Raw genomic sequence first — 139,101 nt, forward strand, 5'->3', positions numbered from 1 at the left:
GAGTTGAAGTTCAGTTGAAGTGGACATAGACTGAGCTTGGCTGTGGGATAAGAGTCATTTTCTCCTCCACAATTCTCGATCTTTCTTCTAGACAAGGACCAAAATTTATCTCTGGAAAGGGGTGAAATTTATTTGACCAATTTAAGATTATCGCCAAGATGAGATCCTAAACCTGTGTACCAATGCTACCCCTCCTTGACAGGAATGGATGGGAATGAATGAGGGGCACTTGGCAGTGGGCCCACTCTTGTGTCACCCAGTGGAGTCTGGTACTGGTTCAAGCGAAGGATGGCAGGGACACTGTGACACTTCATGCCATCCAGCCAGCCACCCCTTAAGGCAGGGAAGCACTGCCATCAGAGAGCTTGGTCCAGGTCTAGGAGTAAGTCCTGCATCAGTTTAGTGTGACGTGAGGGTGGTGCCTCTTCTCAGTACCTCCTCCAGGTGGTTCCTCCACCTAAGGCTGCCCGAGGGAGAAAAACAAAAGTCCCCCAAACAGAACAGAAATAGGACTCCTTGACTTTCAGATAAATGACAAGTAATTCCTAGTGTAAGGAACTTTCCCTGGAAGACCCTCCACCCCGGTTTCCTGGCCGGGAGGGCCCGGGGCACCATGTTCAGGAAACCCTCAGCGGGGGTTCCGGAGTCCTTCGCTGACGCTCTAGATCTAGTCCTGCTCTTCTCGCCACCGAACCGTAGGCAACCTGGCGGCAGAGACCGCCTCGTACTTGTGCGTTCCCCTTGGCACTTCACAAAATAATAGCGTTCCAAGAAATGCTTCCTGGTCACACGCAGGAGAAGGGACAGGTGGCAGCTCAGAGTGGTGAGGAGCCAGTGCCAACTCCACAGCTGGAAGGACCCCAGCGATCACTGCATTATTTTCCAGAGACTCTGGGAGTCGGTGACCGTACGCCCCGCCCCATCTGCTGACTGGAAACCCGCCTCCGGGGCAGAATCTTCTGCTCTGTCTTGCAGGCGACAGTGCTGCCAGGTGGCGTTGTGGTACCGCCCTGGGCATCCGGGTGGTGTTCATTCTGTTTCTGCAGATCAAGAGTGAACTATGGCTCTCACCACCTCCCCGCTCTGGGCATTCACCACCCCTGTTCCAAGGAACTGCTAACATCGGACAGGGTCCACTTGGTCCTCCTGTGTGGACAGAACACACCACATGTCCCTGTCAGACTATCACATGTTCAAAGGGTTCTTTATTTGCACTCATCTGCTTGGGGTGGATGAAAACTTCAAGATTTGGCGAAAACGTCATTCTTTGAAGAGTATTATATTACGTAAGGCATTAAGAAGTTAAGAGCCCAGGCTCTGAAGACACTCTGTTCATTCAAGACTCAGGTGTGTCACTTACAGCAGTCACCTGACTGTGCCTCATTTCCTCGTGACTCACACCGGCCCAGCACCTTGTAGGTGCCCAGTCAGTGCGGGCGTTCTGAAGTTCAAACAGCACCACTGGGAAACTACGTACAGATTTCAGAGGTAGACACGGTATATCCTCACAGGTGGGGGGCGCTGGGATGGGTGTTCTAGATCACGGGGCCTGTGGGAACAAGTCTGAGGACGGCAGTGGAAGGGATGTCCTGGGGCACCTGGAAGTCAAGGCTAAAGGAGCCCATCTCAGAATACAGTGACTTCTGGGCCCACAGAAGCGATTCAGAGGTTGGGGTAAGAAAAACAGCACCCCCACCACTCCCATGCATGCTGACCCTGACAGAGAAGGCTTCCCTCCACCCTGTGGGGAGACCCTCAAGATGGCAGAAAAAGAAAGAGCATCCTTTGATGAAAGAAGATGAGCCTAAATCGTGCCTCTGGCTCAGTCTCTCTCCCCTGATCACCAAGGAGAACCCGTTCCTCTCCTCTAAATGGATTACTGTTCACACTTGTCCCCTAAACACAAACAACAAAACATCTCCCCAGATGTTGTACATTCAACGGAATTAAGTTGCCAGCAAAGGACTTTTGTTCCTCTGCTGCACTCGAATTCTACAATGTAAGAGTCAAAAGAGTACAACACATAAAAAGCGCCCGCAGCAAACACACCCACACCAGCTTTCCACGTTTCCTAAACTCAAAATTCACATTACAAGAGCAGATTATGAAAAAGCCATACTAGGAAATACAATGGCATATTTTCCTCTTCCTCAATGGAAGTCACAGCAATCATTAACATTTATTCATTGTTCTAATTTCCATTATCAAAACAGGAAATTTTGCCCTTGAGGTCACTCACAACTACATGATTATGCTGTGGCAGTAGCAGCGTCCTTGGCAGTAGGACAAAGCTAAAAGCAGCTTGTTCCGTGTACAAAGGTACTGATCCAGAAAAATAGCCCAACCATAAGATCATTCACTATGACCAAGTCTCCTGGGAGGTCCTCAAATGCTTTACTGAGGGCATCCCGAATTCAATATACTCACAGCTGAGCGGGGCAGGGGGCACTTCTAGGTAGGAAGGTGCCGCAGTGTAAGTCTCTACAAAATAAAAGAGAAAAGTTCCTAGCATTGGAACCCTTCTGCATTCCATAAACACGTCAGATGAACTAAGCGCAGTTTTCCAGAAGAAATCAAAGTTACACACTTCAGTAGCTTCATCTGCTTCTAGAAGGTTCTTTTTCTGGATCACTTCAACAGATGGTTCTTTTCCAGGATCACTTCAACTCTCAACTCCTAAAAGCTAAGGATGGGGAGAAATGGCCATCATCGCCACGATCCAAGTCCCTCTGTCAGCAGAGACCGAAGCCTACTGGTGGCAGGCTCTGTATGCCTCCCGGGTCTCGGTCAAGCTGGCCTGCTGGCTTCAGTAAGAGGAAGTCAGTAGCGGCAGAATGTATGTTGGCCTGCTTTCGCGTTGTCCCTTTGCAACTGTGCACTCAGATTTGACTGGACAACTGCACAGTTTTAAGTATTTTTTCCTTTCACAGAGTCATAAACCCTTCCTCTCGAATGATGTAAGTGTGACTATAAATTGCAAAAGGGTAAATTATTCTTTCATGAGAAATTTTAGTCCTGTTTCTATCACAGGAGGATTTCATGAATCGTAACACTCTGTAAAAGCTATTTCTAGTTTTGTTGCTTTACCAGTTGGTAAAACCTCCACAAAACTTTAATCAGCACCCAACTATATAACAAGCCTGTGTTTGTAACTGCGTTTGTGACGTAATAATGACCTCAGTTATTATTTGGGAGTTTGACTTTGGTTAAAGTGCATAGAAAAGGGTAAGGGGAAAAGGGTAAGAAAGTACATCCTTTTTCTGCTTAAATTCACAAATGGCAGATTCACAGGGGGCTGGAACAGAAACAGCAGGGCTCTTCAGAAACTCGAGAGTTTTAGACTGAGATCATGGAACGCCAAAATGTCCTTTTTGACTTCTTCTTTTTAGTTAAATTGAATGTCTTCTGGTTTTCGTACTGTTAATCCCATTTTAAAGATTCAAGGATTTGTATGTTCTTGGGAAAAAAAAGAAGGGGAAAAAAAGACCATATTGGACACATTCATCTTAGCAATTTCCAACAAAATGAGAAACCTGATCTGAATCTACTCTTGACTTTTACCAGACTTTTAGGTAGCTTTAGTTTATGACAAGATCACAATTCCTCTTCCCAGTTCCTAACAGCCAGACTGTTTCAAATTCCCAAGCTGGAAGTCCAAAACCTCATGCTGTACAATTTGAGTGAGTGTCTGCAGGCTTCCTCTGCAAGGGAGCCAGGATGACACCAGCATTCTTCTCCTCACTCTCATAGCTATACAAATCATGCTTTTCGATATATTCTCGGACAAGGTCTGGTACCAAGTAGCGAACACTCTGGCCCCTTCTGAGGGCTCGCCGGATCTTTGTGGATGAGATGTCGTTGGTGACCCATTCATTCACCAGGTGGATGTTGTTCCGGTGTTTCCACAGCGTGTCTGACTCGTAGATGAACTTCTGAGCATCATTTCCAGCCCGAGTAATACATATGAGCCCGTAGTCTCCCACAATTTGGGTGATATCCTCACTCTTCCACAGATTGGGAACAGCAAAGGACTCCAATAAATCTGCCCCACATAGCAGCTTTATCTTGGGCACATCTGGGAAGAAGAAGAAAACACAGTTTCAGGGTCTGCTTGGCTAATAATCCTCTGCATCAAAATGAACACAACAATGTGTCTTTCTGGCTACAGGGTTCATAGTTTTGATCAGAGTCAGACTTTCAAAAGAGATCTAGGACACCACAGAAGTTAAGGACCACTGCAGGAGAAATAAGCTCAAAATGCCTCTTCCTCTCCTTCCCTGCCCCTCCCTTCGCAAAACCAACAATGGGGGTTTTCTGGGCGCTCACACATACTGAATATGAAATGAAAATACAAAGGGTGCTTGCTCAGCTCTAGAATCTTATCTACTCTAGTTGGTAAATGTTGATGAAACAGACCTTTTGGTTTTGGCTCTAGTAATTTCTTTGGGCTAATATCTTGTCTTTGTTCAGCCCACTTCCTTTTCTGTCCGGGCCTTGCCTGCATAGGTGCGTCCTGCTGGTGATCACAGCTCCCAGCCTCCAGTTTCTCCTGATGGTGTCTACAAAATAACAAAGCAACAGAACATTTCTCTTCTCACAACATTCAACTAAAATTCTGTCTCTCTGGCTGTGTGATATTAACAACCTTTAACCACAGGAAGAATGCTGACCAGTACCGCCAGATCGTCATGGACGCTGGCCAGCGGTGCTGGGGACTGGCTACTAGGAACAGGAAGCAAGGAGACCCTGGGAGCACAACAGATGGTGGCTATTATTATGCGAAGCTTTATGTGTGTGTCATAATAACAAGAGCTAACATTAGTTATTTATTATGTGCTAAGTACTACACTAAGTCCTTTGCATGGATCGTTTGATTACATCTTTTCAACAACCCATGCCATAAATATTATCGCTATTATTATTCCCACAGTGGAGGGAACTGAAGGCTTAGGCTGCAACTCGAGCTCATGGTGGACTCCCGGGACACAGAAGTCATTCAATAACAATCTGATTGAGCGAATGGTTTGGTTATTATAAAGCAATTATTTTATGGCCCATTATTGTCAGAATTATTATCCCCATTAAGAGAGGAGAACTCCAATTTGCCCAAGGCCATTTTTTTTTTAAAGTAGGCTCCACACCAAACACGGAGCCCAGTGTGGGGCTCGAACTCACGACTGTGCAATCAAGAGCCGAGCCGAGATCGAGAGTCAGATGTTCAACCAACTAAGCCACCCAGGTGCCCCTGCCCAAGGCCATTTAGCTTATAAGTAGCAGAGCCAGTATCTGAGCCCCAGCAGTCTGGTTCCAGAGCCCACACTCTTGACCACTGAAGGGTGTGGCTTGAACTAGTAATGGAGAATCACAAGGCCAAGGATAAGGTCCTAGATGGGACAAGCGCCTGAAGCCTAAAAGGAAGGGACCACAGGCAGGACTTGTGTGTAGCTTTCTTCTGGAGCGGCAGCAGGAGGCCCCCGTGTTACAACCGCGGACCTACCCAGGACACATAAGCTGCAGTTCGGGAAGCCACGGGCGGTCCTTTGTGGCCTGACTCCCTCCCCTCTCGCGCAGCTGAGTGAATATGTCACGGACAGTGAGGCTGCTGTGGCGCCAGAGGGCGAAGGCGGGGTAAGGCGGGCGTGCAGAAGCCTGGTGTCTGACACAAGAACTGCTGTCCAGGAAGACAGCAGACTCTTTTTCCCTGCCAAGCCTGAAGTCCCTCTTCCTAAGCGGCTGTGCGGCACAGTGTCTGCGGGCTTGGGTGTCCAGTCCTGCCCTAAACACAGTTCCCAGAGGTCCTTGCAGCGTGTTCTCAATGTGACAGAGATTCTGCTGATGAGATCCTCTCACGAGAAACTCAGAAGGAAGAAGGGAGGCAGACGCCATCTTTCTGAAGGCATGAGCGTGGTGGCCAGACTCCATATTCCACTGTCCAACCTTAGGAGACCGGGACAAGTGAACAGCATTTGTGGTGGCAGAGGAAAAAACAGCTTCCTGAACGCTGACTGCAGCTAAGGAGGTATGACCTTGGAACAGACCCTAGTTCCCTGCCACAAGCCCCTTAACACTTCTGCACAAGCACCTAAATACCTTTCTGCTGTTGGGGCGCCTGGGTGGCTCAGTTGGTTGAGCATCTGACTCCTGATTCTGGCTCGGGTCATGATCTCAGGGTTGGGGCTTCAAGCCCCACAGCTGCCTCTGCGTTCAGCGGGGACTCTCTACTCCTCTCCAAACTCGTGCTCTCCCTCTCTCTCGCTCTCAAATAAACAAACAAATAAATAAAATCTTTAAAAAAAGAAAAAGCAAAAACCACTCAGACTGGTTCCTATTTCCTGTTGAAATCCTAACTGATATGCTCAGAACCAGAGGGCTCAGAACTCTAAGAGCAGCCATTACACAGGAAGGTTTTTTAGAAAGCTCTCTGATACTTAAGATAGTATTAAGTAATAATTAGGTGTCCCTCACTGCAGTTTCTGAATCCTCACCTGGAACTGCTTCAAAGAAGTGAACACAGAGATCTGGGACAATGCCCCTACGTGGTCACGGAAGCAGCACATAAAATCAGGGCCACCCATGACCAAGCACCAAGGCTTCTCTCGCTTAAATTACCTGCCTCTCTCCTTTATACTTAAGAAGATCTACGACAAAGTCTGAACAACTTTGCCTTTCTCATCTGGGGCACAGACAGGCCATGCAGGCTTCTCTGTGTATCCTCTCTCGTAGAGATACACATAGTAACAAGCGCGCAAACAGCTCAAAACACAGGAAAGGCATAAAGTCTAAGGAACCCTTGAGCTCTGCTGCTGCGCTCCACACCCAAGAATTAACCACAGGCCGGACGCCCTCCCCACACAAGTCAGTTTGCAAATCTGCATTTCACAGACACAGGCAGCACCGGAACATGGCCAAAAGCGCCCAACTCATCCCGCAGAACTGACAAAGCCGACTTCGCCGTGAATACCTTAGCACCTTCGCCGTCTCCACCCACTCCTTCTGAAGACTCTCCCAGGTGTCAACTTCCACCCATTCTGAATTCTTGGTGGCGAGTTCTGCCATGATAACTCGGTGGTGGGCAGAGATGAGTCCTTTCTTCTTATATGCATCGCCAACAGGAGAGATTATGCCTTTGATAACTCTGTATTTTCCTGGATGAAGAGTCAGATTTGATGTGAGGTGTAACAAGTTCAATTTTATGCACAGGAAATATTATCATCAATATGGTTTTATAACAGACCCCCTCCTTTCCAAAACAGGGATTGTTTCATTCATACATTCATTTATAAACGAAGTGAAACAGAAGATAAAATTCACCATCTTAAGTGCACGGTTCAGGGGCATCAAGCACAGTCACGCTGCCGTGCAGTCCTCACCACTGTCCGTCTCCAGAACTTTCTCATCTTCTCCAACTGAAACTCTGTCCCCACGAAACACTAACTCCCTATTCCCCACACAATGCACATTTTTATATTGCCAAATTGCCTTGTAAAAAAGCCTTAATCGATTGTACTGGCCACCTACAGCGTATAGAAGAGCGCATTTCTCCCCAATGTCTGATAATTGACACTATCAAGTTTAAACATTTTTGTCGATGTGATGGGCAAAACAGATTTCATCTTTTTCTCTTAGTCCCCTGATTATTAGGATTATTAGTGAGTGTGAGCTCCCATCCATCAATCTAGCAGCATACGAATGATCACTTATGTAACAAAACATATTACGTAAGGGAGGAAGGAAGTTTTCCTCAACCCTCCTCAGGTCCCTGGCTGGCTCCGAAACACTGAACTGACAAAGACAGAAAAACAGAAGAAAATGTAGACATTTATTTAATAGAAGGTTTATGTGACATGGTGCCTGCGTCAGGAAATGAAGACTCCAAGAAAGAGCTAAACCTGAGTGGTTTTATGCCAGTTAGTGAAGATGGACCGGCCCCGAGACATGTGATAGGGCAGAGTACGAGGTCAAGTGCGTAAACTCGGGGAAATTCAGCACGCGCCGTTAGTTTGGATTCTTCCCGGCATCCCTCTGCCCTTAGCAATAAGGACACTCCTCTGCTCCCCGAGTATGGAGGGACCCCTCACATCAGGATTTTATGAGCTGCTTCAGGGGAGAGTGGCGGGGAGGAGGTGAGAGGGACCTTCCTGATTCTGCCATTTTCTTCAAACTCCTTCAGCTTAAAAGACCCAACACGCCACAGCGCCGTATTTTGGGGTAGTGCCCTGGCCACTGTTCCTACCTGTTCCATTCAGGTAGTCCTTGGCCAGCTCAAATAGCCGGAGGTGCATGTTGGTGATAGGATTAAAAGAACCACAAGCGAGGAGAACCACTTCTGTCTTCTCTGAATTGTCCATGCTAAGAATTTGAAGTTGTTGATCTGAGTGGAAAACTCTGACACTTTGCTTGTGGTCTGCAAAGGAAGAAGGACAAAAGTTCAGTTCTAGGTCTTTGCACGTCCTTCCACCTTCCAAGTGGATGGACCAAGCCCTGTGGCTTCAGTGATAAAGACAGCCCCATTCTCCACCTTCCTTTTCAGGGTACGTTGGCAGCTCCTGCTGCACAGGGATAGGATCTCCTCTCCCCTCTTTGTGACCTGCTTTGGACAAAACGATGTGGCAAACATGACAGTGTGCTGGGTTTGAGCCAGGCCTTTGAGGCTTTGCACAGCTCCACACTCTTCTGGACGCCTGCCTCGGCCATGAAAACAAGCCGGGGCCAGCCTGCTGGACGATGGCAGACTGCGCGGGAGAGAGCCTGGCCTCCTGCTGACGGACAGCCAACCATATCAGCTCCGCGGCGGGGGCCATCCGGCACCGGCCAGACCACAGACGACACGCTCACACACACAGGCAGGCCCCGGCGAGATCAGCCGAGCTGGGCTTACATTGACAAACCCACAAGCGGACCCTCCACTCATGAGCGAAGAAGAATGTTCGTTTGCTCACTGCCGAAGTTCTGTGATGCACGACTGTGGTCACAGTTAACTGACACAATGACATTATCAACTACCAAATAGATAGGACTCCCCGACAACCTGCCCTTCAAAACAGTGGGCTGGGGGCACCTGGGTGGCTCAGTCAGTTGAGCGTTTGGTCATGATCCCAGGGTCCTGGGATTCCAGGGTCCTGGGATCAAGTCCCATTTGGGCTCCCTGCTCAGCGGGGAGTCTGCGTCTCCCTCTTCCCCTCCCTCTCCCCCTGCTCATTCTCTTTCTCTAATAAGTAAATTCTTTAAAAAAATATTAAGAGTAAAATTAGGAATGCACTTCTTCATTGTTTCCTAGCATCCAACACTACTGTTGAAAGTCTAATGCCATTCTGACTCCTATTCCTTTTTTTAAGATTTTTTTTTTAAATTTTATTTATTTATTTAACAGATGGAGATCACAAGCAGGCAGAGAGACAGGCAGAGAGAGGAGGAAGCAGGCTCCCCGCTAAGCAGAGAGCCCGATGCGGGGCTCGATCCCAGAATCCTGGGATCATGACCTGAACCGAAGGCAGAGGCTTTAACCCACTGAGCCACCCAGGCGCCCCTCCTATTCCTTTTTTACATGATTTTTTTCTTTTTGGCAGGTTTGTGGGAGGTCCTCCTCATCCCCAGTGCCCCAAAGTGGCATAATGTGGCATCTTTGTGGGGGTCTTTTTCATTCCTTGTGCTGGGAGTCAGTTGCAAGGGTTCACAATGCCACTGTGGCATGCGGATTATTTTGACTGGAAGGCAGTTGAGACCCTGCAGGCTCAAGAGAAACTTTTGCCCTGCCCTGACTTACATACAAGAATCTAAATTGGGGTCTTCCCCACAATAAGGGTCATTAGCAGAGATAAATTTCATCTGAGAGACCCATCTGTATGGCAGGACAATCCTCTAATGACCAAACATCCGCTCTTCCTGCTGCTCTGAGGCACATTCCTTTCCTCTGGAGCCCCAGACCCCCGCTCCCCTGTCAGTGCAGAATGACATAATGTGCCTCATTCTGCCTGTCTTTGGAATTTCCATGTCTATGTGGATTCCCCATATTTACTCCATTAAATTTGATTTTCTCCACTTAATCTTTCTCATGTCAATCTGATTCCTGGTTCCCTAAGCTAGAAAGGCTGGAGAGGGAAGGAATTCTTGCTGACACAATAAACCTTTCTATCCCCTGAGTCAAACCACTCAGTTCCGGGTTATCTTTTTTGATCAACACTGCTTACCAACCATCAAAAAATAGTTTTGTTGTTATAAAGTTTTAAAAAATGCTCTTATACATCCAAATTTTGTTTCAAAGTAATCGTTCTGAGAGCTTATAAATATAACTCCAGTGATGCCAAATTGCTGAAAGCAATTTTGGGAACTTTGGGGAATGATTTGTAAAGGTCAGAGTTTTTTTTTTTTTAAAGATTTTATTTATTTATCAAAGAGAGAGAGGGAGAGAGAGCGAGCACAGGCAGACAGAATGGCAGGCAGAGGCAGAGGGAGAAGCAGGCTCCCCGCCGAGCAAGGAGCCCGATGTGGGACTCGATCCCAGGACGCTGGGATCATGACCTGAGCCGAAGGCAGCCACTTAACCGAGCCACCCAGGCATCCCAAGGTCAGAGTATTTTTATAATTAACATAGAACTACAGTAAATGGCAATACACAGTTGTATGACACTTTTTGACATATAAAATGCTTTCGCACACATGATCATTTAACTTTCACCACGCAAACACAAAAAAATTTGGCCAAAGTCATTTAACTTGTTACAAAATTAAGCTACTGTTAGATATTTCATTTTTCTTCTACCATTGGACATTCTAGTTTTTCAGTATAACGACATCTCAGAGAAAAAAATGGGTTGAAAACAAGCTGGAAATTAAGACTATACAACACCTTGCAGTGTACTTCTCAGACTGGCCAGTGCTCGGAAGACCCGTGTCAGGACCATTCATTTGCAGTCCACTAGTGTTCAGACCCAAGTGCTAGGGTGACCAACGCACTTCTGCTCAGATTCTCTGCCAGGAGGTGGCAGAACCAGGGCGGGCATCTCGGGTTCCTGACTCCTAGACTCTCTCATCAAGATGAAAAATGCAGGGGTGCCCGGGTGGCTCAGTGGGTTAAGCCTCTGTCTTCAGCTCAGGTCGTGATCTCAGGGTCCTGGGATTGAGCCCTGCATCAGGCTCTCTGCTCAGCGGGGAGCCTGCTTCCCCCTCTGTCTCTCTGCCTGCCTCTCTGCCTCCTTGTGATCTCTGTCTGTCAAATAAATTTAAAAAAGAAGAAGAAAAAAAATGCAAGATACACGGAGCTGTGCAAAATGGAAATGAGCCCTCCTTGCTGAGGAGCTGAGGAATGTGAGGCATTGAGAACCCCTGAAGCTCTCTGAGCAATGGAATGACCACAGGGTTCTATATAGACAACCACTTTAGAAAAATAAGAAGATGTGGGCATTTAAAACCTTCATTTGGGGGGGCGCCTGGGTGGCTCAGATGGTTAAGTGTCTGCCTTCATCTCAAGTCATGATCCCAGGGTCCTGGGATTGAGTCCCGCATCGGGCTCCTGCTCAGTAGGGACCCTGTTTCTCTCCCTGCGTCTCTCATGAATGAATAAAATCTTAAAAAAAAAAAAAAAAAACCCTTTATTCGATTTTCCTTTATTCGATTTTACCAACTTAACCAAATCACTTCATTATGTGTCTTCTGTCTCCTCATCTGTCACATAGAGACACTGACAACCAATTCCAGTTACTCTGAGGATTTACTCTGATCAATGGCAAAGTGCTTAGCATACTGCCTAGCAGAGTGTAAAAATAAGTGCTAGCTGTTATTTGGGAGGAAAGTGACAATACTGATGATGGTGATGCTAGGGGATTACTTGGAAAGGGCAAAACAAGACAGAAAGGCCAGCTGAAAGTCATGAGTGCCAGGTACCTGGGTGGCTCAGTTGGTTGGGCATCTGCCTTCAGCTCAGATCATGATCCCAGGGTCCTGGGATCGAGTCCCACCTCAGGCTCCTGCTCAGCGGGTAGCCTGCTTCTCCCTGCTCCTGTCCTCTCACTATCTCTGTCTCACTCTCTCCAATAAATAAATTAAATCTTAAAAAAAAAGTCGTGAGTGCCTTAATTTAAGTAGACAGTGAGAATGGAAATAAGAAATATTTATTCAATAAACATTTGAGGTCTTCTCCCAACAAAGCATATTGGTAAGGATCAGGGGGACACTAATGTTGCTAAGAAAAAAAGGACAGAAAGGTTGGTAATGTTCCATACAGAATTTTTTTTTAGAAAGTGTTGATTCGTAGGAATAACGTCCTACCTTTCCATTTAGGCCTAAGGATGATGCCAGGGATCACTCGAGGCTCGTTCCCACTCCTCCCATTCCCATCCCCCAATTCCATACAAAATGCCTATGGTATGACGGGGTGGTGGTAAATACATCTCCAAGAGTATTCTAGGCCCTCAGGGAAACCAGGGTAACTGGCTAGCCCCGCCCACCTCAAGTTTCAGGCACCACTCCTCTCCCGCCACCTCCCCCCCCCCCACCCCAGGATATTGAGCTGTGAGCAGCAAGGACAATAAAGCTAAGAACAGGAGGTATGGGTCCCCAAGGGAGCTGCCTGCTGTTCAGGGAAGGACAGAACAAAGAGCTTGGGGCCCTTCCCTAACCTTAGGGATGCACTCAGGTTTCCAGGACCTCCCCAGCGGACCGGCTGGGAGGGGGCTCAGGGAAGCTGATCGCTCAGCTAAAGAAAGCTTTCTCCCTGGTCACATTCACAACGCATCTCAAATATCCAGCTCGGTTCTATTAATTCCCCGTGAACGCAGCCAACTGGAGCTCGGACCTTCCAAACCACAGAAGAATTAAGCTACAGTGAGCGTCCATCTGGATCACTGCAAGGTACCAGAGTACTTGCACTGGCAAGGGGAACACGCTGGGGACAGATGGGTGAAGAAGTGGTTTGGGAGCTCTAACAGGGCTGCTCTGGATCCTGTGTCTTGCTCCAGGAGCACAACAAGCAGCGTCCCCATGATTCACTTCTGTCTGGCCCACACAGCGTACCGCCTGCACTGCTGGCTGCCGAGATCGTACCGGCTCAGGCTGTAAGTGTCCCTCCCCAGCTTGCGATGACAAACAGCCCATTTCTTCCTGAGACAGTCTCAATGTTTAACTAAAATTTATTTTCAATTTTTAAATCATTTTATAAAAAACTGAAGTATATTTGACATAGTAATTACTGACTTTAAATTTTAAAAACTGACATGTAAACATTAATGGAACATTTTGTAAACATTAAGCCAGTTTTTAAAATGTTAACATTTAAAAAAATAGTTCACTGTCTTTTCTTGTCATCTCATAAACGCTCAATATGATTAAATCTATGTTGGCTGACTGTTAAAATAAAGGGATTGACTTAACAACTGATCAGAATTTATACCCCTGAAAAGATGCTATTCCTTCCAAAATAGTTACATTAAGCCTATAACCATATCTTAGTTATAACAATGTGCCATTGCTGCCAGTCCAGGAGTATATTTTTAAATTTGTGTGTGTGTGTGTGTGTGTGTGTGTGTGTGTATGCTTTCAGTGGAGATAAATTGTGTTTGGAGGACAGATTTGATTTCTACAAATACCCTAAGGTCTTTCAGTGCTAAACCTGATTAGTAAAATAATCAAGGTAAATAATACAATTTACGGTGAAAAGAACTTATTAGTTATTGTGGAAAATTTTCTTATATGCATGGAAACTATGTACACGTAATCTCAAAAGAATTTCAAAAATGAGCAGAAACAGCAGCCTTCATGTGGTTGTATAAGCTGTGGTTGGTGGGTTTACTGAGTCACGCTCACTGCGACCAGTCTGACCAGAGACAGAACAAGCACAGCACAGAGGCGTGGTTGGTTAGGACTCTTGGCCCTGGTTCACAGGTCTAGCATGGTCGCTTCTTGGTACTTGTCCTTGGACAAGACGTTTCACCATTCTGAGTCTTGGTTTCCTCATTAATAAAATGGGGAACCACAGTCCCTACCTCATAGCGTTTTGTGCATATTTTTAAAAAGATGTTATTTATTCATTTATTTGGGAGAGAGGAGAGAGTCCGAGCGTGGGGTCGGGGGGAACAGAGGGTGACGGAGAGAACCTCAAGCAGGCTCCCGGCTGAGCACGGAAGCTAACATGGGGCTTCATCTCGAGGCCCTGAGATCACGACCGGAGCCGAAACCAAGAGTTGGATGCCCAACCGAGCCACCCATGTGCTCTGGATTTTATGCTCATTAAATGAGAAAGTGAATAAAAATGAATAAAAATGTTTTACTATTATCTGTGGGTTGTCTTACAGCATTAACTGACAGTCAGTCATGGTAAAGGAACAAAGGTCAAAGGTTCCTAAGAGACCAAGGACACCTTGCTGGCTTGGTCAGTTAAGCATCTGCCTTCAGTTCAGGTCATCTTAGGGTCCTGGGATCGAGTCCCGCATCAGGCTCCCTGCTCAGCGGGGAGCCAGCCTCTCCCTCCCCCTGTGCTACTCCACCTGCTTATGCGCGCTGTCTCTCTCTGACAAATAAATAAATAAAATCTTAAAAAAAAAAAAAAAAGATTCCTGAGAGACCAGTATCAACAGCACCTGGTGCCCAGCAGGAGCTCAATGATCAGCAGCTATCGTTCGCAGGACCGTATGATTAGACATAATTTGCTCTAATGGGATGATCGCAAGTCATCTTTATTGTGTTTAAAACTTTACTTCCACGGTTTGACGTAACATTATGAAACAGAACCTAAAATTTTTTTTTTAACGTTTTATTTATTTGAAAGAGAGAGAGCACAAGCTGGGGGGAAAGTGTCTGTCTGAAGGCAGACACTTAGCTGACTGAGCCACCCAGATGCCCCCCAAATTCGGTTTCTTTAAGCCATTCTATCACTGAAGAAAAAATGTAAATTGTAACTCCATCTGTCCCATGCAGACAAGTGACCGTGTTCTTGTTTGGGACCACCGCTCTGGGCCTCCAGTTGTTTGTTCTGCTAAGGTAAGCTCTCTCACCAGCTAGCCCCATTACCTAGCAGCTCAGCATGACTGTCTTACCTCTGGAGATGGCTGGGGTGTGCTCGGAGATTCCCGCTCTGTGTTTAACCACGGCCTGCCCCATTGTTTTTGCCACTATTGTCAATGGTAGTCACCTGCTTCACCTCTTTGAAAAGTCAAAAATCTCAATGCCAAAAGGATACCGGGGAATAGGGCAGGCTGAGTTTGACTTAACACAATTTCTTCTGGTACAACAGCCATTAAATGGGAGACAATGAAGGCACCAACGCTTCAAACCTTGGATGCCCTGGAGACCGGTCCCGACAGCCTCGCATGCGCTAACGTCTGCAGGGCTGAGGGTGACACAGGCATATGTGACCAGATTATGACTTGATACATTATTTTAGATTCTATGGAGGACGTGAGTCTTGGCAAAGAGTCAGCTAATAGTTGGACAAATGAAGCAAATGCCATCTGACACATTCAGAATGAAAAAATTGCAGCTCTACAAATGGGGAAATCCTAAAACAATCTGAAAACCAAGAATCCACGTGACAAGAAAGAAAGGGAAACTGTGACACTCACTGTAATTAGTCTAATTTAAATTTGCCCACATCTGTCCTAGGAGTTTTGTGCGCAGTAAAAGGCCTATTTCCAGAAGGCCAGAATTTCCACAAGATATTTTTCTCACAAAAATACCCAGTTAACATGAATTTAAGAGATGGTAAGCATCATTTGTGCAGCGACTGTAAATATGAACAACCCTTCTTATCACTTGTAAGCTGGTTTTGCACTATTAACTTGCAGTTATGGTAAAGGAACCAAGGCTCTTTTTTTTTTTTTTTTTAAGATTTTATTTATTTATTTGACAGACAGACAAACAAGTAAGCAGAGAGGCAGGCAGAGAGAGAGGGGGAAGCTGGCTCCCTGCTGAGCAGAGAGCCCGATGCGGGGCTCGATCCCAGGACCCTGGGATCATGACCTGAGCCGAAGGCAGAGGCTTTAACCCAATGAGCCACCCAGGCACCCCAGGAACCAAGGTTCTTAAATGAGTTGCCTGGAGCCAAATGAACCTCAGGCCAGAATTAGGATAAGAATTCAATGGTTAGTGCCACCTGGTACTGTGCTTAGAGGGCGAATTTCTTCTAACAATTGATAAATTAATGTATGACCCAGTGTATTGATTTCAGGCCCACATCTTCCCGATACTGCAGGCAACCTCTCCTTACCAACCTGGTTGGCAACATCATCTTTACTTTCTTCACAATTGGTAAGTAGGCATTTATCAAGCACGTACTAAATGCTTATTATTTATCAGACATTCCCAAAACAAAACTGGGTTAATACAGGACTTCCCACTCTTCTGAAGCTCAGACTGAAACTTAAGAAAAAATTCACATTTAAAATTCAGGTGAAAGGGACACCTGGGTGGCTCAGTTGATTAAGCAGCTGCATTTGGCTCAGGTCATGATCCCAGGGTCCTGGGATCGAGTCCCACATCGGGCTCCTTGCTCGTCAGGGAGCCTGCTTCTCCCTCTGCCTCTGCCTGCCTCTCTGTCTGCCTGTGCTCACTCGCTCTCTCTCCCTCTGTCTCTGCAAATAAATAAATAAAATCTTTAAAAAAAAATAAAATAAAATTCAGGTGAAGGAAATTTTTTATAAGTTCCTTAGTAACTGTTTTGGTTGTCCTAAAATTTAAGTATGAGGGGGCGCCTGGGTGGCTCAGTAGGTTGAGCCATTGCCTTCAGCTCAGGTCGTGATCTCAGGGTCCTGGGATTGAGCCCATCAGGCTCTCTGCTCAGCAGGGAGCCTGTTCCCCCCGCCCCCCGGCTACTTCTGATCTCTGTCAAATAAATAAATAAAATCTTCAAAAAAAAAACCCTATTAAAAAAAATAACTATGTCTAAGATTTCAAAAAAAATTGTTTATAAGATTTTATTTGACAGAAAGAAACAGCGAGAGCAGAGCCCAATGTGGGGCTAAATCCCAGGACCCTGAGATCATGACCTGAGCTGAAGGCAGAGGGTTAACCCACTGAGTCACCCATGTACCCCATGCACCCCTATGCCTGCCGGCCTCTCTGCCTACTTGTGATCTCTGTCAAATAAATAAATAAAATCTTAAAAAAAGGTTTTTTTAGCAGCGCCTGGCTGGCTCAGTTGGTGGAGCATGTAACTCTTGATCTTGGGGTTGTGAATTTAAGCCTGTGTTCAGTGTAGAGATTCTTAATAAAATAAAATCTTGAAAACAAGTTTAGGGGTTCCTAGATGGCTCTGATGGTTAAGCGTCCAATTCTTGATTTCAGCTCAGGTCGTGATCTCAGGGTCATGAGACTGAGCCCTCCATCTGCTTCTCTCTCTCTCCCTCTGGCCCTCTACCACTGCACACATTCTCTCTAAAATACATAAACAAAACTTAAAAAAAAAATCTTAGATGGGCGCCTGGGTGGCTCAGATGGTCAAGTGTCTGCCTTCGGCTCAGGTCATGATCTCCCGGTCCTAGGACTGAGTCCCACATCAGCATACCTACGCAGTGGGGAGTCTGCTGCTTCTTCTCCCTCCAGCTCTCCCCTCCACTTGTGATTACTTGCTCTCGTACTCTCTCTAAAATGAATAAAGAATAATTAAAATCTTTAAAAAAAATTTTAAAAATCAGGGTACCTGCGTGGCTCAGTCGTTGAGCGGCTGCCTTCGGCTCAGGTCATATTCCCAGGGTTCTGGGATCAAGCCCCACATCGGGCTCCCTGCTAAGCAGGAAGTCTGCTTCTCCCTCTCTCACTTTCCCCTGCTTGTGTTCCCTCTCTCATGGTGTCTGTCTCTGTCAAATAAATAAAATCTTTAAAAATAAATAAATAAATGAAATAAAATCAAATAAGGGAATCGTGAAAAAAGGAGTCAGTTGTTTTTCTGTCTCTGTCAAATAAATAAAATCTTTAAAAATAAATAAATACATGAAATAAAATAAGGGAATCGTGAAAAAAGGAGTCAGTTGTTTTTCCGTCTCTGTTAAATAAATAAAATCTTTTTTTTCCTTTTTAAAATTTTATTTTATTTTATTTTATTTGACAGAGAGAGAGAGATCACAAGTAGGGAGAGAGGCAGGCAGAGAGAGAGGGGAAAGCAGGCTCCCCGCCGAGCAGAGAGCCCGATGCGGAACTCCATCCCAGGACCCTGAGATCATGACCCGAGCCGAAGGCAGAGGCTTAAACCCACTGCACCACCCAGGCGCCCCCAAATAAATAAAATCTTTAAAAATAAATAAAGAGGGGCGCCTGGGTGGCTCAGTGGGTTAAAGCCTCTGCCTTCGGCTCGGGTCATGATCTCAGGGTCTTGGGATCAAGTCCCGCATCGGGCTCTCTGCTCAGCAGGGAGCCTGCTTCCCTTCCTCTCTCTCTGCCTGCCTCTCTGCCTACTTGTGATCTCTGTCTGTCAAATAAATAAACAAAATCTTTAAAAATAAATAAATAAATAAATGAAATAAAATCAAATAAGGGAATCGTGAAAAAAGGAGTCAGTTGTTTTTCTTCTTAAAGATTTTATTTACTTACTGACACAGAGAGAGAGAGCACACAAGCAGGGTGAGTGGCAGAGGGAGAGGGAGGAGAAGGCTCCCCACTGAGCAGGGAGCCTGATGTAGGGCTCAACACCAGGACGCTGGGATCATGACCTGAGCCGAAAGCAGACGTCCAACTGACTGAGCCACCCAGGCACCCCGCAGTCGGTGTTCTTATCACCAGCAACGCCAATAATAAGAAAACAACCCACGTCAAAGGAAAACCTTAGCCTGGCAAGGTTTTGAGCATCTATGTCCCCCGGGAGGGAAGCGAGGAAACATCCTCTGTTTGGTTTGCATTCAAGAATGGATTTCTGAGATAATCACAGCCAGTGAACAGACAGTTCTGCTCTCCTTCTAGGTTTCACTGTGCTCCTGACGCATATGGAACCAGTCCCGCAGGCACTGAAGAAGATGTTTGCTCTATTCGGTGTGGGATCCTTTGGGGAAGGAGCCTGTACCATGGTGTTAACAGTTTTGGCAACTGACTGTGTGTGTTTTTATTTTTTTTCATTAATTTTCTTTTTAACATTTTGTTTACTTATTTGTCAGAGAGAGAACAGCAGGCAGAAGGGGAAGCAGGCTCCCTGCTGAGCAAGGAGCTCGATGCTGGACTTGATCCCAGGATGCTGGGATCATGAACCCAGCCACCCAGGCACCCTGTGTGTATTTTTAAATACTGAATTTCTCAAGGGCTCACCTTAATCTGAAAGCGTGTCTGTATATAATAAACCATCAGTCTTCAATATTTATTTTCTCCTCACACTAAAAATAGAGATATGTAGATACAAAATTCCTAATTAGACACATGTCACAGTTAAAACATATCACCAGGGGGTGCCTGGGTGGCTCGGTGGGTTAAAGCCTCTGCCTTCGGCTCGGGTTGTGATCCTGGGGTCCTGGGATTGAGACCCACATCGGGCTTTCTGCTCAGCGGGGAGCCTGCTTCCCTCTCTCTGCCTGCCTCTCTGCCTACTTGTGATCTCTGTCAAATAAATAAATAAAATCTTAACAAACAAACAAACATATATCATCAGGGAAGTTTAAAAATTCCATGAAAGATTTTTCTTTCTGTGGATAAAATCTACTTTGCTAGACTGAAAAGAGAGAGGTGGAGGAAGAGAAAAGATAAGCCATCAACCAACAGCAGAAGTGCGGGCCTGTACGTGGCACGGAGAGCAGCAAGCACCATCTCTTGCTAAGCTGGTGCCACTGTTTAAATCCTTTGGCAAAAAAGTTGTAAATATAGGTTCCAACCAAAGACAAGTTTTTCTCACAGTGCTTTTTCTTCTCGAATACAGGAAAAAACGACCCCTGAACTTTACTACTTGTCTGTGCTGCTGTCAGTGAGCAGCTTAGTTTCTGCAGGTAAGCAAACATCCCAAGTAGCCTCTCCTTGTCAAAGGCTTCGAGGAAGTCCCTGCTCAGCTAGAGCTGTCACAGCGCAAGAGAAGCCTGGTTCCTCCTAAAGCAAGAGCTCCACGAAGCAAAGGAGTAAAAAGCCATCCTTTTCACAGGATTTCCAATCCATTTAATTAGATCCCGTGCTTCATCCCACAGTGCTTTTCTCCGGCCTGGCGCTAAGCTGGCTGGTTAGCGTGGCCTGCGCACCACCAGACGCTAAACCAATGGTCTGACGCTGGCACGTGAGCCCTCCAGTCTCCTGCCTCACACAGATGGCTCGCTGTGGGCAAGCAGGAGCTCATCTCCTACCCTGCTACGCTCGAGTGAGATGGTCAGCTGACATCAGAGCTACGAAAACAGGAAGCACATCAAAACCAGTCATCTGAAAGAAAGTTGTCTTGAGGTATTGATTAGCACTGACAACGGAGAAAAAGGAACAGTTCAACCCAAATCACCGAACTGACAACATGACCAAATTCACCCCACATAAAGATACTCTATTAAATGCTTTCAAGATCATGACATTGACTTTCTGAACCTCTGTTTTTGTTTCGTGAAACTATTACCGTCAGCTGGATGGATAAGCACTGAGAAGGAAGAAGTAAAATTAGATCTTAGTAATGAATAAAGGTTTAGGTTTAATTTTAGGAGGCTAAAGGGATTCAGATGGTGTATTCAAACAATTTGTTCTTTAAAAATGTAGTGGGAGGGACGCCTGGGTGGCTCAGTTGGTTAGACGACTGCCTTCGGCTCAGGTCATGATCCTGGAGTCCTGGGATCGAGTCCCACATCGGACTCCCAGCTCCATGGGGAGTCTGCTTTTCTCTCTGACCTTCTCCTCGTTCATGCTCTCTCTCACTATCTCTCTCTCAAGTAAATAAATAAAAATCTTTAAAAAAAAAATAAAAAAAATAAAAATAAATAAAAATGTAGTGGGAAATTTTAGAGTAAAAATAACCACAATCTCCTCTACACAGGTGACACAATCTTCTGCATCTTGACAGTCAAAGTTGTCCAGAGAAAATAACTAAGTGACCCACATATAATGTTTGTCTTCTTTTCCTGTGAGGTAGTTTAAGTAGGAGCTAGGTCATCACAGATGCTCTTAACGTTCTGAGGAAGTGAAGACAACTCTATTTCTTTTCTTTTTTTTTTTTTTTTTTAAAGATTTTGTTTATTTATTTGTCAGACAGAGATCACAAGTAGGCAGAGAGGCAAGCAGAGAGAGAGGAGGAAGCAGGCTCTCTGCTGAGCAGAGCCCGATGCGGGGCTCGATCCCAGGACCCTGGGATCATGACCTGAGCCGAAGGCAGAGGCTTTAACCCACTGAGCCACCCAGGCGCCCTGACAACTCTATTTCTTGAGAAAAAGAACTATCTATTAGCAGGAAGGTCACATTCAATATAAACATCTCCCAACACATCACCTGGGTGGCTCAGCCAGTTAAGTGTCGAACTCTTGGTTTTGGCGCAGGTCATGATCAGGGTCATAAGACGGAGTCCCGTGTCAGGCTCCCCACTCAGCACAGAGTCTGCTTGGATTTCTCTCTCCCTCTCTCTCTCTCTGCCCCTCCCTGCTGCGTACTCCCTCTCTCAAGTAAATAAATCTTTTCAAATAAATTAATTTAAAAAAATTCTCCAGATTCTCTGAGAATTCCCTGGCTGGCTCAGTTCGTAGACCTTGAAACTCTTGATCTCCGGGTTGTGAGTTCAAGCCCCATATTGGGCACAGAGCTTATGTTTAAAAATAAATTAGATAGGGGCGCCTGGGTGGCTCAGTGGGTTAAAGCCTCTGCTTTCGGCTCAGGTCATGATCCCAGGGTCCTAGAATCGAGCCTCACATCAGGCTCTCTGCTCTGCGGGGGGCCCGCTGCCCCCTCTCTCCCTCTGCCTACTTGTGATCTCTGTCAAATAAATAAATATAATATTTATATATTTATATTAATATTATAATATTATATATTAAATATAATATTTATATTATATTTATTTATTTGACAGAAAGAGACACAGCAAGAGAGGGGAACACAAGCAGGGGGAAGTGGGAGAGGGAGAAGCAGGCTCCCAGCTGAGCAGAGAGCCCAATGCGGGCCTCAATCCCGGACCCTGGGATTATGACCTGAGCCGAAGGCAGACGCTTAATGGCTGAGCCACTCAGGCGCTCCTTATGATATTCCCTTTTTAAAAAAAGAAAAAAAAAAAAGGCAGACACTAAAAAAAGATTTTATTTGAGAGAGAGCGAGAAAGCGCATACGCGCGGACAGACACACATACGCACATGGGCGCAGACAGACGCACATACACAAGAGTGGGGGTGAGGGGTAGGGCTTCCCTGACGTGGCTCTGCTGGATCCTAGGACCCTGAGAACATGACCTGAGACAAAGTCACATACTTAACTGAGGAAGCCACCCAAGCACCCCTTCCCCACTTTTTAAAAGTTTGTTCATTTTAGTAATCTCCACACTGAATGTGCGGCTCAAACTCACAACCTTGAGATCACGAGACGATGTCTTTCTCACTGAGGCAGGCAGGCACCCATACCATCCCTTTTTCAAACAAACATAAGAAAACTAAAGTGGAAAGAGATTGACTAGCTTGCTCAAGATCTCATAGTTCGTGTAACTACCTTGACACTAAAATTCAGCTTCCCTACCTCGCTGGAGCAACCTGCGCTCTCTGGGCTCCCATTCCAAGTCCAAGTCTAAACGTCCTAAAATCCTCCAGCTGCCGAGTAGCATTGATCTGGTTTCCCAGTTACGACTCCCAACTCTGAAGTTATGTCCCCCGGTGCTCTCTCCAGTGTCTACTTACTTAACATGTTATTCCTATTTTCCCAGTTTCTCCTCTTCTCTCCCCACACACCTTCAGAGCCTGGGTCCTGTCTCTGTTTGACGACTGGAACCCAAACCAATTTCTCTTACTTCTGCACTAGGAATATTTTTCATGATCCATTAACTCTAAACAAGAACCCAAGGAGCACCCCCAGCATAGAAGCGCTGAATTGGATCAAGTCACTGAGAAAGATCCGGCAAACAGAATGTGTGGATCCGGTAAGGCCTGTCCTCCACAGCTCCTGTGACTGCACACGCTAAACCAACACGAATGCCTGAACAGAACAACACATTATCCTCAGAATCAGGGGAAGGAGGGGCGTCTGCCTTCAGCTCAGGTCATGATCCCAGGGTCCTGGGATCCAGCGGGCATTGAGCTCCCTGCTCAGCCGGGAGTCTGCTTCTCCCTCTGCCCCTCCCCCTGCTTGCACTCTCTGTCTCTCTCTCTCAAATAAATAAATAAAATCTTCCTTTAAAATAATCAGGGGAAGCACACAATGAGCAAATGTCTATTTAGCAAGTTCTTCCATTGGTAAAACAAGTGTATTTTTTCCATTGTGTCTGGCACTGACCCCATTTGTCACTGAGAGTCCTGCATTACTCAAAGCAACGCGACCACCTGGCCACACGTATCCACACAGCAAAAATCGGAGACGATCCCGCTAACACAGCAGTCCGCTTACTTTCACACAGGAGAGGCTGCGACCCAGGGGCGTTCTGCAAGGTACCGCGCGACTAATCCAACGGTGACAACGGGTTTCTCCAAGTTGGGCTGCCGCAGCAGTCTCACCTCCAAACTGTAACTCTGAAAAACAGCATTTTGGTAAGAAGTCCGAAATCCTACAATGAGAAGGGGCAGAAGTCATTCTTTTTTTTTTTTTTTTCCTTTTTTAAAGATTTTATTTACTTATTTGACAAAGAGATACACAGGGAGAGCAAGAACACAGGCAGGGGGAGTGGGACAGGGAGAAGCAGGCTCCCCGCCAGCAGGGAGCCCGATGTGGGGGCTCGATCCCAGGACCCCAGGATCATGACCTGAGCCCAAGGCAGACACTTAATGACTGAGCCACCCAGGCGCCCCCCCCCCCTGCAGAAGTCCTTCTTCCTGGCGGACCCCCAGGGTAACTCTAGCTGGAAGTCTGTCTGGGGTGGCTGGCATCGAATTGGCCCGAAAGCCCACGTTCTCGGAAACCATTCTGCCGTCAACCCTGAGGTTGACCCGAGGGCTCGGGACTCAAGGAGCGGGGCCGGGAACAGCTGGGGAAACGGCGGCCGCCCCGCTTTAAAAGCGCTGCCCGGCCGACAGCCCGCAGGTCCTCGCGGGCCGGGAGCGTCCCAGCGCTCCCAGGAAAGGGCACTTGGGTCTCCACGGATTTGCAAAGACGGATTTCCCAGGAGTGAGAAGTCTTTCCGAAAATGGAACACTTCCTCCTCCGCCCCTCCCCCCTCAGCCACGCTCAAGAAACTTCTAGAAAGGATTTTTTTTCCCCCCTAAGGGGAATCACCTGTTCAGAGGGCAGAGGGGAAATTCCCGAGGTTCCGGCTCCACAGAAAGTTGGGAAGAATGAAGGCGCGAGACTCCTGCCCCCAACTGGAATAGGACCTCGCCTCGGGGACCGTTATATCCGCCCCTCCAAGACTCCACCATGTTGGACTCCCTCAAGTTCGCGACAGAGAGGCCTGCGCTGACTCCCCCAGAGACTGGTTTCTCAGGGGTCTCAGCCAGGGGGCTTACCACGTCCTCAGGGTCGACCCGCCCGAAGGCCTCCCAGAGACGACCCGCCGCCCGGACGCCGGACAAGGGAACACCCGTGGCTGCACCCTCATTGGCTGCTGGGGGCCGGAAGTGCATGCATCTTCCGGAAGTGCTCCGACTGCGAGCGTCCGCCCGGCCCGGACCCTCAGGTAGGCGGGGCCCCTGACTCCGATCTCTGGGACCAAGGCTGTGGCGCAGGCAGAGGGGGGCCCCGGGGGGCCCAAGGGGGTTGTCCGGGTTCGGGTCTGGGAGGTCCGCAAGAGTTTCGGGGGCGGGGGTTCATGGCGACCTCTGGCGGCTGCCGGGGCCTAGTCGAGCGCGGCCGCCGCAGGACCCAGGTGCCGGAGCTCCAAGTTCCGCCATGGACGCGGGGTTTGGGGTGGTGGCCGGAGGTCCGTAGCTGCTCACGTCCAGCCGGCAAAACGTGTGCTCTCCGCCCTCCTCTTACCCGGGCTTCTGGCTTTGACAGCCGCGCTGTGGCCACGTGGAGGTGCAGGGTGTTCCTCGGGAGCCCCCGCAGCCTCGCTAGGGGACACCTCCGCAAGGATGCCCTGCCCGAGGCGCCCTCGAGAGAGGAAGCGGCGTCCGCCCCTCCCCGCCCCCCTCCGCCATCCCCCATGGTGTCTTCCTAGAAAGAGAAGGGTGCGTGTCGCCCGCGCGCTGCTCGGGGCGGGGGGCAGTTACCCGGACTGCTGGAGGCTGGTCTCCGGAAAGTAAGTGAAACTCCTTGTTCCTGGCTCCCTGTTTCCCTGCCAGCTCCACCTCCAAGGGGTTTGCACTCTGAGCCTCTCGTGGTCCTGATGAACCATTTCGCGTTCCTCAAGTGTAGGACTCTCAGAGCTTCAGCGGCGGGCGGCTTCGGCACTTTGGGACCGGCCGGCAGTGTGCAGAGTTCGAAGTCCTGAGAGGCAAGGTGGGCAGGCAGGGAGCACCTGATCCGCCCCAGGTGGCCGGTTTTGAGGGCTGTTGCGGCGGTTTCTGGGAAAGCTGCACCGCCTTTGTCGGAGACTAGGTGGTGCCAGCGAGTTAATCTTCCTGGGATAAATTTCAGGTTAAGGCTTTCAGAGGGCCCCCATCTTCCCCTGAAATTTATGTAAAATAGTTTCACCTCCCTAAAATATCTGGTGCCTTTATACCCTGTATCCGGTTCCTGAGTATCTGTTCTTTTTTTAGGGCTGAGGATGCTAAAAGGAGACGTCAGACTCCTCTCCCAGAGTTTATAGTCTGGGGGGGGGGGGGACAGACAGACCAGTAAACAATGTGCTGTAATGAAATCACGTATAAGTTAAGGCGGAAATAAGTGCTGAATGGAGAATAAGATGTGAAATGTCGTGGAAGAAGCAATCGGCTCTCATTATTCATATACTGCTTATTGATCCAGTACTTTACTCTCTGTCCAGCATTATGCTGGATGCTGATGTATAAAGAAGAAGTGGGGGCATCTGGGTGGCTCAGTCAGTTAAGCATCTTCCTTTGGCTCAGGTCATGATCCCGGGGTCCTGGGATCAAGCCCTGTGTGGCTCACTGCTCAGCAGGGAGCATATTTCTCCCTTTCCCTGACCCCCAGCTCCTGCGATCCCTCTAACTCAATAAATAAAACCTATAAAAAAAAAAAAAGTAAAACCCCTACTCAAAAATAATTTAGTGATTGGGAAGGAACCAAGAAAGGAAGCTGAGCCTTGAGATAGACCTTGAAGAATGGATTACCTTGGCTTGATAAGCAGAAAAAAAAATGGCTCAAAAGAGAAGGTAAAAATGTGTGGCAACTTTTGAAACAGCAAGTAGTGCTTGCTTCAGCAGCATATACACTAAAATTGAAACAGCAAGTACTTCAGTGTGGTTAGACTGTAGGAAATTGAGCCCGAAAAAATACTTTTTAGGTTTGGCTTTACTTTTACTGGAAAATTCAACAGCTATAAAATAAAGTTTAATTGTATCTTTCCCAGGAAGAATTATATATGAAGCATAGCTATAATAAATTATGTGCAATAAATTATACTTCTGGCTAACCTATTATACGTGAAATTACAATTCTGGCTATAATGTAGTTCATTTATATTTACATATCTTTAATCATTGTAGATAAGCCAATTTTATTTTATTTTATTTTTATTTTTTTAAGATTTTTATTTATTTGACAGAGCGAGACACAACGAGAGAGGGAGCACAAGCAGTGGAAGTGGGAGAGGGAGAAGCCGGCTTCCCACTGAGCAGGAAGCCCAGTGTGGGGCTCGATCCCAGAACCCTGGGATTATGACCTGAGCTGAAGACAGCCGCTTAACGCCTGAGCCACCCAGGCTCCCCAATAAGCCAATTTTAAAAGATACAGTAGAAAGAATAGATTTTCACTGATTATATTCTATTTTGAGTGTAATGTAAGGAATCCCTGTCATTGAAGTTCACATACCAGATCATCTGCTAATGATGATAATAGGATGATAATAGGAATAAATGATAATAGGAAAACTTTAAATGCTTTAATAAGTTACCCAAGGATTTAGGGTTTTTTGTTTGTTTGTTTTATTTTGGTTTGGTTTTTACAGTTTTTATTTAAGTAATCTCTACACCCAACCTGGAGCTGGAACTCGTGATCCCAAGATCAAGAGCTGTGCGCTCCACTGACTGAGCCAGTAGGCGCCCCAGGATTTAGGTTTTAATGAATGTTTATATCTAATATTAAGCAAAATGTGTTTCCTGAAAGAAATGTAAGTTTAATTTTTATAAATGGAAAAACTTAAATGCTATGAATGCTAAGGTAAATGTGTACATTATCAACACATCGAAAGCAGTAACTTTCCTCTACACTAGCAATAATCAGAAATTTTTTTTTTAAAGACTTTATTTATTTATTTGACAGAGAGAGATCACAAGTAGGCAGAGAGGCAGGCAGAGAGAGAGGAGGAAACAGGCTCCCTGCTGAGCAGAGAGCCCGATGCGGGACTCGATCCCGGGACCCTGAGATCATGACCTGAGCCGAAGGCAGCGGCTTAACCCACTGAGCCACCCAGGCGCCCCAGAAATTTTTGTTTTTAAGTAAACTTGACGCCCAATGTGGGGCTGGAACTCACAACCTGAGATCAAGAGTCGCATGCTCCACCAACTGAGCTAGCGGGGTGACCCACAATAATCAGAAATTTTAATACCAAAAAGTGTTTTTGAGTATTAACTAAAAAATACAAAATGTCTTAGAATGCCAATATTCGGGGAGGGGGTTGGGGGTTTGGGTGAGCCTGGTGGTGGATATTAAGGGGGGCACGTATTGCCTGGAGCACTAGTTGTGGCGCATAAGCAATGAATCTTGGAACATAACATTTATTTAAAAATAAAATTTAAAAAATAAAATGCTAAAACAAAGCAAAAAGAATAGCCAATATTCAAGGCCTTTGAAATAAAACAATACTTTTTAAATTAAAGGTCATGAAAGAAAGCTGAGATAAATGGAATGATATATTGCTTAATAGGAAGATTCAAATTACAAGGATATAGATCTTTTCATATTAGTTTTTAATTTTAATGTAATCCCTATCAGAATTTCTGTTGCATTTCTTTTTTTAAGATTTTTTCTTTATTTAGCTGACAGAGATCACAAGTAGGCAGAGAGGCAAGCAGAGAGAGAGGAGGAAGCAGGCTCCCTGCAGAGCAGAGAGCCCGATGTGGGGCTCGATCCCAGGACCCTGGGATCATGACCTGAGCCGAAGGCAGAGGCTTAACCCACTGAGCCACCCAGGTGCCCCTTCCGTTGCATTTTTAAGGGGACTTGACAGGTTGAATCTTTAGTTCATCCAGAAGAGAAAATGCATAGGAATACCCAAGAGTTATTGGAGGGAAAATTCTGCAGTAATAAAGGCAACTCCTTATCAGTTACCAATGTACACCAGCTCGACTGCTAACAATTACAATAGCAAGGTATTGTCTTAGGACCAGAACATTGTCAATGAAACCGACTTGACTGTTTCTATTGAATCTATATAAAAAGTAGCATAGGGGCACCCATGTTGACTCAGTTGGTGAAGCATCCAACTTTAATCTCAGCTCAGGTCTCGATACCGTGGTCGTTTGTTCAAGCCCAGCGTAAGGCCCCATGCTGGATGGGGAGCCTGCTTAAAACAAGCAACCAACCAATGAAAGTGGCATAAGTACTGACTAGTAAACGGGGTTGGGGTAACTGGCTCCCCATTTGAAAGAAAATAAAAGTTAGACTCCTATTTTACAGCATTAACAAAAGTTGCAAGTGGCTTAAAGAGCTGAATGTTAAAAAAGAAAAGTTTATGTAACTCTTAGATACAGTATATATATATTTTTAAATCTTGAGATGGTTAGGGCTGCCTTCGTGGGACATAAAACTAGGAAGCCTTAAAGGAGAAGATAGATTTGGCCACTAAAATAATTTATTGTGGGGCACCTGGGTGGCTCAGTGGGTTAAGTGTCTGCCTTCAGCTCAGGTCGTGATACCAGGGTCCTGGGATGGAGCCCTGTATCAAGCTCTTTGCTCAGTGGGGAGCCTGCTTCTCCTCCCTCTGCCTGTGCTTTCTTACTCTCTTTCTCAAATAAATAAAATATTTTTTAAAAATAATTGGTCATGACAAACACAGTGAAATTTAAGAGACGAGATAATATTTGCAACGTAACTACAAAGGCTTTGTACTCCTATAAATCAGTAAGGGAAAGATAATCCAGTGGAACATGGGCAGATTTCCAAAGAAGAAATCATATCAAAAGTTGTTAATGTCCATAAGGTAAATGTAATGTAAGGTAAATATAAGACCAACAAGATAAGGCTAGGAGTTTTCTGAGTCCTGGAGAGTAATAGGTAAGAATAAAAAATGTTATAATAAAGGGGCGCCTGGGTGGCTCAGTGGGTTGGGCCGCTGCCTTCGGCTCAGGTCATGATCTCAGGGTCCTGGGATCAAGTCCCGCATTGGGCTCTCTGCTCAGCAGGGAGCCTGCTTCCTCCTCTCTCTCTCTCTCTGCCTGCCTCTCTGCCTACTTGTGATCTCTCTCTGTCAAATAAATAAATAAAATCTTTAAAAAAAAAATGTTATAATAAAGCTTTTTGTAACAGAAAGTCACACCTTATCTATTTCTTTATTAAAACTGTGTTTTCAGTTATCAGATTTGTTTAAAGTAAGATAGATTAATAGTGAAGACTTCTTTTTTTTTTTAAGATTTATTTATTTATTTGAGAGAGAGCACAAGAACACAGGCCAGGGGAGCAGCAGGCTGAGGCAGAGGGAGAGGCAGAAGCAGGCTCCCAGCTGAGCAAGGAGCCCAATAAGGGGCTCAATGCCAGGACCCTGGGATCATAACCTGAGCTGAAGGCCGCTGCTTAACTTGCTGAGCCACCCAGGTGCCCCACTAGTGAAGGTTTCTGCTTAACTTGTCAAGTCAGTTAGGAAGCCTGCCATGCATTTTGGTGGGATGCTACTCGTGTATTAGTTAAACTTTTATATGTAAAATGAAATTCTCTTTGCACAACTGTCGCTCAGAAAAAGTATAGCCCATTTTAAATTGTACTGGTATGTTGAATCATTTCAAATAACCCAGTACACACCGTATGTGGGCTTATTGTTCTACTCAGAGATCGAAATGGCTTCCAGAGGAAAGACAGAGACAAGCAAATTAAAGCAGAATCTAGAAGAACAGTTGGATAGACTGATGCAGCAGTTGCAAGATCTGGAGGAGTGCAGGTAATTGTCTAACGAAACGCTGCTCTGCTGGCCGGTGCCTTTTTCTCGGCCAGGTGCCCGGCGGTGGGTGCAGGCCCATGTGTGATTTTGGTTTTCCCTGCCGTGTTCTTCACAGTGCTTTGAAGTAGAAATAGCAGCACCTACCTTGTCTCTCTTTAGTATTTAAAGTGGTCCTGCCTGGTATATACTTGACCTTCTAGTGTATTTTCAACCTTAACTGTTCAAAGGACCAAAACTGTTCATGGCCTTTTTCAACACCTTTGAGAGGTGGTTGGAGGTATTTCAAATGAAGAGGCCAAAACGATGCTTGGCCCAGAATAGGTGCTGAAGAAATGAGAGCTGCCATGATTTGTAGTAAATGTTTAATAAATGACTTGTTCACTTAGTGAATAAAAATAGCCTCTTGGCTAACTGAACATAATAAAAAAAAAATAGCCTCTTCCTCAGGTGACAGGTAATACATTGCTGTTGTATTTCATGATGCACAAAATTTTACCTGCCGCTAAGGATGGGGGTAAAAGTATCTGCTATTTTGTCAAGTACCTGTTGTTTGTCACGGACTTCTATAGTTCATGTAATGCTCATAGCAGCTCTATGAGGTAGGTACTGTATCATCGGTGGCTTATAGATCAAGAAACTGAGGCTTGGCTGTGTTAAATGTCTTGCCCAGGCTTACGCGTTGATTCATAGACGGCTTAAAAGGAAGTTATTATGTGGTTTGTTGAGTGTGCCTCGTTTTGGTAAAAGAAAAATGTTTAATTATCAAAGTAACCACATTGCAGGAAAACGCCCATATTACCAACATCTGAACCCATCTGTTATTAGCATTTTGTCCTTTCCTTTCAGCCTTGTCCCCACAACATATTTTTTGTAAATATATGTAGCTGAAGTCTTGGGGTACAAATATTAAGATTGCTTTTTTCACTTGGAACTCTATGCTTTTCTCTGTTATGTTCACTGCACTTCAGAGAGGAGCTCGATACAGACGAATATGAAGAAACCAAAAAGGAAACTCTGGAGCAGCTAAGTGAATTTAATGATTCCCTGAAGAAAATCATGTCTGGAAATATGACTCTGGTCGATGAGCTAAGTGGAATGCAGCTGGTAAGCATAATTTACTTACACTGGTGACACAGGTGATTTTCTCTCTTTTTTAGTAAGTATGTTTAAAATAGAAAAAAACTCTGGGGGTTTGACTTCTGAGCGCTGAGTGTCTGTGTACAGGTAGAGCAGCATAAGCTTCCAGATCTTCATTTGGTAGTGTATTTGGCTCCAGTGACATGCACAGAAATAGCAAAAGGAAACTATTTTTTTTTTTAATTTAAATTTTAGGTAGTTAATGTACAGTGTGATTGATGTTGGTTTCTGGAGAAGAATTCAGAATTCAGTGATTCATCAGTATGTGCCCTGCTTAACACCCCTCCCCCGTCTAGCTCGTCCGCCGCCCACCCTCCCTCCCATTTATCAAAGATAAATGATTCTTTTTTTTTTTTTAAAGATTTTATTTATTTATTTGACAGAGAGAAATTACAAGTAGATGGAGAGGCAGGCAGAGAGAGAGAGAGGGAAGCAGGCTTCCTGCTGAGCAGAGGGCCCGATGCGGGACTCGATCCCAGGACCCTGAGATCATGACCCGAGCCGAAGGCAGCGGCTTAACCCACTGAGCCACCCAGGCGCCCCAAAGATAAATGATTCTTTATCATTAGGAATCTCTTCTGGCTCATTTGCCTCTTTCCTTTTTTCCCCCTTCCCATATGTTCCTCTGTTTTGTTTCTTAAATTCCATATATGAGTGAGATCCTGTGGTATTTGTCTTTCTCTGACTGACCTATTTCATTTAGCATAATAGACTCTACCTCCATCCACATTGTTACAAATTTTAAGATTTCATTCTTTTTGATGACTAATATTCTGTTATATATATATATATATATATATATACACACACACACAAACATATTATATATGTGTGTATGTGTATACACACACACACACCCCTTTTTTCCATTCATCAGTTGTTGGATATTTGGGCTCTCTCCATAGTCTGACTATTGTTGCTAATAATGCTGCTATAAACATCGGGGTGCATGTATCTCTTGAAATCTTTATTTTTGTGTCCTTTGGGTAAATACCTAGTAGTGCAATTGCCGGACTGTATTGTAGTTCTATTTTTAATATTTTGAGGAACCTCCATACTGTTCTGTCGAGTGGCTGCACCAGTTTGAATTCCCACCAACAGTACAAGAGAGTTCCCCTTTCTCCACATCCTCGCCAATATCTGCTGTTTCTTGTGTTGTTAATTTTAGCCATTCTGGGGCTCCTGGGTGGTTCAGTCATTAGTTCTCTGCCTCTGCCTTCGACTCAGGTCAGGATCCTGGGGTCCTGGGACTGAGCCCCTTGTCAGGCTCCCTGCTAAGCAGAGAGCCTACTTCTCCCTCTCTCCCACTCCCCCTGCTTGTGTTCCCTCTCTCTCTCTCTTGCTTTCTGTTAAATAAATAAATAAAATCTTAAAAAAAAAAATCTAGCCATTCTGACAGGTGTGAGATGGTATCTCATCATGGTTTTGATTTTATTTCCCTGATGATGAGTAATGGTGAGCATCCTTTCATGTGTCTGTTAGCCATCTAGGTGTCTTCTTTGAAATAGTGTCCATTCATGTCTTCTGCCCATTTCTTAACTGGGTTACATGTCTTTTTGGGTGTTGAATTTGTTAAGTTCCTCATAGATTTTGGATCCTAACCCTAATCGGATACATCGTTTGCAAATACCTTCTTCCATTCTGCAGGCTGCCTTTTGGTTTTATTGACTGTTTCCTTTGCTGTGCAGCTTTTTAGTTCATTTTTGCTTTTGTGGAAACTAAAATTATAACAGTATTTGATGAACAAGGAAGACTATTTGTAATTGAGGACTCATCAATCAATTATTGTAATATTTAATTCATTGGACTATTTTGTTCAGTTTTTGCCTTTCTGTATTCTAGGCTATCCAGGCAGCTATCAGCCAGGCCTTTAAAACCCCAGAGGTCATCAGGTTATTTGCAAAGAAACAACCAGGTCAGCTTCGGACAAGGTTAGCAGAGGTAAAGTTTCTTCAATTTGATTTAATTGCTGGGTGTATGTGTTTTCTCAGCTCCAGAATTTCATTATGTTATTCTGAAATTTAAAAATCAGTCAGTTGAGAATGTGTAACACCACCACGAGTAAACCCTAATGTGTACGCTATGGAAGTGGGGGATTACGATGTGTCAGCATAGGTTCAGCTGTTGTAACAATGAGCCACTCTGGTGGGGCATGTTCATGATGGGGAGGCTCTGCATGAGCAGAGGTGAGGGGTGTATGGGAAATCTTTGTACCTTTCACACAATTTACTGTGAACCTAAAACTGTTCTGAAAAAATAGTCTGTTAGAAAAAATTAATTGGTGATTTTTTTTTTAAAGATTTTATTTATTTATTTGAAAGAGAGAGAAGAAGCAGGGGGAGAGAGAGGGAGAAGCAGACTCCCCACTGAGCAGGGAGCCTGATGCAGGGTTCAATCCCAGGACCCTGGGATCATGACCTGAGCCTAAGACAGATGCCTAATGGACTGAGACACCCACGTGCCCTCGGTTTTTTTTTAATATTTATTTATTTTAGAGAGAGAGAATGTGGGAAGGGGGAGAGAGAAACAGCAGACTCCTCCCTGAGCTTGGAGCCCAGCGCAGGGCTTGATCTCACACTCCTGAGATCATGACCTGAACCGAAACCAAGAGTCAGGCCTTTAACTGACTTTGCCATGGAGGGGCCTCTAATCAGTTGATTTTAGAACCACAACGCATAGTTTTCTGACAGAATTAGTCTTTATAGCAATTATTATTGGTGTTGAATATGGAGGTTTAAACATCATATGACAGTTAAAAGTGCTACTAACTGCTTCTACTTGGACCCCACCTTTAAGGTTTTACCATGCACTTGGAGCCCTGAATTGAAATTCTAGCAAGAATCCATTAGCGATATTGCTCTCTGTGTACATGGCCTTTGTTATCTAAGAATTTCAAACATCTCTATAAACCTGGTACTTGAGAAAGTCTGTATATAGACTTGAATATAATTAAGACATTAACAAGTTGTTTGCAACCACTGGTGGTAATTCAGTAGCATGGTGGTAATTCAGTAGCATAGTGGTTAGAGCACAAACATAGGTCAGACTGGCAGGATTGGTGTTGCTGCTCTACTGTGAAGGTAGGTGACCTTGGGAAGTTATTATTATTATTTTTAAAGACTTTAGGGGCGCCTAAAGGGTGGCTCAGTTGTTAAGCGTCTGCCTTCGGCTCAGGTCATGATCCCAGGGACCTGGGATGGAGACCCACGTCAGGCTCCCCACTCAGAGAAAGCCTGCCTCTCCCTCTCCCACCCCCCTGCTTGTGTTCCTTCTCTCGCTGTGTCTCTCTCTGTCAAACAAAGAAATAAAATATAAAATAATATTTTATATTATATATATATTATATTTATATATGTTTATATTATAAATAAATTAATAATATTTTATTTATTTATTTGACAAAGACAGCAAGAGAGGGAATAAGAGCAGGGGGAGAGGGAGGACAGGCTTCCCGCTGAGCAGGGAGCCAGATGCAGGGCTCCCTCCCCACCTAAAATTAGTAAATCTTTAAAACTTAAAAAAAAAAGAAGTAGTAGTAGTAATTCTGGGGGCACCTGGCTGACTTGGTCAGAAGAGCATGCAACTCTTGATCTCAGGGTTGTGCGGGGGCACCTGGCTGACTTGGTCAGAAGAGCATGCAACTCTTGATCTCAGGGTTGTGCGTTTGAGCCCCATATTGGGTTGGGGGATTACTTTAACAACAACAAAAAAGTAGCAGTAGTAGATATGAAAAGTTGGATTTTATGGGCAGAATGTTTTTAACTTAAGTACCATGTACTTTGCATCCGTCCTTTTCAGATGGACAGAGATCTCATGGTAGGGAAGCTGGACAGAGGCCTGTACACGCAACAGAAAGTGGAGATACTAACAGCTCTCAGGAAACTTGGCGAGAAGGTACCTGTATTTAATTTAATATTAAATTAAAAGGTATAAAGTATCTGGTACAGAACTTCTTGATCTGTGATCCAGTTTTTGGTCCTGAGACATTCCTAACTGTGTTTCTTAGAACCACTTGTTAACATTTGAATCCACTTCCATGGGCTTAGTTTTGTTTTGTTTTGTTTTGTTTAGCTGACTGCAGATGATGAGGCCTTCCTGTCAGCAAATGCAGGTGCTATACTCAGCCAGTTTGAGAAAGTGTCCACAGACCTTGGTGAGTACCCTTGTAGTTGTGCAAGCCGAGCATGTGTTACTGCCCCAGGTCACTGGATACCATGGGAGAGATAACAGGATGGCCTTATCTTGAGTTAAAAGGTAAAACCAGGGGCGCCTGGGTGGCTGAGTGGGTTAAGCCGCTGCCTTCGGCTCAGGTCATGATCTCAGGGTCCTGGGATCGAGTCCCGCATTGGGCTCCCTGCTCAGCGGGGAGCCTGCTTCCCTCTCTCTCTCTCTGCCTGCCTCTCTGTCTACTGTGATCTCTCTCTGTCAAATAAATAAATAAAATCTTAAAAAAAAAAAAAAAAAGTAAAGTAAACTCAAATTTTATATATTCCATTTTGCATTTAAAGCTAGAATGAGGATCTATAGGCAGTAAATCACCCCACGTATGTCAGATGTTTGTTCAGGGGAAAGAAACTGGGAATTGGCACTGGGAAGGTTGGAGGCAATGCTCTGATAATACAAGCTAATTTCATTTCCTGTTTCAGTATCTGTGGGAGAGATTTTCCCCTTGGTACCTGGAATTATAAATGCATATGAAATAACCTTTTGTTTATCATGTGTCTTTCTCCTTAGGCTCCGGAGACAAAGTTCTTGCATTGGCAAGTTTCGAAGTTGAAAAAACAAAGAAATGACATGGTGTGGAGCCTTGGGACATTGATCACATTCTTGCTGTAAATGGCAGTTGTCTTCTAGGGGTTTTGAATCATTGCAATGAAATCAAGAGATTCTTGAAATGCACTGATAAGCTAAGAAAAGGTGACAGGAAAACATACTTGTGGCTTCTGGTTATACCCTTCATCATTGTGCTTTGTGTAGGGCCACCTGCCTCAGTCATCCCAGACTTGTTGGGATGAGGGACCCGTTGGACCTTATTCATTATGTCTTATGTGTTTTTTTAGAGAGAACAGAAAACAGTTTCTCTGCCTGTTTTTATTAAGCTTCCTTGTTTTTAAGTGCTGACAGTAAATGAAAAGATGTGAACTAAGGATTATTTTTGCTCATGATTCATCCGCACTTATCGGAGTGAATAGTGTACCAGCATCGGTCGGCCTCATGTGTGGTCACAGAATCGGAGTTCCGAGCGATCTTAGAAATCCTTTTCATTTGATAAACGAGAAAGCTGAGGCTCAGAAAGAGCAAGTTGACTTGCTTCAAGTCTCATCCAAAACAGAGCTGGTGATAAGGCTTGGGTGTTCTGACTCTCAGTTTTGTGTCCATTGAGTTTTATTTCTGTATTTTGTGCTGTTTTTAAAAACGAATTAACACATATTTGGGCAAGTCTGTGTTTATGAAAAATTCAATGTCTCAACAGAAAGTTGTCACTAAGGGACCTTTCCCCAGCCTGTGAGGCCTCCTTATGAATGGGGCCCATTGTATCTCTGAGTTTTGAGCTTGGAACAATGGGAGCCCTGTTGAGAGTCTCCTGGAGTAACTTAACCTCCTGCCGTTGTTTCACCAGGGAAGCAATTGAGAGCGGCAGCTGGAGGCCCTCCGTGTGTGTGACCTCTTCGCTGAAACCCAGAAGGTGGTGACTGCAAACTATTACTTACTCTTGAGTTTGTGGAGAAACACAAACTAAGTTACGAGGAAAAGCATACTCTTGAGTTTATGTTTCTCTGCGTGCTCAAATACGGAGATCTCCCATGCATGTGTCTGTGAGCTTAGAGTCTAGCCTCTGGCCACTTTATATTTTTTCATGTATTTCTCAGTTTTCTTTTTCTTTGCACTTTATACAAATTTAAAACATTTTTAAAGCTTCTTGTATACTCTAAACTCTACTAGGTGCTCTGCCAACTGGACAAATTAGGGACCTCAGCTTCATTAATGCCTTATTTGGAACTTTTAATGGGTAACTTTTTATATATGGGTTTACGCCAGTCAAAAACTCATTGAAATTGTGACAAACCAAGAAGAAGCAAATGACCTGCTATTCATCTAGACATTATGGTCAATCATCATTTCGTTATTATTCGGCATTTGTTTGTTTGTTTGATTAAGTAATCACTACACCCAATGTGGAGCTTGAACTCATGGTCTGGAGATCAAGAGTCATACACTCCACTGACTGAGCCTTCCAGGCACCCCTATTCTACAATTTTTTTTTTCAATCAAGGTGACATTCACATAACGTAAAATTCATCATTTTAAAGTGTACAATTCAGGGTGTTTAATACAGTCACAATGTTGTGCAACTATCACCATCTCATTCCAAAACATTTCACCACCCCAAAACCATCTGAGTAGTCTTCATTTCTGCCCTCCTCTTTATCCTAGCCCTCCAGCAACCACTAATCTGCTTTCTGTCTCTGTCACTGGGTTTGCCTATTCTGGGTATTTCGTAGCAAGGGCATCCTACAGGATGGGACCTTTTGTGTCTGGCTTCTTTGACTTAGTGTCGTACTTTCAAGGTTAATCTAAGTTGTAGCACATACAGCACTTCATACCTTTTAATGGCTGACAATACTTCCTTGCATGGATACCACACTGTGCTTATCCATTAATCTCTTGAACTTTTTGGCTATTGCAGATAGTACTGCTATGAACATTTGTGTAATTCTGTTTAAATACCTGTTTTCAGCTCTTTCGGGTATATACCTAGGAATGGAATTGCTGTCTGTATGTGTATTTGGGGGGATTTCTTTTTGTTTTTTTTTAAGCCATAACATGATTCCCCCTTTCCCTCCAGTAGTAGGATAAGGAAAATTAGGAATATTTGGTGTTTGAAAAGGGCCAAGATGAATCCGGAGTCCTTAATTTTGGTTTCTCTTACACTTTCTCTAAGACTAACATCAGTGAAATGTTTTATCATTAATCACATTAGTGTATTCATTTTGTAAGTAATGACTAGTCCTCAACTTAAAATTAATCTTCCTTTAAAATTTGCAAAGTTAAAAAAAAGTCGCCAAATGTGCAGTGCCTCGCAAGACACTGTCCTTCCTGGCCACGCGACGTTTGGTAGGTCACTGAATCTTGCCGAGCCTCATTTTCCTCTTCTGTTCCATGGGGATGAGTGGGTAGGACCTACGTACCACATAGGATTACTGTGGATTCCCCCTCTTCCTTCATGCAGAAAAAAGTTTTGCATTGAAGCTAATCTACTGTTTAACAGTTCTTTCAAGGGCCATATGATACATTTTGTTCCACAAATTTGGTATAATTCAGAAAAATAAAATGAATAATTTGAAAATTCTGTATAATTATAGTTATTAAATGATTTGCAAACCATGTTTCCTGTTCATATTTTACTATATTTAATTTCCTGGTTTTTTCAAGTTCTTGGGAGGTTTCAGACTGCAATAACTTATGGTACGGCAGCTCACTTTTTGCTATCCTTAGGTCAAGCTAATATTTTAATGAAAAGAATTCCTGCATTTTTCAAAGAACTGGGGTTGAAGCAAAAGTAAATTCCAATGAGCAAGTGGACAACTGGGCTGTTTAATAAAAGTTAATAAATTAAAACAATTTCTAGGGGCACCTGTCAGTCTGATGTGCGACTCCTGATCTCAGGTTGGTAAGTTCAAGTCCCACATTGGGTATATACATTCCTTTAAAATAAAGTCTTTCAAAATTTAAAAAAAAAGAAAATTTCTATGTTCCAGTCCTTTGTGTTTTCCTGTGAGTGGTAAGATAGGTATGCTGGGTGGGTGGGTGGTAAAGGAGGAAACCAGGCAGCAGAATGAGTTGTTCCCAGGAAGGAGTTGGAGTTGAGACAGATAGATTGTTAACTTTGATTGTTAGGCATTTTTTTGAAGACAGCTCAGCCAAAGAACAGTCATCTTAAGCAAAATAAAAGACTGTACAAATCCACCACTGGTTGGTATCTTATTACAGTGAGTGATGGATAGTTTGAAATTATTACAGAAAAAATAAACCCAGACCATTTTGCCTAGGGCTTTTCAACCACTTTCCTGTCTGGGTGTTTTTTTTTTCCCCCTCTCCCCTTACTCTATTCATTACTAAGGCCAAAGAATGCCCTTCTTTGCGTCTCAAAATGTTTTTCAGCATTAATATGTAAATTAAAACTGTCAGCATTCCCACAGTCCCCCATGAACACACGGCAATTGCTTCCAGTCTGTTTGGCCCTGGAACTAAAAAGATTTAGAAACTGGGTTAACTAGTATTTAATATTTTCATTAAATTACAAAAAGCAGGTTGAAAATATGGTTCTTCTAGATATTCCCCTGGACTGTGGCCTTTTGACATCCTAACTCACTTTGTTTTTGAAGTCTCTCTCCCTGCCCCACTGCAAGGAGACTAAGCTGCTGAAAGCCTCTTGCCCCAGGGCCCACCGCGCTGCCGCACTCAAGAGTTCCTGGCAGAGTCTGTTGTCCACGCAGAGGCCCAGGGAAGTTGAGAGGTTTGAGGCTGTCCGCTGGAAGCCTCGTAGTGCTTGGCTGTTTTTCCTCTGGAAAAGACCACATTCCTTATGGCCTCACAATGGACTGTAATTAAAAATAACTAAACAAGTAAAATTACTTTCTGTAAAGAAGGTGAGGCAGGGCGGGACACCCGGGTGGCTCAGTCGGTTAAGCGTCTGCTTCTGCGGTGGTGATCCCGGATCCTGGGATCGAGTCCCGCATCAGCCTCCTTGCTCTGCAGGGAGCCTGCTTCTCCCTCTGCCACTCCCCCTGCCCTCTCTCAAACAAATAAATAAATAAAATCTTTAAAAAAAAAAAAAAAAGGTTAAGGAGAGTCACCAGCTTTTTGTTTTGGGTTTTTTTGTTTTTGTTTTTGTTTTTGTTTTGGGTAAAGAGGAAGATTAGGTAAGGGTTTTCCCTAAGATAATGCACCAGCCACAGATCTCTGCCACTTCAGGAACTTTGGAAGTCTTCCCACAGGAACCTGTGACTTCGTGTTATAGTCGTAATTTCAATACATGATTTAAGAGCTTAGGTTATCTTGGTTATGTATGTTTACTCTAAACCATCTGAGTAGTCTTCATTTCTGCTAAATTGTCATTGTGGGGCTGTTCTTTTCTATAAGAGGAATTTAAGGATTTTTTTTTTTTTTTTTTTTTTTGCTTATGTGAAAACCTGGTTTTTTCAGGCCTGACATCACTCCTCCAACACACGTAAACCAGACCAAGTTGAAACTGAGGTTGTTACTTGCCTTGGTAATCAAAGAAGTAGGTAATTAGTGGGGGCACCTAGGTGGCTCAGTGGGTTAAAGCCTCTGCCTTCGACTCAGGTCATGATCCCAGGGTCCTGGGATCAAGCTCTGCATCAGGCTCTCTGTTCAGCAGGGAGCCTGCTTCCCCCTCTCTCTCTAACTGCCTCTCTGCCTACTTGTGATCTCTGCCTGTCAAGTAAATAAATAAAAAATCTTAAAAAAAAAAAAAAAACTAGGTAATTTGGTAAAAGCAAGTATTTGGCCTAGATTAGATTATAACTGATTGCCTTAACCCTGTGATTTGACCATGATCTTGGGAAATTTGGTGCTTTTACTACTTCATGTATTTAAACTTTTTTTTTTTTTTTTTAGATTCTATTTATTTATTTGACAGACAGAGATCACAAGTAGGCAGAGAGGCAGGCAGAGAGAGAGGAGGAAGCAGGCTCCCCCCTGAGCAGAGAGCCTGATGCAGGGCTCGATCTCAGGACCCTGAGATGATGATCTGAGCCAAAGGCAGAGGTTTAACCCACTGAGCCACCCAGGCACCCCCCCCCCTTTTTTAAACTTTTTTTTTTTTAAGTTTCTATTTATTTACTACTTCGTGTATTTAAAAAGAAAAGAAACTTTCTTATCACAGGTTTTACATCAAGTTTAATCTAGGTTTTGGTAAATTATAACAGATTTGGGTTATAAACCTAATTGTTTATACTCCTTTATTTAAATGTTTTGTGTCGTATTTACTCAGGAAAAGAGCATTTGTACTTTATGAGCAAACAGGTAAAATCTCGGTCCATTAGCCTTGGTCTTGTGGCATTTCTTTTCATACTGTCTTGTAGAATTTTGAGTGGTCTGTTCCTCTCCAAGAAAATACCATGAGCAAGACCACGTAAAGGAGCACATAGAGACCTACCGAATCCACTTGCCAGCCTCCGAAAGGAGAATGAGGACCCGGTCTTGAACTCGGGAGCTTGGAGGGGAAAGAGGGATGTAAGCATGTGCTCGTTCATGTGCCTCCTGGGAGTCTGACTGGACCAGTGGCACGTCTGCTCCCCTCAGGCACTTGGGCCTCCCACAGAGCTGCCCTCGCCAGAGCAGGAGGTTAACTGTGCCCGGTTAATTCTGTTGCCATCAAAGCACTGGGCAAGTGGCGCACTCTAGGCCCTTTTGGCTTGAAAAACTCAAACTGTGCTTTTCCCTGGTGCGAATTAGGTCTCGAGATTAGAGAGAAGAAAACATGTTTTGAAAAATCTTAACAGTAATTACTATGTGGGAGAAAGGACAGTTTCTATCTGCTACCTCTTCTGACTATGATGTCATTTCTTCTTTCCTCAGACATTTTCTGAGCACTGATCTATGCCAGACCCTTTGCTTGGGTCTCTTTTGTTAAATTTTCTTCCTCCCTCCTCTCTCTCTCTCTCTCTCCCCCCCTCCCTTCCTTCCCTCTTTTTTTTTAATATTTTATTTATTTATTTGACAGACAGAGATCATAAGTAGGCAGAGAAGCAGGCAGAGAGGAGCGGGGGAGGGAAGCAGGCTCCCCGCGGAGCAGAGAGCCTGATGCGGGACTCGATCCCAGGACCCTGAGATCATGACCTGAGCCGAAAGCAGAGGCTTAACCCACTGAGCCACTCAGATGCCCCCGCTCCTTTCCTCTTTCTCTTTCTTTCCTTCTTTCCTTCCCTCTCCTCCCCTCCCCCTCCCTTTCTTCTCTCTGTCTCTCCCAGGAGTTGGTTGTAGGGTGTCTGGGTGGCTCAGTCATTAGGCATCTGTCTTGGGCTCAAGTCATGATCCCAGGGTCCTAGGATTAGGCCCCACATTGGGCTTGCTGCTCAGCAGGAAGACTGCTTCTCCCTCTCCCACTTGTGTTCCTGCTCTCACTATCTCTCTTTCTGTCCAATAAATGAATAAAATCTTTAAAAAAAAAAAAAAAGAATCAGACATTTAACTGATTGAGCCATCCAGGAGCCCCCATCAAATATTCTAAATTGGTGGGGTGCCTGGGTGGCTCAGTGGGTTAAAGCCTCTGCCTTCCGCTCAGGTCATGATCCCAGGGTTCTGAGATGGAGCCCTGGGTCGGGCTCTCTGCTCAGCAGAGAGCCTGCTTCCTCCTCCCTCTCTCTCTGCCTGCCTCTCTGCCTACTTGTGATCTCTGTCAAATAAATAAAATCTTTAAGAAAAAAAAATATTCTAAATTGGATATTGGATAGAGTCTTTCTTAAAAATATTTATTTATTGGGGGGTGGGCAGCAGGAGAGGGAGAGAGAGAACCTCCAGTACATTCTGTGCTGAGCGCAGAGCCCCACAAGGGACTCGATCCCAGGACCCAGAGATACGATCTCAGCAGAAACTCAAGAGTCAGGCGCTCAACTGACTGAGCCATCCAGGCGCCCCTGGTGTCTTCTTTTTTTTTTTTTTAAATGACTCTTTGGGAGGCACCTGGGTGGCTCAGTTTGTTTGTTTGTTTTTTATTAAAGATTTTATTTATTTATTTGACAGAGAGAGACACAGCGAGAGAGGGAACACGAGCAGGGGGAGTGGGAGAGGGAGAAGCAGGCGTCCTGCCACAGCAAGGAGCCCCATGCGGCTCCGTCCTAGGCGCCCTGGTGGCTAGTTGTTAAGTGTCTGCCTTCAACGGGTCATGATCCCTGATTCTTTGGAGCCCCAGGTCTGGCTCCCTGCACAGCAAAGGTCTGCTTCTCTTCCACCCTCTGCCCCTCTACCCTGCTTGTGCTTCCTTACTGTCTTTCTCTCTCTCAAGTAAATAAATAAAATCTTTTTTTAAATGACTGTTTAAGGGTGCCTGGGTGGCTCAGTGGGTTAAGTGTTTGCCTTCAGCTCAGGCCCCTGGGATCGAGCCCCACATTGGGCTTCCTGCTCCGTGGGGAGCCTGTTTCTCCCTCTCCCTCTGCTGCTCCCCCTGCCTGTGCTCGCTCTCTCTCCTTCTATGTCAAATAAATAGATAAAATCTTTTTTTAAATGACTCTTTAGTATTTATATAATTAGTAGAGGTTTATGAGCGCCTGGGTGGCTCAGTCAGTTAAGCGTTTGCCTTCGACTTGGGTCATGATCCCAGGGTTCTGGGATTGAGCCCCAAGTTGGGCTCCCTGCTGAGCGGGGGTCTGTTTCTTTCTGTCCCTCTTGCTCTCTTTCAAGTAAATAAATAAAATCTTTTAATAAAAATAGAGGTTTAGGGGTGCCTGGGTGGCTCGGTGGGTTAAGCATCTGCCTTCAGCTCAAGTCATGATCTCACGGTGCTGGGATCGAGCCCCACATTGTCGGGCGGGGGGTCTGCTCAGCAGGGAACCTGCTTCCTCCTCTCTCTCTGCCTGCCTCTCTGCTACTTGTGATCTCTCTCTGTCAAATACATAAATAAAATCTTTTAAAAAATAAAATAAAAATAGAGGTTTAGATATCCAACGGCATTACCAAGAGGTTTGCTTTACAGTGATAAAATTGGGTTTTAAATGAATCTAGGGAAAAAAAAAGATATCTTGGGGCCTCTGGGTGGCTCAGTTATCAAGCATTTGCCTTTGGCTGGGGTTATGATCCTAGGGTCCTGGGATCGAGCCCTGCACTGGGCTTCCTGCTCGGCGGGAACCTGCTTCTCCTTCTCCCACTCCCCCCGTTTGTGTTCCCTTTCTCCGTGTGTCTCTCTCTGTCAAATAAATAAACACAATCTTTTAAAAAAATTAAAAATAGAAAAAGATATCTGTTACTCTACCATAGTTAGCTGGGTCCATCACTTTAATATATATCTATGTATCGTAAAAGAATATCACACTTGGAAATAATCCTGATCTATATAATTTGATGTAAGTGATCTTTCATCTATAATTTTTACTTCACCATTTGGTCAATCCTGGAAACTACATAGCTCATGAAAGTATTTGTGCCATTTCTCAAATTCCTTCAACTTAAAATATTCCATGTCCCAAGGGGCCATATTTTGAGGGAGCACATCCTGAGCCCTGTCACTCTGTTTCTAGTCCCGATCCTGCCACCCTTTTATGTCTGTCCCACTTTGTCAATCTGCCTTCCGTGTGAGAGGTGCCCTTTCAGTACTTAGAAGCAGGCAGCTTCCTCAGCTCTGAAGACAAGGGACAGGGAGAGGAATCCCAGCAGAGAGAATTTGCTAAGTTTCTCTCAGTTCACTACACTTATCTCATCTTTACTATACTTTCTCAACATCTTTCCATGACTTTCCACTCTTCATCAAACCTAGCATAAAACCACTCAGGTTTAACTGTTTCTCTGGGTCTTCATCTCCTTATGAAGACCCCCGTGTCACATAAAACTTATATTAATTAAAATTTTATCTTTTCTCTTGTTAATGTCTTTTATAACAGGGGTCCCAGTCAACAACATTAAAGGGTAGAGGAAAGATATTTTCCCTTCCCTGTAGTAGTATTCCAAGTTTCTCTCCATTTAATATTCTCTAAAACAACACAAATACTTTCAAATATTCATGTAGCTATTTTGTGAAGAGTGGCTATTAAATGTGTAAATTGCTTTGAAACTACGGTGTAAGGAACTGTATAAGAGTTAAATAATACCACTTTTATTAAAATATTTTACATCTCAAGGGCCCCAAGGGTCTCAGTGGGTTGGGGCCTCTGCCTTCGGCTCGGGTCATGGCCCCAGGGTCCTGGGATCGAGCCCCACATCGGGCTCTCTGCTCAGCTCAGCAGTGAGACTGCTTCCCCCTCTCTCTGCCTGCCTCTTTGCCTGCTTGTGATCTCTGTCAGTTAAATAAATAAAATCTTTAAAAAAAAAAAGAATAAAATATTTTACATCTCAAAACATGCATTTTAAGAACACTAAATAAAATGGAGGAACCATATTTGCTTTGATTAAGGGAAGCTCATGTTCGTATTCTAGATATTTGAAGTAATGGGAAATTAAGGTCATAAAATGAACTGGGAGTACTTAACGTGGGAAAAAGCCTACCTTTGTTACTTTTGTTTTTTTCTTTTCCTGGAAGTGAGATAAGTTACTTTTTCTGTCCTATTTCCTTTACATGGTAAAAGTTCTGCTAAGGAGATTTTTTTTTTTTTAAGATTTTTATTTATTTATTTGACAGATCACAAGTAGGCAGAGAGGCAGGCAGAGAAAGAGAGAGGAGGAAGCAGGCTCCCCACTGAGCAGAGAGCCCAATGCGGGGCTCGATCCCAACCTGAGCCCAAGGCAGAGGCTTTAACCCACTGAGCCACCCAGGCGCCCCTCTGCTAAGGAGATCTTATAATAAATAACCCAAGACATTCTGCTGAAAGAATGTGCCTGAGTTTATGGGAATTTGTGTTAATATTACAGATAGTCTCAGCAGGGTGCCATTAGCTGCAGAAATGGGAGGCATATTAAAGCTAGCCTCTTTATCTTTTCCAGACACCGCAGTCCCTTTCGCATGCTGTTTCTATGTGTCTCTTACTCTGAAAAGAAATTAAATGGAAATTGCCCGCTCAAAGTTGTTTTAAAAAGTCGCCAAGTGTCACCTGTATGCTTGCTTGAGGACTCCCTGCCTCCCGCGAGCCTGTCTTCTCTTTCCGAAGAAAGCTTTTCTACTTATTAGTGAAATAAGTGTCCCTTTCTGGTCTGTCTGTACTTAGCCACCAATTAGTAAGATGAGCAGAAATGCTCCCATGCTGAGCATGTGCTAGGGGCACCGAGAAAGCTGACTGATTCATGATGCAAGCTATACAAGCACCTTTTTATCTCCCAGGAGAGGTTCTCAATAGGTTTGGTCTACCCCTGGAGCCTGGAGCTATTTCAGGCTTAACTACTCATTAAAGTCAACCGAAGATATTGCAAAAGCCTTTGGGTTCTTTAGGTGAATTGCCTCCGCTCGAATTCAGCTAAGAATAGTTCACTTTTACTCTCCAGGGCTGCTTCCAACTTAACCAGAACTTTCCCCTCAGCCTTGCGCCCCACAAAATGTTGAGGCCCGTGACAAGCCTAGCTTCTGATTAAAGACCCAGGACACTTGCTGTGAATACACGCCCATCTGCTAAAGCTGAGCCCAGGAATATGAGATAAGAAATCAGGGCTTTGCCCAGAGAAAAAAACAACCACCCAGAATTTTTTTTTTTTTTTCTACACAGAAGATAAATTATTTTTTTAAATGCAAAAAACTTTGGCTCGGGTCGAGATTCCGGGGTCGTGGGATCGAGTCCTGTGTCCGGCAGTGGGGGGGGTCTGCTTCACCCTCTCCCTCTGCTTCTTCCCCTTTCTCTCCCCCACTGCTTATGTTTTTTCTCTCTCTCTTAAATAAATAAAATCCTTTAAAAAATAAAAAAAAAATAGATAAATGTAAAAAAAAAAATACCTAACCTTTGATCAGAGAAGGGTGCCTGGGTGGTTCAGTGGGTTAAGCCTCTGCCTTTAGCTCAGGTCATGATCCCCGGGGTCCTAGGATCGAGCCCCGCATGGGGGCTCCCTGCTCAGAGGGGAGCCTGCTCTTTCCTCTCCTCCCCTCTCCTGCTCTCCCTCGCCATCTCTGTCTCTCTCTCTTTCTCAAATGAATAAAATCTTAAAAAAAAAAAATAAACAGTGATGAGAGTACATAGCACTGTGCCAGACCCACCCATCATAAATTAGGTCCCTACTATGACTTTCTCTCCTGTGCATGTGGAGCTCATTATGGAACTGGTAGCTTTGGAGCAACTGGCAGAAGGAGGGGCGTTCCTGGGCAAGGTGGAGCCAGCCCTCACAGGAAGACGCTCCTCTCGTATTTTCATAGAAGTAAGCACAGAAAGGAGTCGATTTGTTTCTGAAAACTGGTAAAATCATCATTGCATCCATAGATCCAGTGAAAAAAATCAGGGTTGAGGATGCTAAACTGTTTTGTGAATGATCAAGGTAGTTTTAGGCCAATGATACACCAGTTTTATGCACTACCCTACCTGTTGAAGGCTTCAGGGAAATTAAAGCAGTTGTTTGGGGGTTAAAGCAAGGTGGCGTAGGATGAGAAAAGCAATAGCCTCTACCATGTATTTGGTTCCCATCAGAAGGGAAAATGCCTTGATCATCCCCACTTTGATAGGTTGGAATATGACTCACCATCCCACAATTTTGGGCTTGGCCATGGCATTGCACATACCCAATGGAGTGTCTATGGATATGACTTCTGGAGAGGTCTTCAGTGTGCATCCATGGTCTAGCTTGGCCCTCTTGCTCTTTTGTCATTCGTCGTAAGAGGAGTACGACCCGGGGGCACCTGGGTGGCTCAGTGGGTTAAGCCTCTGCCTTCAGCTCAGGTCATGATCTCAGGGTCCTGGGATTGAGTCCCACATCGGACTCTCTGCTCCGAGGGGAGCCTGCTTCCTCCTCTCTCTCTGCCTGCCTCTCTGTCCACTTGTGATCTCTCTCTGTCAAATAAATAAAATCTTTAAAAAAAAAAAAAAGAGAGAGAGAGGAGTATGATCCGTGTAGCCTCCAGTCTGAGGAGAATGAGGTGACAAGTGAACAGACTTAATCCCATCCTGAAGCTAATCCCTGCGGATCCCAACCCAAACCAGCAGAGTCAGTCAACCCACAGGCTGAAGTAGACCCACACCAGGCAATTTGCAGACTCCTGAGCAAAAATTGTGTTTGTTTCTGCCATTGAGTTTTTTTTTTTTTTTAAGATTTTATTTATTTATTTGTCAGAGAGAGAGGAGTGAGAGTGTCAGGTAGACGCAGAGGGAGAAGCAGGCTCCTCGCCAAGCAAGGAGCCCGATGTGGGACTCGATCCCAGGACCCTGGGATCATGACCTGAGCCAAAGGCAGCTGCTTAACCAACTGAGCCACCCAGGCATCCCTCTGCCATTGAATTTTGAGGTGGTTTTTAAGGCAGCAATAGGTGACTGATACATCATTTTTAAAAAAGATTTTATTTATTTATTTGTCAGAGAGAGACACAGCAAGAGAGGGGACAGAAGCCGGGGGGGGGGGGAGAAGCAGGCTTCCCGCTGAGCCAGGAGCCAGATGTGGGGCTCGAATCCAGGACCCTGGCATCATGACCTGAGCTGAAAGCAGAGGCTTAACCGACTGAGCTATCCGGGCACCCCTAATACATCACTGTTGTTCTATTTTTAGTCCATTTTCCACGTGAAAGCCATAGTTCTCTATTTATTTGTTTATTTGATAGAGCACAGGCAAGTCAGTGGTGGGGAAGGCAGAGGGAGAGAATCTCCGGCAGGCTCTATGCTCAGCACATAGCCAAATGCAGGGTTCAGTCACACGATCCTGAGATCACGACCCTGAGATCACGACCTGAGCCGAATTCAAGAGTCGGATCCTTAACCTACTGAGCGACCCAGGCGCCCCATAGTTCTCTATTTAAATACAAACCCACCATATCACGTCCTTGTTTAAACCTCTCAGTAGTTCTTATTTTGGAATAAAGATCAGATGTTTTGGAATAAAGACCAGATGTTTAGCATGACTATAAAATGCTGTACCCTCAGTCCCTGGCCTCTTTCCCACCACTCTGCTCTCCAGCACCCCCAGCCTTCTCTCAGTTGTTTGATCTCACCATGCTTTCTTTTCTCCCCATGACCTTCTCGTGGACGGGTCCCAGGGTGTGCTGACCTCTCCTGCCCACCCTCTGCTTAGTTAATGCCTGGTTAAGTAGAACCTTAAATGTTCCATTCCCAAGGAAATTCTCCCTGACCCTAATGCAAGGTTAGATTCTCAATAGGTCTCACAGCCTGTTGTATTTCAGCTTTTAGCACTTAACTAAAGTTGCGGTAAATTATTCAATTGTGTCACTCATCTTACCCATCAGGAGAGCAAGGACAATATTTGTCTGATATGCTGCTTTATCCCCTGCTGAGCGCGATGACATGCACCTGGGAAGCAGCTAATAGTTCTTGAATGAGTGACTGAGTACAGAGACCGTGCTTGAACAAAAATCAGGGGACACAGAATAGGTCAGATGTTGGTGAAGATCTGAGTCAGTTTCACTGAAATACCCTGTGAGGACTTAGTGTAAGAGACCGGGAATATTGGAACAAGGTAAAACAAAACAAAATAAACAATCAAGGGGCGCCTGCGTGGCTCAGAAAGTTGGGTGTCTGCCTTCAGCTCAGTTATGATCTTAGGGTCCTGGGATCGGGTCCCACATTGGGCTCCTTGCTTGGTGGGGAGCCTGCTTCTCCCTCTTGCAGTTCTCCCTGCTTGTGCTCACACTCTCTCTCTCCCTGACAAATAAATAAATAAAAATCTTAAAAAAAAAAATAGACAAAACAAAACAAAAGAACACCTGCAAAGGAAGCAGTCTCTTGTGAGTCACAGAGCCAGTTTGGTTATAATAATAATGAGAGTTGGATTTCTAAATGGGACTGAATTAAAAAATGAAAACTCTGATTATAAGAGGAAATGTCCTTAGCCAAGGAACTGACGACATGGGACGTTTGGACAGTACGAGGACGAGCAGTGAGTTTCAAGCAAGTGAAGATAGTCCAAGACTGTGAAAATAAAATCAAACCTATGCCCTTTTGTATTCACAGCTTTCGGGTTCTTAGCTTTTTAAATCATGTCACAGTTCACCAGTGAGAGAAAAACTGTTCTCGGTATCAGGATATTGACAGAGAAAAAGTAAAACATACCAGGAATGACACGAGCTTTGAAAGTTGAAGTGAAAATCTCATACAGGTTCAGTAAAGCTTTCAGTCCAAAGAAAGCACAAAGGAAAGAAAATCTGGGTGGAGGGAGCTTCAACGTTTGGGTGTCAATGTCCTTACCACTTATGAACGTCTCCGGGGGAGCCTTGGGACTCACAGCCTCAGGCTTCCCTAGCACCTGCAAAGGCCTGACTTAGCCTCCTCTAGTCATCTTTACCTGACACCCCCCCACACACACTTCCATCACCGAACAGAGCCTATGGAAGCCATTACATTGTTGTCTTCAATTCACCAGCAACATACACAAATGTAAGCTAAGGAGTCTTTTAAAGGAAAAAAAAAAAAGTGGTGAAGAATTTAAAAAAATTCTTTAGCTATTAAGTATCTTGGTCTATTTCCCTTGGCTCCATAGCTTTCGGTAATTAAAATGGTTTCAACAGAGGATCCTAGAGTGCAGCTTCCTTTTTTTTTTCCTGCCTGTGTTGGCTCTCATGTTCTTTACTTAAATAATTAATAATCATTACTATCTGTTATGCAGCATGTGGGAGAAGAGTGAGTAATCTCGGATCCCAGGGCATTTGCACCAGGCCTGTCCCCTTTGCATAAGCTTTCATCTGAGGCCTTCATTAGTTGGCACCAGGGTGTACATGGGCCGTCCTCCGCCTTCAGTGTTTATTAACCATAAAAAAGAGCCCCATCTGATGCGCCAGCTGGAGGCAAATACTGCTGATGGGAAGTAATTCCCCGGAAGAGCAGTAATGAAGAAAGTGAGGGGAGGGGGACGTGGAGAAGAGAAAACCACAAAGTTCATTTAGATCGAGCTGGACCAAAATGCAAACTCTAAGTGTCTGTCACGTTACCCCAGAACCAGGCTTCGGGGTCACCAAAGAGCAAAGGATTTCAGGAACTCCCTGGCAAACATACAAATGTGAAACCGGAGGGTTTATAGTCTCAGATAGGTTTGACAATTTCTACTCTTATGACAGTGCAGAATAGGAGCAAAGCCACACGTATTTAACTGTAATAGGTCCCTCTACTTGTTCACAATCATGTAGGGCTGGGCAGTCTGCTACCTCCACAGGGCGAGGGATTGGCCCTCAGGAATGTTCTTTTTTTTCTTTTTCTTTTATTTATTTATTTATTTGACAGACAGAGATCACAAGTAGGCAGAGAGGCAGGCAGAGAGAAGGTGGCAGAGAGAAGGGGGGAGGCAGGCTCCCTGCTGAGCAGAGAGCCTGACGCAGGGCTCGATCCCAGGACCCTGAGATCACAACCTGAGCCGAAGGCAGAGGCTTTAACGCACTGAGCCACCCAGGCACCCCACTCCTCAGGAATGTTCTTCAGTCTCATCCTAAACATACGGGTAGCATTGCAACATCTGCTGATAGGGCCCTGGTATGTGCCGGGGGAAAGAGCTGTTTTATTGTTTATTCCCAGAGAGTAAAGGCTATTTGCTTTTAGGAATGGTAGTTTTTTTAAAAATTCATTTTGAGAGAGAGAGAGAGAGAGAGAGGTGGTTGGCACAAGCCAGGGAGAGGAGCAGAGGGAGAGCAAGATGGAAACTCCACATAAAGCAGCGAGCCCAATGCGGGGCTCGATCCCAGGACCCTGAGATCATGACCTGAACCAAAGGCAGACACTTACCTGACTGAGCCACCCATGCACCCCAGGAGAGTCATTTTTTAATATTTAATTGGACGATAACCAGCAGGGGAAAAGGTAACAAGTATCCTTAAAGGCTAATAAGCTAAGTATTTGGATCCAATTTGGAGTCGTATGCTGGTTTGTCTTTACTCGGTGATTGAAATGTTTCTGCACAGACAAAATACACTTACAGGACAGGCTGGTCTATCAGAACGCTCAGCCGAAGCAACGAATAATCACTTTTTTCCCATTGTTCCCAAGTGCAACAGGAACAGGATTCTGTGATGGAGGGAAACCAGAGCTCTGGGGACAGGCTGGCAGACAGCCCGATGTTCACAGCTGCGCATAGCCCACTCGCGACACAAAATATATAGATTCACTGATCTACAAAATGCTTTCATCGTTGTGCTTAATAATTCCTTATTATCTCCAAAGTAAAATTAGATGACAAGTCGTCTGCCGAAGGGAGACACAGGGGACTGGCGCGTGTCTGTGGCGCTCCCGGCCTGCTGTGCCCTTGGCCCCCTATCACTCTGCGCTCCCAAGAGGAAGAGCTGCAACACGTGTAAACAGGAAGGCAAACATCGGGACCAGAGCAAAAGACAAATTATCTCACTTTCTATCTTCCTGGAAGTTATGAATTAATACTTAAACTGTGGTTCTCAAAACACAAAAAGAATGGGAGTTCTCATTTTTCTTTATGACCAAATCTTGTCATGATTTGGTGCCAAGTCTCTTCCTTTCTCTCCCATCCTTGTTTTGTACTTGCTAAACTCCTAGGCGGGAAGACCATCTTATGGGGTAACACTCGAGGTCCACTCTTGGCAAACCTACTTGGGAAATAGCTCTCCTGCCCTGTAAGCCTGTGGCTCTGCTGTTGTTTCCCACGAGGCCCAACATTTTGACTGTTAGACTTATCCCTTTGGCACAGAGGATAAGTGTAAAGATACATACATGTCTGGGAGCACAGAGAGGCTCTCCCCAAAGCTGAAAGGATAAAATACAGAATCACAAATGTGATGCATGAAGAGCGAGGGGAGGGTTGATGGCATTGGGGTCGGGGTTGGAGCGAGGCAAGAGGAATGACTGCCCAATGGAAGGGACAGTCCTGGGCCAGGTATCTACATGGGTTTTATTTATGAATGCAACAGTGTTCGGTGGGCCTCTGCATATGCCAGATATTGTGCTAGGTGGGAGTGGTTTGCAGCGATGACGTCCTTGCCCTCCTGGAATGCATAGCCATGCTGGACTGGGGGTGAGCAGAGGTTAAGAAATGTCTCCTTAAAGACCAAATATTCAGTCAGGTGAATAAAGGAGAAGTGGAGAAGAACCACTGAGGCAAAGGGAACCACACTGCTGGAGTTCATGAAGCACAAAGCACCCTGTGATCAAGGATTAGGAAGAAAGTCTACGTGGGGCTGGAGCCCGTTCAGCCAAAGTGGTTCAGGATGAGGCTGGAGCCGGACGACGCAGGGCCTTGGAGCCACGCTCAAAAGTTTGAACTTCATCAAGGAAATGGAGAGAAGTCATTGAATAGCAGAGGACTGGCAAGATCAGAACATCTTAGGAAGGCCGGTGGGGGTGCCTGGGTGGCTCATTTGGTTAACCATCTGCCTTCGGCTCGGGTTATGATCCCAGGGCCCTGGGATCGAGCCCCGTGTCAGGCTCCCTGGTCAATGGGGAGCCTGCTTCTCCCTCTCCTTCTGCCCCTCTCCCTGCTTGTGGGCTCCCTCTCTATCAAATAAATAAATAAATGAATGAAGGAGAGAGCACTTGGAAGTTATTGTTGGAGTCGTGATAAGAGCTGAGGATGGGTTAAGAGAAGTGGAGGTGGTAGAAAGTGGGGGGACTCAAGAAGGGGTTTGGGGGCAGAAGCGACATGGGCAGGGTATGAGGGACAGAGGAGACAGCGTGTCAAGGGGACCATAAGCTTCTGGTGCAAGCAACTGTGGGGTGTGTGGTGGCAATTATCCAAGGTGGGGGATGCTGACTTGATTTAGGGACCTATTAAGTGTAAGCTGGTGTGAACAGAGCAGGTGTAAGGTCTACTGAAACTGTGGATGTTAGAGGTTTCTCTTCTTGTCTACCCATTCCCCTTCCCTCCTTCCAAATATTGGTCCCTTTCTGTCTTGTAACATTGCCTTATGCTTTCAGAATTTTCCATGTCGTGTGTGGAAGATGATACTAACATTTTCGAGGTCATATCCTTCTAGCTCTTGATCTAATAGGAAAGGGAGCTTCCCTTCATTTCCAATTCAGAAAGTTTTAGGAAATGGGTGCCTGGCTGGCTTAGTTAAGTTGCTCGGGTTATGATCCCAGGGCCCTGGGATAGATTAAGGTCTCTGCTCAGCAGGGAGTCTGCTTCTCTCTCTCCCTCTGCCCCTCCCCTGGTTTATGCACGTGCTCTCTCTCTCAAATAAACAAATAAAATCTTTTTAAAAAGGAAAAAAAAAGAAAGTTTTAGGGAAGCACTCCAATTGGGTCAGCTTGGGACATATTCTGCCTCTTAGCCAGTAGTAAATAGAATGTAGAACTTGACGGGTCCAGCTTGGGTCCCATGTCTCCCCTGTTTGCTTTTGTGGAGAGGAGAGGAGAGAATACTGTAATTGATAACATCATCAGGACCTCTGGGGGCTCGAGGGGAGGGAGGAGCAGTTTCCCAAGGGGAAGAGACAGTGCTAGGCTATCAGAACTAGCCGATGTTCCCTAGATCCTAAACCTTCAGTGTTTCATTCTAAGACTCTACAGATGGGTGGAACCTAAGTTAATCCTGAAGTAATAATGTTGTCTAGAAAGGAAGAATTATCCAGCCCTGAGCTGATAGGGTAGCCGAGGGACGGACTCACGTGGACACATTTTGGTTTCATGCATTCCTTTCCCACCTTTATTGTTAAGCATATATCTTTTTTTTTTTTTTAAGTTTATTTATTTGAGAGAGACAGAGAGAGAGGGAGAGCAAGAGCACGGGGGAGAGGTAGAAGCAGGCTCCCCAATGAGCTGGGAGCCTAATGTGGGACTCAATCCCAGGACCTTGGGACCATCACCTTAGCCCAAGGCAGACACCCAACCAATTGAGCCACCCAGGTGCCACAAGTATATGTCTCCTATTTTTTATTTTATTTTTTAAAGGTTTTATTTATTTATTTGAGAGAGCACAAGTGAGGGGGTAGGGGATGGGACAGAAGGAGAGGGAGAAACTCCCAGCTGGGCAGGGAGCCTGCCTCAGGGCTCTATCCCAGGACCCTGAGATCATGACCTGAGCTGAAGACAGACGCTTAACCATCCAGGCACCACAACAAATAAAATATATTTTTAAATATTTTATTTATTTATTTTAAAGATCACAAGTAGGCAGAGAGGCAGGCAGAGAGAGAGAAGGGAAGTAGGCTCCCTGCTGAGCAGAGAGCCTGATGAGGGGCTTGATCCCGACCTGAGCCGAAGGCAGAGGCTTTAGCCCACTGAGCCACCCAGGCACCCCAATAAAATATTTTTGTTTAAAATGCATTTAGTGGTGCCTGGGTGACTCAGTCATTAACCGTCTGCCTTTGGCTCAGGTCATGATTCCAAGGTCCTGGGATCAAGGGCCGCATTGGGCTCCCTGCTCCTTGGGAAGCCTGCTTCTCCCTCTCCCACTTCCCCCTGCTTGTGTTCCCTCTCTTGTGGTGTCTTTCTCTGTCAAATAAATAAATAAAATCTTTTTAAAAAATTCATTTATACATTATGTCTTGAATACCAAGCAACTTGTTCAGTTTTAATTGATTTATTTAAACATCAATATTTACATAAAAATAATTTGAATGTGTACATTTTTTTTGCGTTGGTGTGCTCTGGGAAACTAGAAGGATCAGCTGGCACACTGTATGGGCAAATATGGGTTGAGCCTTGGCGGTGGGCATAGTAGACTGGATACTAATGGGGAAAGGGACATGACTAAGACCTATTTCTGTCCTTTGAATTCATAATCTCATGCCTTTAATTTTAATTAAAGTCTACCTAATGTTAATAAAATTAAAATGTTTCTCAATTGTAACTAAAAGAGTTATTAACTCAATATAGACATTACAAAATGTAAGCACAGTAAAGTAAAAAAAAATATATCAGTTTCTTCTCGCACAAGGATGGGGAAGAAATGTGAGGGGAGTGGAAGAGGATGGGACGGAAAAGAGGATAAAGGAAACGCTGGGAAAGCGGGGAAGGCAAGAGGGCTTCTGAAGTGTGGTTAGTGTAACACCACGTTAACTGTTAAAATGTTGCAGATGAGGCCACTCTTATTAAAGACACGTGTCCCGGGGCGCCTGGGTGGCTCAGTGGGTTAAGCCACTGCCTTCGGCTCAGGTCATGATCCCGGGGTCCTGGGATCAAGTCCCGCATGGGGCTCTCTGCTCAGCAGGGGGCCTGCTTCCCTTCATCTCTCTCTGCCTGCCTCTCTGCCTGCTTGTGATCTCTCTCTGTCAAATAATTAAATAAAATATTAAAAAAAAAAAAGACACGTGTCCCTTTAAAAGGGAAAGTGGGGGGCACCTGAGTGGCTCAGTGGGTTAAGCCGCTGCCTTCGGTTCAGGTCATGATCTCAGGGTCCTGAAATCGAGTCCTGCATCCGGCTCTCTGCTCAGCAGGGAGCCTGCTTCTCTCTCTCTCTCTCTGCCTGCCTCTCAATCTACTTGTGATCTCTGTCAAATAAATAAATAAAATCTTTCAAAAAAAAAAAAAAAAAGGGAAAGTGGGTGTTCAAAGCAATTCATATTCTGCCCCCAAAGGGCTGTTTCTAACCCTAACCCTAACCCTGTACTCTCTCCAGACAGAGCCATCTAGCAGATACAGAAACATTTTAATCGTGGACCCTTTCTCCCCAAGGAAGATGTTCTCCCCACCATGATTCATGATAGTTTAAGTTTAACGGACCCACGCAGGCCCATCCCTGAGCTTTCTGGGCTCCGTGGATCCCAGGTCAGACAGGCCTCCAATTCAAGATCGGGCCCAGCTGCCCCTAACGTAGGGGTGCTCCACTTCCACCGCGCAGGAAGACCACGCCTCTCAATGTTTTGCAACCTCGTCCGCTTCAGATTTTTCAGGGGTCCCGGAGAAACCGGCCTCGCCGAGGATTCCGCCCTGTCTGACCGCTCCCATTTCTAAACACAGACTCGTGCGTGGGAGAGGCCATTATTTTTACCGGATCTCTGGCTCCTGGAGCCGCTAAGGCACAGGCAAGAGTCGCTTCACCGCAGAGCCAGCACCATCCTTAATCCGGGCTCCGCCCTCAGACCGCCGCCTCCTCCGAGCCCCCGCCCCTCTTCCCCTGCCCACCCGCCCCGCCCCCGCTCCGCTCCACCCCTTTGCTCAGAGCGCGGCTCGGCCACTACCCGCGACCCTGTTCCACCCGCCCATCTCGTGGCCCCGCCCCGGGATCCCTGGCCCCACCTTCTCCCGAGGAGCCCAATGAACGTCTCCGCGCTCCACTCGGCACCCGCCTCGTATGCAGAAGGCCCCGCCCCGTAGGCCAAGTTAACCAATGGGCGCCCCACGGCCCCGCAGCCCCGCCCCACTCTCACGTCCCTCCCCTGGCGCCCGGCCCTTCTCACCTCCCACTCCCGACACACCCCGCCCCCCACCCTACCCCACCCGGGGCGTTGCGGTGGCCGCGCCTCCGCCGCCCGCGCGGAGCCAGATGCCGCCCCCTCCGCGGGTCCCTCCCCCGGCGGCCTGGCGCCTCCCTCCCACCCCGCCGCGGTGACTCACGGAGCGGGAGGCGGAGGCTCAGGCGGCCGCTCCCGCTGCTGCTGTTGCTGCTGCTGCCGCCGCCGCCGCCGCCGTCGCCGCCGCCGCCTCTGCTGCTGCTGCTGCCGCCGCCGCCGCGGCTGCTCGGGCTGAGCGCGCCCCGGAACAGGCCGCCGCGCGCGGTGCACGGACCCGCAGCCCCCGCCGGCCCGGCCGGGTCGGGCGGCCCAGGTAAGCGCCGAGGCCGTCCCCGCGCCCACAGCGCCGCGCGGGGGCTCTGGGGAGCCGCCGGCCCTTTGTCTCCCGGGGAGGGGCCGAGGAGGGCGCCCCCGAACCCTCTCGGACCCACTGGCTGGCCCCCGGCGCGGCGCCCTGGTCTGGGCCCGGCCTCCGCGCCCCGCCTGGTGGCCGCCGCCTCCCGCCTCCCGCCGCTCGCCGCCGCGGACGCCGCCACAGACCACCCTCCAGCCTTCCTCCCCTTCGCCCAGGGGTCGCCTCCACAGGTGTCCGAGCCGCCCACCCCGTTGTTCGCCGCCGCGTCGGCGCGGTTGTCACCGTCTGTCAGCACTCCAGGTCCCGTACCCTCCCGACTCCCCCCTCACCTGCTCCCCGCGCTCAGCATCCCGACCTTTCCGTGCAGAGCCCCTCCGTCTGTCCCCAAAGTAAATGCTGCCAAGGTCTGGCCCCGGGGCCGCCCTTCCTCCCTCTCGTGTGATTGAACGGTCGCTTCCCCATTCCACCGCTCCCGGTGACTGCTCCTGGAAGGCGCATACTGCAGGCACATGTGCCACCTGTATGGCGGGTGTGGATCCAAATGAACCACCGGGAGCTCCAAACTGCACTTGTCACCTCCTTCTGGTCACCCCCACCCAACCACCTTCCTTATCCTTGAACGTGGTAACCCAGGTACCTAGATAGGTCTGGACACCCACCCTCTGTTAGGCCCCGCATGCCTTCCTTTCTCGTGCACTGAACTTGTCTGAGCAGTACCTGCTGTCAGGTTAGCCCCTGGGAAGGCCAAGGAGGAGGTTTGCGTTGGCAGCAAATCAAGAGTTTTATGAATAATGAGATGTGTGGCTTGCAGCACCTCCTATCTGAGAATCTAAGTATGCTGGAGCTGTTAATTATTTTGTCTCCTGTCACTCAAAGAACTTAGGGAAGTGTGCCTGGCCGGCTGCTGGGTAAATTGAGGCACAGGGTGTGTCGGTGTGGGACCTGGAGGCAAGTCAGAGTTTGTCCTAAAGTTTTGTTCCCAAGTGCCTTGGATCTTAGCTCGCTGCTGCAACTACTGGGCTCTTGTTCCTGGTTTTGGGTAAATCGAGGCACGGGTTATGTCTGCATGGGACCTGGAGGCAAGTCAGAGTTTGTCCTGCGGTTTTATTTCCAAGTGCTTTGGATCTTAGCTCCGTGCTGGAACTACTGGACTCTTGGTCCAGGCTTTAGACCCTAAATGATACTCATCTTTCGGGCCATTAAAGTGTCCAGAGATGCCAGTTTCCTCTGATTTAAAGCAGGACTTTGAATCATAAAAAAGGTGCTGGCTGTTGAACTTTAGGGTGTCATTTGTGGTTTTCTGGTGGAGTTAGTGAGGAACCTTGTAAAATGCAAGTTACCTCTGTGAGATGGAGACTCATCCGTTCAGTGGTGAGCGCTCTCTGTAGGACAGGCACCATGTCCAGCACCCAGGCTCCAGGTGGTGAAAACGGACCCAGCCCCTGCCCTCCCGAAGCCGACACTCTAAAGAGGAAGGAGTAAACAAATATCAACATAATTCCAGTGGCATTAAGTGCTGCTATGAAGAACCAGTTTGGATCTTATTCCAAGGGCAGTTAGAAGCTGTTAGAGGATTTTAAGCAGAGAGGTGATAAGATCTAAGTTTTCAAAGATGGTTCTGGCTGCCGTATAGAGACTGGATTGTAAGGCACAAAGGGAGAAGCGGGGATAGCAGTGGGCAGGTAGACGACTGCAGCTTACAGGCAAGAGGCGGAGGTGGCTCCGGGGACCAAGCTGGTGGTGGTAAAAGGGTAAAAGTGAAGAGCCTGCACCTCCCTCCCACCCCACCCCCCCAGGAGAGGCTGAGAGCTGGAAAGCAAAATGTCAGGAAACACCAACTCAGATTTATATGTATAGCAGATAATTTCTAGATCATAGGCAGGTTTAGCTCAGCTCACCTTGCTCAGCCCCTGTTTTGAACCAGGCAGGTGCTGTGCTGGACCCAGGGATACAGACGAGAACGAGGTGAATGGGAGTGGGCTCCACGTTGCAACAGTGCGTTCCCAGAAGGGTCACCTCCTCCTCGATAGAAGAGGGTTTCTGGGCTTAAAAACCAGTTAGAGATGGAGGAGCACAGAACACAGTGGGCTTCGACCCCATATTTGGCTGCATTATTTAAATGAGAGAATTTTTATTGCCCTGCCGATGCTGTGAGATGTTGCCCAAGGAAATTGGGACTGTTCTCATGGTAGATGAGACAACCAGTCAGTGGCCATGCACTTGAACTATTAACCAGAATAAAACTTGATCTCTGTGCTGCTCCAAAAGTGTGCTGTCAGAACATGTCAGAGGCAGAAGACCTTGGGGGGTTGTGTAGGCCAGCCCTCTCTTTTCTGGCTGGGGATCTGTGGCCCCTAGAGGCTATGTAACTCCCGAAATCCCATAGAGTCTGTACATTTTTTAATGGCATCTGCCAATTTCTACTTCTGTTTCAGCTCCAAGTGTACCTGCCTGACTCTCAGCTTTCTGAGGCTAGGATCTCTGGTGGATTCATCTTTGCATAGCTCCCGACGTCAAGAGCAGTGTCCTGCACAAAAAATAAACTCATCGGATATTAGTTGACTTGCCTGGGTGTCTCAGCAGCTAAAACTAGAAGCCAGGAATCCTGTCCCTGTCTTATCATCAAACCACACTTCCTGCAGATCCCTCCTCATCCAGGGTGCAGTACAGTGGGAAAGCCAGCCTTCCCCACCTCACTGGGCTCAAAGAGCAGGGCAGCCCCCCCTCGATAGATTTGCAGATTCGCTCTCTTTCCAGCCCTGCCTACAGAGAACAGCTGCGGGGGTGCTGACCAAGTCCTTATTCAACACTCAGCAAAGATCAGAGCATGCACTTTGTACCAAGACTATCTTAGTTTCTGCCCTTACGAGCTGCGTGACCTTCAGCAAGTAACTTAACCTCCCCATGCCTCGGTTTCCCCATGCGGAAAATATTAATCCTTCAGGAAGTTGTTGGGAGGATTAAATTAGGTAATACCTATCAGATGCTTAGAACAGCACCAAACACTTAGTATGTGGTTGGTGGAAGTAATAGTTATCATTTCATTGTTACTTATCTGTTTCTTATTCGCCACTGAAGCTCTTTGAGGGCAGAGGTTTCTTTTCTTTTCTTTTTTTTTTTTTTGGTCTGCTGTTGTAGTCCAGTGTCTAAACTTTGTAGGCACTCAGTAAATATTTGTGGAATGGAATGACGTATTAAACAGCTACTTTATGCCAGGCCCTGTGGTAGGTGCTGGGGATATAGCCAAGGACAAGATCTCACCAGGACCCGTGGTCTAATGAAGATTATCTTCTGGTGACAGAGACAAACAGTAGATAGATAAAAACAAAACAATGCAGGATGGCGAAAAGAGATATGGGGGGAATGAAACAGGGCACTAAGATGGAGATAACCGGGATGGGGGTCAGGATAGAACTCTAGCTCGCTCTCAGGAGGTGACTTTGAGCGGGGACCCGGCTGGTACGCACAGAGGACAGCAGGAGCTATGAGCCCCGTGGAGCTGGAGCATGTGACCAAGGAGTTGACAGGGGCTGGATCTGTGGCCCCGGTGAGGAATTTGGATCTTACTCATCAATTCTGAACAGTGGAAAGTCACTGCATGAGAACTCCTCCTTGAGGGGCCATGCTAGGAGAAAGAGCGGGTTGCTAGGAGCAGCAGTGAGTGGGCCCTCCTTGTCCTGGGAAGGCTTTTGGAGGCCAACAGGCTAGCAGTGTTGACTTCATTCCCATCAGGTTCCCCGTTTCGCTGGCCTAGGTGCCCAGGAGATACGGGAGCCATCTGCTGGCTAACAAAGGCCCAGGTGTGAGTGTGTGTGTCCTGCAGATTCCTTTGACCTTCTTTACTGCCCCCCCAACCCCAAGAATGAGGATAATCAGTTTCTTAAGTTGAATGAACGTGCATTGCCAGCTCTTAACGTCTTGTCTTATACCACGGCACGTTGTATGTTCTTTGCTCCTCTCTGTATGAGTTAAAGCTTCTTTTTTAAAAAATTAATACCTGTCCCACTTTATTTTTTAAGATTTTATTAATTTTTTTAGAGAGCACAAGTAGGGGGAGCAGTAGGCAGAGGGAGCGAGAGAAGCATGCTCCCCCAGATTCCAGGACCCTGAGACCATGACCTGAAGGCATCTAAATGCCTAACTGACTGAGCCACCCAGGCACCCCGAGTTAAAGCTTCTTATCTTGGCAGTGACACCGAAATAATAGAGTTTTGCTGCTGGTCTTCATGTGAGCGTCAGGGATGGCCACACATGTATGTGTCAGCATCTTTGTTGGGGGTATCCTGAGATTGACTGGGTAGCTGCTGTCCCCCACCCCACCACCGCTTCTCCTCCAGGCCCCTGGGTCGGAGCTGTCTGGCCACACTGTCTTCCATGAACCCCTCCTGTTTGATCAGGAGCGTGGTGGTACCTAGAAGGCGCTGGCTGTGTTCTGTCTGGGCTGTGAGCAGTTTGGAAGCTCAGGAGAGCACTCAGAGAAATGGCATTTAGAACCTAGGGGCTCCACTGGTCGGGAATCCAGAGCTGGCCTTGTTAGACGGGGTGCTGTTGGCCAGCTTCCCATTCAGGCATCCCCCTTGTCGGTTGGTGTTCACGATGCCTCTTGCTCTGCTAACCTTGAGAGGCCAACACAAGCCAGTGGGAGTCTAAACTTGGTGTTGCAAGTCATTCTCGGGCTCCTGGGACATTTCATTGGCAGAATCCAAAATGCCTGTTAGTCATATGTCATCTGTAGCCTTGTAAAAACTAAGCCCAGAGTGGGTGCAACCCTTTTGTCAAGTAATCATTTTTTTTTCAATGAGAGTCATAGTGTTCATTGAGAAAATGAATGAACATGGCATTTTACATACATCGTCTCGTTCAACCCTCACCCCGATTTCAGAGATCTACACCATTAGTGCTAATTTGCACATTCAGACGCTGAAGCCTGCAAAGACTAAGTAATTGGTTAGAGATCAAGCTAGTCAGGAACAGTCAGGATTCAAACCCGGGCAGTGTGTCTCCTGGTCACGAGCTCGGAGCCCCATGTTAGATACTGCTTCTCAGCAGGAACAGTAGAGAAGAGAAAAATCTCTCTTGAGCCCCGCGTGGGTGACAGTGTTAGGGCGGCCAGACTTAGCTGCAAATCCTGCACCCTTTCCCTGTCTCAGCTGGCCTTGGGCATGCTAATTAACCTCCCTTTACCTTACTTTCCCCAACTGTAAATGGGGATAATGATACTTGTACCTTCATAGCTCCCAGGGGCATTGTGATGTTTGAGCCAAAGTGCTTTTGAACTTCTTTTATGAAAGGGCGCTGGGCACCAATTGCTGTTATACTCGGTTATTAAAGACCCATTATGCCCTGATCCTCCATGAAGCCTTGTTAAAAGGGAAAGACAACAGTCCCAAGAGGGAGAGGTGTCCTTGCGTGGTGGACACAGCTGCACCAAAACATTGTTTTCCTCCTTCTGGAGTTTCTTAAGGATTGAGGGTCATGACTGTTTCTCCATTTTTCCTGGTTGTGTTGTAGTGTATAAGCTTCTGTACACAGGTCTGTATGCTTCACAACATGATCGAGGGCGGTGAGGGCAAGACAGAGAAGGGGGATGAAGGGCTTGGTGCCTAATACTGGCTCTGATGTCTTTATGAGATAAGCCAAGGATACAGAGATGCCAAGAAGTGATGGCCATCTTTCATACGTTCTTCCTTCTAATGATTCACTGATTCAGTTAATAAATATTTACAGAACTTGATTACAGCCTGGACTCCATGGTAGGCACGGAAGTATGGTGACGAGCAGGGTTAAAATAGTTCTTCCCCATGCAAAGCTTACAGTCTAAGGCCAAGAGGCTTATTATCTGGATGGAGTCGTTGGACTAAAGAGAGAATGTGTTGGTGAGTGTTTTGAACTCTCAGGAGTCAGAATATAATTTCCGGGTGTGCACATGGGCTCCCCTGGGTACCTACCCTAGGTGGGCATTAAGGTGTAGGAGAGTGTGTTTGGCTTCCCAGAAGGGCAGGGGAAGAGCTAATAGCTTAGAGCCTTTTTGTGTCATATGTAATAAAAGCTGCACTTGGTGTGGGCAGTAAGAGCTCATTTCCACTTAAAGCCTCAACTCTTTGTTACTTGAGTTCAAGTCAGGAAGGAATGATCATGGGCTCCTCCCAATTTTTTTTTTTTTTTTAATTTATGCCACCAATCTGGTGCCTTTCTTTAGAAATGACCACTAGACCTGGTCTCTCCTGCCTGTCCGGTCTCCTTCGGGAAAGCAAGCATATGGCAGCAGGTGGGCTCTGGGGTGAGCTGCTTGGTGCTCTCCAGCAGGCCCACGGGGCTCCCGAACTGGTGCCTGTAGACACCTGTGTGGGGTCGATTTGTACACAGTGGGGGGGGGGGGCGAGGGTTATTTCTTCCCCAAGTCTTCCCTGCATCAGGCCTCAGGATCCCTTCAAAGAGCGAGGTCAGGGAGGCCCCGCAGGTCATGGGAAAGCACACAGTGTTCTTCCTCTGTCCCTCCAGCAGGGCTGGGTGGAGAGGACAAAGAGCCGGCAGGGGCAGCTGCCCATATTCAGAGTGGGAGGAAGACCCAGCACAGCATGCTCCGGGGTGACGTCACTTTCACCCAGCCCCTGACATGTCACTGCCTTCCTGGCGCTCATTCGCCACCCTTTCAGTCCGGGGGCCGATCACCATTCTGCGCCCGATCAGGAGGAAACAGCCGGCCCGGCAAGAAGGCCAGGTCACTCAGTGTCCCCGACTTCTTTCAGTGTGCTTGGAGCCCACAGTGACGCTGGTTCAGCCAGGAGAAAGTGACCCACTTCCATGTCCTCTGCCACGTGGAGAGCCGGGTGGGAGGCTTTCGGAGACCAGCTCCAAGTAAGCTTCTCTCAGGCCGGAGTTATCTCCTGAGTATCCACCCACATGCTTCCTGCTGCTGGACTCCTGCGGTCCGTGCCCCTGAGCTGAGTAACAGCTCCAAGACAGATGAAGTTACTGCCTCGTCATCTCGCAGGCCTGGATTCTGCAAGTGAAGCTTCCTGTGGGGGTCAGGATCCCTGTGGGTTCAAACACCTTTCCTGACGTGGGCCCTACCCTTGTTCTTCCTGCTAGATCACCAGGCAAACCGGAGACCCCGTTTCCAAGGTCATGGGTTAGCCTTGACAGCAACCCCCGCCCCCAGACCAAGGCTCGCAGCCCCCTGCTCCAGGCAGCCCTGGCTCTGCACAGTCCCCTCCTGACCCTCGCCTCTCACAGAATGTTCTGCTGCAGGAATATGAACTGAAATGTTTTGGACCTTCCAGTTTCCTTCTATTCTGTTCAGGTAGAGAACATTTGAATGATTTTTGCTCTTTGTGATTCCGTTTCTTCCCTGGGGGTGGGGGTGGGGTGGAAGAAGGCTGATTTATAGCCATGACGGTGTGAATACTGCAAAGATGATTTGGGGGGTTTTGGCAGGTAAAGTAGTTCTGAGCCCCCGAATGATCCAGTCGTATTTACAGAGATGGTAGGGTCAGCTTGGGTAAGCCATGATCTCAGACATGTGTGAGGGCCGTTGCTGACCGTGTGTTCCACTTCCCAACTGAGGCAGCGTGTCATCCCCTCACCCCCCCGACCCTCTGTCTCTCTGTCCTGCTGTTGCCACTGCCTGGTGGCCTCTCAAGGCACGTGGCATTCCTCCAGCTGATTGCTGGCGTTGCAGGAAGATGGGGTGCTGGTGATTTTTAGGAGGACTTGGTGGGGCCTACAAGTTAGCAGGTCGGCTGTGGGGTGTCTCCCCAGGGCCCTGGCTCTGCTTTGCTGCACTGCGCAGCCTTCTGGAGCGGGGTCGGCACGACGAGTAGAGGGCGTGGTGGGGCCTACACGTCCAGCAGGAGCGGCGTCGGCTGGGCGAGTAGATCCTTCTGCAGCCCCGAGGGGGAAGCTGCCTCTCCACCCGAGAGTACACCCGCGTGTACCGTCACCTCGCTTTTGCTGCAGGTGTCGGCTGTGCACGGTCTGTCTCTAGGGGAGAGAAGAGGGTTTTTAGGCCCAAGAGCCGTGACCGAAGAGCCTGAATGCTCCCCACCAAGCACTTCCTGGACCGGCGGGACCACCCAGGGGAAGAACGCTCTCTCACTCTTGTCTTCTGACCCCATTCCCCTTCCTTTAGAAAGTAGCATTCATTTCTTTGGGCCTGGGTCATCGAAGCACAGTATAGAATTCAAGAGGCTATACTGCCTTCCTTCCTGGCATCTCTGCCCTAGGAGAGACCACCGTCAACCCGTGTCCTGTGCATCTTAACCAGAGACGTTCTACACGTGTGCACACGCATCATGAACACTTGTGATTGCACACTCATGCCTGACACACACTGATTGTTTCCACGCATCGTACGCAGGGTTCTGCATCTGTTTTTTTTCATCTCACTGTAAATACAGGAATTCATTCTCTACCAACACCATCGTTGTTGTCATCATTTAGCTAATACCTCTCGAGCACTTCCTGTGTGCTGGGTAGTGTTGCTTTTATTTTTATTTTTATTTTTTTAAATAGGCTCCACACCCCATGTGGGGCTTGAACTCATAACCCTGAAATCAGGAGTCACATGCTAGATGCCTCCTGTGTGCTGGCTATTGTTTAAAAAGTGCTTTACTTACATTACTTGTGTACTCCTCCCACAAATTCTGAGAACTAAGTACTGTTATTGTCCACAGTTTGCAGACGAGTAAACTGATGCATGGAGAGGTTAAGTTCTATCTCAGGTCACTTAGAACTATTTTACTCATTTTAATGGTTCCATGGGATTCTTTTGATTGGTGGTATTTTATTTTATTTTTTTGAAGATTTTAAAATTTTATTTATATGACAAAGAGAGCACAAGCTGGGAGGCAGGAGAGGGGGAAACAGGCTCCTCGCTGAGTAGGGAGGCAGATATGGGGCTCAATCCCAGGACCCCGGGGATCATGAGGTTAGCCGAAGGCAGACGCTTAACCAACAGAGCCACCCAGGTGCCCCACAGTTAGCCTTATTCTAATTCTAGAGAGCAGTTAGGCAAATCCTGATTGTGGGATGTCCTAGAGACAGTGTTCCTGGACTCTAAAAATTGTTCATGTCGTGATAGACAACAAAAAGCTGGTGAACCATTCCAGGCTAAGGGACAGGAAAGATTATGGGGACCCAATGCACTTGAGATCCTCCATTGGATCCTGGGTTGGAAACCAGTGACGGCCAGGGTCTCACGGTCAGGAGTTCAAGCCGCATGTTGGGTGTTGGGATGACTTAAAAATAAAATCTTAAAAACAATAACAACAACAAAAACCAGTGATGGCTGCGGAGGGGGGACTGGGAAACTGGGACAAGGGTATATATCATGGAATATTTCTGGGTCAGTATGAAACTCCTTGGGGGTACAAGTAGTGTCCCTGTTGTATGTGGGAGGATGGCCTTAGGAGACAGTGATGAGACGTTTAGCAAAGGATTGTGATGCCCACAGCTTACTTTCAAATAGCTCTGGAAGAAGAACGGGCTGCACACCCCCATATGCCCACAATATGGAGAGACATGAGACAAACATGGCAAAACGTTAGCCAGCGGTGACTCTCAGGGCACGTATTGGGGTGTTCCCTGTACCAATCTTTCAGCTTTTCCATGGCTTTGACATTTGTCATAATAAAAAGGTGAGGAGAAAAAACCCCCAACTTTGTTCCATCTGAAGTCTATTTTGGTCTGGTTCCGTAGGCTTTGCCTGGCTTTCCCTTGGCGTCCTGGGCTACCGTCCTCGGTTTCTGGCTTCTTCTTCCCTTCCAGCACGCTCAGTGGTCTATTTCCCTTGCTCTTAGGAACCTCTTCTTTGGGTGTTACTCTTTTTTGGAGTTGGACATTTTTATGACCTAGTCTCTTTCTGGCAGACGTACATGGCTTTTCTAGAAGCATTTAAGGACCAGTGCGCATTGGTGCTGGTATCCTTGTTTTGTTTCCATACTGCATTATGTGCTTCAAGTAAATTTGCAAGGAAGTTTGGTTCTCTGAGACTGAAAGCCGCAGCGTCGAGAATACCATCACACTAGTCTGTAGTGCCATTAGCCTCTCTGTCTGCGAACCTTGATCGAAGCTTTTTCTTCGCCGCTGTGAGTTTTTGCAGGAGGTCAGGCTCCACTTGCATTACGTGGACACGGGCTGGTAAAAGACTCCTGCGTCTCATTTTATGAAATGGGACAGTCTTGGGTGGGTATCTGGCTTGTAAAACCAGGAGCTTTTTTTTTTTTTTTTTTTTTTTGCCAGGGGAGTGGTAACAAGCCAGTTTTGCTGGGAGCTTCTGCTCCCCGTCCGTGGCTTGGTGACTAATGGTTTCGTGGCTTTGGGAATGAAGGATGTCATTACAAATGGATGATGGGGATTTGGCTGCTGAACTGGATTATCTGGGTGTGCCTGGTCTGGGTGTTGGTGCCTACACCCATTGGGAATGGGACGGTTTCTTTCTCAGGCTTCACATGGGCCCCTGGCAGCCTCCAGTCCATTTCGGTCCACTGTTCTGAGTGTCTCTGTGGTGGCCCGGAGCTAGGTGACCTTGGCCAGATTTCTGCTGTGTTAGGTGCTGCGTTTTCCCCGCCCCCTGGGAGCACAGGTGTTTTCCTGACGGTCCCTCACCTCTCCAGCCACCACCACGTTTGCCCTCAGGCTGGAGTTTTGTGGCCCCCGGGATGTACTCATCTTCATATTACCAACACCCCCCCGCCCCCCCCCCCTAATAGAATAAACACATGTGGATTCTGGAGTTGTCTTTGTTTAAAACATTTTTGGTTTTGATTATCAGCTTGTTAAACATTTAGAGAGGGAGGAAACTTGGTCTTCGCAGCCTCTTAGGGGGAGGTTTCCTCCTTCCTTGGATTATTTTTTTGTTCAGAGGTAGCTGGAGGGAAAGGAGGGGGGAGGGCACTGCCTGTGTCCTAGAGCAGAAGCAGTTATCCAAACAAACAGTGTGGCTTATGGAGCCTGTGGGTAGAATGGATCCTTGCAGATTGTAGCACCGGGGTGAGTGTAGCGACAGGGTGAGTATGGTTTTGAGGTCAACAAACATACCTATGTCTTATGCAAATTAACACATACCTGTATGTTGAAAGCTTACAGGAAAGAGAAGGCAGTGATCCTAAAGCTTCTTGTTTGTTTTTTTTAAGATTTTAAAATTTATTTATTTTCGAGAGCGGGGAAAGACAGAGAGAGAGAGCACATGGCGGGGGGGCGGGGGGGGAGGGAGAAGCAGGCTCCCCGCTGAGCAGGGAGCCCCATGTGGGGCTTGATTCCAGGACTCTGAGATCATGACCTAAGCTGAAGGCAGATGCTTCACCCACTGAGCCACCCAGGCGCCCCCTTACAACTTATTTTCATAAGAGTCTATGGGAAGGATATTCACCCGGGAGACCCTGCTTCTGACCGAGCCTCCCAGCCAGATCCTAAAGACAGTCCTCCCCAGAGCTGGGTCCCTGAGGGCCTGCTGGCTCTGGAGGCCAGGAGGCAGCCAGCCTGCTGCCTCTGGGGACACAACCAGGGGACCAAGCCCTCGCCCGGCAGGCGACCCCATTGATTTAATGACCTAATTCTTGCAACAGGAAGTTGGAGGCCTTCCTGGCCCTGGGATTCTGAGGGGATGCAGTGAACCCATTCAGGACGCTTACTTATTTGAACCAATTATAAGAGACTTTAATGGAGGGAAGGGATGGAGGGGGGCTGAGGCACAGGGAGAAGAGCTGGGGAGACCAGCGTGGGGGAAGGGAGGGGAGGGCCAGGGCTGTGCTTGGGCCTGCCTTTGAGAACGAGGCTTGTCCCTGCCATCACGAGGGTGGCGTGAACGCGTCCATAGGTTTCTGAGGGAAGGTTCCTCATGCAGCTGCTGATAAAGAAATAGCACTGGGCATCTTTCCTCTTCCTCTTTAAAAAAAAAAATTTTTTTTTAATTTCCCAGTTTAATTAAAAAATGTTAAATGGTGACCCTGCAGAAATTGACGTAGCTGCGGCCAGTGGGGTTGACAGGACTTCATGGGCTGAGATTTCCATTCTGGCCTCCTTCTCTGGAGGCGACACAAGGTCTGTGAAACCTTCTGGCGAGGCTCCTTCCCACGAGGCCCGCAGTGGGCCTCAGCTCTCTCCCTCAGAAGACTGCCCAGCAATGCCAAGTGAGTTTTTCCTTGGTGGAGGGGAGCAGGGGCGCCAGCAAGTGGGGGGCATCCCAGGTGTCGTATCTAGGTCACAGGAGAGAAAAGGGGTCCTTCTGTCACCAGCTTGCACGCGGTGGCTCTGGACACCACCAGGTGCTCAGCCCGCGGTCAGGGTCACGCAGCCTGGGACGGACTGGGGACAGAGTGTGCTTTTTCAAGAGCCGAAGCTTCTAGCTCCTCCATTCACTTATAAATAGACAAGCGCTCTGAAGTCTGCATTACCCACTCCCTGGAACCTGCCAGCGGCCGAGGGTCACGAATCAGACTGAGTCCCAGGAAGATCTGGAGCTGGGTTTTGTAGGCGCGCTGGTTCCTGACTTCGGGTCTCGGGCTCTGGCTGGGCCGGGTCTCAGGGCTCCAGCTGTTCTCCAGGAAGAAAAAAGAATCTTTTAAAATCAGGTCAAAAGAAGCCTTTTTCCTTCTGTCCTGATTCCCCTGTTGTGTAGGGAGTTCACCACCACCACCTGCGTGTCCCTCCGTCAGCCTCACAACTTAGCCAGGATCGGGAGTGTCCCTGTGCAGCTGGGGAGACTTCCTCCTGCTCGCTGTCCCCTTCCTGTTTGCATTGTTCTCAGCTGGCCGGCGGCGAGGGCTGCAGGGCAGGCCTGCCAGGTACCGCTTCTTAGCTGTGAAAAGTGGGGGGGGGGGGGGTGTCTCACCCAAATCAGGGCATGAAGAGAGCAATATCTGAGGCCTTTTTTTTTTTTTTTTTTGCCAAAATCATAGGAAAACAGTTTTTTAAGCCAGAAGTTCTAAACAGATGCCTCATATCAGCGCAGCCTTGGCAACATTCCACAGTCCATAGAGACAGGCCCCTTCCACTCCTCCATGTCTCAGATTCTCTGTGCGACACCATGGAGGCAGGGGCTCCTTTGTGGTTCCCAGGTGACTCTAACAGGCTCCCCAAATCTGTTCATTCATGTAACAGAGCCCCAGATGTGACTGGCAGCCCTGTCCACCCCCCCCCCCCCCGGCCTACCACCATCCAGTGTATCAGCTTCCTCTATGAGTTAGGGAGGAATTACATTTAATGAGATGTGTGGGTTCTTTTTTTTTTTTTTTTTTTTTAAGATTTATTTATTTATTTATTTATTTATTTGACAGGCAGAGAGGCAGGCAGAGAGAGGTGGGGAAGCAGGCTCCCTGCCGAGCAGAAAGCCCGTTGATGCGATGATGCGGGACTCCATCCCAGGACCCTGGGATCATGACCTGAGCTGAAGGCAGAGACTTTAACCCACTGAGCCACCCGGGCGCCCCAGTGTGGGTTCATTTTAATGTCTCTGAGAATAAGGCTGCCTGGGGCCTGGCCGCAGACAACTTCCAGCTTGGAGGTGGAGGAGATGTGCAGACACCCCGGAGGGGCGGGGTGCTGATGTCAGCCGGCACCTTGAGACGGGAAATTTGCACAGGTGGGAACACAGGGCTCAGGGCAGCCCAAGGAAGGTGGTACAGAGCAGAGAACAGTAAGTAGGGAAGGGCGTTCTAGGCCAAGGCACCCGCAGCTGCTAAGGCCCAGAGGTGTTGAAGGAGCGCGGTGCAGCTGGTACCTCTCAGGCGGCCCCTGAAGGGTAGTGGAGGCCCGGGTTACCACAGACATCCTAGGGGTTCAGCAGCATCCCCGGCTCCTTCCCACTAGCATCCTCCCTGTTACAACGACCAGAAACTCTTCCGACATCAAAACATGCCCCCGGCTGAGCACCCCCACCACTCAGGGATGTGGTGGACAGCAGGGGTCTGGCCACCTGGCCCTGCCCAGGCCAGGCTGTGGGGGAGCCCCTTTCTTCTCGCCTCTTGTCCAGCATGCAGGTCCCGGGGAGCCCTCTCTGGGCAGGTCTGTGCCTGTCCTGCAGCCCTTTTTTGTTGTTGAAAATTTATTTGGGGTAGAGAGTAGGGGAGCAGCAGAGGGAGAGGGAGAGAGACTCTCCAGCTGACTCCCCCGCTGAGTGCAGAGCCCAGCACGGGGCTCCAGCCCTGGATCCTGACATCCTGACCTGAGCCGGAAATCAGCAGATAGAGGTTTAACTGGCTAAGCCACCGAGGCGCCCCCTAGAGCCCTTTGGCTTATGTGACATGAGAGGCACCCTCAGGTGTTCCCTTAGATGCCGTGTGCCTGCCGGCTTTGCTCTGAAGGGGAGTCTTATCCTGGAGGCCCTCCCGATGCTTCCAGGCGCCCCCTTCCCAGCTTAACCTCGCCCTTCTGTGCGGCTGCCTTCCCCATGGTTGTCGGGACAGCAGGGCCGGACGGGACAGCAGAGCAGGGTGGCCGCGCTCTAGTGCTGTTGGCTCGCCTGGAATCTGGTCCTGGGGATTTGATTTTCACGCTGCAGGAACCTTCACCCAAGGGCTGATGTGACAGCTTCGTTTCCCTTGCTGTGATGGGTGGGTTGCAGCTCTGACGTGGGAGGTGTTTGGGGGGTGACTTTGGACCCCAGGAGTTTGCACGCACTCCTGCGCCCCTAGCGCTGCTGCCAGAGATGAGCGGGGCTCATCCGTGTTCAAGCCTCAGAGATGCTCCCCCGCAGCGGGGTTTTTAGGTCGGGCTGTGCACAGCTTCCCACAGGTGGTGGGGGGGGGGTCTCTGAGGAGCAAGGAGGGGCCCTTTCCCCGTGGCTTTTCAGTGTTTTTCTGACTTTTCATTTTCAAATCTGCAGAGAAGTTGAAATAGTGAACTATGTATGCCCTTTACCTAGTGTCAGCAGCATTAACCCTTTGCCATAGCTGCTCACACACTCCCTGTGCACACGCACACACACTTAACGCGCACACACCTTTTCCCCCTGAAACTTTGAGAGGAAGCTGCAAGCACTGAGATGTTTTACCCTTAGTACTCCAGCCTGTCCTGCTTAAGGCTCCGGGTGTTTTCCAGAGCACCCGGGATAAAATCCCATTCAGCAGGACACACAGCATTGATACAATACCATTATCTAATCAATGCTCCCTAGTAAAGCTTCCCTAATTGCCCAGTAATGGCCTTTATGCCCCCCCCCCACCCAACTCCAATCCCATCAAGGATCATTCACTGTGTTTAGCTGCCTTAGGCTCATTATCTTCTTTTCTGACTGGCAGGAGTTTGGGGCTCTGGCCATTTTTTTTCCTTTTCTATTTTTTTTCTGTAAAGTGGATTTTCATTTTAATTTCAGTTAAAATGGCTGAGGCTTCTCCCAACTCCTGAGCCAGGAGGGCCTTGATAGGATGCAGGCCCCGTCACTTCTCAGCTCCGTGGCCTTGGGCAGGTCACTTACCATCCCCGAGTTGCAGTTGTCTTATCTGTCGAATGGGAATAATTCTTACCTTGCAGGCTTGTTGTGGGACTAAAATTGAACAAGGCCCTGTGATGAGTGTGACTGGCGCGTGCCTGGCCCTTGGAGAAGGCTCCAGCAACAGCAGTAATTATCACTGTTGTTCTGCCTGGCTTCCCAGAGCAGGAAGGAGCTTCGGACCAGGGTTGAACTCGGGTTGGCCAGCGCGGGAGGAACTCCTTACCCCAGGCTCATCCCGGGAGAACGCCGCTGCGTCCTACAGGCTCCCTGACTCGCCAGAGCTGCTATTAGACCTGTTGTGCTCATGCTGGTGGAGCGCGCCTCGAGAACGCGGAGCCTGGCTCTGGATAGTGGAGGCTGCAGTGTGGAATTTATTAATTAAGGCAGTTGCTCATGGGGCCCCAGAGTGCAGGAGGTTGCGGCTTAATTACTGAGAGCAGAGCTTGTGGAAATTCTCTGCAGTGCCTCAGTTTTGAGGTCGCTGACGGTGGGAGCTGCAGCCAGGGCTCCGTCCTGCCTCCCTCTCCCTGGCCCTGAGCGCTTTCTACCCATTTACAGGCTCCCTGGGACAGCAGTGTCACACAGTGGTTCAGGACTTGGACGATCTGGGTCCGAATGCTGCCTGGGTGCGGAGTAGGAGGGGCTGGCTGAGGGGTCACTGGGCGACCTCTGCGTCAGCATGTCCTCATTTGTTCAATCTTGCAAGGACGTTTGTTCTGAGGCCTCAGTGATTCCTGTACGTGAAGGGGTGAGCGCGGCACTTGGCCAACAGTTTAGAGTGTGTATCAACGATTTCTTTAGAGGAGTTCTCAACCCAGGCTGATTTTGCCTCCCAGAGAACACACGGCAATGTCTGGAGACATTTTTGGTTGTCCTAGTCCAGGAGGAGCTGCTGCTGGCACCTACTAGGTACAGCCCAGGGACGCTGCCCATTAGCCTACAATATTCCAAAATCCCCGTGGTGCCCCGGTTGGGAAACTGCTTTAAGGCACCCCCAGGGATTCAGGGCGGCGGGTGAAACATGGAGGTGCGGTCCTGCCCTCCCCCGACCCCGTAGCTCTTCACCCCTTATCAGTTCCTTTGAGCCAGTTGGGGGCCGATGGGTGAACTGGGAGGGAAGAGGCAGGAAAGGAAGCTGGGTGTTTTAAGCCCTTGAGTTTACTGTTTAGTCTTATTCCCACCACCTCCCCCATCTATAACCAAAATATCACTTACATCATCTCTTATCACCGTGTGATCTTATCATTAGAGTAACTAGTGTTTATTGAGCCTTTGCTGGATGCCAGTTACTAACTATGCCTCTCTCTGCTCTCTCTCTGTTAATCTCATTTTCACAGCCCTGATAGGAAGGTGCCATTATCCTCCGCATTCTACAGATAAGGAGACTGAGGTCTTATTAATGGGAAGGCTCTAAGCTATCTGAAATTCAACCCTTGGTCCTTTTCCAAAACTGTTCCTCCTGCATCTCTCCCGTCGTGGTTGACAGGAGTGCTGCCTTCCGGTGCTGAACCCCCACACCTGGGCGTCCCCGTCCCACGCACCTGTGTGCCGTGCCGGCGGGCCCTCCTGATGTCCCGGCCCGTCTGCTCCTTTCGCCTGGATTCCCACCACGGCCTCCCCGCTTCTGCGCTCAGCCCCCGGCCACCTCTCTGAGCCGGAGCGCTCCTGCCAACACCCAGGTCAGGCCAGGCTACACCTCTGCTTGCTGCCCCATCTGACGGGTCCAGGCTAGGTTTCCCGCACCCCTTGTCCCTGTGCACGTTCCCTTCCTGTGGCCTTCCTTGCTCATCTTCCAGCTCACCGCACCCTGGGGCCTCCATCCAGCTCTGCTCTGGGCTCCCACAGCTCACTCCGTCACCCCATTCCAGTCTGTGCTCAGGAAGGCCCACACGGCCACCCCGCATTCCTGGCCCCCTCACCCAGCTCGGTTTTGATCCTAGCACCCGTCGGCCACCTTCTGCCACCCACACTATTTATGCTGCATTGTTTGGTTTTTATTTTGTTTGCTCTCCCCCCTCATCAGGGTATGTAGGCATTTTCTACTGTTTTTTCGCTGATACATCCCAACACACCTTCGGTGCCGAATACACTTTTTGGTCGGTGACTTCCCCAGGGCCACCTGCTGGTAATGGGGCCACCAGGATGCCAGCGCTTCACCTTCACGGCAGTTGCTCTGTCCTCACCACCCTGTCAGGGCAGGGTCTCCCAGACCTGGCTGCTCCCCACGTTCTGACTCTGTCTCCAGAATGCTTTGCCGGCGTCCACTGTGGGAACAACTCTATGTGAAGGACAGTTCTGCCCTACTTGCCAGCCCCTGTGGGCTTCTCCATGGCCCGTGGAGTCCAGTCCTAGCTCCTCAGCCTGTCCTCAGCCCCACCTCCCTCCTGATCCGGTGGGGCTCGCCCCCCCCCCGCCGCCAGCTCTGCCCCAGGGTCTTCATGGTGGTCTTGAGAAGCTCAGACCTTATGTATGCACCCCTGCTTCGGTGCCTCTGCCCACCCCTCTCCGAGACCCCTGGGGTCCAGTACCAGCTCACGCCGACACCTCTCACACGACACCTCCTTCCTCCTCCAGGATTTCCAGAGTCTCAGTCTTCTCCCCCGGACACATCCCCTCAGAGCCGGGTCAGGCGCCCCGCTGCGGGTCCTCAGGGAACCTTGCACTTACCCTTCGTGTCATCTGTGCCCATGTCTGCGGGTGTGCTTACCTGGCCGTGACTCCGGGAGCCCTCATCTCAGGCAGACCACGGCTGCTCTGCCCAGCTGCGCGTCCGATGCCTCCCACAGGGCCTGGCATGTAATAGATGCTCAGTAATTGTTCAGAGAACGTCCCTGGGCTCAAGGGTCCTTCTCCTCCCCTTCTGCCAGCAAACTCCTGCTCATCCTTCAAGACCTCCCAGCAGTTTCCTCTCTCCCGAGCTCCTCCTCTGTGTGCTCGCAGAGCTTTGCCCATTCCTCTTTCTGTCACTTACTGCGCCCGGCCTGTCCCGCCGCTGCTGGGCTGCTCTGGGGAAGGGGCGGGGCACGGCGCAGTCCGTGCATCGGACCCTGGCGGCGTTCGTGTCTTCGCCCGACCTATCTCTTTGGCTCATCCTTAGGTACTGTTTGTGCTGTTCTGCGTTTGCTTCGTGTAGTGTGGTCTCCTTAGCCACTTGGGCACTTCCTGGAAGGCAGGCTCCGTGTCACAGCCCCACATTGGCATCTCCTATTCCCTGAGCCTGACACGGGTTGTGTACCCCAAGAAAGGTTTTAGGAAATCCCTCTTGAATCTGGATCGCATCTACTTCAGGTTCCAGGACCCATGGCAGTTTGAGAGGCATTCTTTTTCTCATTCTGGACCAGCTTTATAATTTGCAGGGCCCGGCACAGGGCCCCTTGTTCAGAAATGATTAAGCGGTTCAAAACTGTGATAGCAGAGCTCTAACCCAAGGATGGGGCCTTCTGGACCTCCACTCATGAGGCCTGCCCTGATCTCATTGTATCCAGTGAGGGAAGACATGGTAGGGGTCACTATTCCATTTTTATAGAGGGCAAAATCAAGTGACCAACCCCGGATGCACAACTGATGGGCAGCAAAGCAGAACCGTCTTCCACTGGCTCGGGGACCACCAGGACTTTGAGCCTCAGTTTTCTCCTCTGTAAAATGGGAACATTGACCTGATCATAAAATGGCAAATAGAACAGCTGGTCGCAAATCCCTGGACAATCCCATCAGGAACAGCACTGCCTTCCCCTTCAAGTCACTAATACAAAGGTCCTCTCTGCTGCTTGGAAGGACCTGAGTCCAGTAGACAGTAGGAGGCTAATTGGCTGTTGTGGTAGTTGAAGAAATTAAAGCTCTCAGAAGTGGAGAAGGCTGCCCCTTCTCATCTCTTTTTGAAGGACTGTGGGGACTTGGGTGGAAGGTTCCCCAGGGAACCTTGGTATTTCGGTGCTTTGATATCTAGAGGAATAAAAGAGCAACTAATCAGTAAAGATGCCTGTTCCCCTTGGGGTGGCTGTTCCCGCAGTCCGAGGGTGGTGGGAGTGGCAGGGGTGGGTAACTGTTCCTTCCTCCAAGAGTCGTTGCTGCTTGAAGAGATACACAGACCAGAGACCCAGAGGGTTCCAGCAGCATCTACCTGTAGGGCAGGCTTTTGAAATCTCACTTTCTCTGGGAACCACGTTCCCCACCCCGTGAGTGACCATCTTTCTTTTCCGAAAGACAGTGAAAGAGGGGTTTCCTAGCTGTCCTCGGCCCCCTACCTCCTGCAGAACAGGTTTTTATTGGTTTTCTTTTCTTTTTTTTCCCCCTAAGATTTTATTTATTTATTTGGTAGAGAGAGACACAGCAAGAGAGGGAACACAAGCAGAGAGAGTGGGAAAGGGAGAAATAGGCTTCCCGCCAAGCAAGGAGCCTGATGTGGAGCTCTATCCCAGGACCCTGGGATCATGACCTGAGGCAAAGGCAGAAGCTTAACGACTGAGCCACCCGGGTGCCCCAGAACAGGTTTCTCAAAGTGTCATCCTCAGACCTCGTGCTCACAGCGGGGTTGAGTTGGGCGTCTGCCTGTAACCAGGGGCCCCGAGGTCAGTGCGCAACAGCAGAGGAGGGGGCTGGGTGCCCCCCTACCCGCCTCTGCTGGGCTCCCACACAGGACCTCAACAATGAGATTGTGCGACAGCGTTCTTTGATCCCTGCAAGAGGCGTGTTAGGGGCCCGGAGACACGTGGGCAGGCCGGCAGGTTGTCACTGACCCGCAGCCGTGTTTTATGTGGATGGGGGCGGTTGGCTTATGTTTACACGTCCAGCCACAGATGTTCCCAGGCACAGGACAAACAGCAGTGTGCGTCTGAGCACAGAGCAGGTGGAGCACGGTGGCCCGGTGCCCGGCTCAGGCTGTGCGCGACAGGCGGGATGCCTTCCCGTGCAGGTGCCGGGCTCGCCCGTCAGCTGCCTGAGTGACTCACTCTCCGTTGGACACGGTGACTAACCCGGGGCAGGAGGGGGTGTGGTGGCCTGCTTCAGCCGGAAATGACAGGCGGGCCGTGCTGCAGTCAGCACCTGATCCCAGAGGTGTTGGTGCAGGTTCCCCGGGCTGGCCAGACACACAGGTATTTCTGGACCGCGGCGGAGCCCGCTGCCAGGAGCTTCCCACCGGTGTCGTGGGTCCATCGGCGTGGGGCGGGGTTCCAGCTCGGACTCTGGCAGCCCCGAGGGCCCTCCCGGCTCCTCCCATGACCCATGTTCTGTGTTTCCACAGGGCCCCACCTTCCTATTTCTCCCCGGCCACAGCCCGCCCATCACAGTTGAGGAGCTGTTTGCCTGAAGTTAATTTCCGGAGGCAGGTAAGGCGCCGGGGAAGGACTTCTGGTAGCAGGGCCCGGGGCGGTGCTGGGGAGTGCATGTTGGGTCTGGGCTGCGGGGCTCCGGGAGCTGCTGCCGCTTCCTTCTCCCACCGATACTCCTGCTCTACTGCTCGTTTCTCCTGCCGCGCACGCTCTTCCCGTCAGCGCCGTGGCTCGGCGCATTTCTTTTAGGCTAAGATGTGTGCATTCTCTGAATTAATATTTTGTGCAAGTTCTGTGAATCGCACAGTTATATGTTGTTTTACCTTGCCTGTGTGTAAACGTACCTTTGTTAATGTGAGCATTCAAAATATATTGCAGTTTTTTTTTAAAAAATGGGTAGAACAGAAGACAAGTGCTGGGACCCACGGGGCAGAGGCGGATTGTGCGTGTCAAGGAAGCTCGTGCTGTCTCGCCCCAGCCTGAGGTGACTCGCTGTTTTCCGAGCAGGTGCAACACCACCCCGGGTATAAGTGTATACTCCAGTTTTATAAATGCGGGCATTCGAACAGCATGAGCTTCAAGTTCATACATGAGAATGCACACAGGTGACTGTGTTTGTATTCAGAGCCACTTGTGCCGGTCCAGAGGAGGCCAGCGTTCGAAGCTGCTTATCAGAACGGGCCTGACGGCGGCGCGGGATGCTGGGCCGTTCTGCTTTGGGGTTCCTCCTGTGCCGCAGCTCTTCTAAAGTGACAGCCACTGCTTCCAGGCCAGAGCGTGTGTGCTGGGAGAGGCCAGGTCCCTGCAGGGCAGGGCAGGAACATGCCATCACGTGTGGCCTCTGTGTCCCCCATGGAACACAGTGTGGCCGCTTAGGCCATGGGCCACTTTGTCACTTTGTATGGCCGCCTTCCAGTGGGCGGGATCCCCATCCCAGTCAGCCTTCCTCCCACAGAGATGTGGGCTCAGAACCAACAGGAACGTAGGGGGTGTGGTGGGGAATGTGTCTGTGTGTCTGTACTGAACATACGTACCTTGGTTTTCCCTTAATTACATTTGTCCCAGTCAGATGTAAGTCCCGGACTTATCTCCGCTTTTGGCATAACGCGCGGCTGTCTACAGCGGCATCTAGCCATGGGCCTCTGCCCTCACCATTCATTTGAGTAGCTGATGGTTTCCTGTTTCTGTGTTCCGTTTTCTGGCTCGTCTCCATTTGTCCCTGCTTAGCTCCCACAGTGGTAGCTAGGAGAGGGAGCAGGTCTGCCTCTGACTTGGGCAATTAACACCGAGACATTTTCTCAGGACTCAGAATGGAAGCACCACCTTTTTAGATGTTGGCATGTTTCCGGAGCATCTGGGAGACCATAACCGAGAGTCACCGTGACCTTTGCCTGCTCACGGCTCAGGGCTCCACAACTACTCTGTCCAAATGACTCGCAGTTTGGGTTTCCGTAATTCAGACACATGTCACAGGCGCCCAGTTCTTCATCCCTTATAGGGGGAATATGGACTTTCAAATGAAGTTGATCTGATACTGGTCAGAATGGTGATGACAATGTAATAGCATGTTTGTTGGGATAGGCACCAAACCCAAACACGCTTTAACAGACTTGTAGCGTATCAGCAATTGCAGCATATGTGTTGTTTGGGTTGATTATGGGTTCCTCTCTTCAGTATTAATTTTCTTCACAGTGACACTCCTGATGCAGATTCTGTCTAGAATGGAACCGTGTGAACCAGTCTTGATGCCGTCCTCTATTTGGGATTGAAGTGTGGGGCAGGCCTGTGTGCTCGTGGCTCCTACATTCTGCCCCAGATCCAGCCCCCAGGTATTTCTACTTGTCAGGCAGCGGGCAGAAGTAGCTCAAAGTAAAACTCGAAGAAAGCTAGAAAACCAGAATTCTTAGAAATGACGAGTCTGCCTCGGAAGCTGAAGTGGAAGTAACCTGGCCCCAAAGACCCGTTTGGGCCCCATGACACCCTAGGCCCGTGGCTGGGTGGTGTAAACTCCCCCCACCCCCGTAATCACAGTTTGAGTGTGGGAGGGCCTCGGGACAGTGAGGCTCCAGTGGAAGACAGTAGAATGACTGCCATCTGTATAGGGTGCCAGGATTGTTGCACAGCACAAAATTCTGTAAAACTAGACAATGTAGAATGATGCGCACACTCGGGCTCCTGGTCAGGCTCACACACTTCTCCTGGTTCTGAGCCCACATCTCTGTCTGAGGAAGCTTGGCTGGTCGGAAAAGGACAGTGAGGAAGGGGTCCCCACCCACGGGGAAGCCAGGACCCCAAACCAGATACATATCCTTGTCTGAGTAGGGCCCAGCCCCTGAAGGATGACTAGATCTTGCTCTGGGACCTGGGACTGGGGTGTGGTTTGTGACTTAGGATCAGAATAAGGGCTTGAACCAGATGGGCCTGTTGGGAAGTTGGGGTGGGGGTGGGTGGGGAATCTTGCTGGAATTCTGGTTCTTTTGTGTGTGGCGACACCTAGTGGCTGATCGCTAGTCTTCAGTGTGGCCTTTCACAAGGAGGGAGCAAGCTGGCCATTGGCCCTTGGACACAGGATGGGAGTGGAAGACTTTTACTCCCGGAAGCCCTGATTCCCAGTTTGAGGGCTTTGTGGGGTGTTTCCGAAGTCCTCTGGGGAATAGGATGTGTGGGGTAGCCTAAGGCCCACCCTTCAATTCTGTGACATTTGGCCCTAAGTCAGTGTGGGTGTCCTAGTGAGGAAGACGCCTGGACACCACAGGCAGTCCTCATTTTCGGCTCAGCCAGCCGGGTGGTCTCTGTTAAGTGCCTCCCAGCCCCAGTGCTGGGCTGTGGGGATGGGCTGAGCCAAGCGGGCCGGCCCTCTAGTCGGGCAGGGGAGAGATGAGAAGCAAATATTCTAGCAAGACCCGCTCAGAAAATTGGGATGAGCCTGGGCTTTGTGACCTGGAAGGTGTAGGGGTTGTGGGGGTGGGGTGGGGGACACAGAACCTGCTTCAGTTATGCTGTCAGAGAAGTTTCCCAGAAAGGAGTTTTTAAGCACGTTGAAGGATGAGAAGAAGCCAGCCCGGGCTCAGGGGACACTCAGTGCAAAGGCTGCCGGGGAAAAGAGCTTCTTGGTATGTTCTAGAAATAGACTGGGGTCAGGAGGGCAGGGCGCGTGGGGAGGCATGTGGAGCAGGAGGCTGGGCGGCCCATGCAGGCCTCGTGGGTCCTTGTGTGGGGAGGAGAGTGGAAAGAAGTGAGGAGGGTCCGTGTGAGACGTGAAGTCCCACGACTGGACTTTCCCACTCAGCTGTGCTAGGGAGGTAGGGTTGTCTGCTACGCTGGGGATGGCGGGGCTGCCTCCCCCAGCGCCCTTCTGGAGGTGGCTTACCCCTCTTTCCCGGTTGTCAGTGTTCATTCGGCTTTTTTCTGAGCCCAGAGGAGGTGGCGGGTGAGAAGACCGTAGGGAGTGTGGCGGGGAAGGGAGGTGGGGGAAGGCAGGCCCCGGGAGGAGACAAGCTACGTCAGGTCTACAGCTCTGCGGAAGCCCCAGCTTGACGGCTTTTTAGCCCACTGTGGGGACTTTTGGGACCAGAGCCCCTGTGAGCTTACGGGGACTGAGCAGCTGACGGGGACCTGCGGGGCTCTGGCACATCTTGGAGTCTGTCCCCGCACAGAGAGCAGGCCGGCCTGGGAGAGCCCGCCGGTCCGGGGCTTGCTGGCCCCGGAGGGATGGGCGGCGTGAGGAGTGTCCTTGGCTCTCAAGCCAGGTTCCCTCGGTCCTCCAAGCGCAGCCCCTTGGCACCAGAGCTGCCGAGGCTCCGCCCCCACCAGCTGCTGCGTTATTTCTGACTCATCCAGGGGTTACAAGTGTGTAACCCAAACCCTCCACGCCCGCTTCCTCTCTGCCGGCTCCTCCTGGGGGGGAAACCCTGGGACTTCTCTCCTGGGACCTTTCTGCAGCTTGGGGCCCTGCGGTCTCTGGACACAGCCGCAGCCCACAGGCGCTGCCCTCGGACGGGGGGTGGGCGTGTGAGGGTGACGGCCATGAGCTCAGGTGGGTATCCGTGCCCCATGGCCCCGGCTGGCCTGTCCCCATCAAGGGACTCCTTGGAGCCCGGCCCAGGCGCCAGCCTCTTGAATTCGTCAGGAGCTTCCGCGGAGGAGGCTGCCTTCGTGTTTGGGGCTCCGTCCCAATCTCAGTTTCTCCAGCCAGAAGTGCCAGTCGCCTGCCTCTGGCCATGTCGCTTTTGCTCTTTGTGGAAGTTGCATGCTGGAGAACCTGGGACATTTGGGCTTCCTTCAGCATATCTCTTGGGGCTCATCGCAGGCTTCTTGCTGAGGGGGTGGCTGGAAGGTCGAGCTGGCCAGAAGTTCTGGGTCAGCTCAGCGTCCCTGGGCCCAACAGCTCCTCGCAGAGGGTGCTGGCCACCAGTGCCTGCACCAGGATCGAGCCGCTTGGTCCAGCTGCCTGGGGCCAGTAGGGGTGAGGGAGGAACGTGCAGCTCCCCACCTGCTCTGGGCTCTCAGAAGCGAGACCCCGAAGCCCCGTGGGCCTCCCGGTGGCCCCTGCCAAGCACCCAGTCTGGATCCGGTGCAGCCCATTCCGACCCCCTGCTTCAGCGCCTCTCCCCGCTCTGCAGGAGCCCCCAGGGCTGGCCAGGGGATGAACCGCGAGGGGGCGCCCGGGAAGAGCCCGGAGGAGACGTACATTCAGCAGAAGGTTCGAGTGCTGCTCATGCTGAGGAAGATGGGATCAAATGTGAGTGCCTTCGGGGTGCCGCGCAGCTCTCCTCGGGAGGGGGCCTGATAAGGGCGGCCGCCACCTGCTGTGACCGCGCTGCTCTGGGAGTGGGGCTGCTGGCCTTGGGGTCGGGCTCTGTGGCCAGTCCCGTCCAGTTCTGGGGGTACTCTGGGGTGGTCTTCCCATCCCTATGCCGAGCTGGGGCCCGGGGGGTATGTGAGCCCCTATGGGCCCTGACCTGACACTTTGCCCGTCTTCCCAGGAGCTGCCCACGGGGTGCTGGGCAGAAAGGGCCCCGAGAGGGCCTCCTTGTTCAGGAAGAAAGGGATGGGCTCCCTGGGCAGGCCCCGTGCTGCACGGAAATGCAGTCTCAGATCTGATCCTGGGGGACCATGGGCCTGGCATCCGGCAAGGGGGAGGGGGCACTTGCTCTGGAACCCAAGGGTCAGGACTCAGGAACAGGGGCCCAGGGATGAGAAGAGGCGGGCCGCCCTTCACCGTGGCCTTCTCGCCCGTGCAGCTGACGGCCAGCGAGGAAGAGTTCCTGCGCACCTACGCGGGGGTGGTGAACAGCCAGCTCAGCCAGCTGCCCCAGCACTCCATCGACCAGGGTGAGTCCCTGCGCGCCCGCCACGCCTCCCCCAGAGGCGCCAAGCTGTGGTTCCTGGGGGAAACTTAGCTCCGGGGTCCACGTGGAGGGTCCAGAGCAGCCTCCCTTCCACGGAGCTGAGCCCCAGGCCCCGGGCCCTGGGCCCATTTCTTTCCCCAGGTGGGAGCCGAGGACCCCATCGGGTAATGCTGGGATCCCCTCTTTTTAGCCTCGGAGGAGCCGAAAAATGGCGGCATCTGGGAGTCCCTGGGACTGCAGAGGCTCTGGGTTTTTGCATTTCTTCCGTCTTTGGCTTGACCCCCGCCCACGCAGTACCTGATGCAGGGAGAGCGGGAAACCGCCTCCTGGGCTCGGACCTGTCCTGGGCTTGTGTGTTCCCAGCTGTACCCAGGCAAGAGGCCCCAAGGGCTCTACCCCAAGGTCTCCGTCTGCCCAGGGGGGTCGTTTCCGTTCTGGTGCTCTCCCCGATCATAATAATGGTAGCAGGCGATGCTCCGGAATTCCTCGTCTGGCGGGTGCCTGCTAAATGCCGGCCACACATCATTCATTTAAGCGTGGAAAGGTACTGGTGATATTACCTCACAGGCAAGGAAATGGGTTCGGATGAGTGAGGGATCGTCCTGGTCTTACTGCCCGTCCCCAGAGGACTCAGGACGACCTGCTGCCGTGCTTCAGGCCAGGGCTTGTCACCATCTACTCCAGAGCAGCAGGAGGCTGGGCACTTTTGGGCTCTCCCATTCTGGAAGGCTTCCTCTGACCCTGGATCCCACAGCATCCTCACTCGCACTTCCATCTAGTCCTTTCCTTTTTTCTTTTGCCTCGTTGATGTTACTGACCATGAAATGGGCAGCCTATGGGGTGTCTGTGTGAGCCGGCTCCCAGCAGCGGAGCGCCGAGGGGCCTGTGGCTGATCCGTGGGGCCCAGGAGGAGAGCAGGTGTAGCATACGAGGCCGCTTGTCTTGAAACTGCCCTTGCTCTCCTGGAGAGCACAGGCCTCAGCTCTGGCGCAGAGCCCGGCTCCCCAGCTCTGACGCCGGCTGTCACCTGGCCTGTGCACCCAACTCAGCAGAAACGTACAGGGCGTCCCCGTGGCTCCGGCAGCTCCCGGAACAGCCTGCCGGGTCACACTCACTCACCCCGCAGCCTGTTCTGTACTGACAGCCGGGGTAGAGTCAGCCCCTCCTGGGGTTTTGTTTCTGGGAGAGAGCCTTTCTCATCCCTGGCTGATCCTTGTTTCCAGCCCCCACCCCCACCCCACCCCACTGGATCCTGAACCATATTTCCCTGCGACCCTCAAGCTGCTGGGTCCCTAGGATATTGCCTTTTCTCCCACCCCGGTTTTAAGTCACTGAATTAACCAGAAGTAGGGCTGGGCGATAAGGATGCCTCCAGAAAGATGCTGTTAAAGCAAAAAATCATAAGTTGTGGAGCTGTATGTCTTTGTAGAAAACACCCTCTACCACACACACGCACTCACTCATGTATGTGTGTAGGAAAGCAAGCTGAACGAACATAGACCAGGCTGTTAATAGGAAGTTTTAATAGAGAGTAGAACTACATAAGGGACATTAACTTTCCAAGTTAAGTTTTTTTGGAAAACATTATTTAACCTTGTACATACATTGCTTCTGCAGTAAGGGGAAGTTTAAAAGAGCATGAAGAGAACTCTCTGTCTCACCTAGCTGAACCAGCAGTCGAAAATAAAAATCAACTATTAACTGTGTGGAGTTAAGGTCATGATAATGACCTTAAACTGCTAAGCAGTCGGGAGTGAGCCACGGCATGTGGGCATGACCCCAGAACTGGGACCTTCCGAGTTGTGGGCAGGCCTCAGCTAGGTCTCCCCAGGTTGCAGGCTTCCAGAGCTGCACCAGGACCCGGCTTAGTGGCTGGGGTTGGTTCTCTGCTGTTGGGGCCCCCTGCATGCTGGTCTCAGTCCCCACAGTCACCCCTGAGCTAAGCCACATAGGAAGACACGACACACTGCTGCAGATGGTCCCAAGGATTCCTGTGGACTGGTTAGGAGGTGAATGGGCAGCTGCTCCTGGGAGAGCTTCATGAGCCCGGCATTAACTTTGTGTGCCTAAGGACACTGCAGACGAATGCACGACAAAACTGCAGTCGGCACAGTCTCTCCTGTCGCGGGGGGCACGACCCCAAGAGCAAGGCCTTGCATCGCTGCCCTCACTGTGGGGCCAAAACTGTCTTGGCTAACATGCTCGCCTGCCTTCCTTATATGTCGGCAAGGCCGACCTTAGCTGATGCCACAGGGATGCTGCTGGCAGGGGCCCAGGGGCTGCCCAAGTGGTAAAAGTCTCAGATCATTGCTTCCAGTGCACGGGGTCCCATAAAGACCTAGGAGCATCGGGGTGATGGGCTAGACAGGCTGGCAGAAATCTGCTGTGAGCACCTCCTGCCACAAGGTGGCACTGTGTCTCAGCAGATGCCCAGCACTGTCCTGCAAGGGCCGGAACTCCAGGAGCTCCTCTCTGTGGGCCTGAGGCCACCCACCAACGGGACAGAGCTTGGCATGGGTCTGCCATTTTTTTTTTTTTTAACTTTTTAAAAAGATTTTATTTATTTATTTGACAGCGCTCAAGTAGGCAGAGCAGCAGGCAGAGGGAGAAGGAGAAGCAGGTTCTCCACTGGGCAGGGAGCCCGATGTGGGACTCGATCTATGGACCCCAGGATCATGACCCGAGCCAAAGGTAGCTGCTTAACTGACTGAGCCATCCAGGCACCCTGGTCTGCCATCTTTAGACTTGCACATGCTTCCTTTCTGGGGCTGGAGGGGTCTGGTACTGGGAGCCCTGCTGGCCCTGCCTAACTGCCCCCCCGCCCCCAGGGAGGAAAATGGGCTGGGCGCCCCTCACCCCACGCCCAGGCCTCCTGGTCTTCCTTCCGTGAACTGTGAATGTGGGTGCGGTATCTGCTGGGTCCGGGCTGGTGCCGGGGCCAAGCTGCGTGGGCCGGCACTGTAGGGGCTCCCTAGCCCGCGCTGAGCCGTGGGCCAGCCTGGCCTCTGCCGGTCTGAAACCTCCCCTGACAGCCTCCTTCTGGAAGAACTCCTTTCCCTCCCTGGTCCTCAGCAGTACACCTCTTTGTGTCTCTCCGTCTCCCCCGGCCTCATCTTCTGCCTCCTCCGCTCGCTGTCCGCGAGTGCTCCTTTTCCCACACCACACTGATGCCTTCCACCTTCGGCCCTCCCATCTGTCACACCCCCGCCCGCGGGTCTCACGGGCTCTGGTCGATGTCCTCCAAATATACACCCTCAGCCCAGACCCTCTCCTGACCCCCAGAACTTTACACGCGACTCCTCCTGACTATCTCGCCCCAGACAAGCCACACTCAGATCCGGGTTCATGCTCTCCCCACGGATCTGTTCCTGCGCCTGTGTTCTCAGTGCCAGACATGTCACCAAACACCCAGTGCGCCGGGGACTCCTCTTTGGAGACCCAAGTGTCTAGTAAGTTACCAAGTCCTTGTGATTCTTCTGCCTTTCGCTCCTCAGATCTGCTCTGTCCTCTCCGGCCTGGTTTGAACCCTCACTGTGTTTAGAGCCCGTATTCATGTTCTGATCCCCGCAGACAGTTCCTGGCATCTTGACTTCTTACCTTGCCTCTCCAGTGTACTTCCTACCCCTACTTCAGCAGGTCTTTCCCTGACTTAAAATCGTTCAGTGGCTCCTACTGCCCTGTGGTTGAAATCTGGCCCCCTCGTGTGATCAGCAAGATCCCCAGACATGGTGACCTCATGCCCTGTAAACAGCCCTAGCAAATGGCTTTCAGCTCCTGTCTGGGGCTGGTCCTTGTGTCTCTGCATTTGCCTCTGGGCTGCCAGGAGCTCAGCCCTGACCTGCGGCCGTCCCCTGCATCTCACAGGCTGGGCCAGGCCCTCCTGTGGTTACCATCACACACATGCGCCCCAGCCGTGCTTCTCCCAACACTGTCTTCTGGTTTTTTCTTGAGCAACTCTGAGCCTCTTCAGCCTGGGCTTGTGGCTTCCCCCGTCGTATTTCTGGGGCTGGGCCCCCACAAGGCCCAGGGCGCGCTTGGACAAATGAATGGACCAGGCTGTGGGTCCGAGGGCCCACTGTCCCCCAGAAAGGCAAGTGCTCAATTCTCTGAGCACTGTCTCCTGCTCCCCCAGGGTGGCCCAGCAGACCTGACAGCCCAGGCAGGACTGCCTCTGAGCCAGAGGAGATCAGTACCTCTCTGGGACAGTCGCCTCGCTGAGAAAGCCAGCTGGAGGTGTGGGGGGTCAAGAGCTGCAGCTTCCAAAAAGCAAGCTTGATGGATGCTGCTGAGTTCATTCTTATCGCTGCTGCTACTTTGTGTTGATCTTCTTTCCTGGTCATAAGATAATGCACAGTCATTGTAGAAAGCGGGGAAAGGGAGAAGCAGCAGAAAAGCTGGACGGACTGAATCCGACCACTTGGCTCCGGGCACTGTTACCTCCTGGTCAAGTACCCGTCAGCCTTTTAAACACAGGCTTGTATCGGGCAGCCGGGTGCACCCAAAACTACAGGGTCACCGAAGCTGGGGTGAAGACCCAGGTCTCTCTGCCTCAGTGGTGACCAGTGATGGCAGCGGCTGTGCCCTCCCTGGTTTTGCTCCGTCAGCTCCCTGTCTCCATGTTCACTTCCTTCCCCTTTTAGGGAGGTATTAAAGGCAGCCAGACATCTCGCTTGTAACTTTAAAATACATTCTGGGGTGCCTGGGTGGCTCAGTCCATTAAGTGTCTGCCTTTGGCTCAGGTCATAATCCTGGGGTCCTGGGATCTGGCTCTGCACTGGGCTCTTTGCTCAGCAGGGAGCCTGCGGATTCCCTGCTCGTGCACTTGCTCATGCTGGCTCGCTCTCTCTCTCTCTCTCTCTGACAAATAAATAAATAAATAAAATCTTTTTTTAAAAAAATAGGCTCATATTTTCATCATAAATTTGGAACCATACAGTATAAACATTTAATATCCATTTTAACATGCATGTTTTACTTATGATTAATTTTATAGTATTTTTTAAAAGATTTTGTTCATTTGAGTTAAAGAGAACAAGCAGGGGGAGCAGCAGAGGCAGAGGGAGAAGTAGGCCCCCCACTGAGCAGGGAGACTGATGCAGGGCTTGAATCCAGGACCCTGGGATCATGACGCTTCAACTGACGAAGCCATCCAGGCGCCCCGATGATATTATAGTATTTTTTTTTTACAAATTTTATTTATTTATTAAAGAGAGAGAGAGAGCACAAGTAGGCAGAGTAGCAGGCAGAGGGAGAAGCAGGCGCTCTGCTGAGCGGGGAGCCCAATGTGGGGCTCCAGCCAAGGACCCCGGGATCATGACCGAGTCGAAGGCAGGTGCTTCACCACCTGAGCCACCCAGGTGTCCCCAATTTTATAGTATTTTAAAACAGTTTTGAAGAAAACATTTTAGTGATTGCTTGACGTGCAGCCCCCGGCTGTGCCGTAATCCGCGAACCAGTCCTTTCCCCTTTGTGCGTTTCCTTCTCCTTTTTGCTGCTGCTCACAGTGACAGCACCCACTTACTGCGCTCCTCCTGTGTGCCGGCTTCCTTGTAGGTAGCACACAAGTGTGACCCCAGTGAGTCCCCGTGACCGTCCTGAGGCAGGTGCTGTCACTGCCCCGCCTCAGAGAGGAGGGGACAGGCCTGGAGAGGGTTGGTCTAGTGCTGGGCGGCCCAGCCATGGGGGCGGGAACCCGGGTGTGGCCAGCACCCAGCATCCATCCTTGCTCATAACCCTTCCTCTTCATTTATTTTAAGATGAATTCTAGGAGTGGCTTTAAGTTCATGTGCGTTTTTAAGCAGTACTGAGTTTTATCTGAGGAACAGGGGTGATTTAGGCAATTAAGATGCAGAAGTCATTTGGCGTTTTTTGCTGCCTTTTAATCCTGGGCCCTTCCCCCGAGGTGCCTATGACTGTGCTGGTTCTCTGCACACTCTGGCTAGGGGATGGCGTGCCCAGCGAGGGCCGGTCCCCAGCCCCCACTGGCACTCTGCTGAGCCTCCCCAGGACAAGGCGCTTGCAGACTCTCGTCCTCGTGCGGCGCCGTGGATAGGCTCTTGTTTAGGTGTCCCAGCACTGGTCTAGATGTGGCCCCTTTTGTGAAGAAGGCGTCTGTCCCTGCCCTGCCGCGGGGCCTCCCAGGACCTCCCCTGGCCTGCCACCGCTCCCCATCTTGGCCCCAGGAGCCACAGTGCTGGCACGCTGGCAGCTCAGGTCTGTTCCAGCCTCGGTCTGATCATGCTCTTTCTCCAAGAGACTTTCCAGGGAACGTCCCCAGCCTGGAGCCAGCTGGGCTGTCCCAGGGCTCTTCTGGCTTTCCACCCTGGAAGCCAAAGCTGCTGCTCAGGGTATGCTGCCAGGGAGCCTAAAATAGGTCATTTGGTCTCAGGGTTACACTGGGAACCTTGTTAAAATAGTTGTGGTCCCAGGCACACCCGGGGGAAGCCTGTGACACCGGGGAGGGCCCACCACCACGCAGGCTTCACGGCTGACCAAGGGGCTGCCCTCCTCTGCTCATTCCCCCCTTCATGGCCCTCTCGAGCCCCGGGTGAGATGCTGGCACCGTGGGGCCCCGTTCCACGGCCAGCCTTCTTCCTGGAGCCGCGTCCCACGCCCTCCAGCTTCTGCTCTCGTTCCGGGCTCAGCCAGGGCCTCTCCTCTCGCGGCGGAGCTCCCTGCAGCCTTTTCTGCAGTGTAGCTGCTGTCACATTATCAGGAGCCCTTTGGGACCCAGATCTGTGCTGTGTTCCCAGTGACATGTGCAGCACCTAGTCCAGCTTCGAGCACGGAGCTGGAGTTTTCCTGAATCCTTGTGCAGACCGGGCCTCCGGGAGTCAAGTCCTGTACAAGCGGGGACCGTCTTCTGGGCCTTCTGCGTCCTCCCTTCTCCCAGGGGGGCTCCCAGGCTTCTCCCAGAGTCTCCCGGCGATGACAGGCTCTGGGCTGTAATGGCAGTCAGGACTCGGGAGAATTCCAGTTTATGGAACAAGAGGGTTTTTTTTTTTTTTTTTAAACTTTAATCAACACTTAGATGAGAATTACCTGTAACCTAGTAATAATAAAATTGAACCCAAAAGATCAGGAATCAGACTGAAAAGTCAATTCGAAAGATTGGGTATGTGATAACCCAGGTCACAGTAAGAAAAAGGCATCCCAGGGCACCCGGGTGGCTCAGTTGGTTAAGCAACTGCTTTCGGCTCAGGTCATGATCCTGGAGTCCCAGGATCAAGTCCCACATCAGGCCCTCTGCTCAGCAGGGAGCCGGCTCCTCCCTCTGCCCCTCGCCCCTTTCAGGCTCTCTCTCTCTCTCAAATAAATAAAAAAATCTTTGAAAAAAAGAAAAAAGCATCCCAAGTCTGGGTCAGGGGCGTGCTGAAAAGCAGGGCCTGTTGCCCCATGAGGCCTCTGGTCCTGGCCTGGGAAGGGCTGCTTTGACCCTTCCTTACCCAGCCTCGTGGGTTCTAGTGCACAGAACCAGAACAGGGCCTCAGAGGTCTCACAGCCCCTCAGGCAACACTGCATTGACTTCCCAACACACCATCAAAGGCCGATCTCTGTCTTGGAGTGGGGTGTCAGGGGTCCGCTCAGTCCAGCACAGATGGGACAATGTCACTCTCTTTGGCCCATCCATCCATATGCCGAGTGGGGTGCCCAGTGACAGTTCCCGCCCTCGAGCCGCCAGTCCAGCAGGGTGGACAGACATGAACAAAGGCGCGGATCGCTGTGTGACTCATCCTGAGGGGAGGGAAGCCCACCCAGAAAGCCACAGAGGAAAGGTGCTGTTTGCCGAAACCCTGGTGGATGTGTGGGAACGTGTGTGGCAGAGGGGAGAATTGGAGGAAGCCTCTGGAGCCTGCCCAGCGTGAGTGTTGGGTGTCTTTGTGTCCCCTTAAAAGATTGATGTGGTGGTGGCCAGGTGGGTGGTGGCTGGTGGGAAAGGCACGTGGGCTCTGGACAGAGTCCATCCTGAGGACTGCAAGGGGTCCCCACAGATCTGAAGGGGAGGGATGGCTGAGTCAGATTGTCATCCACTTAGGGTGAGCGCTGGGGAGAGGTCGAAGGACAAAGGGGTGACCTGGAAAGTCGCAGGGACACCCACGTGTGAAGTGATGCTATTTTTCAGAGGCTGGACATTCAGGACCCGCAGGCAGGGCGACCAGGTTGGGGTAGGACTGGAGACTCGGGGCCCAGGGCCAGAGGCACCCGGTCTGAGCAGCTGAGAGGCAGGAAGGGGAGCTCCTGGGGCGCCTGGCAGGGCGGGAGCCAGATCAGAGCTCAGGTGCAGGAGCGTGGCCTGGGGAGGCGGGGAGTCCTGGGAAGGTCGCAAGGGGGGAGCAGGCAGCGTGAGGGGAGGACAGAGCCCAGTGAGCACAGCGCTGAAGGCAGCGGGGGACCTAGTGCCGCTCTGGAAGGAGGGGAGGGCAGCAGGGTCATTATCAGGGTCCCCCCGGGCTTATCATAAAAGGGTCCGTGGTGACTTTCTTAAAACAGTATCTCCGGAGCCCCGGCTGGGAGCCGGATTGCCGAGGGCCTGGGATCAGTGAGGAGATGGAAGTGGGAGGACAGAGGTCCCTTTCAGAATGCTGGTGGGCAAGGGACACCCGCTCGGAGCTGGGGGTGGGGGTCAAGGGCCAGTCTATGGCATTGAGCTCTCAGCGTATGGGCCACAGACCACCACCCCTAAATCACCACGGATAATTTGTTAAAAATGCAGACTCCTGCCCCCCCCCCCAGCTCTACTGAATCAGAATGCCAGCCAGGCGAGCCTGGGAATCTGCATTTGAAATAGCCCCCCTCTCCCAGGGGTGATTCTGATGCCCTCTTGAATCTGAGAATATACCGGGGTTTTAAATGAAGACCTGGTCATTCCTGGCCACTCCCACCCACTTCTCCCGAATTCTGTGTCTTCTGCATACAGCCAAGCTCTCTGCTCTAGGAGAGCTTACATTATTTTTGGTGGGGGGGGAAGGGACCGAAGAATTTGAGGGAAACAAGTACCTCGTTTGGGAAGACAAGCCCAGAGGTAGGGAGCGTCTGTGTTGGGTATGGGCATGGGAGGGTGGGAAGGCGTGAGGTGGTTTTGAGGGAGCTTGCCTGGGACCAGAACAGAGCAGGTGTACTAGAACTCCAAGCTGTGACACTCCCACCCCCACCCGGAAGCCGTTTATGATGGTTTTTGCTGCCGAGTCTTCCCCGCCGGTCAGGGGGGCGGGCTAGGTGGGATCCGTCGCATTCACAGATGAGAAAACAGAGGTGGGTGTGCACGCACGTTGCCCAGGTAGGCAGGGTCAGACCCAGGCCCAGGTGCTGGGGTGCCAGGGTCCACCGAGGGAGCCTAAGCCCAGGGAGGCCCTCACTGGCTCGTCAGGAGGCCCAGCGCATTTGCTAGGAGCCCGCCCCACGTCTGGTGCCATGTGCTCACCTTCGGGCGGCCTGAGTGCCTGGTGATGTGGTTGTCAGCCTGGAGCCTGGTTTGGCTGCAGGGACCTTGGATCTGTGGCCACTGTCCCCATGGCAACCAGCATCGTGCTGTCTCTAGGTAAAAGCCATCCCCTGGGAACCTTGGGCCCCAGCTCAGAGAGGTATAGAACCCCCCGGGCTGCTAAAAACAGTGTCTGCCGCCCAGCGGGTTTGTCTGGGAGGAGGCCTAGCCCAGGGCGGTGCTGGAGCCCCATCCCCATGGAAACTTCCCGCCTTGGAGGAGGGTCTGGGACCTGTTTTTCCAGAAGCCTTGCTGCCTAGCTCATCTCCCAGGAGCCAGTAGCTGAACCACTGCCATCTTGGGTAGCTGGGTAGCGGACCCTAGTTCCTATCCTCAGCAAGCTCCTGGGGCTCAGGAGGAAGGACCGCCTCCGAAAATCAGAGAAGGAGCAGAGCGAGGAGGCAGGAATTGCCCTGGGCCTTTGGAGCTTGTGGCCACGTTTCCTCTCTAGCCCGCCAGCTGTGCGTGGGGAGGGTGGCCAGGGCTTGACAGGTCAGAGGCCCAGGACTATCTGGAAGCCCTTCTTGGAAGCCAGCTTCCTTTGTCATCTCTGATGTCCAGCAGCCATGGGAATTTGAATCCTCTGAGGTTCTGGGTTCCATTTCTAGAGTTTTCCAGTGCCCAGCTGCTCACTCTCACAAGGAAGATGTGAGGCCCCTTCGGAGATCAGGAGCTCCCTGATCCGGGAATCCTGGATTCTGGGTAGTCCCAGGAAGCTGTGGCGATGGGCCGCAGGGGTTTCAGAGACCCCGCCCCGCACTTGTGGGAGGCGGGGCCTGCAGGAGCTCCTGGCTCCAGGTTGGGCGATGGGGATACCCCTGCCAGAGACGGATGCCGTTCCTGGGAGTCCCTCTTTACTCCAGTGACATCTGTGCAGGGCTGCAGCCTGGACGGTGAGGCCTGGGGCCGGCCGCCTCTGGGAGCTGGACCAAGCTTCCCGTACCCTGTGTTGATTTTGAGGCAGGATCTGCCCTGAGGGCTGTCTCCCTCCCCGACCACCTTTGAGTGCCTTTTCTGAGCGGCCTTTGCAGCATCCGGAGCCGGAAGAGCTCTCGGGCTCCGTCTGTGCCCCTGCAGCCGGGCACTTCGGGGGAATGCGGGCGCAAACTGCGGGATCAGCACATCAGAGCTGCCTGGGAGGCCTTGTCCCTCTCCCCGCTGCCCTGTGCCTGCCTCTCGCTGGCAGGGTCTCTCCTGGAGAGGGCGGGTGGGGTCCTGAGCTGTGCTCAGCTGCCCAGAAGCTTGTGCTCCAGGGTCGCTGCATTTTAAGCTCCTCCTTGCCTGGAAAAGGGTGAGGGGCTCTGCTAGGATCTCTGCAGCCGGGATTGTGCCATAGGCCACGCACACCCTCTCCACGTCAGCCTCGGGGCTGCGCCTACCTCCGTGCTCCTCTTTGCTGTTCTTTGTCGTCGTGAGCACCGAGCCTGCTGGAAGCCGATGGCTGCCAGGACAGTGTTCTGGCAATTCAGGAAGCATATTGAGGTGCTTACATATTGATGAGAAGACCTTTGGAAGACTTTATGTTAGAGCCTCAAATAGCAAGAGGAATTGTCCAGACACTGGTGGTTATGTGTGTGCCCCTGCGGTGTTCTCCATACCATGCGGCCCCGGGTCCCTGGCCCCCTGCCCCCACAGGGAGGCGTGCTTCTTGAGGGCCGGTGCAGGTGCCCTCCCTAAGCCGGGACACGGCTGCGGGTGGTGCAGGTGCTGGTGTGTGGAGCCTGTTCTGGGCTTTGGATCCTGCTGCTCCTAGTTCATCCTGAGCTTGCAATAGACCAGTGAACCCATTGTCTGTCTCCTGCCCCCGGCGGGGGGCCAGCTTCTCTTTTCTAAGCTGCATAGTTGTCATTTCTCTCTGCCCGGTCACTTGACCGCACTCTGTTAAAGGGACAGAGCTGGCGTGGGGCGTGGGACGGTGCCCTGCCTGGTTCGGAGAGCTGTGTTCTCACACACAACTGGGCCCCGTTTCCACACTAGGTGAACCAGGGGACTAGGGAGATATCTGGCAGGGCTCTAGGCCAGGCAGCGCGCTGGGGGTAGGAGGCAGGGGCCTGGGCTCCGCTGTCCTCCTGGGATGGTGCCGTGGGTTCCATGCTGAATTCTCTCCAACTCTCCCAGAGCTGTTTTGGTGGTGGTTTTTAAATCCTCGGTCTTGGTTCCATTCTGATAGGGGCAGAGGGATGGCTCCAGTCTCTGTGGGGAAGCCTAGGCCGCCACATGCTCTGGGAGACCAGAGCTGCTCTGGAGCAGCTCAGTTATTGGCTTCCCCTGAGGAGGAATGGCGGTGTGTGGGAGAGGGGAAGGCACGGAGGCGCGCACTTCCTCCCTGGGCCACTGACTCACCAAGTTGCTTCGCCAATCTGAACATCAGGCTCCTCATGTATTAAGTGAGGATTCATCTTGCATCCCAGGAACTCTCCAGGTGCTGCGAATTTGTGAATGAAAAGGATAAAGTCCCCAGTTCATAGAATGTGTTTTCTAATGGGGAGTCAGATCACAATATATAACTCCATAGGTCACGCTGAAGCAGGTTACAGCCCCCCGAGGGACTGGCACAGGGCACTGTTTTAGAAGCTGTGGTCAGGGAGGTCCTGAGGAACTGATTTTCCCCAGCACTGGCATGAAGTGCAAGAGCTGTGATACGAACTTGGGGAAGAGCACTGAGGCAAAGGAAACAGCAAGTGCAAAGGTCCTGAGGTACCAAGTTACTTGTGCCTGAAGGACAGAGAGCCCAGGAGGCCCATGGGACTGGAGTGGAGTGAGGAGGGAGTGCGTATAAAAAGAGATGAAGAGGCCACCAGAGGCCAGAGCATGTTGGGTCTCGCAGGTCAGGCATGGAGTTCAGTTTGCTTTGAGTGCAATGAGAAATCTTACATTAAGAAACCTTTGGAGAGTTTTGAGCAAAGAAGTGGCAGGGTCTGACTTATGTTTTTAAGAACTTCTTTCTGACTGCTGTGTGAACAATGGACAATCAGGAGCCAGAGTAGGGAGATCCAGAAATGGTTACAGGAAGCTAGCGAGGGATGGTGGTAGCCTGGACTGGGTGGTGGTGGAGAAATAGTGGTGTTTTCAGGATCTAGTTGAAGAGTAGAGCTGGGGCGCCAGGCTGGTTCAGTCTGCAGTGGTTGAGCATCCGACTCTTGATTTCTCAGGTTGTGACCTTGGGGTCATGAGATTGAACCCCGTGTTGGGCTCTGCTGAGCACAGAGTCTGCTTAAGATTCTCTCTCCCTCTCCCTTTGCCCTTCCCGCCTCCCCCACCTCTGCTTGTGCTCTCACTCATGCTCTTTCTTTCTCTTATAAATTAATTAATCAATTAATTAATTAATAAAAAGTAGAGCCGGGCGCCTGGGTGGCTCAGTGGGTTAAGCCGCTGCCTTCGGCTCGGGTCGTGGTCTCAGGGTCCTGGGATCGAGGCCCGCATCGGGCTCTCTGCTCAGCAGGGAGCCTGCTTCCCTCTCTCTCTCTCTGCCTGCCTCTCCGTCTACTTGTGATTTCTGTCTGTCAAATAAATAAATAAAATCTTTAAAAAAAAAAAAGTAGAGCCAACGTCAGACACCTGGCTGCCTCAGTTGGAAGAGCACATGACTCTTAATCTCAGGGTTGTATGAGTCCCACGTTGGTCTAGCAATAACTAAACAAAATGGAAACAAAAACACTTTAAAAAAAAACAAGAGGGGCATCCAGGTAGCTCAGTCTGTTGGGTGTCTGGCTCTTGATTTTGGCCAGGGTTGTGGTCTGGGGGTTGTGAGATCGAGCCCTGTGTGGGCTCCATGCTCGGTGTGGAGCCTGCTTGGGATTCTCTCTCCCTCCCCCTCTTCCCCTCCCTGCTCTCTCTCTGTCTCTGTCTCTCTCAAATAAATAAAATCTTTAAAAAAATAAATAAAAGAAGTAGAGCCAGTAGATTTGCTGATGTGCTGTACGCAGAGAGTATGTGTGTGTGCACACGAGGGTGCGTGTGCACACAGGACGGGGGTGGGGGTGGGGGTGGGGCATCAGGCAGTTACTCCCCTCCTGGGGTTTTTGAGCAGCTAGAGGATGGCAGGCCTGTCACCGAGGTGGGGAAGGCTGAGGGTAGAGTGTGGGCTTGGGAGCACCATTTGGCGTTCCCCCAGCGATGTATGAGGGTTCCAGCCTCTCTTCCTCCTCCCTAACTCCTGTCATTGTCACTTTTTGATTCCAGCCATGCTAGTGGGTGTGAAGTGGTGTCTCATTGTAGCTTCGATTTGCATTTCCATAGTGACTAATGATCTAGAGCATCTTTTCTCGGGCTTGCTGACCATTCTTACTTACATCTTTGGAGAAATCTCTATTCAAGTTCTTTGCCCGTTTTAAAAATTGAGTTGACTTTTTATTATTATGGAGCTGTGTTATTTATGTATTCTAGGTACTGGTCCTTGAACAGACGTATGACTTGCAAATATTTTCTCCCAGTCTATTGGTTGCCTTTCCATTTTTTTTCCCCCTAGGAACTCTTTTTATCTTTAAGATTTTATTTACTTGACAGAGAGAGAGATCACAAGTAGGCAGAGAGGCAGGAAGAGAAGCAGGCCCCCCGAGAGAGATCCCGATGTGGGACTCAGTCCCAGGACCCTGAGATCATAAAGGCAGAGGCTTTAACCCACTGAGCCACCCAGGTGCCCCGCCTTTCCACTTTTTTTTTTTAAAGATTTTATTTATTTATTTGACAGAGAGAGATCACAAGTAGACAGAGAGGCAGGCAGAGAGAGAGAGGGAAGCAGGCTCCCTGCTGAGCAGAGAGCCTGATGCGGGACTCAATCCCAGGACCCTGAGATCATGACCTGAGCCGAAGGCAGCAGCTTAACCCACTGAGCCACCCAGGCGCCCCCCATTTTTTTAAATAGTAAGTCTTCTCATTGTAATTTGTTTTAATTTTATTTTTAAGGCCTTTTTTTTTAAGGTTTATTTATTTATGTAATCTCTAAACCCAGTGTGGGGCTCGAACTCAGCACCCTGAGATCAAGAGTCACAGGCTCCTCTGACCGAGCCAGCCAGGCGCCCCCGACCTTTTCACCTTTTTGGTAGTAACCTTTGAAGCATAAATGTTTCTAAATTTGAGAAAGCCCAGTTTATTTTTTCCCTTATTTCTTATGCTTAGGGTGTCATGCCTGAGAAATCATTTCCTAGTCACGAAGGTTTACTCCCATGTTTTCTGGTAAGAGTTTTATAATCGTAGCACTTACATATGGGTCGTTGGTGCCTTTTGAGTGAATTTCTGTATACGGTGCAAGGTAAGGGGCCAGCTTCATCCTTGACATGGGATGATCCGGTTGCCCCAGAACCCTCGGTCCACTTCTTTCCCACTCTGTATGTCTTGATACCTCTGTCAAAACGTAACTGACCTAAGTGGGAGGGTTTCTTTCCGAACTCTTTGTTCTGTTCCGCCGCCTACACGTCTCTCCTTAGCCAGTCCCACCATGTCTTGTTTGCTGTAGCAAAATCCAAAAGTGTGGGTCCTTCTCAAGAGGATTTTGCCTATTCTGGATCCTTTGCAGTGCCCTACAAATTTTAGGAGCAGCTTGTCAATTTCTGTGAAGAGTGCAGGATTTCTTTCAGTGTCAAATTTCTCTCAGTGATGTTTTTGAACAGTGACGTTTTGCGCTTTCCCAAGTACAAATTCCATACTCCATTTGTTAAATTCGTTCCTAGGTGTTTTATTATTTTTTGATGCTATCGTAAATGAAATTGTTTTCTTAATTTCATTTGCAGATTATTCATCACTAATGTATAGAAATATACAAATGGTATTTGTATATTGATCTGATGTCCTGCAATTTTATTTGTTCTAATAGTTTTTTAGTGGATTCCTTAGGATTTTCTATATACAACATCCGTATCGTCTGCAAATTGAGTTTACTTCTTCCCCTTTCTAATTTGGATGCCTTTACTTCTTTTTCTTGTCTGATTGCCCTGAATTGAACTTTCAACACAACATTGAACAGAAATGGCAGGAGAGGACATCCTTTTCTTCCTAATCTCCAACGGGATAGCTTCCAGTCTTTCACCATTAAGTATGATAACAGCTGTGGGTTTTTAGTAAATGCCCGTCATCAGACTGAGGAAGCTCGCGTCTGTTACTAGTGTGTTGAGCATGTTTCCATGAAGGGCTGTTAAATTTTGTCAGATGTGTTTTCTCTGCTTGTTCAGACAGTTGCATGGTTTTTCTTCCTTTTTTCCTATCGTTAGTCTGTGTTACATTAGTTGATTTTCAGGTGTTAAAACACCCTTGTATTTCTGGGATAAATCTCACTTGTTCAGAGTATGGAATCCTGTTTGTTTGTTGCTGTGTCGCTTGCTAGTACTTTGTTGAGTATTTTTGCATATCACAGGTGTTATGAATATCTGTATTTGTAAGAGACACGTGCGTGCATGTGCACACGCACATGTGTGTGTGTGTGTGTGTGTGTGTGATCTTTTCTCATGATGCCTATCTTTATGTTTCGGCGGGTCAGACAGTGTTGAACAAGAGAGGCTGCTCAGGGGCACCTGGGTGGCTCAGTGGGTTAAAGCCTCTGCCTTCGGCTCGCGTCATGATCCCAGGATCCTGGGATCGAGCCCTGCATCGGGCTCTCTGCTCAGCAGGGAGCCTGCTTCCTCCTCTCTCTGACTGCCTCTCTGCCTACTTGTGATCTCTGTCAAATAAATGAATAAAATCTTAAAAAAAAAAAAAAAAAGGCTGCTCAGCTTCTCCTCCCGCGCTCACCTGCCTCAGGTGGGAAGGGCTGGGTGGTAGCTCGGAGCCGGAGCCCGAACGGTGCCAGCAGAGCTAACAATGGGATGGATGCAGTGTCATCTGTAAAATGGGCCCGGAAACTAGCTGACAGCCTAGAGGCAGTGGGCTGGGCTTTCCTGTTCTGAGCCTTGTGATGGCCAGCAGGGACAGCACCCAAGGGAGCTGCCACATACTGGACTTTAAAGAAGAAGGAGGGACTGTCGGGACCAGCCTGAGGCCCCCAGCTCGAAAACGGTTCGAGCTCAGTTACCGCAGCTCACTGAGCAGCGCCCCCTCCCCGTTAGGCTGCCGGCCCAAACTGCATGGAGAAGAGGAGAGAGAAAAGCAACATCCTTGCCCAGAGGCCTGCACGGTTCCCAGTCAGGCCCTGGTGGAATGACAAGTACGGGCCAGCTGATGATAAGGACGGGTCAGACCATGCCCTGGAAGGGCCTGTCCCCTCTTGGCGAGGGCTGGAAAAGGCAAGTCCGTTGGGAACGGAGCAGGCCCAAGGATGGGCAGCAGCTCTGTGGGCCCTTTCCGCGCTGGCTCCAGCAGCAGAGTGGGAGGCTCTAAAAATGAAAGCTCCCGGTTTCCCCACCCCTGCCGGGAACAGGAGACCAGCTGGCACTGTGGCACCGGGGGCTCTGGCAGATCTTCCACTTCAGGTGTCTCCCTAAGCTGGAGTCCTCAGAGTCTCTGTGTGAGAGGAGGTCGCTTCCTTCCCTGACTCAGAGTGTAGCCCCGGTACACAGGCCAGGCAGGCTGCGGTGTGGGGAGTCGCAGCCCCTGGTCTGTTCCCTCTGCAGGCGCACTATTCCCTCTCAGAGCAGCCAATGCTATTTTTGTGCCTGCAGCTCAGTATAGAGGCCTAAGGTCCCTGCGGGAGAGCCCACGGAGCAGGCAAGGAAAGAAGCAGGTGGGCTGCTCCTGCTCCTGGCCCACCACCCCCCTTCCCCAGCCCGCGCCAGACCCTTCTGATTAGCGAGCTGGGCAGGTGGCGCCCGCCCAGGAAGAGCCGGCATCTGGTAGGTGACCAGCTCAGCTGCCGGCAGGGTATGATGTCATCTTGGAATCTGTGGTTGCTAGGAAAATTCTGCCTGCAGTGATATTTCGTGGTCCTAGGACCGAGGTGAGAACAGAATGTTCCCAAGAAGACAGGGGAAGGATTTGTAGGGCTTCCCAAGCAAAGGACCCCCCCATCCCAAGAAGTCAGATAATTTGAGGAATTTTCAAGAAGGGAAGTTGTGCTGGTGGGCTGCTAGTGGGGGTTGGGCGGTTCCCTTGGCAGCACCCTGGAGCACCGGTGGCCAGAGTGAAAGCCATCTCTGATGTTATGTCCTTGTGGACGAGCCTTCCTTCGGCAGCACCCACTGCTGGGTACCTCCGCCAGCTCTTGGTGTGGTAGGGCAGTTAGGAGGAGGCAGAGGCCCCCTTTATGGTGTGGAGGAAACCAGCCCACACCTCACCTGGGGCCGGGGCAGGATGCGGCCCTTCCCAAACTCTGTTTCACATGCGGGGGGCCAAGCACACTGGCCCCCTCTTCTGTGGCCTTTCTGGGTCTGCTCTTCCCATCCTCCCCTGCTGGGGAGAATGCCTCCTGCGGTGCAGAAGGGAAGTAAGGCAGAAAGGCCGCAGGCCACCGATTCTTGTTCAGGGCGTGACCAAGAACTCTTCGTTAGAAAAAGGGGAGGGTTGCCTGGCTGGCCCAGTGGGTAGAGCGCGGGACTCGATCTTGGGGTTGTGAGTTTGAGCCCCGCCTTGGGGGCAGAAATGACTTGGAAATAAATTTTTTTTTCTTAAAAACAAATACTGTAGGGGCGCCTGGGTGGCTCAGTGGGTTAAGCCGCTGCCTTCGGCTCAGGTCATGATCTCGGGGTCCTGGGATCGAGTCCCGCATCGGGCTCTCTCTGCTCAGCAGGGAGCCTGCTTCCTCCTCTCTCTCTCTCTGCCTCTCTGCCCACTTGTGATTTCTCTCTGTCAAATAAATAAATAAAATCTTTAAAAAAAAAAAAAAAAAAAAAAAAAAAAAACAAATACTGTATAAAGAAAGAGAGACAGAGAGAGAGAGTAAGGGGAGACAGAAGCAGGCCCCAGGGAGGGCCAGGGCCTGTGAGCGGGGCGGGGCCTGCAGCCTCTTCTGCACGGGGGCTTTGGGAGGCCTGGCCGGTCAGTGTTTTGAGCTCTTTCCCTCCTCCCCCTCGCCTTCTCTGGCTGCATGTCAGAGCCTGTCTTACGGAAAACAAGACAAAGGAAGTGATTTCATGAGCGTCTGGACCAGAATCTCAAATCCATGATTAAAAATAACAATAATAAAGATGCGGGCCATTATCTATCTCGGTGGGAGCCAGGCTGGCTGCAGGCTGGAAATGGGCCCGGCTGTGCTCCTTTGAGCAGGTGCTGGGTTTGGGCAAAGCGGGCTGGCTGTTGGAAGTCCTAATGGTCCAAAGGGATCAAGACATAAGCCTTGACAAGAAAGATGGAGGTTTCTCGTGCCTCTGACTTTGGTGACCTTGGAGCAAGGGATATGAGCAGAACTCTGCTCAAGGACCAGCAGCCCTGGGTTCTTGTCATGCAGCCTGTCAGTGGGTGGCCCTGAGCCAGCCTCACCCTGACAGCCCCCTGCCACCTAGGGCAGGTTGCCTGCATGTCCAGGCTATCCGGAAGGCCCAGAGAGGAGGTGGGCTGCCGTGGAAGCACTGGGGACTAGGGAGGACCACACTAGGGCCGACAAGGCTGTAACGGCCCCAGCCGCCTTGCAGTGCCGGGTCTGACGGTTCTTCCCTCCCCGCCCCCATCTGCAGGTGCCGAGGATGTGGTGATGGCGTTTTCCAGGTCGGAGACGGAGGACCGGAGGCAATAGCGGTGAACCCCTTGGAACACCCTGGAAGCTGCCAGAAGATCTGTGAGGACCTCGACCAGCTGAGTGGCGGCAGATGACCTTCCCGGTTCCCCCTGCCCTTACACCCCCACCCCGCCCCGCCCCACAGTCACTCAGCAGGGCTGGTATCGAGGGAGCCACCGGCGGTGCAGTTACAATTGGCTTGAAGGGACGGACTCCTGATTGGCTGCAGAAAGAAACCCTTTTATTTTTAAATCTTGACCAACAGACACCTTTTATTTTTATTTCTGACTTTTTTTTTTTTTTTTTTTTTTTTTTTTTAATTTGCGCCTCGGTGTATGGCTTCCCAGGAAGCTCTCCGAGATCTGGTGCTTTATTTAGGTCACTTTTTAGGAATGTGAAGAGGCCTGATTGGCTGCTTAAACTGGAAAAGGATTTTGATTGGCCGGCTAGTGGGAAATGGTTTTTTTCTTTGATTGGCTGCAGGTGTTCTGCTGATAGCAACAGCTTCTCTCTTTTGAATGCTGAAAACAGGGTTCGGGACATTGGTTGTTATATTTGACTTGAAAAGAAAAAAAAAAAAAAAGAAAGAAAGAAAAGAAAGAAAGAAACCAAGTGCGCTCTGCAATATTTATTACACAAAGCTTGCTGCTGCTTCCCCAAGTTTTGTTTGTGTTTGCCTTTGATTGGCTTTTGAGATGTGTGTTTGGCTTCTCATTGGCTCATCCATGACTCCCGTTGCCACGGGCTGCCCCCGCCCCGAGGGGGATCCACTGGGAGAGTGTGTTTGCTTTAATGACCGCACCTGGCTGCCCTGGCCAGGGGACCCCCAAGACCTCATACAGGGTCTACAGCTGGAAAGCAGAGCCCCCGAGGAGGTTTGTGCCGTCCTGAAGGCGCAGGCTAGAGCTTAGAGGTGACCGACCACCAGGCAGGATTTACGGGCATCGCTTCCATGGCTTGGCAAGCAGCCAGCTCCCCAAGGTGGTGGTGGTGGGGGGGGTTGTTCATCCCCATCTGGGCCTCTTGGGGCTGCCGGTGCTCAGCTGAGGGGCACCGCTCTGGAGGGCTGGGGCTTCTCCTGTAAAGGGCAGGAGCTGCTCCCAGCCCTGAGACCCCACAGTGCAGCAGAGGTTTCTGCCTGGGAGCCCAGAACCTCGCAAAGCTTGGCCCACAAGGCCAGGGAGACCTTTGGCTCTAAACCCCCAGCCCTGACCTCCGCTAGCCAGGCTCCCAAGGTGTGGGCCGCTGGGCAGTAGGGCCTGGCCAGCCCTCGGAGTTCTCGGATCCCAGGCCGGTGCCCCTCACTGCACCGCCTCCAAAAGGGTCTCTCTCCATGTCAGCCTGGAATGGACAGAGTCACCGTTTATTTATGAAGTGCCACCTGAGACAGCTGGCTGCGCCATCGCTGAGCGGGTGCCACCCGGCTGGCCCTCAAGCCAGGTCCCCAGAAACACGTTGCCGAGCAGCCGTATGTGAAGGGCTGGAAGAAGCCCCGGGTCTTCCCCCCTGTCCTCCCCGTGCGCTTGGGGCTAGCCTGCCCTTCTCCCGGTATCTCTCGCCAGAGCAGAACCCAGGGGGGGAGGCGGAGAACGACGCAGGCCTCAGGGACGGGGGCCTCCACCCTCCTCCGAGACAGTAAATGGCTGAGGCCCTCTTTTTGCCCCAGGTATCCCGAGCCAGGAGAAGACCCTAGGAGCGAAATCTCCCCCTTCTCAGGGCTGAGGCTGTCCTGGATCACAGGAGCTGCCTCAGGACCATGTGGGCGGTCGTGCTGTGCTCTGAGCATCGTCTGGGCCTTGCCCCAGGAGGACTTGCGTGTCACAGTATCCATGGCCCTGACCTCCACACGTGGGCCCCTGGCCCTGGTCAGCTGACGTGGTTAGGTTACCCTGCAAAGACTGTTGGTCCCCAGGGAACAAGGACCGTGGGGACTCCAGCAGGGGCCTGACGGCATCTTCTTGCAGGAGCCATGGCGCATGTGCGCATCCGCAAACACACTCCCAGCTCCGTGGCCTGCAGCCCCAGCTGAGCCCCTGGGGAAAGGGGAGCTTTTTCCCAGTGCCCTCCCCCAGGCTGTGACATCTGCCAGCAGGCGTCAATGGCGGGTTGCCATCTGCCCCCTCTTCGTACCTGTAGCTCCCGTAAAGGGTCCACGTCCTGGCCAGTGGTGTGTACTCTGCCCCAGCCTGCCCTCGTCAAGGTCACGGGCCTGCCACTTGAAACAGCGATGGCCGAGATCTGTCTGAACGGGAGAAGTGAAGATGTTGCTGTGGCTCCATATTTCAATGAAAAATATATCTGTTGGAGAAAAAAAAAAATTAACAATAAAGATTTTTAATAGCTTGGTGTGTGAGCTGAGTTATGTCCCTCAGAACTGGGTGCACTTACTGCTTTTCCCACGTCACATGGGCTCTGAAGCTGGGCCCTCTCTCCTCAAGGAGGGTTGAAAACACCATGTTTGCTGGTTTAATTGCGACCTGGAGCAGAACTCAGGCTTTGGAAGAATTCCAAGGTCTCCCCAACCTAGCTGGCAGGGCCACAGAAGGCTGAGACCCCTTTTGGACCTGGAGATTCTAAATATCATCCTAGATTGGACAGGTCAGTAGTCTTCAGAGGTGACCTCGCCCTCTCTCTGTTCCAGAGCAGACGCCGAGCACCCTAGAAGGTGCTCCCTTCTACCCTAGACACCGGCATCCTGTGTGATGGCAGTGGTCTCAGACTGCTTGCAACACAAGTCCAAACAAGATATCCGGTCCTTCCGTCACCCCAGAAATGGGAGATTTGCTGGTATTCAGCTGTATTTTCAAGTTTAGAAGCTGAAATCATTTCTCCTTTAGGAATTTTTGCTTTGGAAGCATTTTCTAGAATCTTTCATTTCCACCCTTCATCATCCCATTTTAGGACTTTTTTTTTTTTTTTTGCTGTTTACATGGACTCACTGCTTCTACTTCCTTTTCAAAGAGTTTCACTGGGTACTAAACACCGTGGGGTTCATAGAATATGAGGACGGATGGCATAATCCACATCGTTCACTCTCAGTGCTGGGAGAGGTGTTGGAGGTTGCCTGGCAGCCCATGCAGTGTCACCTCTGAAATAGCTCTAAAAAAGGCTTATCTAACCTTTGCTTGAATGCCCCCCTAGGATGGAGGACTCACTACCTCACAAGACAGCCCATTCCACCTTCAGATAACTTACATTCATCTCTACATTGAGTTGGCCTGCTTTTCCCTGTAACTTCCCTTTCCAGGAAGGAGGGTCTTGAGAAATAGACCAAAAAAAGATAGTTGTATTAGCCAGACATCACCAAGACACATCAAGGGTTCACCTTAGGTAAATTATTTGTGTTCTGAGCTGCATGGTTGGGGAGTTAAACCTCGGAGCCAATCTGCTCTTCTAAGCTGAGCCACCGAGCAGAGGGAGGGACTGGCTGGCTCTGGTGCCACCACCCAGCCCCCTGCAGCAAACCTGGAACTGGAACCGGGAGGGAGGGAGGCATCCCTGCAGGGTTATCTTATGGGAATTAGGCTACCAAGAAAGAGGAGTCGGGACACCTCAGCAGACCAAGGGAAGACACTGGGGGCAACACTGAGTCTTTGAGGGTCCCTCAGCCCAGACAGCCGGTAACCTGGCTTCACCTTCCTAGGTACAGGTGTGTGCAGCCAGAAGTGACAACAGGTGGCACTCGGACTGCTGGGGACTGAGACCAGCTGGGGGCCAGGCTGAGTCTGGGAGAGGCCAGGGATGGGCTGAGAAGGGGGGGCGGACAGGGCACCGTGCCTTTTGTTGGTGTTTCCCAGCCCTGGGGGAAGGGCTGTTGGGAACGAAGGGCTGTTTTTGCCTGTCCCTGAAGGTGCCTGGCAGCTGGGAGAATCCGGACCACACTAGCCTTTGAACGGGACCCTTTGTAGCAGGGAAACTGATCCTTCCGTGGCACCTGGCTCGGTGGTTGGGGGCAGGAGCCAGCTTCCAGGGCCGGGAGCTCGAAGGTGGGGGTGTCCCCAGGGGACCCCATCACTACCCATCTGCCCCGCCTGCCCTCTCAATCTGCCTGTTACCCATGGCACCCACCGCTTTCCCAGAAGATGAAATAGTCCCAGACCGACCTGAGGCTATGGTTAAGAAACAATTCTCTGTCCAGTGAAGGAACTCCCTTTCCTGGGGCAATAACTGGGTGTTTAGGAGATTTGGTGGGGAGGTTTGGGGCTGACCATGGCTGCTAGTCCTAATTGAAAGAAAGGCCTCCCCAAGGGTAGGGGCAGTGAACTGCTTGTTGAATATCAGCCAGGGTTTGTCTTCACTTTCCTCCTTGACATTGGAACTGCTGCCTCACGGATGGCTTCCCAGAGGGACCTGCCAGTCCAGTTAGGCAAGGGGGCTCAGGGAGCTGGTGACAGGAGCTGAGCCACACCCTGCCCTGCCCGGGGCCTCTTCCTGAGTCCCCAGGGAAGCCACAGAGTGTGCAACAGGTGGCCTCCCTGTTTGCACACCTGCAGGAGCCCCACCCCACATACACCGCCCCGGGAGGTGACTTCAGACCCAGAATCTCTGAGCGTTTCCACCTCCTTGGCCTTGGCCCTTGAGGGAGGTGGGTTTTCACAAACATCTTTTATGCAGGTGACTGCCTCGTCCCCGTTTTAGTAACACAGGAAACGCGTGTTGGGTGCCACCTGGGTGCGGGTACATACGCTACACATACAGCGCCTTCAGTCATGCGTGAGGGAAGTGCGGTGTTCTCCTCATTTCACATATGAGGACGTGAGGGTTACATAGTCTGCGAACAGTCAGCATGCTTCAGTCAGAACTTGGACCCGGTTGTCTGACCCCAGACTCCATGCTTGCAGCCACTACTCTGACTGGGAAGCGGGGGAGGGAGAGTAAACCCCACATCACCGGGTTGCCCGGTGGCCTCTTGGGGACCCCAGGACCAATCTGGGGTTTGCCCTTGTTCCCCAAGTCCCGTTGTGTCCTGCTACCTCAGGTTGTGAAATATTTGGCAGGTGCTGGGGCCTCAGGCCAGCCCTCAGCTCTGGGAGGGAAGCCGCTGCCTTTCCAGCCTGGGTGTGACACTGGCCTCCCAGCAACTCGCGGTGCCCCGGCTGCTGCCCAGAGCCGGCCATCAAAACTCCTGTTCTTTACTTTTCGTCCACTCTGATGCCTCACGTGGGGACCTGGCAGTTCTCCAGGCGGAGCTGGTTTTTCTAGAACAGGTTCCTCTTCCACTTCTCCCCGCCTCCTCCTGGTCACGGCCCCTGGCCAGCATCCGGCAGTCCAGCCTCAAAGGACACCTGTCCCCACGTGAGGTCACTGAAAGAGCTCAGAATTAGGGGACTGCAGGCTAGGCTAGGAGCCCTGCCTCCCTACTGTGACCTCTGTACTCGTGGGCAGGTCTCAGCCTTAATTTTCTCATCTGTAGAATGGGAATAATAATAAAACCCATTGTACCTTTGACAGATTCTACCCAAAAATAGTTTTGAATCCAGTAAAGCCCTAGATAAACATGATTCTTTCTTGACCTGGTTTATACTGTTCAATCCCACAGTGTAAGTCTCTATGTCCGTGCAGCGGGGGGCTAGGAAGACAGTGAGACCTCTGGAGGCTGGCTGGTGGGATCAAGAACTGGCCCTGCCACCTGGCAGCGGCGTGACTTGGGGCACGTAAGTTAGTTTCCTAACTTAAGGAAAAACAGGAACGAGAACATCTATCCCATAAGCCTGTGGCTGACGGTTATGATACAATGCGAGTGATGAGTTTAGCAGAGACCTGCCCACAGTGGGTGGTCGGCACGTAAGGGCGCGATTAAGTCACGTGACGGTGTCTCCCTCCGACCCCTGTCCTCTCTACTTAGAAGTCATTCAAAGCAAGGCCTATGATTGTTCCACCTGGAGGGGAGGAACCTGGCCCCAGGTCCAATCAGGTGCTTATTAAATGCTGCTTTGTGTGTGGGTTTTTTTTTTTTTTTTTAGATTTATTTATTAGACACACACACACACACACATACACACACACACACGAGGACAAGCAGGGGGAGGCACAGAGGGAGATGGAGGAGAAAGAGGATTCCAAGCAGATTCCCCTCGAGCACAGAGCCCACCACGTGGGGCTCGATCCCATGACCCTGAGATCATGACCTGAGCTGAAACCAAGAGTACGGGAAACCGACTGAGTCACCCAGGCACCCCTGTTAAACACTCTTTTGATAAATAAGAAAGAGCTGAGATGATCCCTCGATAGAGGCTGAGGGGAGAGCTACCTCCTGCTCCCCCCCCCCCCCACCAGGACCTCTCCCTCTGCTGAGCATCTCTGGGAGGGGTGGGGGAGGGGAGCTGCAGCCGTCCAGCAGCCTTCGCACCAACCTGCGGGGCTGCCGGGGTCCCCCAGATGGACCTTGTCTTATTGGATGGGCGAGGAGGGGCCTTGCCGGGGCTGGGAGTGGGAGTCCTGTCTTCCAGGGACCCTCCTGCTCACTGGCTCGTGCTTAAACTCCAAATAGAATCCGAGCCAGCCAGAGAAGGGGATAAAATTAAATCCTTGATCATGATCAAGTGGTTTAAAAAAACCCATCACAGCCAGAGGCTCCTTCCCACTGCAGCCAGCTCTGCTTCGGAGCAAACAGGAAGGACAGGGGAACCGCTGAGCCCCAAGGCCCCCAGCACCCTGCCCGGGCGGCCCTCCATCGGCCCCTCCCAGGTCACAGGTCTCCGGCCCCAGGGCCTGGAGTTACCCTTCCTGGCGTGGATCTCCAGGGAGAGGGCTGAAGCCCCCACAGGCCTCAGGCAGCGGCTGCAGGTGGGGAAGGCCCTCCTGGGCTCTGGGTTCAGCTGCACACACCTGGGTTCCCCTTCAGGCTCTGACAGTCACAAGCTTTATTTTGTTTGTGACAAGGTCCACCTGGGAGATGCCCTCAGCTCTCTGCAGCTTTGGGAAGCTGCGATTAATGTTCTTCCCCCTCGCAGACCTCAAGGTTTCTCTCCCAGTTGGGCTCAATCTTACAACCCTGAGATCAAGACCTGAGCAGAGATGGAGAGTCGGAAGCTTACGGACGGAGCCACCCAGGCGCCCCTAGTGATAGCTGTTGGAAGGGGACACCTGTCAAGCCTGCTTCCCAGAGGGGAGCATGGGAGTGAGCGGTGATGCCACTACCTCCTGGTAGCTGCACCCCCAACCCCCAACACACACACACACACACACACCCCTTCAGGCAATAGGGGGTGTCCTGGCCCGGGGAGAAGTTCACAACCACAAGACTGACTGAAGGCCAGCCTCCTCCCTTCTGTCTCCAGGCACCAGGAGCTCAAACCCTGTGGGCTAGTGGGGGTGAGGGCAGGGTGGCCCCAGTTTCGATCTCCCTGGAGAGAGGGGCTGCGCTGTTTGAGGGCTTTCTTCTGAACAGGCCAGGGTGGGTTGACACAGCCAGATGTCGGGGGGAAGGCGGGCTGAGATGCCCACCGCGGCCATGGGGCTCCCAGGCCTGGCTCTGGTGCATTCTGGGCCCCTTCCTGGCCGCAGGGCCCCCTTCCGCAGACCCGCCCTGAGGCCGCCCCCACCCCCGAGTTGGAATGTAGTGGCTGCACTGTGGGCACCTGGCAGGGCAGAGTCTGGAGTGACCGGGCGGGTCCCCGGGAGCCGGGGGCGGGGGTGCTGGGAGGAGGGAGGACTGGGGTGGCCCTTGGCCTGGGAGCTGGACACAGGGAGAGGAAACAATGAGGTGGTAAAAATAGCTCTTTGTTTACCGTGGGCCGCACATCCTCATGCGGCCTTGTGTTTCTGTGAAAGGAAAACACCGACCACCCTGGGGAGCCAGGGCAGGACCCCTGGCCCCAGGCATGCCGGGGGCTCAGCTGTGAGTGGAGAAGGGGCCTGGCTGAGGGCGGGACAGGTCCCCTGTGGGGCCAGCCTCCCCCTCGGTGGTTCCCACACACGCTCCCCCTGCTGCAGTGCTCAAAGCCTCATGGCGCTTTGAGGCTCCTGGGCTTTGCGGGTCACTCCCGACACCGCCGCCTCCACGCTCTCTCAGCAACAGCCCTGCGCGCCCACCCTTGCCAGCCCACGGCTCCGGCTGGCTCGTCCCTCGGGAATCTGTCTGGGCGTGCTGGTCCAGCACCCAGGAGAAGGTGGTCTGCGGGCTTTCCCCTGGCTGAATCACCCCCTACACCCCAGCCAGAGCTGCCCCTCCCTGGGAGGGGCAGCCCGGACTCTGGTCCTCAAGGTTTCTTTCCAGAACCTTCCTTCTTCATGGCTCTCACAGATCCTCCCAGCTCACGCGGCTTGCTCCAGAGGGGGTGAGCCCTGAGCCATCTGGATGACCCCCCGGACTTCTCCAGATTCCCTGAGAGTTAACCTAGCCCAGCTGCACCCCTACACCAGTCAGGAACTCCCGACCAAGGACCTGCCGCGGGCGAGCCCACTGGACAGGGATGAGAGGAGGCGACCTTGTCCTGTGGTCTCCGAGGCCACTGACCTGGTGATAGACTGCCACAGAGCAGGGTCCCACGGGGAAGCAAAACCCTGGTCACCGAGGAGGCAGACCAGGGCTGGAACCCCCAGGCTTGTCCGCAGGGAGCTGAGGTGGTCAGGAGGGCCCCTCAGAACTCCGGCACCTGCCCGTGGGCCACCCTCCTCGTGACCACGTTGAGAGGCTCACGCTTGGGTCAGGGCAAAGTAGTGGCAGAGGCCTGTGTGCGGCCTGGCTGGGGCCTGGGTCCTCCGCAGCGGCCAGGCCGAGAGAAGGCAGCCCGAGGGCCCTGGAAGCTGCTTCAGAAGGAGAAAACATTTGGAGTGACGCGTCAGGGCAGGTCCCGGAGTTCAGGCAGGAGCCTGGGGGGGGGGGTTGCAGAAAAACTGGGGGCATGCCACGACCTGCCTGGCCTGGGGCATTCCTGCCGGTGCTGGGTAGGCCTGTTGTGGCACCCCCTGCGGCGTCTCCAGGCTCTGTGATCTCCTCAGGGCCCCAAGCATTTGTCCCTGGGGGAAGGAAAGACAAAAGTATCCTGTCCCCACTCTGAGACGACGCCAGGAGGCCAGCAAGCTCCTGCTTGGGTGCAGAGAGCAGAGAGGCTTAGGAGATTAAGCTCCTCAAGGTCATTTGCCAGCCGAGGAGGCTGGGGTACGAGACGGGGTGGGGCCCTGTGGATGGAGCAGGGACCACCGTCAGTCCTCCGACCTCAGCTCATCCTGTCCCATGCGTCCGAGCCTCAGTTTCCCAGCTGTAAAATGGGGTCGCCCCTCCGATTCTCCCGGCTTCCCACCTTCCAGGCACGGGGGAGCATTAGGTCCCCCTGTCGCCCTTTCCAGTGAGTGTGGCCTTGACCGGCTTTAGCCAATTGAGTATGGGTGGAAGCAATGGGTCATTGCAGGTAGAAGCTTGAGGAGCTGCTGGAGAATGTTCCAGAGGCTGCTGCCTGTCTGCCTGGCCCTGGCAAAGCCCCAGCCCGTCCACAAGCGAGCAAGGAAGTGTGTGGTTCTGTCCCTGGGGGTCTTGGGTCTGCCTATGTCTGCACCATCGGCTGTGGCCTCTCCGGGTCACTGCGTTGCCTCAGGGATCTTGAGCCTCAGAAGCTGGGTTGCTTCTGACTCTTGCTGTAACTGAGAACACTCTGTTCCACGCCCAGCCCCACGGCTTCCCTGAAAAGCTGGGTCTGGGAGCCACTCGCTGTTCTGGAAATGGAGAAAACACCAAGAACACCTCCTGCCCAGATCCCCACCCTGGGTTCTAGAAGGGCGGGGGCTGCCCTTTGCACTCAGGGTACAGATCCATCGAGGGCTCCCAATCCAGGGCAGCCCCAGGCCTCAGGGCCCTGGCGACCTCTGGCCTCCTCCCCCCGCTCCCCACTCCCAGCCTCCTGTCCCTCAGTCCCTCAGACTCGCCGCCCGCCCCGCCTCAGAGCTCGTGCCTGTCTTCCCTCTGCCTGTACTGCTCTTCTTCCCACACCCCTGAATCCTCAATTTTTAGTTGTCAGCTTAAATGTCACCCCCTGCCTTAGACTCCCCGGGTGGCTGGAACAAAATCCCACACACTGGATGGCTTATAAACGGCAGAAATTCGTTTCTCGCAGTTCCGGAGGCGGGAAGTCCAAGATTAGGGTGCCCGCGTGGTCGGGTTCTGGTGACAGCCACCTCCCGGGTCCTGTCTCCCCTCTGTGTCCCCCCGTGATGGGATGGCCAAGCGAGCTCGTGGGCTCTCATTCACAAGGGGGCTCTACCCCCGTGACCTAATCCCTCCCCCAAGGCCCACCTGCTAACACCGCCATGGGGGGGGAGGATTTCAACATATGAAACTGCGGGGGAGGGACACGAACGTTCACACTATAACACCCCGTCAGAGGACTTTTTTTTTTTTAAAGATTTTATTTATTTATTTGAAAGAGAATGTGTGAGAGAGAGAGAGAGTGCGTGAGCAGGGGGAAGCAGCAGAAGGAGAGGGAGAAGCAGACTCCGCGCTGAGTAGGGAGCCTGAAGTGGGGCTCCATCCCAGAATTCTGGGATCCTGGCTTGAGCCAAAGGCAGATGCTTAACTTAACTGACGGAACACCCCAGGCGCCCCGCCCTCCCCCCAGAGGATTTTTTTTTTTTTTTAAGATTTTCTTTATTTTTTTTGAGAGAGAGCATGAGAGGGGAGAAGGTCAGAGGGAGAAGCGGACTCCCCATGGAGCTGGGAGCCCGACGTGGGACTCGATCCTGGGACTTTGGGATCATGACCTGAGCCACTCAACCAACTGAGCCACCCAGGCGCCCTCCCTCAGAGGATCTTAACTGACCCTCTGTATTTTGCTTTCTACCCTCTGACATGCTCTGTTTTCTTTATCTGAAACATCTCCTTGTTTCTCTCTCTAGCACCATGGGAAGGTAAGGCTGTGGGAGAAGGCTACTAAAGCCACGTGCAGGGGGCAGCAGTGGTCCCTAAAGGGAAGAATGCTGGGTGGTCAGGGACAAGCTGTCCTCTCTCAGGACAGCTGAACCCTCTGTGTCAGGAAACCCCATGGTGATGCCAACCCGGATGCCCAGCCAGCCTGTCATGTGGGAGAGAAAAAGCAGGGGGAGGAAGGAGACTCTCCCACTGAACTTGAGATCGGAGCGCTCTTCTTCTCCATTCGGCCCTGGCTTTGCCATCCTAGAGGGATGCTGTAGTGTCACGCAGCCCTGTCTGAAGTGGCAGGTGTCCCACAAAGGTCAAAGGAGGCTGGAAAATGCATACTGTACACATTCGTCTGGAGAGTCACAATATAGTGAAGGTTCTGAGAAGTCCTGCGACAAAGATATCCATTTCGTTTAGCTTCTCCCTTATCTATTTGACCGCAGAACTCTGAAGTTTCTTATGTATTCCATAGAATATTCCATAAGAACTACTCTTCTGGAGGACAAGTACAAGGTATAAAATCAGAACTCAAGTTCCGAGTCCTGCTTGTTCCTTGTGTCTGACCTCTCCAAGCCTTGTCTTCCGCGTAAAATCAGCAGTAATACCAACCCCGGCAGAGTTGTTGTCAGTGTGGAATGAGAACGGGCCTTTGATAAGTATCTCCTAACCTGCAAAACACTGTGCGACCCCCTGAGCATTATAACTGGCTTAACCTGGGAAATAACATACGCTGTTTACCTTACAAGGTTAGGGGAGGCCAAAGGGAAAGGCAGTGACTCATCCAAGACTGGCCAAGCTGGTGACTGGTTAGAGACGGACTCCACGGGGAGGAGGAGCTCCAGCAGCAGGACCATGAAGAATGAACTCCCAGGGGCCAGGAGAAGAGAGGGGACACTGATGGGGGGGCAAGCCCCGGGAAAGGTGTCTGGTGAGAGGGAGGTGCTGACTATCCCTGGTGATCACTTCTTGAGACTTCTTTTTTTTTTTTTTTTTTTAAAGATTTTATTTATTTATTTGAAAGACGGAGATCACAAGTAGGCAGAGAGGCAGGCAGAGAGAGAGAGAGAGGGAAGCAGGCTTCCTGCGGAGCAGGGAGCCCGATGCGGGGCTCGATCCCAGGACCCTGAGATCATGACCCGAGCCAAAGGCAGCAGCCCAAACCACTGAGCCACCTAGGCGCCCCACTTCTTGAGACTTCTGAGCAGAGAGCAATGCTGGTGTCCCCTCCCCTTGTCCCGTCAACCCTGGGGGACTCCGTCTGGAACAGAGTGGGTCTATGAGTTTGCTCGGGCTGCCTCAGTGAAATCCTGTAGGAGCTCAAGCAACAGACAGCTACCGTCTCACGTTCTGGAGGCCAGAAATACAAAATCGAGGTGTGAACAGGGTTGGCTCCTTCCAAGGGCCGTGCGGGACAACGTGCTCTAGGCCTCTCTCCTTGTCTCTTCATATTATCTTCCCTCTGTGTGGATAAATTTCCCCGTTTTAGGAGGACTCCTGTCATATTGGATTAGGCCTACCCCAGTGACCTCATTTTAACTCAGACGATGTCTGTAAAGATCCTATCTCCAAAGAAGGTCCCATTCCAAGGTACTGGGGGCTAGGACTTCAGCATCTGTTTTTTTCGGTGGGACACCATCCAACCCGTAACAGGGGGCATTTTCCCCAGCGGATACCTCCCTCCCTCTCACCAGCCCAGTTCCTTGGCCGAAAGCATGTGGATTCTGGCCTGCCGGAAGAGAGAGCCCATAATCGCGTTAATTGCCACAATACTAGATCTGCAATTAATCTGCCATGGGAACAAAGAGCAAATGCACTAATAGCACATAATTGGACCTAAACCACACCCTCGGCAGAGCGGTGCAACCAAGCTCTGCTGTTTATGCTCCTTTTCAAATTAGCGAAGATGAGCAAATTAACATCCGCTTCCCCTCACCCTGCTCAGAGGGGAGCTATGGGGGGACCTCGGGGATGGGGAACGGGTGGTGGGGCATCCTGGTCATATTCTGTGAGAGCCAAGCATCTGGACCTGACCTTTGGAACCAGACGCAAGTGAGGACTTAGTAAGCAATCCAGACCTTTCCTTAGGTTCTGACATCAGATGACCTGTCTGGGCCTTGGCCGATGCCTGGCCCCGGGGCGGCAGTGATTCTTGTGATTGGGACGTGTGGAGTGACTCACCAACGCTGCCATTCTCTGGGGCCCTGGGGCATGTTTGAGTCCCTCTGGAGGCTTGAGGCTTGATGCTTCAGTGCCACAGCTCTTTTCCTCCATTGCTGGGGTGGAGGCCAAGATCAGAGGCAGGCGGCAGACACCCTCCGAAGGACCAATAAATGCTCTTGGCCTCTCTGGCCTCCCAGCACGCAGACCTGACTGGCTCGTGTCTCTGTGGCTCCAGGGACTGGCTGTCTGGGGCCTGCCCTGCCCAGGCTTGCCTCCTTCGGCTGGAGGCGGCTGGCACGAGCTTCAGTCTCAACGTGTCCCATTGCCTGCCCAGCCAGTGCCAGGCAGAGCCTCCCCGCCCCCCGTTGCGTGGCTGGGGCTCCTTGCCCTCGGTCTCCCCATCTGCCTCTCCCCTCTTCCTCCAGCTCCCAAGCAAAGGCAGCACAGACTCAGCCTGCAGCCTGTAGGTCAAGTTCCCTTTCTTCATCCACCAATCACCGCACCTTGCTGGGCCTGTGGGCAGGGGGCCGGCAGCAGGAGGATTCGCAGACTCTTCCTGCCCCTGCCTCCGTGGACCCGGGCAGAGGGTGACACCTGGCCCTACGTGCTCCGAGCTTTCCTGCGGTTTGCCTCCTTGTCCTTCCCAGGCTGGGCTGGCCTCCTCCCTGCTCCGGCCCAGCCAGCCCCAGCAAGGCTCATTGAGAATTCTCCCAGACCTATCTGCCCACCAGAAGACTGCTTCCTCCAACAGACAGCCCCCTCATTTGCATCCCTTAAATCAATGCCCTCAGCTGCTCAAAGCCCAGCACTGCAACCTTGGTGAGGTTGGCTCAGGAGGGGAGAAGAGGCAGGACTCTCCTCCCCCTTTCCTTGAGCCCAAGGGGAACTGGAAACAGGAGGCCCTCGGGAGTGCAAAAAAGGGCAGGAGCAGAAGTCCCTTTCGAGGTAAGGTTCTCTTCCCCTGCTTTTCCTGCAGGCTGAACAGACAATGGGACAGGACGGTGCCAGGCCTGTGTCGACAAGGCCTGCTGGGATATTCCAGGCCCTGAACGTGACTGGGGCTCTGGGTCAGGACCAGAGGGAAGGGAGGCTCTGGGAGGAAGCCACCTACCTCATCCTCCCTGGTCAGACATGCCAGGGCTCAGGCCTCAGGGTTCTTAAAGAACCAGCAGAATTTAGGGCAGCAGAGAGAAGAGGGTTAATTCTCCCCACCCCTCCCTGCCTGCATGTGACCAAACACATCCTCACTGGAATGATCTCCAGCATCCACTGAGCAGTAACAATGTGTTCAGCATAGTGCTGAGACCTTCTATACTTCCATGCTTCATACTTAATCCACACAGTGTCCCTATAAGGCCTGTGTCATTCTGATCCCCATTTTATTTTTTTTATTTTTTTTTTAAAGATTTTATTTATTCATTTGACAGATAGAGATCACAAGTAGGCAGAGAGGCAGGCAAAGAGAGAAGTAGAAGCAGGCTCCCTGCCGAGCAGAGAGGCCGATGCGGGGCTCGATCCCAGGACCCTGAGATCATGACCTGAGCCGAAGGCAGAGGCTTTAACCCACTGAGCCACCCAGGCACCCTCTGATCCCCATTTTATAGTTGACAAAACAGAGGAGAGGCCACCGAGCAAGGAATTGGCAGAATCTGGGTTAAATGAGAGAAGGTCCAAGAAAGGAGGAGTAATCGGAAAAGAGCTACAGTCACGGGAGAAGGCCCTGTCTGCAGGGGTGTGAGGGCGGGAGCCAGCCGGAGGTCAACAGGACAGCATGGTCCTTATGCGGAGGGGACGTCTTGGCTGCTCTTCGGGATGGAGCAGGAGGCCTGGTCCTTGGTCAGGGCATCTGGTTCCCCTCATGCCCTGCTGAACTTCCTGGCTCCCTCCTGACCACCCACCATACCATGAGCCAGACGGGGATCAGCCGAGCAGTTCTCCCAGCTTGATGTCTTCTGACCTTCCAGGGCCATGCAGAAACGTCTGCCATCAGGCAGCTTCTGGGAGGTAGTAATGTGAGTAAGAGCCTCTGCTTTGGAGTCAGAAAAATCTAGGTTCAAATCCCGACTCTCCTATTTTGCTGTGTGGCCTGGGCCGATTACTTACCCTCTCTCAGCCCCAGTGTTGTGCTCTGCAAAGGAAGGAAATTGATGGGGTTCATTGCTGCTGGCATGGAATCAGACAAGACACACAGAAGACATTGGGCAGGGCTGGCCCACGGCAAACACTCTGGGAGCTCCTGATCTCCGGGGCTGGTCAATCCCGGCTACCCTGGTGAGGGGGGGCAGAAAAAGAAAAGGAATCCTGAGCCAGGAAATGAGCCGGAGGCTTGAAATGGCCAGAGATTCTGAAGTCTGACTCTTGATTTTTGTTGGTGCTTGCTGGCTCCGGGAAGTTTGAGGGGCAAGGAAAAAGCACAAAAAGGCCAGAGGAGACTCACCTGAGGCCCGCTGAGCCACTTCTCCACTGACAAGTCACTTAACCCTTCTGAACTGCTTCCCATCAATTAAATAGGGATGAGTGAAAACCTCTGCCAGGAAGATTGCCGTGAAGTCCCAGAGTGTAGAGATGCCCTTCAAAAAAAAGGGGGGGCGGGTAGTATGCCGGGCAAATGCAAACTGTGAAGTGCTCTGTGAACAGAGTTATTTTTTAAAATTTTATTTTATCATCATCATCATCATCATCATTATTTTTAGAGAGGGAGAGGAGCATCAAGGGAGACGCGGAGGGAGAGAGAAAATCTTTTTTTTTTTTTTTGAGATTTTATTTATTTGAGAGAGAATAAGAGCTAGAGAGAGAGCACACAAAGAGGGAGAGGGAGAAGCGGACTCTCCACTGACCAAGGAGCCTGATGTGGGGCTCGATCCCGTGACCCTGGGATCATGACCTGAGCTGAAGGCAGATGCTTAACCAACTGAACCACCCAGGCATCCCAGGAGAGAGAAAAATCTTAAGCAGACTCCACACCCAGCACAGAGCCCAATGCGGGGTTCCATCTCACAACCCTGTGACCATGACCTGACCTGAAATCAAGAGTTGGAGGCTTAACTGACCGAGCCACCCGGACACCCTGGGAAAGCAGTTATAACCATCATCATCTCCTCAGACTTTTCAAAACATAGGCACATATATCATCCTCACGTTGAGAACAGTTACTGCTAACTGAGCACCTACCATGTGCTCCACACAGAGCAAAAGCCTTGCTATGCAACCTCTCATTCAATCTTCCCAGTGATCCAAAGGGGGTATGATTACCATGTGCCTATTTTACAGATAAGGAAACTGAGGTTCATAGTAATTGGGTTGGCTGATCTTTTCTGCTAATAACTGGAACCCAGGTCTGTCTGAACCCAGATGATGTAAAACATTCCTCCTATTTTTTTTTTTTAAAGATTTTATTTACTTATTTGACAGACAGAGATCACAAGTAGGCAGAGAGAGAGGAAGGGAAGCAGGCTCCCTGCTGAGCAGAGAACCCGATGCAGGGCTCAATCCGAGGACCTGGGATCATGACCTGAGCCGAAGGCAGAGGCTTTAACCCCCTGAGCCACCCAGGTGCCCCCCTCTTATTTTTTTAAAAGATTTTATTTATTTATTTGATAGTCAGAGATCACAAGTAGGCAGAGAGGCAGGCAGAGAGAGAGGGGGAAGAAGGCTCCCTGCTGAGCAGAGAGCCCAATGCAGCCCTTGATCCCAGGACCCTGGGGTCATGACCTGAGCGGAAAGCAGAGACTTTAACCCACTGAGCCACCCAGGTGCCCACCTCCTATTTTTTTTTTTAAGATTTTATTTATTTATTTGACAGGGAGAGATCACAAGTAGGCAGAGGGAGAGGAGGAAGCAGGCTCCCTGCCAAGCAAAGAGCCTGATGTGGGACTTGATCCCAGGACCCTGAGATCATGACCTGAGCCAAAGGCAGAGGCCCCAACCCACTGAGCCACCTGGGCACCCCTCCTCCTATTTTTTTAAACTACTTTATCCTACCCCCAGTCCTAGGGAATATGAAGGAACAATGGATAGAACCTAGGTTTAGTGCAGCTTCCACTAAGCAAGAACAGTGGCCACGCTCCCTCGTGGTCCCAGGGAAGCTGTGCTCTTCTTGCCCCTGCTCTTCCCTTCTCTCTTACTCCTTCCCGGACACCTAGCCCAATCCTGTCCCCTGGAATGTTGTGTGCAGAACCTCTGTGTCCACAGAGGGACTGTGCTTGTCTGTACGCTGCTCTGTGTGTTTTGTGCAGTGGGTGTATCATTCGTGCTGCAGAATTAAAGAGCCACCCCTCCCCTCCCCCACAAAGAAGAGTCAGTAGGTCCTGTGCCTTTCCCAGCTGCCCATCCAAGAGAGGAGGAGAAGATGCTGTGTGTTACTTGGGGAAAAGCATGCAGTGGAAACCCTAATCCTTGTCCACCTTTTGGGGGTGCAAAAGCAAGCAGCCTGGCTTCTATGGGAAAGAAAGAAGGAAATTCCTTCTTTGGAAATTCTTAGCAGCTGATGTTGCCTGCGTGGGAATGCCAACTTCCTTTGCAAACAGAGAGCCATAGAAAGCACTAAAAGGAGTCTGAAACAAACCATCAGGCCTCAGCCTGACTTCCTGGAGACCACAGGGATGTCCCTTCCTAAATCAGGGCTTCTGCCACTGCCAGAGAGGCACGAAGCTCTGAGCCATGGACAGTAATGAACAATAATGATAGTGACAGTTGTGTGTTGGCTCGTCTGTTCCTCGTCTATTCCTATCCCCCAGGGAGGCAGGCGCTGACTTATCTCTGTTTCACAGATGAGATACTGAGAATGGAGAGATGAAGTGCCTTACCCAAGAGGTAGAAATCCACACAGTTAGCAAGAAGCACACAAGGGCTCACTGCGGCTCTCTTTGTCAAGGCAAAAGATTAGAAACAGCCCATTGTGGGGGAGAAATAGTCATCAACAGAGGACTGATTCAGTCAAATCCGGGACATCCACGTGAAGGAAAACATATGTATGCATGTCAGATGTATAAACTTTATCTGTACATCACACTTCTGACACCAAATGTGTAGGTTTTCCAAACCAAGCAATTCTTTGATTCTCTGTGGACACCAGCTAGGTGTGCTACAAATAAATTTAGTTCTGATACTGAACTCTCTGAACTCACTGACACTGAACTTAAGGGCTCATTCTCCCACTGCCCCTGCTTTATTTTCTTTATAAAATTTACTCCCGTTTATTTTTTTATTTTTATTTTTTAAAGATTATATTTATTTATTTGACAGAGAGAGACACAGGGAGAGAGGGAACACAAGCAGGGGGAGTGGAAGAGGGAGAATCAGGCTTCCCACTGAGCAGGGAGCCCGATGAGGGGCTCGATCCCAGGAACCTGGGACCATGACCTGAGACAAAGGCAGACAGTTAACAACTGAGCCACACAGGTGGCCCTCCCCGCCATTTATTTATTTATTATTTTTTTAAGATTTGATTTATTTATTTTGAGAGAGAGAGAGTACAAGCAGAGGGAATAGGCAGAGGGAGAAGCAAGCTCCCTGTTGAACAAGGAGCCTGATGCTGGACTCAAACCCAGTGCACGACACACACACACAACATATGGACAACATGCAGGATCATAACCTGAGCTGAAGGCAGACGCCCAACCAACTGAGCCACCCAGGCGCCCCCACCACCCCCACTTCAGATGCCAACTACAAGTAGTGGGCTTATAGGTGACTCCCACTTCTGTCTAACTTGGCTACCTTTCCAGGGATTCCCATGGCCGCCTCCTCAGCTTCAATATTTTGCCATAAGGGCTCTCAAAACTCAGGGAAATGCTTTACTTAAATTTGCCAGTTCATTACGAAGGCTATTATAAAGGATACAAGTGAACAGCCAGAGGAGGAGCATGTAGGGCAAGGTGTGGGAGGGTCCCGAGCCCTGGAGCATTTGTCCCTGTGGAGTTAGGGTGCCCAATGTCCCAGCACGTGGATGTGTCCACCAACCCAGAAGCTCTCTGCTTCCTGTATTTCAGGAGTTTTGGAGAGATTTCATCACATTGGCATGACTGATCACTAATTTGATCTCTGGTCCCTTTTCCCCCGAACTGGTAGGGGTGGGGGAGTGAAAGTTCCAAGCTAATCATGGCTTGCTTATTCTAGTGACCAGCTCCCAACCAGGAGCCATCTGGGAGCCTGCCTAGAGTTGCCTCGTTACAACAAAAGACAAAAGATGCTTCTCTCACCCAGGAAATTCCAAGGGATTTAGCAGCTCTGTGCTAGGAATTGGAGATGAAGACCAACTATCTATTTCTTATTATATCAGAGTATCACCCCGCACAAAAGAGTGCAATGCAGCTCTGAAAGGAATACTAGACGGGGCCATCTCCAGGATATTTTATTAATTGAAAAAAAGCAAGATGTGGATGGGATATGCTTCTTTTTATCTAAGAAAGGGGAGAGAAGTGTATTTGAATCCTTGCTTGTATTTAAAAAAACCTACAGTGGAATGATAAGCCAAAAACAGACAGAATGGTCATTTCAAGGAAGAGACAGGGAGGAACAGGCAGGAATGGAACCAGACTTTACTGAGCACCTTGTTTTCCGGATTTGCCTTTGGAGCCTTATAACTATTTACTATGGATGTAAAACAAAATTAAATGGAAATTCTGCAAAAGGAAAGGAAATTGATAGAGATGGGTTTGAGCCCGGGGCACGGGGGTAACTGGAGTCTCTCCTGCTTTTGCCCCTCTTTGACTAGCCCTTTCACAGCCACAGAGATACTTGTCCAGGCCACCAGAAGGCAGAGACGGGGTCAGATCTTGAAACTTCTGGGGCTCCAGGAGGGCCCTAGTGGTGGTGACGGGGGCTGTGGTTTTAGTATTTTGGGGGCGTTTGATCGGTGGCTCTCATCAAGATTCCCACAGCCGCCTTCTGCTGCATCCCGAAAGTGGGTCAATTTCCAAGTATATCATTCATAGTGACCACAACAGCGGCTTACTGCCTCGAGTTCAGTCCCACCAGCACTGGCCTGGGACTGCTAACAGTCCTAACGTCCCACCTGATAGGGGTTCAGTTTCCTGGCAGTGAGTTTTCCTGCATGTGACCATGTTTCCTCCTCTCGGCAACCCTGGACCTGGGAATGAGTGTCCTGGTGAGAAATTCAGGCTGGATGAGAATGCCTCCCATGGCTCCAAAAGAGCTGCCAGGTGGCAGGGTCCCACCTCTGACTGTGGCGGACCAGGCTGATGACTTCAGGCTGTGGGATCCTGCATGGGGCTTTTTCTCCCCGCTTTGGTATTTGAAGTGTCATTTCCCATAAAGGCTGAGGCATTGTTTGGGGCTCAGACCTACATGAAACTGAATCCCAGGTGCCCTGCTTTCCAGCAATGGGCTCTTCATCAAACGTTACATTTTTCTCATCTAGCACAATAAAAATACCTTCTGGAAAGGTTGTCGGAGGCATAAATGAAACGTCCCCAGTAAGAGCTTACTAGAGACCGTTGTTATTAGCACGTATCATTACAAAAAACGCAGCACCCAGGAAATTCTGGGTTCTTCTACCTATCGCAAAGATGGATTGACTTTATGCTCAAAAGCTCAAGTCTTCCTGGGCCTGGTTATGAAAGCCTCCTCCTTTCCCTCCCATGTCTGACCCTGACTAGGACAAGCCAGGGGTGCTGCCTCATCTCCCACTGCTTCTGGGACGCCTGCTGCTGCTGCTGCTGTCTCAGTGGCTGGCTCAGCTTAGGGGAGACTCCGTTCTGCTAACTGTTAAGTCTGGATCGATCCCCATCCCCATCTCAGGGCCATTTTGAGGATTAACTAATCCATCACGTGGAGACCTCTGGAAAGGGCCAATATGGCTGAGGCTATTGTCAGGCAGACTGGAAACTGGGCTCACTGGTTTCCCTGGCTTCCAAGACGCTCCAGCTGAGCCCTGCAGCCGGACAAACTCTCCTCTGGGCAAAATCTCCGCATGTGCAGGTGGCACTGAGCTCACCGGCCGTCTGTCTGCCCACCTGCTGCTGAACCTTTTTGATCTACCTCTTTGTTTCTTTAAGGGACAGTGAGGGTAAGAAGATAAAGGGATCAGGATTCTAGACACCAAAGGGCTTTTGTTTGTGTTTCTAATAGAACTGAATACATTACGTTTTCCCTCTCGGCATCAGCCTATTGACTCAAGACAAAGTTCTGAGATTATACCTTTCTGACTTTACGTTTTGTACATCTCAAAGGTCCCCGGAAACCTACAGGGGGTGTTTTTTATCCTCTGAGGTGTGATTGCCACAATACAAAAATGAATACAGGAATTCATTGCTGAGTATTTATTGAGTGCTTAGTGTATGTTCAACAGTATACAAGCAGCTTAGATGATCCCTGAGGGGAAAAAAAAAAGAAGTTCCTGTGTGTTTACACCCACTGCATACAAGGCTCTGTGAGGCACTTTCATTGCATCATTTCATTTAATTCTGACAGCTCCAGAAAATAGGGACTGCTGTCCCATTTCACAGGTGAGGAAAGAGACTCAAAGTTCCGTGACTTGTCAAGATCATTCACAGTAGAAGCAACCAGAGTTCCTGCCAGTGCTTCTGATCGTGCTCTCCAGGTCCTTTCCACTAGAACACAGTGGGGAGCAGAAGAGGACACACATGGGGGACAGTAGCAGATGATCAATCCTGGACTGTCTGGTTCAGAGCTAGTGGAGACGAGGGAAGGACGGCCTAATGGTCCGGAGGACTTCCTGCAGGAGATAGCCTAGGTGTGACTCAGAGCAAAGGTGGGGGCAGGATGTGCTACCTAATGTTGGCCCTGGGCGGCAATGCACTGGAGCACACAGACTGTGTTGAGAGAGCAGGCCCTGAGGTCAGCTGGGTGGGACCTGAGGTTGAGGGGTAGGAAGCCTGGCAGAGCTGCCTGGACCAGATAAAGTGGCAACAAGAGCTCGCAGGAGCTGGAGGGGGAGGGAAGCAAAAGCAAAGCTTGGAGAGGATGACTCTGCAGTGCTGGCTGGGAGCAGTGGAGCTGGGGGGCCTGGAGATGGTAGGGGCCAGGCAGGTACCTCGGGAGGGGTTGACCCAAGGGCAGGCCTGTCCTCTTGGACCCAGGGAAGGGGGTGGCAGGGGAAGGAGATGTGGACTCTGCAGGCTTTGGTAGAGGATGCCTTTGAGGGACAAAGGACAGAGAGGAACATATTCCATTACAGGAAGCTTTGAAACTCCCATCAGGTCAATCATGCCTCTGTTCACTGCTGTTCAAGGTCTTCCTGTGGCCAGTAGAATCATCGGCCACAAACACACCTCACACTCCGGCCTGAATCTACTTTTTTGGGCTCTTCCCCCACTACCCTCCTAGGTAACAGGAGGTTCTGTTAGTCCTAGGTAAGTCCTCCCCTGGCCTCCTACTAATTTCAGCCTCTAAAGGGGCCCACCTCTGGAACCCCACCCCAAGCTGGCCTCAGCAAAGCCCACCAGCCTGGCCAACCAACCCTCTTAGCTATCAGGGCTATGACAACCACAGTGTTCCAATCACCTTGGATAGCTCTTCCCGCACAGTCTTGAATAATTCATGTTTCATTGTTATTTAGCTTTTGCTGTTGGGGGGTCTCCCTAACATCACCTCCCTGGCCTTGAGGGCTCAGTATTCACAACCGGGGATGTCATTTTGCCTTTCAGTCTTTGTTCCCTCATCTGCAAAATGGGGCCAATAATGTCTCGCAGCATCTGGCACAGGAGCCCATCCATGACTGTGCCAGTCCTTTCCTCCAGCGTGGGGTGGTCCCAGGGGCGGAGGGAAGGTGGGGGAACCAGGACAGAAGGGGAGGACTCCAGCCTGGAGGAGGATCCTTTCTTCATCCAGCTGGATCTCTGCATTTCTAAGGGACCACTGGCATCATGCTAAGATCATCTAGAAAGGGCACGCACAAGTCGTCTTTTAAAAAAGCCATCACAGATTTCTCCAGCAAAGGAAGGAATCTGGACTTACAAATTCAGGCGGACCCCCTCCCCCCACCCGCCCCCAGCAGCTAACGCCCCCTCCCAGGGCTGAACCACCGCAGCACGTGCTGCGCGGTCCATGATGTTTACAAAGTGCGTTTCGCTGACCTCCATCTCCTTGAAAACCTTTCACGACCCCGCAGGTTCCCTGTCATCACCTCCGTTTGGCAGACGAGATCACCAGGACTCTAGGAGGCGACGTGCCTTCCCCGAAGTGGCCCAACGTGTTGGCAATCAGGGTCCCGGGGCTGCACCCTCCAGCGCGGTCTGCCCGCCGCGGGACCGGGGGTACGAAGGGCTGAAAGGCGGTCGCTGGCCCCAGGGTACCGCGGGCCGGGCTCGGGAGCCTGGGGGCGCGCGTGGGGGATGAGGGACGGATGCTCTCGGCCGCAGCGGGGGCAGGGCGTGCAGCCCCCAGACATCTCGCCGCCTCCCGGGAGGTACCCCAGGCGCGGCCCCGCGGGCGCGCGCTCCGGGCTCCGCCGGCGACTCGAGGCGCGCGCCCCGCCCCCGCCCTCCCGCCCGCCCCCCCGCGCGCGCGCCCCACTCCGCCTCTCCCTCGTGCGCGCGCCCCTCCCGCCGCCACCCCGCCCTCCCGCTCGCGCGCGCGCCCCTCCCGCCGCCACCCCGCCCCCGCCGGTACCCTCGCCGGACCCGAGAGAGCGCGCCGCCGCCATCTTAGTTGCTGCCGCCGCCTCCAGCCAAGCGCTTCCTCGGCGGAGGGGAGGGCGCCCGCGGCCCGAGCGCGCGGCCCAGCGTCGCGGCGGCGGCTCGTGGGACCCCGGACTCGCCGCGGCGCGAAGCAGCCGGCCCCGGGCCGCGAGAACCCTGCTCGGCGCCCCGCGCGCGCGTGCCTGCCGCTCCCGCCTCGGGCCGGCCGCGGCGCCGGGAGCCGGAGCGATGCTGCGCCGCGCTGCGCCCGCGCTGGCCCCGGCCGCCTGGCTGCTGCTGGCCGGGCTGCTGAGCGGCGGCGGGGTCTGGGCCTCGCGAGGTAAGCGGCGGGCTGGGGCAGGCCCGGGGGGAGTCGGGGCGGGCGCCGGGGGCCGGCGAAGCCGGGCTGCGTCCCCGGGCGGGGCGCCGGACCCCCGGGTGGCGGCTGCGCGGGTCTGGGGGGACGTGCCGACGGGCGCAGGGGTCGGTCCCCGTCCGCCGCAGCGCCTGCGGGCGGGGGTGCAGCCCGGTGAGAGGCCGTGTACGTGTGTTGTGTGCTCGCTCGTGCATCAGGCGGGGGGTGCACGCAGTTTTTGGTGTGTGCTTACATAAGAGCCCACTCCTCCGCATCCCTGCCGGGGTCCCGGCGCTCTGCCGCTGCGCCGCGGACGCCGCATCCTCGCCCCTTGCCGCCTCCCCCCGGGGTCCTTTAAATCTCGTCTGTTTGCAGACGGGCAGCGGCCGAAACTTCTCGCTCCCCTCCCACGTTTCATCCGAAGGTGAAATCGCGAGGAGGTTTACGGTCGCGGTCTCACCCCGCGTTCGGAATCTGCCTCTCCGCACCCCCGACACCTTGGTGCAGTTTTTCTGATGGTGACTTACATCGCTCGGAGGCTTTCAGATCCTCAGCAGAAACCTCCCTGCTTCCTCAGGGCCGACAGTATTGTACTGTTACTTGGGAAAAACAACAACAACAAAAATGTCTTAGTGAATTGATTGTTTTGTTGTCTTAACCTTCATCCACTTAACCTTTTAAACAGTGCACGCTCTCTGATACTGGCCGATCTTGCCAGCGAAAAGCTTACGCATTGCAGATGCATGCTTCCGAGTGCATCTTGGAATTGTAAACATATTTTCCTTGGCCTTGGAGCAAAGTAATCTAGGTGTAGTCTGGAGAGGACTTGGATCTATTCTTCTGATTTTTAATTTTTCATCAAAAGCCTGGGAGGGGGAGACCTGACGAAAATCTAAATGAAAGAGTCCTATTTCGTATTAGCAGGCTTTTAAAAAAAAATCCTCATTTTTCTCTTCCTTGGCGTGACAGACGGAGAGAAGTATGTTCAAAAATTAAAGGGCAGAAGAGGCAAATGCATCTTTTGTTCTGTGTTCCTTTCTTCACATGGGGGATGATGAACTTGCAATACTTCATCTCTAACATTCTGTGGACTGTCATAGTCAAGTCTCAGTCACTAAGTATCAGATCGCTCTCAGTTTGATTTTGAAAAGTTACATCAAGCTGAGCTTGAAATGTTCTTTCCAGATGTGGGAACGGAGGTCTGAAAGTCTGATCTGTCCAAGAGAAAATGTCAAAGTTCTGCTTCTCTTGGGGAAAACCCACACATTTCAAAAATATGTGCTTGGATTGAGTATTTCTGGGAACAGTTCAAATATATTTCGTTTAGTCAGTGATAACATTTCTTGTTAAGATCCATATTTTCTTGTTTGTCCGCTCATCTCCATTTGCTATTCATTATTGAATTACTTGGGTTATTCAACAAATATAAATTTCACTTATCAGATATCCTCACTGTGGTGGACAAACAAATCTTATGTGAAAGATAATGTTGAGTACTGAGTCCTTTGTCATTGGCTGACTTTCTAAGCTTTTCTTGGTGCATTTATAGTATTTAAGGATAATTAGTCTTCAAAATAAAAACACATTTTAAACATAAGTTATTCTCTTGCTTTTTTTTCTTTTCCCCAGCCTGCAAGGTAGAAAATGTCTTGTGAATATTACAAGAAATGCCAATAAAATGGTTTCATTTTGAGGGGTTGCAAGTGGATTTTATATGTAAATATGCAATTTGCCAGAGACACTTTCTGTGGGCTCATTTTAAAGATTTTATTTATTTATTAGACAGAGATCACAAGTAGGCAGAGAGGCAGGCAGAGAGAGGGGAAGGGAAGCAGGCTCCTCTCCAAGCAGAGAGCCCAACGTGGGGCTCAATCCTAGGACCCTGGCATCACGGCCTGAGCCGAAGGCAGAAGCTTTAACTCACTGAGGCACCCAGATGCCCCTGTGGGCTCATTTTAGGTGATCATTTCAACTAATAGTCTGACTTTTTTTTTTTTTTCCTCTAAGACAGTATGATACGAACAGCTGGCCATACTCTAGCAATCTCTAACAATTATTAGTGGTATAAATATCACATATAAATTGCTGGAGAGAATGTTAGGTTTCATAATGTGAATTGCATTTTGACTGTCAATTGGTTGTTTAATAGAGAACTCCAGATTTCACTCTAATCTGTAGCTGCAGTTCTTAAAAAACATCAAGTAAATCAAAATATTAGGCATATCCTTGGCATGCCCTAGGCTACCTGCTTTCTTTCCAGTGAGTCAGTGATCAGGAAATAGTAAATTGAAATGGAGAATATAGGAAGCTTATGAATATATATATTTTAATGCGAGCAAGGACTGCACTTCAAAGCCAGCGAAATAATTTTAATTGTTATTTTCCTGTTTGTACACAGACTTCTCTGCGAGCCTCTCCTCACCTTCCTCTGTGCAATTTCATCTCTCTGAGCCCCTGAATCCTCCCTTCCCTGCCTGCCTTTTTTTCTTTCCATAGCACTTAAGCCCATTCAAACAGCCTTATCTTATTTTGTCCTCACTAGGACATAGGCCCCAAGACAGAAAGGTGTTTGGTCTGTTTTGTTCTCATGTGAATCCTATCACCCCCACATGGTAGGAGTAGATTCTCAGTATTTGTTGAGTGACTGAATGGATGGACAGCTCTATCTCGGTTTTGACAGCATAGTATTTTTATGTCCTAATTCTCTTCTGACAGATAAATGTTGTATACTGAAAAAGGCATTACAGACTATAAAACAAATCTAAATTCTGCATCACGATATAGAAATTCATTAGTAGATAATTTTCCAAGGATCTGTTCTGTTGTTTGCAGTGTTGGGGATATTAGACCATAAAAATCTGTAGCAGCTTTTGAAGGGTGTACTTTGTGGCCACCAATCTGAGTCTAATTTTTAAAGATACTGTAATTCTCTGCTTTTTTGGAAAGTGGTTTCTTAATTTGTTACCTTGTTTTTCATAAGTAACTGAGGAAAAGTCCTTTGAATACAGATGTCAGTGTTATACTTAATCTAGGAGTTGTATTGCTGGGAGTAAATGTAATTTATTTCACATAGGAGGCTTATAACTACTAAATTGTTATTTTCCTGTTTGTATATTTTTTTAAAATCTATTTTTTAATTAAATTATTATTATTTTTTATATTTTATTTTATTTGACAGAGAGTATGAACAGGGAGGGGGCACAGGGAAAGAGAAAGGGAGAAGCAGGCTCCCTGTTGAGCAGGGAGCCTGCTGTGGGACCTGAACTCAGGACCTTGGGATCATGACCTGACCTGAAGGCAGACATTTAACTGACTGAGCCACTGAGGCACCCCAGAAATGATAAAATATTAATAATTCTGAATGTATTCCAATTTAGGAGCTCTTACTCAGTTAACTGGAACCTTCAGTTACCTAGAATTCATCTTCTGGCTGCAGACCCCTTTTAGGAGGAAAAGCATAAAATCAAGCAGTTTTATAGCAATTCTTTTGCAAAAGGAAGTTTTAGTAGTTCATATCATACATTATCTGTGTCGGTACTATTTGATTTTTAAACCAAAAAAAAAAAAAGCAATTGATATTTCATTTTTAGATATGAAGATATGACCCATAAATGAAATTTTAATGAAATATAAAATTTTTACATTCAAGTTAGAAAATGCTGTAATTCCATGATACTGGTTTCAGGACTTGGCTCCAAGTTTATGAAACCATCTCTTAATGTTTAATATGAGGATGTTAAAATTTTAAGACACTTTTTTTTTTTAAGATTTTATTTATTTATTTGACACAGAGAGAGAGAGAGAGAGAGAGATATCACAAGCAGGCAGAGAGGCAGGCAGAGAGAAGGGGAAGCAGGCTCACTGCTGAGCAGAGAGCCTGACGCGGGGCTCGATCCCAGGACCCTGATATCAAGACCTGAGCCGAAGGCAGAGGCTTAGCCCACTGAGCCACCCAGGCGCCCCAAGTTTTAAGACACTTTTAAAAAGGATTGAAATATTTTTTATTTATTTTTTTTAAAGATTCCATTTAGGGGCTCCTGGGTGGCTCAGTTGGTTAAGTGTCTGCCTTCAGCTCAGGTCATGATCCCAGCGTCCTGGGATCAAGTCCCATATGGGGCTCCCTGCTCTGTGGGGAGCCTGCTTCTCCTTCTCCAGCTCTCCCGTACTGTGTTCCCTCTCTCGCTGTGTCTCTCTGTCATAAATTTTAAAAAATCTTAAAAAGATTACATTTATTATTTTAACAGAGAGAAGAGGAGCTCCAGTAGGGCAACAGCAGGCAAAGGGAGAGGGAGAAGCAGGCTCCTTGCTGAGCAGGGAGCCCCACGAAGGGCGCCATCCCAGGACCCTGGGATCAATATCTGAGGCAAAAGCAGGTGCTTAATGGACTGAGCTACCCCAGTGCCCCAGAATTGAGTTATTTTTATTATTGCTTCCTAAGGCAGGAAAATTATAATTTTGGAGGCAAGCATAAGGTTTTCATTTATAAGAGTTGAAGAAGAGTTTCATTTATAAGAGTTCTGATTATCCTGAAAAATCACCAAGAATATATTTCTTACTCTGGTTAATTGTGGTTTAGGATCATTATGCTATTAAAAAAATGTATCTTGCTTTTTCTGTGGTCTTGATATGGTAAAAGCAGAAGTATTTGAAAATACGTTGTGTCTTCTATAAGTGTAATTTAAGATAATTGATTTGTTATAAAATACAGAGTTTGGTTAAGCTTCAGAAATAGGGATTCAAGATTGGGGGAAATGACTTATTCAGCGGTGTGTCCCAGTATTGTAAAAAAACCAAACCAAAACAAAAGTGACATTTTGATGGCAGTAGTGACTGTGCAGAAGCCAGAGCCGGGCGCCCTCAAACTGACGGCTGTGAGGTGAGGATGGACCTTGGCCGTCCTTTCTTAGGGCTGCCACCCCCTAGGAACGGGGGATACTGCATTTGTTTGGCCCCGATTTGATAGGTCCTTTCTTCTCTGTTTTAGGCATATTTTTGTTCATCTTCTCAGTTAGCTGTAGGATGATATCATTGTTAAAGTTTTTCACAAGATGTTTTGCTAAGGTTTTTTCATTTGTAAAGTTTTAGATGAAAATTTATTTACTTCAAAGTAACTGAATTGAGAACATTTTAAAAACCATAGAACACATCTTCTATTCCAGAACTCCAATAAGAAGTAGGTGGTAACATAGTAAAGGAGGAATGGTGTTTTCCTTTTTTTACCTTAGGTCAGATGTGAATATTATCTTTCAGCCATCTGTTTTGGACTAGTCTGATTCTCTTGTGACAAGAACTTTTTAGAATCTGCTACTTTTCAAAATAAGACTTTCTTTTCCTTCATCCCCTCTTCTATTTTTTAATTTTAAAAAATGTTTTATTTATTTATTTATTTATTTGACAGAGACACAAGCGAAGGAGGGAACACAAATGGGGAGTGGGAAAGGGAGCAGGCTTCCCCCCAGTAGGGAGCCGGATGTGGGGCTTAACCCCAGAACCTGGGACCATGACCTGAGCCAAAGGCAGGTGCCTGACAACTGAGTCACTGAGGTGCCCCAGTTTTAACTTTTTTAAAAAGATTTATTTAAAATTAAGAACGCCTGGCTGGCTCAGTTGGTTAGGCGACTGCCTTGGGCTTAGGTCATGATCCCAGAGTTCTGGGATCCAGTCCCACATGGGCTCCCTGCTCCACAGGGAGTCTGCTTCTCCCTCTGCCTGCCCCTCCCCCGTCTCATGCTCTCTCTCAAATAAATAAATAGAATATTTTTTAAAAAGATTTACTTAGGGCGCCTGGGTGGCTCAGTGGGTTAAAGCCTCTGCCTTCGGCTCAGGTCATGATCCCAGCGTCCTGGGATCGAGCCCCACATCGGGTTCTCTGCTCAACAGGGAGCCTGCTTCCTCCTCTCTCTCTGCCTGCCTCTCTGTTTACTTGTGGTCTCTGTCTGTCAAATAAATAAATAGAATCTTTAAAAAAAAAAAAAAGATTTACTTAATTTTTTTTTTTTTTAAAGATTTTATTTATTTATTTGACAGAGAGAAATCACAAGTAGATGGAGAGGCAGGCAGAGAGAGAGAGAGAGGGAAGCAGGCTCCCCGCCGAGCAGAGAGCCCGATGCGGGACTCGATCCCAGGACCCTGAGATCATGACCTGAGCCGAAGGCAGCGGCTTAACCCACTGAGCCACCCAGGCGCCCCAACTTAATTTTTTTAAAAAAGGTTTTATTTATTCGACAGAGAGAGAGATCACAAGTAGGCAGAGAGGCATGCAGAGAGAAAGAGGGGGAAGCAGGCTTCCTGCTGAGCAGAGAGCCAGACCTGAGGCTCGATCCCAGGACTCTGAGATCATGACCTGAGTCGAAGGCAGAGGTTTAACCCACCCCAGATTTATTTATTTTAGAGAGAGAGCATGCGTGTGTGTGGGTGAGCAGTGGGGAGGAGAGGCAAGAGAGAGAATCTCAAGTAGATTTATTTGACAGATATCACAAGTAGGCAGAGAGGCAAGCAGAGAGAGAGAGTGGAGGAAGCAGGCTCCCCGTGGCGCAGAGAGCCCAATGCGGGGCTCGATCCCAGGACCCTGGGATCATGACCTGAGCCGAAGGCAGAGGCTTTAACCCACTGAGCCACCCAGGCGCCCCATCATTCCCTTTTTAAAATGTATTATTTTTTAAAGATTTTATTATTAAAATTATTATTTTTTTATTTTTTAAAGTTTTTATTTATTTGAGTGCACAAGTGAGAAAGCACAAGCAGAGGGAAAGGGAGAGGGAGAAGCAGGCTCCCTACTGAGCAAGGAGCCCGATGTGGGGCTCAATCTCAGGACCTTGAGATCATGACCTGAGCCTAAATCAAGAATTGGTTGCCTAGCTGACTGAGCCACCCAGGTGCTCCTAAACATTTTATTTTTAAGTACTCTTTATGCCCAGTGTGGGGCTCGAACTTAAAATCCTGAGATCTGGAATCACATGCTTTACCAGCTGAGCCAGCCAGGCACCCCTAATAATTTTATTTTTGTTTTTTAAAGTAAGTTCTAGGGGCGCCTGGGAGGCTCAGTGGGTTAAAGCCTCTGCCTTCGGCTCAGGTCATGATCCCAGGGTCCTGGGATCAAGCCCTGTGTCGGGCTCTCTGCTCAGCAGGTAGCCTGCTTCCTTCCTCTCTCTCTGCCTGCCTCTCTGCCTACTTGTGATCTCTGTCTGTCAAATAAATAAATAAAATCTTAAAAAAAAAAAAAGTAAGTTCTGCACCCAATGTGGGACTTGAATTCACGATCCTGAGGTCAAGAGGTACATGCCCTACTGCCTGAGCCAGCCATGTGCCCTCATTTCAGAGCATTTTCATCATCCCAAAGAGGAGCCCCTGAGCCCTTAGCTCTCACTCTGTCTCCGCCCCCCCTTGGCAACCACCAGTCTACTTCCTGTCTCTAAGGATTTGCCTCTTCTGGACATTTTATATCAGTGGAGTCTGACAATATGTGGTCTGTCTGCGACTAGCTTCTTTCAGTTGATGTTTCAGGGTTCATCTGTGTTGTAACGTGTATCAGAACTTCATTCCCTTTTATGGCTGAATAACATTTACCATAGGTTTTTGTCCTTCCAAAATTCATATGTTGAAACTATATTCCCCAAATCATGGTATTGGAAGGTGGGGCTTTTGAGAGGTGATTAGACCTGAACATAGAGCCCTCCCAAATGGCATGTGTTCTCCCGTAAAAGAGAACCCAGACACCACCCTGGGCCCTTCCACCAAGTGAAGACACAGCGAGAACACGGCCAGCTGCGAACGAGGAGCATCTCAGCAGAACTCCCAACCCGGGGCACCTTGGTCTCGGACTTCCCAGTCTCCAGATCTGTGAGAAATACATTTCTGTCGTGCAGAAGCTGCCCAGTCTATGGTATTTTGTTTTGGCAGCCCTAAGAGACTAAAACGATATTTCTTTGTACGACTAGACCACATTTTGTTGATGTGTTCCTCAGTCGATGGACATTTGGGTGGTTTTCCACTTTGTGGCCACTGTGGAAATGCTGCTGGGCACGGTTGTGCACTGGCTTTGTGTGCACGTACACGTCCAGTTCTCTGGGGTGTACACCCAGGGGTGGAATTGCTGGGTCGCGTGGTCAGCCGTCTAACATGTTGGGGGACGTGCTGAACTGTTCCCCAGAGTGGCTGCACCAGCTTACACTTGCTCTTGACCTCTGTAAGTGCTCCCGGGAGCTTTTTTCTAATCAGATACACATTTCATGGTTGTCTGCGTTTTCTTATGAGGGTTTTAAGTTGCTGATGGTTTCCTGCTCTAGGGATAAACTGGCATTTCCTCCAACCAGCTCCTTCCTCCCTCATCCTGTCCCGTATCATTCCAATGTTGAAAGGTCTGCCTTCTACACCTGTGTAGCCTTCCCCGTAAAAACATACTTCTTCGAACTTCCCTGACATTTGATCATTCAGCCTGGGCACCTGCTAGCACAAAAAGCAACACTTTCCTGAAAAAAAACGTTGAGAACCATAGTTGGCTTTCCTTAGGTCTGAAGCTTACCAACCCTTCAAATCCTTGCTGCACCCAGCCCTGCAGCTCTCTTGAAGAAAGGTGGAGCAACCCCCTGTGATGAGAAATGAGCTCCTAAGGTGCAGACTCTGCCGTTGGGGGACAAGCCGAGTGAACCTCCAGCTTCCAGGACCAGGATTTAACTTTGTGAAAGGAAAAGGATGAAGTGCTATAATTCTTTTTTTCTTTTTAAGATTTTATTTATTTTTTTCCGGAGACAGAGAACACCAGCAAGCAGAGGGAAAGGGACAAGCAGACTCCTCACCTAGCGCGGAGCTTGATGCAGGGCTCGATCCCAGGACCGTGAGATCATGACCTGGGCCAAAACCAAGAATTGGACACTTGACTGATTGAGACACCCAGGCACCCCCAAAATGCTAGACTGCTTAGACAACTGGCCGAGAATATGATGTTTCTTCATTTATTACATTTTGGTTCTGCTAATTGGCTAAAAAGTGTGCCTTGTTAAAGTGAATTATTTTGTCTGTATGGTTCTTTGATTTTATTCCTTAAGTGACAATTTATTTACCCGGTCTTTAATCACAGTATAAAATACTTAGGAATGTATGTCTTAAGGGGCGCCTGGGTGGCTCAGTGGGTTAAAGCCTCTGCCTTTGGCTCAGGTCGTGATCCCAGTGTCCTGGGATCAAGCCCCACATCGGGCTCTCTGCTCAGCAGGGAGCCTGCTCCCCCTGCCCCCCACCCTTCCCTGCCTCTCTACCTGCTTGTGATCTCTGTCTGTCAAATAAATAAATAAAATCTTTAAAAAATGTATGTCTGTAGATTCAAAGTGAATTTTAAAATTCGGTAAATATGGGTGTCATCATTGTTTTAAGACCTATTTAAGGTGTAACAAAGACATTCTGAGCTCTTTCTAGTGCTTAAATTTTTTTTTTCTCATTCGTTTTAAGGATCACCAAGAAAAAAATTGATTGGCATAAACGTCAACTGAAGATACATAAAACTTGAAAATGACTTGTATACAGTTAGTTGTCTGCTAAGTGGCTTTTAAAGAGCATAGTTTAGGGGCACCTGGGTGGCTCAGTTGGTTGAAGCCTCTGCTTTCGGCTCGGGTCATGATCCCAGGGTCCTGGGATCGAGCCCTGCATCGGGGGGGGGTCTCTGCTCAGCGGGGAGCCTGCTTCCCTTCCTCTCTCTCTCTCTCTCTCTCCACTTGTGAGCTCTCTCTGTCAAATAAATCTTTGAGAAAAAAAAAATAAAGAGCATAGTTTATTACGTCTGAAACACAGAATCCAGTCACATTTAACTTTACATATTTATGTTGTAGTTGACGATGAATATTGAGAGGACCAGCTGCGTAATATGTGGGGCCAAGTGCAAAGTCAAAGTGTAGACTCCTTTGCTCAAAAATTATTAATAAGTTCAAGGTGACAAAGAGCATCAAACCAAGCACGGGACCCGGCAAACCTAGAAAATAGTCTTGAGTATTGATAGACTCTCGTGGCAGGGTGTTAGTCGGAACGGGGTCCTGGCGCTGGGAGTTTTCGCTGGAGCCCTTGGTCCTCTGGACCCGCTCACGTGCACTTGCCGATGCCCCGCCCTCCTCCGAGGTACCTTCCCCCGGTGCCCCCCTTCCTCGTGGCAGGACTCGTGGCCTTAGGGTAGAGGGTGTACACTCTTTCCTCCTCAGCAACTAGCGAAGGACAGAGTAGACTTGGCTCGCAGTAGTGCCAGCAGATCAGAGGTAGAAGCTAATTGAGGAATAGGGCTGCTCTTGATTGGGGGATTAAAGCCTTTGCGTCAGCAGATTATGTTTACTTTTAAAATGCCTTGACTGATTTCATGCCAGTTGCCTGTTACGTATAGAATCAGTAACGAGGACAACAGAAATGATTAAAATTCTTGAATAATCCCTAATCGTTTTTTGCCACGCTTCTCAAATGTTCATCGGAGTAGCTAGTAAGTAGTGAAATGCACCGGCTTGCGTTGAATTTTCTTCCTCAGCCCTACTCACTTGGGCTGCGGTTGTTACTGCAGTAAAGCCGGGATTGGAAGTGGACAGCGGCCGTTCCCAGTATGGGAGCACCTCAGTTCCTAGGGCTGTGATAATGGTGGGGTACCTTGATAATCCCCAGCCTCTATTGTCAAGCTCTGAACTGGCCATGTTTCTCAGCTTGCTTCTGAGTTGTTTGTCAGATAGCCATTAATACCTGCCCTTGATTCCCGAATGAAGCATTTTCATTTGGCAAGAGTTTAAAAAGTCCATGCCCAAGTGTAGGAAACCACTTGTTTAATTAAGAGGGCAACTAATACGCATCTTCCAAACATTCAAAGCTCAGAATAGAAAATGACTTAAATGCTTCTTTATATGAGATCGGTCTTTCTTAAACCTGGAGGAACATGTACCAGTGGGATATTTTCATAACATAGTCTCCCTTCTCTCCCTGATGGTGACTTTAATTAATAACAAATGCAACATTAATATTTGATGAAATGTTTTAAAGATTTTATTTATTTATTTGACAGAGAGAGAGAGAGATCACAAGTAGGCAGAGCAGCAGACAGAGTGGGGGAAGCAGGCTCCCCGCTGAGCAGAGACCTGGATGCGGGGCTCGATCCCAGGACCCTGGGATCATGACCTGAGCTGAAGGCAGAGGCTTAACCCACTGAGCCACCCAGATTCCCCTGATGAAATATTTTAGAAAGGTCATCAATGCCAGGGATCAGGGCGCCTGGGGGGCTCAGTCGGTTAAGCGTCTGCCTTTGGCTCAGGTCATGGTCCCAGGGTCCTGGGATCGAGTCCTGCACTGAGCTCCCTGCGCAGCCGGGAACCTGCTTCTCCTCCTTCCCCCTCATGCTCGCTTGTGCTCTCTGTGCCTTTCTCTGTCTCTCAAGAAAATTCTTGAAAAATTTTTTTTTAAATGCCAGTGATTAGTATACATTTGTTTATTCGGTTGGTGAAATTTATTAACCCCACCTTTTTTAGAATTGTTCTTTGAGTATTCTTGAAAGGTTTTTACCACTACTTTAAAAAAGTAATGCATAAGGCAAGTATGTATTTGTTGGCATTTTTTCCCCTCTTCCTACTAAGTGTGTTTATGTGGTTTCCAGACTGAACCCAGGGGCAGTGAGAAAGCTAACGCAGCGCTGTGATGGTTTCGGCCTGAAGGAAGAGTGCCAGAAAGGTTTCCTGAAGTTTCAGTTTTATCTGGAAACTCAGCTTAGTGGTGTAGGAGAGCAGATAGGGATTTGGGGCAGAAGCCTTGACTTGGAACAGAGCAGTCCTGACTGTACCTTCTTATCTTTGGGAAATTCCAGTGCAGGCAGGGAAGCTGAGACGGGCTGGTGCAGTGAGCAGTGACGCGGCCCCAGCACCCTCCGCAGTGGCTCCCAGAAGTTACTTAGCTCAGCCTGGGTCCGAGCTCCCTGACTGCCTCGGCGCTGGGTGCTCTTCTCCTTAACCGAGCTTTGACTCGATGTGTGGTTTCCTGGGGCCCGTGTCTGATTCCCAGATGAGCTGGAAAGGCCATTTATATCCACCTCTTAGAATTCCAGTTAGAGCTCAAATTGCATTTTCCCCTGGAAACACTGTTATAAACCCTGTAAGCTCTACAAGTGATCATCAGAAACCCATTTTAACCCATAACACAAGTGGAAACCAGGCAAATTTGTAGTAAAACACAGCACGCTCAC

General features: G+C 50.0%; 4 protein-coding genes and 2 long non-coding RNA genes across 16 annotated transcripts; 3 read left to right on the forward strand and 3 right to left on the reverse strand.

Moving 5' to 3' along the window:
* Positions 1-2,136: 2,136 nt before the first annotated feature.
* On the reverse strand, positions 2,137-24,564 carry NMNAT1 (nicotinamide nucleotide adenylyltransferase 1). The gene is made up of 6 exons (XM_082750539.1): positions 24,489-24,564; positions 23,437-23,593; positions 8,234-8,404; positions 6,962-7,145; positions 4,417-4,559; positions 2,137-4,075 (listed from the first exon to the last, which is right to left on the reverse strand). Exons 3-6 carry the CDS (start codon positions 8,346-8,348, stop codon positions 3,663-3,665), a joined length of 855 nt encoding a protein of 284 aa, XP_082606665.1. The 5' UTR covers positions 8,349-8,404; positions 23,437-23,593; positions 24,489-24,564; the 3' UTR covers positions 2,137-3,662.
* On the forward strand, positions 12,287-20,444 carry LOC309857780 (uncharacterized protein). 6 transcript variants are annotated; one of them, XM_082750544.1, is made up of 7 exons: positions 12,550-12,846; positions 12,954-13,049; positions 14,908-14,970; positions 16,157-16,236; positions 18,880-19,010; positions 19,820-19,886; positions 20,079-20,444. In XM_082750544.1, exons 2-7 carry the CDS (start codon positions 12,976-12,978, stop codon positions 20,153-20,155), a joined length of 492 nt encoding a protein of 163 aa, XP_082606670.1. In that variant the 5' UTR covers positions 12,550-12,846; positions 12,954-12,975; the 3' UTR covers positions 20,156-20,444. The 6 variants fall into 6 exon arrangements, with proteins under 6 accessions (XP_082606668.1, XP_082606670.1, XP_082606669.1 ...); XM_082750542.1 differs by lacking the exon at positions 12,550-12,846 and adding an exon at positions 12,287-12,542 and having other exon boundaries at positions 19,820-20,444; XM_082750543.1 differs by having other exon boundaries at positions 12,550-13,049.
* Positions 23,471-38,719, forward strand: LZIC (leucine zipper and CTNNBIP1 domain containing). 4 transcript variants are annotated; one of them, XM_082750535.1, is made up of 8 exons: positions 23,471-23,583; positions 24,276-24,658; positions 30,088-30,196; positions 31,165-31,300; positions 33,176-33,274; positions 35,132-35,227; positions 35,405-35,486; positions 36,068-38,719. In XM_082750535.1, the coding sequence occupies exons 2-8, from the start codon at positions 24,400-24,402 to the stop codon at positions 36,124-36,126; spliced, it is 840 nt and encodes a 279-aa protein (XP_082606661.1). In that variant the 5' UTR covers positions 23,471-23,583; positions 24,276-24,399; the 3' UTR covers positions 36,127-38,719. The 4 variants fall into 4 exon arrangements, with proteins under 4 accessions (XP_082606661.1, XP_082606663.1, XP_082606662.1 ...); XM_082750537.1 differs by lacking the exon at positions 23,471-23,583 and adding an exon at positions 25,266-25,422 and having other exon boundaries at positions 24,608-24,658; XM_082750536.1 differs by lacking the exon at positions 23,471-23,583 and adding an exon at positions 25,334-25,422 and having other exon boundaries at positions 24,649-25,222.
* An 18,829-nt stretch (positions 38,720-57,548) lies between these two features.
* On the forward strand, positions 57,549-105,291 carry CTNNBIP1 (catenin beta interacting protein 1). 3 transcript variants are annotated; one of them, XM_082750548.1, is made up of 6 exons: positions 57,549-57,795; positions 78,513-78,597; positions 80,233-80,369; positions 83,163-83,281; positions 83,784-83,874; positions 102,909-105,291. In XM_082750548.1, exons 4-6 carry the CDS (start codon positions 83,186-83,188, stop codon positions 102,965-102,967), a joined length of 246 nt encoding a protein of 81 aa, XP_082606674.1. In that variant the 5' UTR covers positions 57,549-57,795; positions 78,513-78,597; positions 80,233-80,369; positions 83,163-83,185; the 3' UTR covers positions 102,968-105,291. The 3 variants fall into 3 exon arrangements, with proteins under 3 accessions (XP_082606674.1, XP_082606672.1, XP_082606673.1); XM_082750546.1 differs by lacking the exon at positions 80,233-80,369 and having other exon boundaries at positions 57,568-57,795; XM_082750547.1 differs by lacking the exons at positions 57,549-57,795; positions 80,233-80,369 and adding an exon at positions 78,262-78,363.
* Positions 104,617-111,726, reverse strand: LOC309857782. Its single transcript, XR_014307905.1, has 2 exons — positions 111,408-111,726; positions 104,617-105,247 (listed from the first exon to the last, which is right to left on the reverse strand). It is a non-coding gene; the product is annotated as an uncharacterized lncRNA (long non-coding RNA).
* Positions 111,727-113,273: 1,547 nt separating this feature from the next.
* LOC309857783 lies at positions 113,274-116,399 on the reverse strand. Its single transcript, XR_014307906.1, has 2 exons — positions 115,980-116,399; positions 113,274-114,190 (listed from the first exon to the last, which is right to left on the reverse strand). It is a non-coding gene; the product is annotated as an uncharacterized lncRNA (long non-coding RNA).
* Positions 116,400-139,101: the final 22,702 nt, after the last annotated feature.

This window comes from Mustela nivalis (genome assembly GCF_964662115.1).
Source record: "Mustela nivalis genome assembly, contig: HAP1_SCAFFOLD_1263, whole genome shotgun sequence".
NCBI classification, from domain to species: domain Eukaryota; kingdom Metazoa; phylum Chordata; class Mammalia; order Carnivora; family Mustelidae; genus Mustela; species Mustela nivalis.

What these genes read in the sequence shown, in the direction of transcription:
- NMNAT1 (XM_082750539.1), bottom strand. Translation starts at nt 8,348, where the DNA reads ATGGACAATTCAGAGAAGACAGAAGTGGTTCTCCTCGCTTGTGGTTCT. An exon ending in GAGACGGCGAAGGTGCTAAG is followed by an intron (nt 4,560 to 6,961) that starts GTATTCACGGCG and finishes GTTATTTTGTAG; the next exon opens with ACACCATCAGGAGAAACTGG. An exon ending in ACTAGAGCCAAAACCAAAAG is followed by an intron (nt 4,076 to 4,416) that starts GTCTGTTTCATC and finishes TCTTCTTCCCAG; the next exon opens with ATGTGCCCAAGATAAAGCTG.
- LOC309857780 (XM_082750542.1), top strand. Translation starts at nt 12,976, where the DNA reads ATGATTCACTTCTGTCTGGCCCACACAGCGTACCGCCTGCACTGCTGG. An exon ending in AGATCGTACCGGCTCAGGCT is followed by an intron (nt 13,050 to 14,907) that starts GTAAGTGTCCCT and finishes TGTCCCATGCAG; the next exon opens with ACAAGTGACCGTGTTCTTGT. An exon ending in CTTTACTTTCTTCACAATTG is followed by an intron (nt 16,237 to 18,879) that starts GTAAGTAGGCAT and finishes CTCTCCTTCTAG; the next exon opens with GTTTCACTGTGCTCCTGACG.
- LZIC (XM_082750535.1), top strand. Translation starts at nt 24,400, where the DNA reads ATGTTGGACTCCCTCAAGTTCGCGACAGAGAGGCCTGCGCTGACTCCC. An exon ending in CGCCCGGCCCGGACCCTCAG is followed by an intron (nt 24,659 to 30,087) that starts GTAGGCGGGGCC and finishes TGTTCTACTCAG; the next exon opens with AGATCGAAATGGCTTCCAGA. An exon ending in AGCTAAGTGGAATGCAGCTG is followed by an intron (nt 31,301 to 33,175) that starts GTAAGCATAATT and finishes TCTGTATTCTAG; the next exon opens with GCTATCCAGGCAGCTATCAG.
- CTNNBIP1 (XM_082750548.1), top strand. Translation starts at nt 83,186, where the DNA reads ATGAACCGCGAGGGGGCGCCCGGGAAGAGCCCGGAGGAGACGTACATT. An exon ending in TGAGGAAGATGGGATCAAAT is followed by an intron (nt 83,282 to 83,783) that starts GTGAGTGCCTTC and finishes TCGCCCGTGCAG; the next exon opens with CTGACGGCCAGCGAGGAAGA. An exon ending in CCAGCACTCCATCGACCAGG is followed by an intron (nt 83,875 to 102,908) that starts GTGAGTCCCTGC and finishes CCCCATCTGCAG; the next exon opens with GTGCCGAGGATGTGGTGATG.